The 141,959-nt window shown below is 44.5% G+C and overlaps 26 non-coding genes across 26 annotated transcripts; all 26 read right to left on the reverse strand.

Annotated features, from left to right (window-relative positions):
* Nucleotides 1–2,908: 2,908 nt before the first annotated feature.
* Nucleotides 2,909–3,015, reverse strand: LOC138568047 (U6 spliceosomal RNA). The gene has a single exon (XR_011302420.1). It is a non-coding gene; the product is annotated as a U6 spliceosomal RNA (small nuclear RNA).
* Nucleotides 3,016–8,374: 5,359 nt separating this feature from the next.
* LOC138568048 (U6 spliceosomal RNA) lies at nt 8,375–8,481 on the reverse strand. Its single transcript, XR_011302421.1, has one exon. It is a non-coding gene; the product is annotated as a U6 spliceosomal RNA (small nuclear RNA).
* A 5,344-nt stretch (nt 8,482–13,825) lies between these two features.
* LOC138568049 (U6 spliceosomal RNA) lies at nt 13,826–13,932 on the reverse strand. The gene has a single exon (XR_011302422.1). It is a non-coding gene; the product is annotated as a U6 spliceosomal RNA (small nuclear RNA).
* Nucleotides 13,933–19,290: 5,358 nt separating this feature from the next.
* On the reverse strand, nt 19,291–19,397 carry LOC138568050 (U6 spliceosomal RNA). Its single transcript, XR_011302423.1, has one exon. It is a non-coding gene; the product is annotated as a U6 spliceosomal RNA (small nuclear RNA).
* A 5,357-nt stretch (nt 19,398–24,754) lies between these two features.
* On the reverse strand, nt 24,755–24,861 carry LOC138568051 (U6 spliceosomal RNA). The gene has a single exon (XR_011302424.1). It is a non-coding gene; the product is annotated as a U6 spliceosomal RNA (small nuclear RNA).
* A 5,354-nt stretch (nt 24,862–30,215) lies between these two features.
* Nucleotides 30,216–30,322, reverse strand: LOC138568052 (U6 spliceosomal RNA). Its single transcript, XR_011302425.1, has one exon. It is a non-coding gene; the product is annotated as a U6 spliceosomal RNA (small nuclear RNA).
* A 5,357-nt stretch (nt 30,323–35,679) lies between these two features.
* LOC138568053 (U6 spliceosomal RNA) lies at nt 35,680–35,786 on the reverse strand. Its single transcript, XR_011302426.1, has one exon. It is a non-coding gene; the product is annotated as a U6 spliceosomal RNA (small nuclear RNA).
* Nucleotides 35,787–41,140: 5,354 nt separating this feature from the next.
* Nucleotides 41,141–41,247, reverse strand: LOC138568054 (U6 spliceosomal RNA). Its single transcript, XR_011302427.1, has one exon. It is a non-coding gene; the product is annotated as a U6 spliceosomal RNA (small nuclear RNA).
* A 5,348-nt stretch (nt 41,248–46,595) lies between these two features.
* Nucleotides 46,596–46,702, reverse strand: LOC138568055 (U6 spliceosomal RNA). Its single transcript, XR_011302428.1, has one exon. It is a non-coding gene; the product is annotated as a U6 spliceosomal RNA (small nuclear RNA).
* Nucleotides 46,703–52,054: 5,352 nt separating this feature from the next.
* LOC138568056 (U6 spliceosomal RNA) lies at nt 52,055–52,161 on the reverse strand. The gene has a single exon (XR_011302429.1). It is a non-coding gene; the product is annotated as a U6 spliceosomal RNA (small nuclear RNA).
* A 5,356-nt stretch (nt 52,162–57,517) lies between these two features.
* On the reverse strand, nt 57,518–57,624 carry LOC138568057 (U6 spliceosomal RNA). The gene has a single exon (XR_011302430.1). It is a non-coding gene; the product is annotated as a U6 spliceosomal RNA (small nuclear RNA).
* Nucleotides 57,625–62,976: 5,352 nt separating this feature from the next.
* On the reverse strand, nt 62,977–63,083 carry LOC138568058 (U6 spliceosomal RNA). Its single transcript, XR_011302431.1, has one exon. It is a non-coding gene; the product is annotated as a U6 spliceosomal RNA (small nuclear RNA).
* A 5,352-nt stretch (nt 63,084–68,435) lies between these two features.
* Nucleotides 68,436–68,542, reverse strand: LOC138568059 (U6 spliceosomal RNA). The gene has a single exon (XR_011302432.1). It is a non-coding gene; the product is annotated as a U6 spliceosomal RNA (small nuclear RNA).
* Nucleotides 68,543–73,898: 5,356 nt separating this feature from the next.
* Nucleotides 73,899–74,005, reverse strand: LOC138568060 (U6 spliceosomal RNA). Its single transcript, XR_011302433.1, has one exon. It is a non-coding gene; the product is annotated as a U6 spliceosomal RNA (small nuclear RNA).
* Nucleotides 74,006–79,361: 5,356 nt separating this feature from the next.
* Nucleotides 79,362–79,468, reverse strand: LOC138568061 (U6 spliceosomal RNA). Its single transcript, XR_011302435.1, has one exon. It is a non-coding gene; the product is annotated as a U6 spliceosomal RNA (small nuclear RNA).
* A 5,357-nt stretch (nt 79,469–84,825) lies between these two features.
* Nucleotides 84,826–84,932, reverse strand: LOC138568062 (U6 spliceosomal RNA). The gene has a single exon (XR_011302436.1). It is a non-coding gene; the product is annotated as a U6 spliceosomal RNA (small nuclear RNA).
* Nucleotides 84,933–90,283: 5,351 nt separating this feature from the next.
* On the reverse strand, nt 90,284–90,390 carry LOC138568063 (U6 spliceosomal RNA). The gene has a single exon (XR_011302437.1). It is a non-coding gene; the product is annotated as a U6 spliceosomal RNA (small nuclear RNA).
* Nucleotides 90,391–95,748: 5,358 nt separating this feature from the next.
* LOC138568064 (U6 spliceosomal RNA) lies at nt 95,749–95,855 on the reverse strand. The gene has a single exon (XR_011302438.1). It is a non-coding gene; the product is annotated as a U6 spliceosomal RNA (small nuclear RNA).
* A 5,341-nt stretch (nt 95,856–101,196) lies between these two features.
* LOC138568092 (U6 spliceosomal RNA) lies at nt 101,197–101,303 on the reverse strand. The gene has a single exon (XR_011302465.1). It is a non-coding gene; the product is annotated as a U6 spliceosomal RNA (small nuclear RNA).
* Nucleotides 101,304–106,652: 5,349 nt separating this feature from the next.
* On the reverse strand, nt 106,653–106,759 carry LOC138568065 (U6 spliceosomal RNA). The gene has a single exon (XR_011302439.1). It is a non-coding gene; the product is annotated as a U6 spliceosomal RNA (small nuclear RNA).
* A 5,358-nt stretch (nt 106,760–112,117) lies between these two features.
* LOC138568066 (U6 spliceosomal RNA) lies at nt 112,118–112,224 on the reverse strand. The gene has a single exon (XR_011302440.1). It is a non-coding gene; the product is annotated as a U6 spliceosomal RNA (small nuclear RNA).
* A 5,340-nt stretch (nt 112,225–117,564) lies between these two features.
* LOC138568067 (U6 spliceosomal RNA) lies at nt 117,565–117,671 on the reverse strand. Its single transcript, XR_011302441.1, has one exon. It is a non-coding gene; the product is annotated as a U6 spliceosomal RNA (small nuclear RNA).
* Nucleotides 117,672–123,026: 5,355 nt separating this feature from the next.
* On the reverse strand, nt 123,027–123,133 carry LOC138568068 (U6 spliceosomal RNA). Its single transcript, XR_011302442.1, has one exon. It is a non-coding gene; the product is annotated as a U6 spliceosomal RNA (small nuclear RNA).
* Nucleotides 123,134–128,484: 5,351 nt separating this feature from the next.
* On the reverse strand, nt 128,485–128,591 carry LOC138568069 (U6 spliceosomal RNA). The gene has a single exon (XR_011302443.1). It is a non-coding gene; the product is annotated as a U6 spliceosomal RNA (small nuclear RNA).
* Nucleotides 128,592–133,943: 5,352 nt separating this feature from the next.
* Nucleotides 133,944–134,050, reverse strand: LOC138568070 (U6 spliceosomal RNA). Its single transcript, XR_011302444.1, has one exon. It is a non-coding gene; the product is annotated as a U6 spliceosomal RNA (small nuclear RNA).
* Nucleotides 134,051–139,408: 5,358 nt separating this feature from the next.
* On the reverse strand, nt 139,409–139,515 carry LOC138568071 (U6 spliceosomal RNA). Its single transcript, XR_011302445.1, has one exon. It is a non-coding gene; the product is annotated as a U6 spliceosomal RNA (small nuclear RNA).
* Between the last annotated feature and the right edge of the window lie 2,444 nt (nt 139,516–141,959).

Here is a 141,959-nt window from a genome sequence, read left to right on the forward strand (position 1 = left end):
ATTCCAATATTAGTACATGGGTTGCTGAGGCACATAGGAATGGATCTGTTAAGAAATGAAACAAAAAGCCTGGAAAAATGTTGAAACAAGTAGGATTTGGACTTACAATAAACTGACTCACAGTCAGATGTGCTATCCCTTGACCCACTGACCCCCTTGCCTTTTGTGTAATCCTTTTCCTCTCAGCAGTGTTGTCCAAAGTTCCCTACTTAAAGAGACTTTCTTATACAAAAGATCCTAGACCTGTTTTTTATGGCCCACATGCCTCATATCCCGTTGCTCTTGATAAACCCACGTCATCTCCCACCAATACAATCTGTAAAATATTTCAAGGGCATAGCCAAGGAAATTAGACGTGGGCCGAAGGTTGAGCAATCCTTAAACCAGCAGCAAAATTAACATTGAAATCAGCCTCAGAATCTCTTAAAGGATGGGCCAACATTGGTTGCTTGCAGGGCGCAATCGGACAGCCTCTGGTGCTGACGCCTTAAGGCAAGCGCAAAGGGAGAGCCAACCAAACCATTGATTAGGACCTCTGGACTTTCTGCTCTTTGACATAAGGACATTTGATATGGCAAACGTTTGACCAAACACCATTTAGATGTCGGATGGTATGGAATTAAGCGGCAAACAGCAATACATCAGCATTCTTTGCTGCTTTATTGATCTGGTCCTAAAGGGTTTGGTTTAATGCCAATTATATTTAAAGATTCATGCTCAAGGGTGCTTGCAAATCGACACCCCCTCCCCATCACGATGGCTGGGTGATGCAAGCGTGAGAGCATCACAGCAGACCCATAGACATGAGAAACACTCTGTACCTCTGAGTGTATGTGGGCCCATGGCTGGATCAAGGACAAGGCAAGAACAGGAGATGGCTTAAGGTGTCAGCACCCAGGCTGCCCCTTTGCACGCTGCCAGCAACAGATGTTGGCCCATCCTTTAAGAGATTCTGAGGCTGATTTCAATGTTAACTTTGCTGCTGATTAAAGGATTGCTCAACCTTCGACCTGCGTCTAGTTTGCTTGGCTAAGCCCTGAAAATCTTTTACAGCTTGTATTGGTGGGAGATGATGTGAGTTTATCAAGAGCAACGGGATATGAGGCATGTGTGCCACAAAATGCAGGTCTAGGATCTTTTATTTGAAAGCCACTTTGGAAAACCCTACTGAGAACAAAAGGATTACACAAAAGGAAAGGGGATCAGTGGGTCAGGGGATAGCACATCTGACTGTGAGTCAGTTAATTGTAAGCCCAAATCCTACCCGTTTCGACATTTTTCCAGACTTTTTGTTTCATTTCTTAACAGATCCATTCCTATGTACCTCTGTGCTTTCAACAGAGTTTTCATTGTAATGGAGGGACATACAGTATGCCTTAAACATGCCTGGGCAGGGAAGACTATGTAAAAGCAAGAGTAGCAGACAGCTTAATAAATCATCAGCAGGACCCTCTAGACCTTCCCCAAAAAACATAACATGATTTCTATGCATGTATGTGCGTTGAACAGCGCAAGTAATTTGGTTAATGTCAGTGGATAAATGTGACTTTCGCACAGCGCAGAACAAAATCACTTGTACAGGCCCCTTCTGCAAAAGCATTACCGCTACAGAAAGCAGTGAAAAGGTGAGGCAGTGTGCAGTCCCCCCTGACCCTTCACAGCCCTGATCGGCCACGATCGGCCAAGGACCTCTCTATGAGAGCTGAGGGTGGAATTTTTCTGGACCTCAGTAACTTAGGGAGACATGGCTAAAGGGATCCTCAATCAACGGCCCAGCCTTTGCTCTGTGGCCTGTCCGGATATGTCTGTTCTCCAAATTACCTGCCGCTGCCCAGGTGTCAGCTGGTGAGATGGAATGACCTCCCAGGAAGCACACTGGCAGATAATTTGCATAGGCACACCCCCTCTCCCTCTCCTTAGCCCTGCTTGCTCCACAGTAGCAAGTATCTGGGGAAAATATAGTGGTCGAGGTGGGGTAGCAGTAACTAGCAACTCTGAGAAAGTAAATCTGGGACACTTGGCGACCTGTGGGCAACAACTGCAGAGCGCAGTGCCCAGGACTTTGTGGCACAGGGAGGAGGTCTGTGGGATTTCAGTAACTTGGAGACATGCAACCTGGTCGGGAGTGCTTCAGGTCTCCTTCCTTGCATGTTCCAAGCAACTCAACAAAGCATCAACAGGCTGAGATACCAACCACAGAGCCCCTTCCCACTTGATTAAAAGGCCAAAATCTTTTCCATGCAAATACATAGCCCCCAAATACCATATTTTCTTTGTTTTCTCTCTCTCTGTCTCTCTCTCCTCCCTCTCTCCCTCCCTCACTCACTCCTTCCCACCCTCCCGCCCTCTCTCTTCCCCCCTACCCCTCCTCCCTCTCCCTACCATTAATTTTAGGTTTTCATGCACTGCAGCACATTGTCACAATGGTATTTCACAATGGGACTTTTTGAAAGTTACAGAAATCAAAAAAGAAATCAACCAACTAAAAGCAGCCAAATCCGGAGTACACTGCTCAGCCCCAATTAAAGATTAAGGCCCTGAAGCAAGTAAAGCTGTGGTTCAGAGCGATGTTTGCAAACAGCACCTTAAAGCAGTTTACGCTGGAGTGCACAACAAGGAGGAAAGTGATAATACTGAGTTTGGTAGAATGGGATTAAAAAAAAAAAAAAAAAAGAAGTGTGCCACTTCTAAAAGTACAAGTCAAGAAATTGAAGGGGACAGGGCTGTTCATTCAGTCAAGAGGACTCACAAGTAAAAGGCTCCTGAGGCATTAGTGTTGAATTTGGCGCAAAATGTATTGTGTTGTCGTGTAATATGAATGAACATAAAATGTCAATCTTCAATAAAAAAAGATATATTAAAAAATAAAGACTTGCAAATTAAGAAAGTTTCTGTCCAGACATGTGCCTAAAATAGTGAATGCTTTACGAATGTGCGTGTCATCCTTTAGAGCAGGGGCCAATTTAATTTTCCCATTATCATTCCAATATTAGTACATGTGTTGCAGAAGCAAGCGCAAAGGGAGAGTCAATCAAACCATTGATTAGGACCTCTGTCAAAGGTTTGCCATACCAAATGTCCTTATGTCAGAGGGCAGAAAGTCCAAACACCATTTAGATATCGGGTGATATGAAATGAAGAGGCAAACAACAATGAATAAGCATTCTTTGCTGCTGTATTGATCTGGTCCTAAAGGGTTTTAGTTTAATGCCAATTATATTTAAAGATATAAAGATTAATGCTCCAGGGTGCTTGCAAAATGACACCCTCTCCCCATCACAATGGCTGGCTGATGCAAGCCTGAGAGCATCACAACAGACCCATAGACATGAGAAAAACTCTGTACCTCTGAGTGTATGTGGGCCCATGGCTGTAACAAGGACAAGGCAAGAACAGGAGGTGGCTTAAAGCGTCAGCACCAGAGGCTGTCCGATTGAGCCCTGTAAGCAACAGATGTTGGACCATCCTTTAAAGGATTCTCAGGCTGATTTCAATTTTAACTTTGCAGCTGATTTAAGGATTGCTCAACCTTCGACCCACGTCTAGATTGCAAGGATAAGCCCTGGAAATCTTGTACAGCTTGTACTGGTGGGAGATGATGTGACTTTATCAACTGCAACGGGATATGAGGCATGTGTGCCACAAAAAGCAGGTCTAGGATTTTTTAAAAGAAAGCCGCTTTAAGAAGGGAACTTTGGGCAACCCCACTGAGAGCAAAAGTATGACACAAAAGGTAAGGGGTTCAGTGGGTCAAATGATAGCACATTTGACTGTGAGTCAGTTTATTGTAAGTCCAAATGCTACCTGCTTTGAAATTTTCCAGGCTTTTTGTCTCATTTCTTAACAGATCCATTCCTATGTACCTCTGTGCTTTGAACAGAGTTTTCATTGTAAGGGCGGGACATACAGTATACCTTCCTGGGCAGGGAAGACTCTATGTAAAAGCAAGAGTAGCAGACAGCTTAAAAGAATCACCAGCAGGACCCTCTAGACCTTCCCCAAAAAACATAAAATGATTTCTCTGCATACATGTGCATTGAACAGCGCAAGTAGTTTGGTTAATGTCAGTGGATAAATGTCACTTTCCCACAGTGCAGAACAAAATCTCTTGTACAGGCCCCTTCTGCAAAAGCATTACCACTGTAGAAAGCAGGGCAGGTGAGGCAGTGTACAGTCACCTCCGACACTTCACTCCTCTGATCGGCTACGATCGGCCAAGGACCTCTCTATGAGAGCTGAGGGTGGAATTTTCTGGTCCTCGGTAACTTAGGGAGACATGGCAAAAGGGATCCTCAATCAACGGCTCAGCCTTTGCTTTGTGGCCTGTCCATATATGTCAGTTCTCCAAATTACCTGCCGCTGCCCAGGTGTCAGCTGGTGAGATGGAATGACCTCGCAGGAAGCAAACTGGCAGATGATTTGCATAGGCAAACCCCCTCTCCCTCTTTCTTAGCCCTGCTTACTCCACAGTAGCAAGTATCTGGGGAAAATATAGTGGTCGAGGTGGGGTAGTAGTAACTAGTAAATCTGGGGTGCTTGGCAACTTGTGGGGAACAACTGCAGAGCTCAGCGCCCAGAACTGTGTGGCACAGGGAGGAGGTCTGTGGGATTTCAGTAACTTGGAGGCATGCAACCTGGTCGGGAGTGCTTCAGGTCTCCTTCCATGCACGTTCCAAGCAACTCAACAAAGCATCAACAGGCTGCCATACCAGCCACAGAGCCCCTTTCCACATAAAGAAAATATGGTATTCGGGGGCTATGTGTTTGCATGGCAAAGATTTTAGGCTTTTAATTGTTTTCTCTCTCTCTGTCTCTCTCTCCTCCCTCCCTCCCTCCTTCCCATCCCCCACAACCCCCGCTCCCTCTCCCTCTCCCTACCATTAATTTTAAGTTTTCCTGCACTGCATCACATTGTGACAATGGTATTTCACAATGGGACTGTTTGAAAGTTACAGAAATCAAAAAAGAAATCAACCAACTAAAAGCAGCCAAATCCGGAGTACACTGCTCAGCCCCAATTAAAGATTAAGGCCTAGAAGCAAGTAAAGCTGTAGTTCAGAGCGATGTTTGCAAATAGCACCTTAAAGCAGTTTACGCTGGAGTGCACAACAAGGGGGAAAGTGTTAATACTGAGTTTGGTAGAATGGGATAAAAAAACAAAAGCAGCGTGCCACTTCTAAAAGTACAAGTCAAGAAATTGAAGGGGATGGGGCTGTTCATTCAGTCAATAGGACTCACAAGTAAAAGGCTCCAGAGTCATTAGTGTTGAATTTGGAGCAAAATGTATTGTGTTGTCGTGTAAAATGAATGAACATACAATTTCAATCTTCATTAAAAAAGATGTATTCAAAAATAAAGACTTGCAGATTAAGAAAGTTTCTGTCCTGTCGTGTGCCAAAAATAGTGAATGCTTTACGAATGTGCGTGTCATCCTTTGAAGCAGGGTCAAATTCAATTTTCCCATTTTCATTCCAATATTAGTACATGGGTTGCTGAGGCACATAGGAATGGATCTGTTAAGAAATGAAACAAAAAGCCTGGAAAAATGTTGAAACAAGTAGGATTTGGACTTACAATAAACTGACTCACAGTCAGATGTGCTATCCCTTGACCCACTGACCCCCTTGCCTTTTGTGTAATCCTTTTCCTCTCAGCAGTGTTGTCCAAAGTTCCCTACTTAAAGAGACTTTCTTATACAAAAGATCCTAGACCTGTTTTTTATGGCCCACATGCCTCATATCCCGTTGCTCTTGATAAACCCACGTCATCTCCCACCAATACAATCTGTAAAATATTTCAAGGGCATAGCCAAGGAAATTAGACGTGGGCCGAAGGTTGAGCAATCCTTAAACCAGCAGCAAAATTAACATTGAAATCAGCCTCAGAATCTCTTAAAGGATGGGCCAACATTGGTTGCTTGCAGGGCGCAATCGGACAGCCTCTGGTGCTGACGCCTTAAGGCAAGCGCAAAGGGAGAGCCAACCAAACCATTGATTAGGACCTCTGGACTTTCTGCTCTTTGACATAAGGACATTTGATATGGCAAACGTTTGACCAAACACCATTTAGATGTCGGATGGTATGGAATTAAGCGGCAAACAGCAATACATCAGCATTCTTTGCTGCTTTATTGATCTGGTCCTAAAGGGTTTGGTTTAATGCCAATTATATTTAAAGATTCATGCTCAAGGGTGCTTGCAAATCGACACCCCCTCCCCATCACGATGGCTGGGTGATGCAAGCGTGAGAGCATCACAGCAGACCCATAGACATGAGAAACACTCTGTACCTCTGAGTGTATGTGGGCCCATGGCTGGATCAAGGACAAGGCAAGAACAGGAGATGGCTTAAGGTGTCAGCACCCAGGCTGCCCCTTTGCACGCTGCCAGCAACAGATGTTGGCCCATCCTTTAAGAGATTCTGAGGCTGATTTCAATGTTAACTTTGCTGCTGATTAAAGGATTGCTCAACCTTCGACCTGCGTCTAGTTTGCTTGGCTAAGCCCTGAAAATCTTTTACAGCTTGTATTGGTGGGAGATGATGTGAGTTTATCAAGAGCAACGGGATATGAGGCATGTGTGCCACAAAATGCAGGTCTAGGATCTTTTATTTGAAAGCCACTTTGGAAAACCCTACTGAGAACAAAAGGATTACACAAAAGGAAAGGGGATCAGTGGGTCAGGGGATAGCACATCTGACTGTGAGTCAGTTAATTGTAAGCCCAAATCCTACCCGTTTCGACATTTTTCCAGACTTTTTGTTTCATTTCTTAACAGATCCATTCCTATGTACCTCTGTGCTTTCAACAGAGTTTTCATTGTAATGGAGGGACATACAGTATGCCTTAAACATGCCTGGGCAGGGAAGACTATGTAAAAGCAAGAGTAGCAGACAGCTTAATAAATCATCAGCAGGACCCTCTAGACCTTCCCCAAAAAACATAACATGATTTCTATGCATGTATGTGCGTTGAACAGCGCAAGTAATTTGGTTAATGTCAGTGGATAAATGTGACTTTCGCACAGCGCAGAACAAAATCACTTGTACAGGCCCCTTCTGCAAAAGCATTACCGCTACAGAAAGCAGTGAAAAGGTGAGGCAGTGTGCAGTCCCCCCTGACCCTTCACAGCCCTGATCGGCCACGATCGGCCAAGGACCTCTCTATGAGAGCTGAGGGTGGAATTTTTCTGGACCTCAGTAACTTAGGGAGACATGGCTAAAGGGATCCTCAATCAACGGCCCAGCCTTTGCTCTGTGGCCTGTCCGGATATGTCTGTTCTCCAAATTACCTGCCGCTGCCCAGGTGTCAGCTGGTGAGATGGAATGACCTCCCAGGAAGCACACTGGCAGATAATTTGCATAGGCACACCCCCTCTCCCTCTCCTTAGCCCTGCTTGCTCCACAGTAGCAAGTATCTGGGGAAAATATAGTGGTCGAGGTGGGGTAGCAGTAACTAGCAACTCTGAGAAAGTAAATCTGGGACACTTGGCGACCTGTGGGCAACAACTGCAGAGCTCAGTGCCCAGGACTTTGTGGCACAGGGAGGAGGTCTGTGGGATTTCAGTAACTTGGAGACATGCAACCTGGTCGGGAGTGCTTCAGGTCTCCTTCCTTGCATGTTCCAAGCAACTCAACAAAGCATCAACAGGCTGAGATACCAACCACAGAGCCCCTTCCCACTTGATTAAAAGGCCAAAATCTTTTCCATGCAAATACATAGCCCCCAAATACCATATTTTCTTTGTTTTCTCTCTCTCTGTCTCTCTCTCCTCCCTATCTCCCTCCCTCACTCACTCCTTCCCACCCTCCCGCCCTCTCTCTTCCCCCCTACCCCCCCCTCCCTCTCCCTACCATTAATTTTAGGTTTTCATGCACTGCAGCACATTGTCACAATGGTATTTCACAATGGGACTTTTTGAAAGTTACAGAAATCAAAAAAGAAATCAACCAACTAAAAGCAGCCAAATCCGGAGTACACTGCTCAGCCCCAATTAAAGATTAAGGCCCTGAAGCAAGTAAAGCTGTGGTTCAGAGCGATGTTTGCAAACAGCACCTTAAAGCAGTTTACGCTGGAGTGCACAACAAGGAGGAAAGTGATAATACTGAGTTTGGTAGAATGGGATAAAAAAAAAAAAAAAAGAAGCGTGCCACTTCTAAAAGTACAAGTCAAGAAACTGAAGGGGACAGGGCTGTTCATTCAGTCAAGAGGACTCACAAGTAAAAGGCTCCTGAGGCATTAGTGTTGAATTTGGCGCAAAATGTATTGTGTTGTCGTGTAATATGAATGAACATAAAATGTCAATCTTCAATAAAAAAAGATATATTAAAAAATAAAGACTTGCAAATTAAGAAAGTTTCTGTCCAGACATGTGCCTAAAATAGTGAATGCTTTACGAATGTGCGTGTCATCCTTTAGAGCAGGGGCCAATTTAATTTTCCCATTATCATTCCAATATTAGTACATGTGTTGCAGAAGCAAGCGCAAAGGGAGAGTCAATCAAACCATTGATTAGGACCTCTGGTCAAAGGTTTGCCATACCAAATGTCCTTATGTCAGAGGGCAGAAAGTCCAAACACCATTTAGATATCGGGTGATATGAAATGAAGAGGCAAACAACAATGAATAAGCATTCTTTGCTGCTGTATTGATCTGGTCCTAAAGGGTTTTAGTTTAATGCCAATTATATTTAAAGATATAAAGATTAATGCTCCAGGGTGCTTGCAAAATGACACCCCCTCCCCATCACAATGGCTGGCTGATGCAAGCCTGAGAGCATCACAACAGACCCATAGACATGAGAAAAACTCTGTACCTCTGAGTGTATGTGGGCCCATGGCTGTAACAAGGACAAGGCAAGAACAGGAGGTGGCTTAAAGCGTCAGCACCAGAGGCTGTCCGATTGAGCCCTGTAAGCAACAGATGTTGGACCATCCTTTAAAGGATTCTCAGGCTGATTTCAATTTTAACTTTGCAGCTGATTTAAGGATTGCTCAACCTTCGACCCACGTCTAGATTGCAAGGATAAGCCCTGGAAATCTTGTACAGCTTGTACTGGTGGGAGATGATGTGACTTTATCAACTGCAACGGGATATGAGGCATGTGTGCCACAAAAAGCAGGTCTAGGATTTTTTAAAAGAAAGCCGCTTTAAGAAGGGAACTTTGGGCAACCCCACTGAGAGCAAAAGTATGACACAAAAGGTAAGGGGTTCAGTGGGTCAAATGATAGCACATTTGACTGTGAGTCAGTTTATTGTAAGTCCAAATGCTACCTGCTTTGAAATTTTCCAGGCTTTTTGTCTCACTTCTTAACAGATCCATTCCTATGTACCTCTGTGCTTTGAACAGAGTTTTCATTGTAAGGGAGGGACATACAGTATACCTTCCTGGGCAGGGAAGACTCTATGTAAAAGCAAGAGTAGCAGACAGCTTAAAAGAATCACCAGCAGGACCCTCTAGACCTTCCCCAAAAAACATAAAATGATTTCTCTGCATACATGTGCATTGAACAGCGCAAGTAGTTTGGTTAATGTCAGTGGATAAATGTCACTTTCCCACAGTGCAGAACAAAATCTCTTGTACAGGCCCCTTCTGCAAAAGCATTACCACTGTAGAAAGCAGGGCAGGTGAGGCAGTGTACAGTCACCTCCGACACTTCACTCCTCTGATCGGCTACGATCGGCCAAGGACCTCTCTATGAGAGCTGAGGGTGGAATTTTCTGGTCCTCGGTAACTTAGGGAGACATGGCAAAAGGGATCCTCAATCAACGGCTCAGCCTTTGCTTTGTGGCCTGTCCATATATGTCTGTTCTCCAAATTACCTGCCGCTGCCCAGGTGTCAGCTGGTGAGATGGAATGACCTCGCAGGAAGCAAACTGGCAGATGATTTGCATAGGCAAACCCCCTCTCCCTCTTTCTTAGCCCTGCTTACTCCACAGTAGCAAGTATCTGGGGAAAATATAGTGGTCGAGGTGGGGTAGTAGTAACTAGTAAATCTGGGGTGCTTGGCAACTTGTGGGGAACAACTGCAGAGCTCAGCGCCCAGAACTTTGTGGCACAGGGAGGAGGTCTGTGGGATTTCAGTAACTTGGAGGCATGCAACCTGGTCGGGAGTGCTTCAGGTCTCCTTCCATGCACGTTCCAAGCAACTCAACAAAGCATCAACAGGCTGCCATACCAGCCACAGAGCCCCTTTCCACATAAAGAAAATATGGTATTCGGGGGCTATGTGTTTGCATGGCAAAGATTTTAGGCTTTTAATTGTTTTCTCTCTCTCTCTGTCTCTCTCTCTCCTCCCTCCCTCCCTCCTTCCCATCCCCCACAACCCCCGCTCCCTCTCCCTACCATTAATTTTAAGTGTTCCTGCACTGCATCACATTGTGACAATGGTATTTCACAATGGGACTGTTTGAAAGTTACAGAAATCAAAAAAGAAATCAACCAACTAAAAGCAGCCAAATCCGGAGTACACTGCTCAGCCCCAATTAAAGATTAAGGCCTAGAAGCAAGTAAAGCTGTAGTTCAGAGCGATGTTTGCAAATAGCACCTTAAAGCAGTTTACGCTGGAGTGCACAACAAGGGGGAAAGTGTTAATACTGAGTTTGGTAGAATGGGATAAAAAAACAAAAGCAGCGTGCCACTTCTAAAAGTACAAGTCAAGAAATTGAAGGGGATGGGGCTGTTCATTCAGTCAATAGGACTCACAAGTAAAAGGCTCCAGAGTCATTAGTGTTGAATTTGGCGCAAAATGTATTGTGTTGTCGTGTAAAATGAATGAACATACAATTTCAATCTTCATTAAAAAAGATGTATTCAAAAATAAAGACTTGCAGATTAAGAAAGTTTTTGTCCTGTCGTGTGCCAAAAATAGTGAATGCTTTACGAATGTGCGTGTCATCCTTTGAAGCAGGGTCAAATTCAATTTTCCCATTTTCATTCCAATATTAGTACATGGGTTGCTGAGGCACATAGGAATGGATCTGTTAAGAAATGAAACAAAAAGCCTGGAAAAATGTTGAAACAGGTAGGATTTGGACTTACAATAAACTGACTCACAGTCAGATGTGCTATCCCTTGACCCACTGACCCCCTTGCCTTTTGTGTAATCCTTTTCCTCTCAGCAGTGTTGTCCAAAGTTCCCTACTTAAAGAGACTTTCTTATACAAAAGATCCTAGACCTGTTTTTTATGGCCCACATGCCTCATATCCCGTTGCTCTTGATAAACCCACGTCATCTCCCACCAATACAATCTGTAAAATATTTCAAGGGCATAGCCAAGGAAATTAGACGTGGGCCGAAGGTTGAGCAATCCTTAAACCAGCAGCAAAATTAACATTGAAATCAGCCTCAGAATCTCTTAAAGGATGGGCCAACATTGGTTGCTTGCAGGGCGCAATCGGACAGCCTCTGGTGCTGACGCCTTAAGGCAAGCGCAAAGGGAGAGCCAACCAAACCATTGATTAGGACCTCTGGACTTTCTGCTCTTTGACATAAGGACATTTGATATGGCAAACGTTTGACCAAACACCATTTAGATGTCGGATGGTATGGAATTAAGCGGCAAACAGCAATACATCAGCATTCTTTGCTGCTTTATTGATCTGGTCCTAAAGGGTTTGGTTTAATGCCAATTATATTTAAAGATTCATGCTCAAGGGTGCTTGCAAATCGACACCCCCTCCCCATCACGATGGCTGGGTGATGCAAGCGTGAGAGCATCACAGCAGACCCATAGACATGAGAAACACTCTGTACCTCTGAGTGTATGTGGGCCCATGGCTGGATCAAGGACAAGGCAAGAACAGGAGATGGCTTAAGGTGTCAGCACCCAGGCTGCCCCTTTGCACGCTGCCAGCAACAGATGTTGGCCCATCCTTTAAGAGATTCTGAGGCTGATTTCAATGTTAACTTTGCTGCTGATTAAAGGATTGCTCAACCTTCGACCTGCGTCTAGTTTGCTTGGCTAAGCCCTGAAAATCTTTTACAGCTTGTATTGGTGGGAGATGATGTGAGTTTATCAAGAGCAACGGGATATGAGGCATGTGTGCCACAAAATGCAGGTCTAGGATCTTTTATTTGAAAGCCACTTTGGAAAACCCTACTGAGAACAAAAGGATTACACAAAAGGAAAGGGGATCAGTGGGTCAGGGGATAGCACATCTGACTGTGAGTCAGTTAATTGTAAGCCCAAATCCTACCCGTTTCGACATTTTTCCAGACTTTTTGTTTCATTTCTTAACAGATCCATTCCTATGTACCTCTGTGCTTTCAACAGAGTTTTCATTGTAATGGAGGGACATACAGTATGCCTTAAACATGCCTGGGCAGGGAAGACTATGTAAAAGCAAGAGTAGCAGACAGCTTAATAAATCATCAGCAGGACCCTCTAGACCTTCCCCAAAAAACATAACATGATTTCTATGCATGTATGTGCGTTGAACAGCGCAAGTAATTTGGTTAATGTCAGTGGATAAATGTGACTTTCGCACAGCGCAGAACAAAATCACTTGTACAGGCCCCTTCTGCAAAAGCATTACCGCTACAGAAAGCAGTGAAAAGGTGAGGCAGTGTGCAGTCCCCCCTGACCCTTCACAGCCCTGATCGGCCACGATCGGCCAAGGACCTCTCTATGAGAGCTGAGGGTGGAATTTTTCTGGACCTCAGTAACTTAGGGAGACATGGCTAAAGGGATCCTCAATCAACGGCCCAGCCTTTGCTCTGTGGCCTGTCCGGATATGTCTGTTCTCCAAATTACCTGCCGCTGCCCAGGTGTCAGCTGGTGAGATGGAATGACCTCCCAGGAAGCACACTGGCAGATAATTTGCATAGGCACACCCCCTCTCCCTCTCCTTAGCCCTGCTTGCTCCACAGTAGCAAGTATCTGGGGAAAATATAGTGGTCGAGGTGGGGTAGCAGTAACTAGCAACTCTGAGAAAGTAAATCTGGGACACTTGGCGACCTGTGGGCAACAACTGCAGAGCTCAGTGCCCAGGACTTTGTGGCACAGGGAGGAGGTCTGTGGGATTTCAGTAACTTGGAGACATGCAACCTGGTCGGGAGTGCTTCAGGTCTCCTTCCTTGCATGTTCCAAGCAACTCAACAAAGCATCAACAGGCTGAGATACCAACCACAGAGCCCCTTCCCACTTGATTAAAAGGCCAAAATCTTTTCCATGCAAATACATAGCCCCCAAATACCATATTTTCTTTGTTTTCTCTCTCTCTGTCTCTCTCTCCTCCCTCTCTCCCTCCCTCACTCACTCCTTCCCACCCTCTCTCTTCCCCCCTACCCCCCTCCCTCTCCCTACCATTAATTTTAGGTTTTCATGCACTGCAGCACATTGTCACAATGGTATTTCACAATGGGACTTTTTGAAAGTTACAGAAATCAAAAAAGAAATCAACCAACTAAACGCAGCCAAATCCGGAGTACACTGCTCAGCCCCAATTAAAGATTAAGGCCCTGAAGCAAGTAAAGCTGTGGTTCAGAGCGATGTTTGCAAACAGCACCTTAAAGCAGTTTACGCTGGAGTGCACAACAAGGAGGAAAGTGTTAATACTGAGTTTGGTAGAATGGGATAAAAAAACAAAAGCAGCGTGCCACTTCTAAAAGTACAAGTCAAGAAATTGAAGGGGACAGGGCTGTTCATTCAGTCAAGAGGACTCACAAGTAAAAGGCTCCTGAGGCATTAGTGTTGAATTTGGCGCAAAATGTATTGTGTTGTCGTGTAATATGAATGAACATAAAATGTCAATCTTCAATAAAAAAAGATATATTAAAAAATAAAGACTTGCAAATTAAGAAAGTTTCTGTCCAGACATGTGCCTAAAATAGTGAATGCTTTACGAATGTGCGTGTCATCCTTTAGAGCAGGGGCCAATTTAATTTTCCCATTATCATTCCAATATTAGTACATGTGTTGCAGAAGCAAGCGCAAAGGGAGAGTCAATCAAACCATTGATTAGGACCTCTGTCAAAGGTTTGCCATACCAAATGTCCTTATGTCAGAGGGCAGAAAGTCCAAACACCATTTAGATATCGGGTGATATGAAATGAAGAGGCAAACAACAATGAATAAGCATTCTTTGCTGCTGTATTGATCTGGTCCTAAAGGGTTTTAGTTTAATGCCAATTATATTTAAAGATATAAAGATTAATGCTCCAGGGTGCTTGCAAAATGACACCCTCTCCCCATCACAATGGCTGGCTGATGCAAGCCTGAGAGCATCACAACAGACCCATAGACATGAGAAAAACTCTGTACCTCTGAGTGTATGTGGGCCCATGGCTGTAACAAGGACAAGGCAAGAACAGGAGGTGGCTTAAAGCGTCAGCACCAGAGGCTGTCCGATTGAGCCCTGTAAGCAACAGATGTTGGACCATCCTTTAAAGGATTCTCAGGCTGATTTCAATTTTAACTTTGCAGCTGATTTAAGGATTGCTCAACCTTCGACCCACGTCTAGATTGCAAGGATAAGCCCTGGAAATCTTGTACAGCTTGTACTGGTGGGAGATGATGTGACTTTATCAACTGCAACGGGATATGAGGCATGTGTGCCACAAAAAGCAGGTCTAGGATTTTTTAAAAGAAAGCCGCTTTAAGAAGGGAACTTTGGGCAACCCCACTGAGAGCAAAAGTATGACACAAAAGGTAAGGGGTTCAGTGGGTCAAATGATAGCACATTTGACTGTGAGTCAGTTTATTGTAAGTCCAAATGCTACCTGCTTTGAAATTTTACAGGCTTTTTGTCTCATTTCTTAACAGATCCATTCCTATGTACCTCTGTGCTTTGAACAGAGTTTTCATTGTAAGGGAGGGACATACAGTATACCTTCCTGGGCAGGGAAGACTCTATGTAAAAGCAAGAGTAGCAGACAGCTTAAAAGAATCACCAGCAGGACCCTCTAGACCTTCCCCAAAAAACATAAAATGATTTCTCTGCATACATGTGCATTGAACAGCGCAAGTAGTTTGGTTAATGTCAGTGGATAAATGTCACTTTCCCACAGTGCAGAACAAAATCTCTTGTACAGGCCCCTTCTGCAAAAGCATTACCACTGTAGAAAGCAGGGCAGGTGAGGCAGTGTACAGTCACCTCCGACACTTCACTCCTCTGATCGGCTACGATCGGCCAAGGACCTCTCTATGAGAGCTGAGGGTGGAATTTTCTGGTCCTCGGTAACTTAGGGAGACATGGCAAAAGGGATCCTCAATCAACGGCTCAGCCTTTGCTTTGTGGCCTGTCCATATATGTCAGTTCTCCAAATTACCTGCCGCTGCCCAGGTGTCAGCTGGTGAGATGGAATGACCTCGCAGGAAGCAAACTGGCAGATGATTTGCATAGGCAAACCCCCTCTCCCTCTTTCTTAGCCCTGCTTACTCCACAGTAGCAAGTATCTGGGGAAAATATAGTGGTCGAGGTGGGGTAGTAGTAACTAGTAAATCTGGGGTGCTTGGCAACTTGTGGGGAACAACTGCAGAGCTCAGCGCCCAGAACTTTGTGGCACAGGGAGGAGGTCTGTGGGATTTCAGTAACCTGGAGGCATGCAACCTGGTCGGGAGTGCTTCAGGTCTCCTTCCATGCACGTTCCAAGCAACTCAACAAAGCATCAACAGGCTGCCATACCAGCCACAGAGCCCCTTTCCACATAAAGAAAATATGGTATTCGGGGGCTATGTGTTTGCATGGCAAAGATTTTAGGCTTTTAATTGTTTTCTCTCTCTCTGTCTCTCTCTCCTCCCTCCCTCCCTCCTTCCCATCCCCCACAACCCCCGCTCCCTCTCCCTCTCCCTACCATTAATTTTAAGTTTTCCTGCACTGCATCACATTGTGACAATGGTATTTCACAATGGGACTGTTTGAAAGTTACAGAAATCAAAAAAGAAATCAACCAACTAAAAGCAGCCAAATCCGGAGTACACTGCTCAGCCCCAATTAAAGATTAAGGCCTAGAAGCAAGTAAAGCTGTAGTTCAGAGCGATGTTTGCAAATAGCACCTTAAAGCAGTTTACGCTGGAGTGCACAACAAGGGGGAAAGTGTTAATACTGAGTTTGGTAGAATGGGATAAAAAAACAAAAGCAGCGTGCCACTTCTAAAAGTACAAGTCAAGAAATTGAAGGGGATGGGGCTGTTCATTCAGTCAATAGGACTCACAAGTAAAAGGCTCCAGAGTCATTAGTGTTGAATTTGGAGCAAAATGTATTGTGTTGTCGTGTAAAATGAATGAACATACAATTTCAATCTTCATTAAAAAAGATGTATTCAAAAATAAAGACTTGCAGATTAAGAAAGTTTCTGTCCTGTCGTGTGCCAAAAATAGTGAATGCTTTACGAATGTGCGTGTCATCCTTTGAAGCAGGGTCAAATTCAATTTTCCCATTTTCATTCCAATATTAGTACATGGGTTGCTGAGGCACATAGGAATGGATCTGTTAAGAAATGAAACAAAAAGCCTGGAAAAATGTTGAAACAAGTAGGATTTGGACTTACAATAAACTGACTCACAGTCAGATGTGCTATCCCTTGACCCACTGACCCCCTTGCCTTTTGTGTAATCCTTTTCCTCTCAGCAGTGTTGTCCAAAGTTCCCTACTTAAAGAGACTTTCTTATACAAAAGATCCTAGACCTGTTTTTTATGGCCCACATGCCTCATATCCCGTTGCTCTTGATAAACCCACGTCATCTCCCACCAATACAATCTGTAAAATATTTCAAGGGCATAGCCAAGGAAATTAGACGTGGGCCGAAGGTTGAGCAATCCTTAAACCAGCAGCAAAATTAACATTGAAATCAGCCTCAGAATCTCTTAAAGGATGGGCCAACATTGGTTGCTTGCAGGGCGCAATCGGACAGCCTCTGGTGCTGACGCCTTAAGGCAAGCGCAAAGGGAGAGCCAACCAAACCATTGATTAGGACCTCTGGACTTTCTGCTCTTTGACATAAGGACATTTGATATGGCAAACGTTTGACCAAACACCATTTAGATGTCGGATGGTATGGAATTAAGCGGCAAACAGCAATACATCAGCATTCTTTGCTGCTTTATTGATCTGGTCCTAAAGGGTTTGGTTTAATGCCAATTATATTTAAAGATTCATGCTCAAGGGTGCTTGCAAATCGACACCCCCTCCCCATCACGATGGCTGGGTGATGCAAGCGTGAGAGCATCACAGCAGACCCATAGACATGAGAAACACTCTGTACCTCTGAGTGTATGTGGGCCCATGGCTGGATCAAGGACAAGGCAAGAACAGGAGATGGCTTAAGGTGTCAGCACCCAGGCTGCCCCTTTGCACGCTGCCAGCAACAGATGTTGGCCCATCCTTTAAGAGATTCTGAGGCTGATTTCAATGTTAACTTTGCTGCTGATTAAAGGATTGCTCAACCTTCGACCTGCGTCTAGTTTGCTTGGCTAAGCCCTGAAAATCTTTTACAGCTTGTATTGGTGGGAGATGATGTGAGTTTATCAAGAGCAACGGGATATGAGGCATGTGTGCCACAAAATGCAGGTCTAGGATCTTTTATTTGAAAGCCACTTTGGAAAACCCTACTGAGAACAAAAGGATTACACAAAAGGAAAGGGGATCAGTGGGTCAGGGGATAGCACATCTGACTGTGAGTCAGTTAATTGTAAGCCCAAATCCTACCCGTTTCGACATTTTTCCAGACTTTTTGTTTCATTTCTTAACAGATCCATTCCTATGTACCTCTGTGCTTTCAACAGAGTTTTCATTGTAATGGAGGGACATACAGTATGCCTTAAACATGCCTGGGCAGGGAAGACTATGTAAAAGCAAGAGTAGCAGACAGCTTAATAAATCATCAGCAGGACCCTCTAGACCTTCCCCAAAAAACATAACATGATTTCTATGCATGTATGTGCGTTGAACAGCGCAAGTAATTTGGTTAATGTCAGTGGATAAATGTGACTTTCGCACAGCGCAGAACAAAATCACTTGTACAGGCCCCTTCTGCAAAAGCATTACCGCTACAGAAAGCAGTGAAAAGGTGAGGCAGTGTGCAGTCCCCCCTGACCCTTCACAGCCCTGATCGGCCACGATCGGCCAAGGACCTCTCTATGAGAGCTGAGGGTGGAATTTTTCTGGACCTCAGTAACTTAGGGAGACATGGCTAAAGGGATCCTCAATCAACGGCCCAGCCTTTGCTCTGTGGCCTGTCCGGATATGTCTGTTCTCCAAATTACCTGCCGCTGCCCAGGTGTCAGCTGGTGAGATGGAATGACCTCCCAGGAAGCACACTGGCAGATAATTTGCATAGGCACACCCCCTCTCCCTCTCCTTAGCCCTGCTTGCTCCACAGTAGCAAGTATCTGGGGAAAATATAGTGGTCGAGGTGGGGTAGCAGTAACTAGCAACTCTGAGAAAGTAAATCTGGGACACTTGGCGACCTGTGGGCAACAACTGCAGAGCTCAGTGCCCAGGACTTTGTGGCACAGGGAGGAGGTCTGTGGGATTTCAGTAACTTGGAGACATGCAACCTGGTCGGGAGTGCTTCAGGTCTCCTTCCTTGCATGTTCCAAGCAACTCAACAAAGCATCAACAGGCTGAGATACCAACCACAGAGCCCCTTCCCACTTGATTAAAAGGCCAAAATCTTTTCCATGCAAATACATAGCCCCCAAATACCATATTTTCTTTGTTTTCTCTCTCTCTGTCTCTCTCTCCTCCCTCTCTCCCTCCCTCACTCACTCCTTCCCACCCTCCCGCCCTCTCTCTTCCCCCCTACCCCCCCTCCCTCTCCCTACCATTAATTTTAGGTTTTCATGCACTGCAGCACATTGTCACAATGGTATTTCACAATGGGACTTTTTGAAAGTTACAGAAATCAAAAAAGAAATCAACCAACTAAAAGCAGCCAAATCCGGAGTACACTGCTCAGCCCCAATTAAAGATTAAGGCCCTGAAGCAAGTAAAGCTGTGGTTCAGAGCGATGTTTGCAAACAGCACCTTAAAGCAGTTTACGCTGGAGTGCACAACAAGGAGGAAAGTGATAATACTGAGTTTGGTAGAATGGGATAAAAAAAAAAAAAAAAGAAGCGTGCCACTTCTAAAAGTACAAGTCAAGAAACTGAAGGGGACAGGGCTGTTCATTCAGTCAAGAGGACTCACAAGTAAAAGGCTCCTGAGGCATTAGTGTTGAATTTGGCGCAAAATGTATTGTGTTGTCGTGTAATATGAATGAACATAAAATGTCAATCTTCAATAAAAAAAGATATATTAAAAAATAAAGACTTGCAAATTAAGAAAGTTTCTGTCCAGACATGTGCCTAAAATAGTGAATGCTTTACGAATGTGCGTGTCATCCTTTAGAGCAGGGGCCAATTTAATTTTCCCATTATCATTCCAATATTAGTACATGTGTTGCAGAAGCAAGCGCAAAGGGAGAGTCAATCAAACCATTGATTAGGACCTCTGGTCAAAGGTTTGCCATACCAAATGTCCTTATGTCAGAGGGCAGAAAGTCCAAACACCATTTAGATATCGGGTGATATGAAATGAAGAGGCAAACAACAATGAATAAGCATTCTTTGCTGCTGTATTGATCTGGTCCTAAAGGGTTTTAGTTTAATGCCAATTATATTTAAAGATATAAAGATTAATGCTCCAGGGTGCTTGCAAAATGACACCCCCTCCCCATCACAATGGCTGGCTGATGCAAGCCTGAGAGCATCACAACAGACCCATAGACATGAGAAAAACTCTGTACCTCTGAGTGTATGTGGGCCCATGGCTGTAACAAGGACAAGGCAAGAACAGGAGGTGGCTTAAAGCGTCAGCACCAGAGGCTGTCCGATTGAGCCCTGTAAGCAACAGATGTTGGACCATCCTTTAAAGGATTCTCAGGCTGATTTCAATTTTAACTTTGCAGCTGATTTAAGGATTGCTCAACCTTCGACCCACGTCTAGATTGCAAGGATAAGCCCTGGAAATCTTGTACAGCTTGTACTGGTGGGAGATGATGTGACTTTATCAACTGCAACGGGATATGAGGCATGTGTGCCACAAAAAGCAGGTCTAGGATTTTTTAAAAGAAAGCCGCTTTAAGAAGGGAACTTTGGGCAACCCCACTGAGAGCAAAAGTATGACACAAAAGGTAAGGGGTTCAGTGGGTCAAATGATAGCACATTTGACTGTGAGTCAGTTTATTGTAAGTCCAAATGCTACCTGCTTTGAAATTTTCCAGGCTTTTTGTCTCACTTCTTAACAGATCCATTCCTATGTACCTCTGTGCTTTGAACAGAGTTTTCATTGTAAGGGAGGGACATACAGTATACCTTCCTGGGCAGGGAAGACTCTATGTAAAAGCAAGAGTAGCAGACAGCTTAAAAGAATCACCAGCAGGACCCTCTAGACCTTCCCCAAAAAACATAAAATGATTTCTCTGCATACATGTGCATTGAACAGCGCAAGTAGTTTGGTTAATGTCAGTGGATAAATGTCACTTTCCCACAGTGCAGAACAAAATCTCTTGTACAGGCCCCTTCTGCAAAAGCATTACCACTGTAGAAAGCAGGGCAGGTGAGGCAGTGTACAGTCACCTCCGACACTTCACTCCTCTGATCGGCTACGATCGGCCAAGGACCTCTCTATGAGAGCTGAGGGTGGAATTTTCTGGTCCTCGGTAACTTAGGGAGACATGGCAAAAGGGATCCTCAATCAACGGCTCAGCCTTTGCTTTGTGGCCTGTCCATATATGTCTGTTCTCCAAATTACCTGCCGCTGCCCAGGTGTCAGCTGGTGAGATGGAATGACCTCGCAGGAAGCAAACTGGCAGATGATTTGCATAGGCAAACCCCCTCTCCCTCTTTCTTAGCCCTGCTTACTCCACAGTAGCAAGTATCTGGGGAAAATATAGTGGTCGAGGTGGGGTAGTAGTAACTAGTAAATCTGGGGTGCTTGGCAACTTGTGGGGAACAACTGCAGAGCTCAGCGCCCAGAACTTTGTGGCACAGGGAGGAGGTCTGTGGGATTTCAGTAACTTGGAGGCATGCAACCTGGTCGGGAGTGCTTCAGGTCTCCTTCCATGCACGTTCCAAGCAACTCAACAAAGCATCAACAGGCTGCCATACCAGCCACAGAGCCCCTTTCCACATAAAGAAAATATGGTATTCGGGGGCTATGTGTTTGCATGGCAAAGATTTTAGGCTTTTAATTGTTTTCTCTCTCTCTCTGTCTCTCTCTCTCCTCCCTCCCTCCCTCCTTCCCATCCCCCACAACCCCCGCTCCCTCTCCCTACCATTAATTTTAAGTGTTCCTGCACTGCATCACATTGTGACAATGGTATTTCACAATGGGACTGTTTGAAAGTTACAGAAATCAAAAAAGAAATCAACCAACTAAAAGCAGCCAAATCCGGAGTACACTGCTCAGCCCCAATTAAAGATTAAGGCCTAGAAGCAAGTAAAGCTGTAGTTCAGAGCGATGTTTGCAAATAGCACCTTAAAGCAGTTTACGCTGGAGTGCACAACAAGGGGGAAAGTGTTAATACTGAGTTTGGTAGAATGGGATAAAAAAACAAAAGCAGCGTGCCACTTCTAAAAGTACAAGTCAAGAAATTGAAGGGGATGGGGCTGTTCATTCAGTCAATAGGACTCACAAGTAAAAGGCTCCAGAGTCATTAGTGTTGAATTTGGCGCAAAATGTATTGTGTTGTCGTGTAAAATGAATGAACATACAATTTCAATCTTCATTAAAAAAGATGTATTCAAAAATAAAGACTTGCAGATTAAGAAAGTTTTTGTCCTGTCGTGTGCCAAAAATAGTGAATGCTTTACGAATGTGCGTGTCATCCTTTGAAGCAGGGTCAAATTCAATTTTCCCATTTTCATTCCAATATTAGTACATGGGTTGCTGAGGCACATAGGAATGGATCTGTTAAGAAATGAAACAAAAAGCCTGGAAAAATGTTGAAACAGGTAGGATTTGGACTTACAATAAACTGACTCACAGTCAGATGTGCTATCCCTTGACCCACTGACCCCCTTGCCTTTTGTGTAATCCTTTTCCTCTCAGCAGTGTTGTCCAAAGTTCCCTACTTAAAGAGACTTTCTTATACAAAAGATCCTAGACCTGTTTTTTATGGCCCACATGCCTCATATCCCGTTGCTCTTGATAAACCCACGTCATCTCCCACCAATACAATCTGTAAAATATTTCAAGGGCATAGCCAAGGAAATTAGACGTGGGCCGAAGGTTGAGCAATCCTTAAACCAGCAGCAAAATTAACATTGAAATCAGCCTCAGAATCTCTTAAAGGATGGGCCAACATTGGTTGCTTGCAGGGCGCAATCGGACAGCCTCTGGTGCTGACGCCTTAAGGCAAGCGCAAAGGGAGAGCCAACCAAACCATTGATTAGGACCTCTGGACTTTCTGCTCTTTGACATAAGGACATTTGATATGGCAAACGTTTGACCAAACACCATTTAGATGTCGGATGGTATGGAATTAAGCGGCAAACAGCAATACATCAGCATTCTTTGCTGCTTTATTGATCTGGTCCTAAAGGGTTTGGTTTAATGCCAATTATATTTAAAGATTCATGCTCAAGGGTGCTTGCAAATCGACACCCCCTCCCCATCACGATGGCTGGGTGATGCAAGCGTGAGAGCATCACAGCAGACCCATAGACATGAGAAACACTCTGTACCTCTGAGTGTATGTGGGCCCATGGCTGGATCAAGGACAAGGCAAGAACAGGAGATGGCTTAAGGTGTCAGCACCCAGGCTGCCCCTTTGCACGCTGCCAGCAACAGATGTTGGCCCATCCTTTAAGAGATTCTGAGGCTGATTTCAATGTTAACTTTGCTGCTGATTAAAGGATTGCTCAACCTTCGACCTGCGTCTAGTTTGCTTGGCTAAGCCCTGAAAATCTTTTACAGCTTGTATTGGTGGGAGATGATGTGAGTTTATCAAGAGCAACGGGATATGAGGCATGTGTGCCACAAAATGCAGGTCTAGGATCTTTTATTTGAAAGCCACTTTGGAAAACCCTACTGAGAACAAAAGGATTACACAAAAGGAAAGGGGATCAGTGGGTCAGGGGATAGCACATCTGACTGTGAGTCAGTTAATTGTAAGCCCAAATCCTACCCGTTTCGACATTTTTCCAGACTTTTTGTTTCATTTCTTAACAGATCCATTCCTATGTACCTCTGTGCTTTCAACAGAGTTTTCATTGTAATGGAGGGACATACAGTATGCCTTAAACATGCCTGGGCAGGGAAGACTATGTAAAAGCAAGAGTAGCAGACAGCTTAATAAATCATCAGCAGGACCCTCTAGACCTTCCCCAAAAAACATAACATGATTTCTATGCATGTATGTGCGTTGAACAGCGCAAGTAATTTGGTTAATGTCAGTGGATAAATGTGACTTTCGCACAGCGCAGAACAAAATCACTTGTACAGGCCCCTTCTGCAAAAGCATTACCGCTACAGAAAGCAGTGAAAAGGTGAGGCAGTGTGCAGTCCCCCCTGACCCTTCACAGCCCTGATCGGCCACGATCGGCCAAGGACCTCTCTATGAGAGCTGAGGGTGGAATTTTTCTGGACCTCAGTAGCTTAGGGAGACATGGCTAAAGGGATCCTCAATCAACGGCCCAGCCTTTGCTCTGTGGCCTGTCCGGATATGTCTGTTCTCCAAATTACCTGCCGCTGCCCAGGTGTCAGCTGGTGAGATGGAATGACCTCCCAGGAAGCACACTGGCAGATAATTTGCATAGGCACACCCCCTCTCCCTCTCCTTAGCCCTGCTTGCTCCACAGTAGCAAGTATCTGGGGAAAATATAGTGGTCGAGGTGGGGTAGCAGTAACTAGCAACTCTGAGAAAGTAAATCTGGGACACTTGGCGACCTGTGGGCAACAACTGCAGAGCTCAGTGCCCAGGACTTTGTGGCACAGGGAGGAGGTCTGTGGGATTTCAGTAACTTGGAGACATGCAACCTGGTCGGGAGTGCTTCAGGTCTCCTTCCTTGCATGTTCCAAGCAACTCAACAAAGCATCAACAGGCTGAGATACCAACCACAGAGCCCCTTCCCACTTGATTAAAAGGCCAAAATCTTTTCCATGCAAATACATAGCCCCCAAATACCATATTTTCTTTGTTTTCTCTCTCTCTGTCTCTCTCTCCTCCCTCTCTCCCTCCCTCACTCACTCCTTCCCACCCTCCCGCCCTCTCTCTTCCCCCCTACCCCCCCTCCCTCTCCCTACCATTAATTTTAGGTTTTCATGCACTGCAGCACATTGTCACAATGGTATTTCACAATGGGACTTTTTGAAAGTTACAGAAATCAAAAAAGAAATCAACCAACTAAAAGCAGCCAAATCCGGAGTACACTGCTCAGCCCCAATTAAAGATTAAGGCCCTGAAGCAAGTAAAGCTGTGGTTCAGAGCGATGTTTGCAAACAGCACCTTAAAGCAGTTTACGCTGGAGTGCACAACAAGGAGGAAAGTGATAATACTGAGTTTGGTAGAATGGGATAAAAAAAAAAAAAAAAGAAGCGTGCCACTTCTAAAAGTACAAGTCAAGAAACTGAAGGGGACAGGGCTGTTCATTCAGTCAAGAGGACTCACAAGTAAAAGGCTCCTGAGGCATTAGTGTTGAATTTGGCGCAAAATGTATTGTGTTGTCGTGTAATATGAATGAACATAAAATGTCAATCTTCAATAAAAAAAGATATATTAAAAAATAAAGACTTGCAAATTAAGAAAGTTTCTGTCCAGACATGTGCCTAAAATAGTGAATGCTTTACGAATGTGCGTGTCATCCTTTAGAGCAGGGGCCAATTTAATTTTCCCATTATCATTCCAATATTAGTACATGTGTTGCAGAAGCAAGCGCAAAGGGAGAGTCAATCAAACCATTGATTAGGACCTCTGGTCAAAGGTTTGCCATACCAAATGTCCTTATGTCAGAGGGCAGAAAGTCCAAACACCATTTAGATATCGGGTGATATGAAATGAAGAGGCAAACAACAATGAATAAGCATTCTTTGCTGCTGTATTGATCTGGTCCTAAAGGGTTTTAGTTTAATGCCAATTATATTTAAAGATATAAAGATTAATGCTCCAGGGTGCTTGCAAAATGACACCCCCTCCCCATCACAATGGCTGGCTGATGCAAGCCTGAGAGCATCACAACAGACCCATAGACATGAGAAAAACTCTGTACCTCTGAGTGTATGTGGGCCCATGGCTGTAACAAGGACAAGGCAAGAACAGGAGGTGGCTTAAAGCGTCAGCACCAGAGGCTGTCCGATTGAGCCCTGTAAGCAACAGATGTTGGACCATCCTTTAAAGGATTCTCAGGCTGATTTCAATTTTAACTTTGCAGCTGATTTAAGGATTGCTCAACCTTCGACCCACGTCTAGATTGCAAGGATAAGCCCTGGAAATCTTGTACAGCTTGTACTGGTGGGAGATGATGTGACTTTATCAACTGCAACGGGATATGAGGCATGTGTGCCACAAAAAGCAGGTCTAGGATTTTTTAAAAGAAAGCCGCTTTAAGAAGGGAACTTTGGGCAACCCCACTGAGAGCAAAAGTATGACACAAAAGGTAAGGGGTTCAGTGGGTCAAATGATAGCACATTTGACTGTGAGTCAGTTTATTGTAAGTCCAAATGCTACCTGCTTTGAAATTTTCCAGGCTTTTTGTCTCACTTCTTAACAGATCCATTCCTATGTACCTCTGTGCTTTGAACAGAGTTTTCATTGTAAGGGAGGGACATACAGTATACCTTCCTGGGCAGGGAAGACTCTATGTAAAAGCAAGAGTAGCAGACAGCTTAAAAGAATCACCAGCAGGACCCTCTAGACCTTCCCCAAAAAACATAAAATGATTTCTCTGCATACATGTGCATTGAACAGCGCAAGTAGTTTGGTTAATGTCAGTGGATAAATGTCACTTTCCCACAGTGCAGAACAAAATCTCTTGTACAGGCCCCTTCTGCAAAAGCATTACCACTGTAGAAAGCAGGGCAGGTGAGGCAGTGTACAGTCACCTCCGACACTTCACTCCTCTGATCGGCTACGATCGGCCAAGGACCTCTCTATGAGAGCTGAGGGTGGAATTTTCTGGTCCTCGGTAACTTAGGGAGACATGGCAAAAGGGATCCTCAATCAACGGCTCAGCCTTTGCTTTGTGGCCTGTCCATATATGTCTGTTCTCCAAATTACCTGCCGCTGCCCAGGTGTCAGCTGGTGAGATGGAATGACCTCGCAGGAAGCAAACTGGCAGATGATTTGCATAGGCAAACCCCCTCTCCCTCTTTCTTAGCCCTGCTTACTCCACAGTAGCAAGTATCTGGGGAAAATATAGTGGTCGAGGTGGGGTAGTAGTAACTAGTAAATCTGGGGTGCTTGGCAACTTGTGGGGAACAACTGCAGAGCTCAGCGCCCAGAACTTTGTGGCACAGGGAGGAGGTCTGTGGGATTTCAGTAACTTGGAGGCATGCAACCTGGTCGGGAGTGCTTCAGGTCTCCTTCCATGCACGTTCCAAGCAACTCAACAAAGCATCAACAGGCTGCCATACCAGCCACAGAGCCCCTTTCCACATAAAGAAAATATGGTATTCGGGGGCTATGTGTTTGCATGGCAAAGATTTTAGGCTTTTAATTGTTTTCTCTCTCTCTCTGTCTCTCTCTCTCCTCCCTCCCTCCCTCCTTCCCATCCCCCACAACCCCCGCTCCCTCTCCCTACCATTAATTTTAAGTGTTCCTGCACTGCATCACATTGTGACAATGGTATTTCACAATGGGACTGTTTGAAAGTTACAGAAATCAAAAAAGAAATCAACCAACTAAAAGCAGCCAAATCCGGAGTACACTGCTCAGCCCCAATTAAAGATTAAGGCCTAGAAGCAAGTAAAGCTGTAGTTCAGAGCGATGTTTGCAAATAGCACCTTAAAGCAGTTTACGCTGGAGTGCACAACAAGGGGGAAAGTGTTAATACTGAGTTTGGTAGAATGGGATAAAAAAACAAAAGCAGCGTGCCACTTCTAAAAGTACAAGTCAAGAAATTGAAGGGGATGGGGCTGTTCATTCAGTCAATAGGACTCACAAGTAAAAGGCTCCAGAGTCATTAGTGTTGAATTTGGCGCAAAATGTATTGTGTTGTCGTGTAAAATGAATGAACATACAATTTCAATCTTCATTAAAAAAGATGTATTCAAAAATAAAGACTTGCAGATTAAGAAAGTTTTTGTCCTGTCGTGTGCCAAAAATAGTGAATGCTTTACGAATGTGCGTGTCATCCTTTGAAGCAGGGTCAAATTCAATTTTCCCATTTTCATTCCAATATTAGTACATGGGTTGCTGAGGCACATAGGAATGGATCTGTTAAGAAATGAAACAAAAAGCCTGGAAAAATGTTGAAACAGGTAGGATTTGGACTTACAATAAACTGACTCACAGTCAGATGTGCTATCCCTTGGCCCACTGACCCCCTTGCCTTTTGTGTAATCCTTTTCCTCTCAGCAGTGTTGTCCAAAGTTCCCTACTTAAAGAGACTTTCTTATACAAAAGATCCTAGACCTGTTTTTTATGGCCCACATGCCTCATATCCCGTTGCTCTTGATAAACCCACGTCATCTCCCACCAATACAATCTGTAAAATATTTCAAGGGCATAGCCAAGGAAATTAGACGTGGGCCGAAGGTTGAGCAATCCTTAAACCAGCAGCAAAATTAACATTGAAATCAGCCTCAGAATCTCTTAAAGGATGGGCCAACATTGGTTGCTTGCAGGGCGCAATCGGACAGCCTCTGGTGCTGACGCCTTAAGGCAAGCGCAAAGGGAGAGCCAACCAAACCATTGATTAGGACCTCTGGACTTTCTGCTCTTTGACATAAGGACATTTGATATGGCAAACGTTTGACCAAACACCATTTAGATGTCGGATGGTATGGAATTAAGCGGCAAACAGCAATACATCAGCATTCTTTGCTGCTTTATTGATCTGGTCCTAAAGGGTTTGGTTTAATGCCAATTATATTTAAAGATTCATGCTCAAGGGTGCTTGCAAATCGACACCCCCTCCCCATCACGATGGCTGGGTGATGCAAGCGTGAGAGCATCACAGCAGACCCATAGACATGAGAAACACTCTGTACCTCTGAGTGTATGTGGGCCCATGGCTGGATCAAGGACAAGGCAAGAACAGGAGATGGCTTAAGGTGTCAGCACCCAGGCTGCCCCTTTGCACGCTGCCAGCAACAGATGTTGGCCCATCCTTTAAGAGATTCTGAGGCTGATTTCAATGTTAACTTTGCTGCTGATTAAAGGATTGCTCAACCTTCGACCTGCGTCTAGTTTGCTTGGCTAAGCCCTGAAAATCTTTTACAGCTTGTATTGGTGGGAGATGTGAGTTTATCAAGAGCAACGGGATATGAGGCATGTGTGCCACAAAATGCAGGTCTAGGATCTTTTATTTGAAAGCCACTTTGGAAAACCCTACTGAGAACAAAAGGATTACACAAAAGGAAAGGGGATCAGTGGGTCAGGGGATAGCACATCTGACTGTGAGTCAGTTAATTGTAAGCCCAAATCCTACCCGTTTCGACATTTTTCCAGACTTTTTGTTTCATTTCTTAACAGATCCATTCCTATGTACCTCTGTGCTTTCAACAGAGTTTTCATTGTAATGGAGGGACATACAGTATGCCTTAAACATGCCTGGGCAGGGAAGACTATGTAAAAGCAAGAGTAGCAGACAGCTTAATAAATCATCAGCAGGACCCTCTAGACCTTCCCCAAAAAACATAACATGATTTCTATGCATGTATGTGCGTTGAACAGCGCAAGTAATTTGGTTAATGTCAGTGGATAAATGTGACTTTCGCACAGCGCAGAACAAAATCACTTGTACAGGCCCCTTCTGCAAAAGCATTACCGCTACAGAAAGCAGTGAAAAGGTGAGGCAGTGTGCAGTCCCCCCTGACCCTTCACAGCCCTGATCGGCCACGATCGGCCAAGGACCTCTCTATGAGAGCTGAGGGTGGAATTTTTCTGGACCTCAGTAACTTAGGGAGACATGGCTAAAGGGATCCTCAATCAACGGCCCAGCCTTTGCTCTGTGGCCTGTCCGGATATGTCTGTTCTCCAAATTACCTGCCGCTGCCCAGGTGTCAGCTGGTGAGATGGAATGACCTCCCAGGAAGCACACTGGCAGATAATTTGCATAGGCACACCCCCTCTCCCTCTCCTTAGCCCTGCTTGCTCCACAGTAGCAAGTATCTGGGGAAAATATAGTGGTCGAGGTGGGGTAGCAGTAACTAGCAACTCTGAGAAAGTAAATCTGGGACACTTGGCGACCTGTGGGCAACAACTGCAGAGCTCAGTGCCCAGGACTTTGTGGCACAGGGAGGAGGTCTGTGGGATTTCAGTAACTTGGAGACATGCAACCTGGTCGGGAGTGCTTCAGGTCTCCTTCCTTGCATGTTCCAAGCAACTCAACAAAGCATCAACAGGCTGAGATACCAACCACAGAGCCCCTTCCCACTTGATTAAAAGGCCAAAATCTTTTCCATGCAAATACATAGCCCCCAAATACCATATTTTCTTTGTTTTCTCTCTCTCTGTCTCTCTCTCCTCCCTCTCTCCCTCCCTCACTCACTCCTTCCCACCCTCCCGCCCTCTCTCTTCCCCCCTACCCCCCCTCCCTCTCCCTACCATTAATTTTAGGTTTTCATGCACTGCAGCACATTGTCACAATGGTATTTCACAATGGGACTTTTTGAAAGTTACAGAAATCAAAAAAGAAATCAACCAACTAAAAGCAGCCAAATCCGGAGTACACTGCTCAGCCCCAATTAAAGATTAAGGCCCTGAAGCAAGTAAAGCTGTGGTTCAGAGCGATGTTTGCAAACAGCACCTTAAAGCAGTTTACGCTGGAGTGCACAACAAGGAGGAAAGTGATAATACTGAGTTTGGTAGAATGGGATAAAAAATAAAAAAAAAGAAGCGTGCCACTTCTAAAAGTACAAGTCAAGAAACTGAAGGGGACAGGGCTGTTCATTCAGTCAAGAGGACTCACAAGTAAAAGGCTCCTGAGGCATTAGTGTTGAATTTGGCGCAAAATGTATTGTGTTGTCGTGTAATATGAATGAACATAAAATGTCAATCTTCAATAAAAAAAGATATATTAAAAAATAAAGACTTGCAAATTAAGAAAGTTTCTGTCCAGACATGTGCCTAAAATAGTGAATGCTTTACGAATGTGCGTGTCATCCTTTAGAGCAGGGGCCAATTTAATTTTCCCATTATCATTCCAATATTAGTACATGTGTTGCAGAAGCAAGCGCAAAGGGAGAGTCAATCAAACCATTGATTAGGACCTCTGGTCAAAGGTTTGCCATACCAAATGTCCTTATGTCAGAGGGCAGAAAGTCCAAACACCATTTAGATATCGGGTGATATGAAATGAAGAGGCAAACAACAATGAATAAGCATTCTTTGCTGCTGTATTGATCTGGTCCTAAAGGGTTTTAGTTTAATGCCAATTATATTTAAAGATATAAAGATTAATGCTCCAGGGTGCTTGCAAAATGACACCCCCTCCCCATCACAATGGCTGGCTGATGCAAGCCTGAGAGCATCACAACAGACCCATAGACATGAGAAAAACTCTGTACCTCTGAGTGTATGTGGGCCCATGGCTGTAACAAGGACAAGGCAAGAACAGGAGGTGGCTTAAAGCGTCAGCACCAGAGGCTGTCCGATTGAGCCCTGTAAGCAACAGATGTTGGACCATCCTTTAAAGGATTCTCAGGCTGATTTCAATTTTAACTTTGCAGCTGATTTAAGGATTGCTCAACCTTCGACCCACGTCTAGATTGCAAGGATAAGCCCTGGAAATCTTGTACAGCTTGTACTGGTGGGAGATGATGTGACTTTATCAACTGCAACGGGATATGAGGCATGTGTGCCACAAAAAGCAGGTCTAGGATTTTTTAAAAGAAAGCCGCTTTAAGAAGGGAACTTTGGGCAACCCCACTGAGAGCAAAAGTATGACACAAAAGGTAAGGGGTTCAGTGGGTCAAATGATAGCACATTTGACTGTGAGTCAGTTTATTGTAAGTCCAAATGCTACCTGCTTTGAAATTTTCCAGGCTTTTTGTCTCACTTCTTAACAGATCCATTCCTATGTACCTCTGTGCTTTGAACAGAGTTTTCATTGTAAGGGAGGGACATACAGTATACCTTCCTGGGCAGGGAAGACTCTATGTAAAAGCAAGAGTAGCAGACAGCTTAAAAGAATCACCAGCAGGACCCTCTAGACCTTCCCCAAAAAACATAAAATGATTTCTCTGCATACATGTGCATTGAACAGCGCAAGTAGTTTGGTTAATGTCAGTGGATAAATGTCACTTTCCCACAGTGCAGAACAAAATCTCTTGTACAGGCCCCTTCTGCAAAAGCATTACCACTGTAGAAAGCAGGGCAGGTGAGGCAGTGTACAGTCACCTCCGACACTTCACTCCTCTGATCGGCTACGATCGGCCAAGGACCTCTCTATGAGAGCTGAGGGTGGAATTTTCTGGTCCTCGGTAACTTAGGGAGACATGGCAAAAGGGATCCTCAATCAACGGCTCAGCCTTTGCTTTGTGGCCTGTCCATATATGTCTGTTCTCCAAATTACCTGCCGCTGCCCAGGTGTCAGCTGGTGAGATGGAATGACCTCGCAGGAAGCAAACTGGCAGATGATTTGCATAGGCAAACCCCCTCTCCCTCTTTCTTAGCCCTGCTTACTCCACAGTAGCAAGTATCTGGGGAAAATATAGTGGTCGAGGTGGGGTAGTAGTAACTAGTAAATCTGGGGTGCTTGGCAACTTGTGGGGAACAACTGCAGAGCTCAGCGCCCAGAACTTTGTGGCACAGGGAGGAGATCTGTGGGATTTCAGTAACTTGGAGGCATGCAACCTGGTCGGGAGTGCTTCAGGTCTCCTTCCATGCACGTTCCAAGCAACTCAACAAAGCATCAACAGGCTGCCATACCAGCCACAGAGCCCCTTTCCACATAAAGAAAATATGGTATTCGGGGGCTATGTGTTTGCATGGCAAAGATTTTAGGCTTTTAATTGTTTTCTCTCTCTCTCTGTCTCTCTCTCTCCTCCCTCCCTCCCTCCTTCCCATCCCCCACAACCCCCGCTCCCTCTCCCTACCATTAATTTTAAGTGTTCCTGCACTGCATCACATTGTGACAATGGTATTTCACAATGGGACTGTTTGAAAGTTACAGAAATCAAAAAAGAAATCAACCAACTAAAAGCAGCCAAATCCGGAGTACACTGCTCAGCCCCAATTAAAGATTAAGGCCTAGAAGCAAGTAAAGCTGTAGTTCAGAGCGATGTTTGCAAATAGCACCTTAAAGCAGTTTACGCTGGAGTGCACAACAAGGGGGAAAGTGTTAATACTGAGTTTGGTAGAATGGGATAAAAAAACAAAAGCAGCGTGCCACTTCTAAAAGTACAAGTCAAGAAATTGAAGGGGATGGGGCTGTTCATTCAGTCAATAGGACTCACAAGTAAAAGGCTCCAGAGTCATTAGTGTTGAATTTGGCGCAAAATGTATTGTGTTGTCGTGTAAAATGAATGAACATACAATTTCAATCTTCATTAAAAAAGATGTATTCAAAAATAAAGACTTGCAGATTAAGAAAGTTTTTGTCCTGTCGTGTGCCAAAAATAGTGAATGCTTTACGAATGTGCGTGTCATCCTTTGAAGCAGGGTCAAATTCAATTTTCCCATTTTCATTCCAATATTAGTACATGGGTTGCTGAGGCACATAGGAATGGATCTGTTAAGAAATGAAACAAAAAGCCTGGAAAAATGTTGAAACAGGTAGGATTTGGACTTACAATAAACTGACTCACAGTCAGATGTGCTATCCCTTGACCCACTGACCCCCTTGCCTTTTGTGTAATCCTTTTCCTCTCAGCAGTGTTGTCCAAAGTTCCCTACTTAAAGAGACTTTCTTATACAAAAGATCCTAGACCTGTTTTTTATGGCCCACATGCCTCATATCCCGTTGCTCTTGATAAACCCACGTCATCTCCCACCAATACAATCTGTAAAATATTTCAAGGGCATAGCCAAGGAAATTAGACGTGGGCCGAAGGTTGAGCAATCCTTAAACCAGCAGCAAAATGAACATTGAAATCAGCCTCAGAATCTCTTAAAGGATGGGCCAACATTGGTTGCTTGCAGGGCGCAATCGGACAGCCTCTGGTGCTGACGCCTTAAGGCAAGCGCAAAGGGAGAGCCAACCAAACCATTGATTAGGACCTCTGGACTTTCTGCTCTTTGACATAAGGACATTTGATATGGCAAACGTTTGACCAAACACCATTTAGATGTCGGATGGTATGGAATTAAGCGGCAAACAGCAATACATCAGCATTCTTTGCTGCTTTATTGATCTGGTCCTAAAGGGTTTGGTTTAATGCCAATTATATTTAAAGATTCATGCTCAAGGGTGCTTGCAAATCGACACCCCCTCCCCATCACGATGGCTGGGTGATGCAAGCGTGAGAGCATCACAGCAGACCCATAGACATGAGAAACACTCTGTACCTCTGAGTGTATGTGGGCCCATGGCTGGATCAAGGACAAGGCAAGAACAGGAGATGGCTTAAGGTGTCAGCACCCAGGCTGCCCCTTTGCACGCTGCCAGCAACAGATGTTGGCCCATCCTTTAAGAGATTCTGAGGCTGATTTCAATGTTAACTTTGCTGCTGATTAAAGGATTGCTCAACCTTCGACCTGCGTCTAGTTTGCTTGGCTAAGCCCTGAAAATCTTTTACAGCTTGTATTGGTGGGAGATGATGTGAGTTTATCAAGAGCAACGGGATATGAGGCATGTGTGCCACAAAATGCAGGTCTAGGATCTTTTATTTGAAAGCCACTTTGGAAAACCCTACTGAGAACAAAAGGATTACACAAAAGGAAAGGGGATCAGTGGGTCAGGGGATAGCACATCTGACTGTGAGTCAGTTAATTGTAAGCCCAAATCCTACCCGTTTCGACATTTTTCCAGACTTTTTGTTTCATTTCTTAACAGATCCATTCCTATGTACCTCTGTGCTTTCAACAGAGTTTTCATTGTAATGGAGGGACATACAGTATGCCTTAAACATGCCTGGGCAGGGAAGACTATGTAAAAGCAAGAGTAGCAGACAGCTTAATAAATCATCAGCAGGACCCTCTAGACCTTCCCCAAAAAACATAACATGATTTCTATGCATGTATGTGCGTTGAACAGCGCAAGTAATTTGGTTAATGTCAGTGGATAAATGTGACTTTCGCACAGCGCAGAACAAAATCACTTGTACAGGCCCCTTCTGCAAAAGCATTACCGCTACAGAAAGCAGTGAAAAGGTGAGGCAGTGTGCAGTCCCCCCTGACCCTTCACAGCCCTGATCGGCCACGATCGGCCAAGGACCTCTCTATGAGAGCTGAGGGTGGAATTTTTCTGGACCTCAGTAGCTTAGGGAGACATGGCTAAAGGGATCCTCAATCAACGGCCCAGCCTTTGCTCTGTGGCCTGTCCGGATATGTCTGTTCTCCAAATTACCTGCCGCTGCCCAGGTGTCAGCTGGTGAGATGGAATGACCTCCCAGGAAGCACACTGGCAGATAATTTGCATAGGCACACCCCCTCTCCCTCTCCTTAGCCCTGCTTGCTCCACAGTAGCAAGTATCTGGGGAAAATATAGTGGTCGAGGTGGGGTAGCAGTAACTAGCAACTCTGAGAAAGTAAATCTGGGACACTTGGCGACCTGTGGGCAACAACTGCAGAGCTCAGTGCCCAGGACTTTGTGGCACAGGGAGGAGGTCTGTGGGATTTCAGTAACTTGGAGACATGCAACCTGGTCGGGAGTGCTTCAGGTCTCCTTCCTTGCATGTTCCAAGCAACTCAACAAAGCATCAACAGGCTGAGATACCAACCACAGAGCCCCTTCCCACTTGATTAAAAGGCCAAAATCTTTTCCATGCAAATACATAGCCCCCAAATACCATATTTTCTTTGTTTTCTCTCTCTCTGTCTCTCTCTCCTCCCTCTCTCCCTCCCTCACTCACTCCTTCCCACCCTCCCGCCCTCTCTCTTCCCCCCTACCCCCCCTCCCTCTCCCTACCATTAATTTTAGGTTTTCATGCACTGCAGCACATTGTCACAATGGTATTTCACAATGGGACTTTTTGAAAGTTACAGAAATCAAAAAAGAAATCAACCAACTAAAAGCAGCCAAATCCGGAGTACACTGCTCAGCCCCAATTAAAGATTAAGGCCCTGAAGCAAGTAAAGCTGTGGTTCAGAGCGATGTTTGCAAACAGCACCTTAAAGCAGTTTACGCTGGAGTGCACAACAAGGAGGAAAGTGATAATACTGAGTTTGGTAGAATGGGATAAAAAAAAAAAAAAAAGAAGCGTGCCACTTCTAAAAGTACAAGTCAAGAAACTGAAGGGGACAGGGCTGTTCATTCAGTCAAGAGGACTCACAAGTAAAAGGCTCCTGAGGCATTAGTGTTGAATTTGGCGCAAAATGTATTGTGTTGTCGTGTAATATGAATGAACATAAAATGTCAATCTTCAATAAAAAAAGATATATTAAAAAATAAAGACTTGCAAATTAAGAAAGTTTCTGTCCAGACATGTGCCTAAAATAGTGAATGCTTTACGAATGTGCGTGTCATCCTTTAGAGCAGGGGCCAATTTAATTTTCCCATTATCATTCCAATATTAGTACATGTGTTGCAGAAGCAAGCGCAAAGGGAGAGTCAATCAAACCATTGATTAGGACCTCTGGTCAAAGGTTTGCCATACCAAATGTCCTTATGTCAGAGGGCAGAAAGTCCAAACACCATTTAGATATCGGGTGATATGAAATGAAGAGGCAAACAACAATGAATAAGCATTCTTTGCTGCTGTATTGATCTGGTCCTAAAGGGTTTTAGTTTAATGCCAATTATATTTAAAGATATAAAGATTAATGCTCCAGGGTGCTTGCAAAATGACACCCCCTCCCCATCACAATGGCTGGCTGATGCAAGCCTGAGAGCATCACAACAGACCCATAGACATGAGAAAAACTCTGTACCTCTGAGTGTATGTGGGCCCATGGCTGTAACAAGGACAAGGCAAGAACAGGAGGTGGCTTAAAGCGTCAGCACCAGAGGCTGTCCGATTGAGCCCTGTAAGCAACAGATGTTGGACCATCCTTTAAAGGATTCTCAGGCTGATTTCAATTTTAACTTTGCAGCTGATTTAAGGATTGCTCAACCTTCGACCCACGTCTAGATTGCAAGGATAAGCCCTGGAAATCTTGTACAGCTTGTACTGGTGGGAGATGATGTGACTTTATCAACTGCAACGGGATATGAGGCATGTGTGCCACAAAAAGCAGGTCTAGGATTTTTTAAAAGAAAGCCGCTTTAAGAAGGGAACTTTGGGCAACCCCACTGAGAGCAAAAGTATGACACAAAAGGTAAGGGGTTCAGTGGGTCAAATGATAGCACATTTGACTGTGAGTCAGTTTATTGTAAGTCCAAATGCTACCTGCTTTGAAATTTTCCAGGCTTTTTGTCTCACTTCTTAACAGATCCATTCCTATGTACCTCTGTGCTTTGAACAGAGTTTTCATTGTAAGGGAGGGACATACAGTATACCTTCCTGGGCAGGGAAGACTCTATGTAAAAGCAAGAGTAGCAGACAGCTTAAAAGAATCACCAGCAGGACCCTCTAGACCTTCCCCAAAAAACATAAAATGATTTCTCTGCATACATGTGCATTGAACAGCGCAAGTAGTTTGGTTAATGTCAGTGGATAAATGTCACTTTCCCACAGTGCAGAACAAAATCTCTTGTACAGGCCCCTTCTGCAAAAGCATTACCACTGTAGAAAGCAGGGCAGGTGAGGCAGTGTACAGTCACCTCCGACACTTCACTCCTCTGATCGGCTACGATCGGCCAAGGACCTCTCTATGAGAGCTGAGGGTGGAATTTTCTGGTCCTCGGTAACTTAGGGAGACATGGCAAAAGGGATCCTCAATCAACGGCTCAGCCTTTGCTTTGTGGCCTGTCCATATATGTCTGTTCTCCAAATTACCTGCCGCTGCCCAGGTGTCAGCTGGTGAGATGGAATGACCTCGCAGGAAGCAAACTGGCAGATGATTTGCATAGGCAAACCCCCTCTCCCTCTTTCTTAGCCCTGCTTACTCCACAGTAGCAAGTATCTGGGGAAAATATAGTGGTCGAGGTGGGGTAGTAGTAACTAGTAAATCTGGGGTGCTTGGCAACTTGTGGGGAACAACTGCAGAGCTCAGCGCCCAGAACTTTGTGGCACAGGGAGGAGGTCTGTGGGATTTCAGTAACTTGGAGGCATGCAACCTGGTCGGGAGTGCTTCAGGTCTCCTTCCATGCACGTTCCAAGCAACTCAACAAAGCATCAACAGGCTGCCATACCAGCCACAGAGCCCCTTTCCACATAAAGAAAATATGGTATTCGGGGGCTATGTGTTTGCATGGCAAAGATTTTAGGCTTTTAATTGTTTTCTCTCTCTCTCTGTCTCTCTCTCTCCTCCCTCCCTCCCTCCTTCCCATCCCCCACAACCCCCGCTCCCTCTCCCTACCATTAATTTTAAGTGTTCCTGCACTGCATCACATTGTGACAATGGTATTTCACAATGGGACTGTTTGAAAGTTACAGAAATCAAAAAAGAAATCAACCAACTAAAAGCAGCCAAATCCGGAGTACACTGCTCAGCCCCAATTAAAGATTAAGGCCTAGAAGCAAGTAAAGCTGTAGTTCAGAGCGATGTTTGCAAATAGCACCTTAAAGCAGTTTACGCTGGAGTGCACAACAAGGGGGAAAGTGTTAATACTGAGTTTGGTAGAATGGGATAAAAAAACAAAAGCAGCGTGCCACTTCTAAAAGTACAAGTCAAGAAATTGAAGGGGATGGGGCTGTTCATTCAGTCAATAGGACTCACAAGTAAAAGGCTCCAGAGTCATTAGTGTTGAATTTGGCGCAAAATGTATTGTGTTGTCGTGTAAAATGAATGAACATACAATTTCAATCTTCATTAAAAAAGATGTATTCAAAAATAAAGACTTGCAGATTAAGAAAGTTTTTGTCCTGTCGTGTGCCAAAAATAGTGAATGCTTTACGAATGTGCGTGTCATCCTTTGAAGCAGGGTCAAATTCAATTTTCCCATTTTCATTCCAATATTAGTACATGGGTTGCTGAGGCACATAGGAATGGATCTGTTAAGAAATGAAACAAAAAGCCTGGAAAAATGTTGAAACAGGTAGGATTTGGACTTACAATAAACTGACTCACAGTCAGATGTGCTATCCCTTGGCCCACTGACCCCCTTGCCTTTTGTGTAATCCTTTTCCTCTCAGCAGTGTTGTCCAAAGTTCCCTACTTAAAGAGACTTTCTTATACAAAAGATCCTAGACCTGTTTTTTATGGCCCACATGCCTCATATCCCGTTGCTCTTGATAAACCCACGTCATCTCCCACCAATACAATCTGTAAAATATTTCAAGGGCATAGCCAAGGAAATTAGACGTGGGCCGAAGGTTGAGCAATCCTTAAACCAGCAGCAAAATTAACATTGAAATCAGCCTCAGAATCTCTTAAAGGATGGGCCAACATTGGTTGCTTGCAGGGCGCAATCGGACAGCCTCTGGTGCTGACGCCTTAAGGCAAGCGCAAAGGGAGAGCCAACCAAACCATTGATTAGGACCTCTGGACTTTCTGCTCTTTGACATAAGGACATTTGATATGGCAAACGTTTGACCAAACACCATTTAGATGTCGGATGGTATGGAATTAAGCGGCAAACAGCAATACATCAGCATTCTTTGCTGCTTTATTGATCTGGTCCTAAAGGGTTTGGTTTAATGCCAATTATATTTAAAGATTCATGCTCAAGGGTGCTTGCAAATCGACACCCCCTCCCCATCACGATGGCTGGGTGATGCAAGCGTGAGAGCATCACAGCAGACCCATAGACATGAGAAACACTCTGTACCTCTGAGTGTATGTGGGCCCATGGCTGGATCAAGGACAAGGCAAGAACAGGAGATGGCTTAAGGTGTCAGCACCCAGGCTGCCCCTTTGCACGCTGCCAGCAACAGATGTTGGCCCATCCTTTAAGAGATTCTGAGGCTGATTTCAATGTTAACTTTGCTGCTGATTAAAGGATTGCTCAACCTTCGACCTGCGTCTAGTTTGCTTGGCTAAGCCCTGAAAATCTTTTACAGCTTGTATTGGTGGGAGATGTGAGTTTATCAAGAGCAACGGGATATGAGGCATGTGTGCCACAAAATGCAGGTCTAGGATCTTTTATTTGAAAGCCACTTTGGAAAACCCTACTGAGAACAAAAGGATTACACAAAAGGAAAGGGGATCAGTGGGTCAGGGGATAGCACATCTGACTGTGAGTCAGTTAATTGTAAGCCCAAATCCTACCCGTTTCGACATTTTTCCAGACTTTTTGTTTCATTTCTTAACAGATCCATTCCTATGTACCTCTGTGCTTTCAACAGAGTTTTCATTGTAATGGAGGGACATACAGTATGCCTTAAACATGCCTGGGCAGGGAAGACTATGTAAAAGCAAGAGTAGCAGACAGCTTAATAAATCATCAGCAGGACCCTCTAGACCTTCCCCAAAAAACATAACATGATTTCTATGCATGTATGTGCGTTGAACAGCGCAAGTAATTTGGTTAATGTCAGTGGATAAATGTGACTTTCGCACAGCGCAGAACAAAATCACTTGTACAGGCCCCTTCTGCAAAAGCATTACCGCTACAGAAAGCAGTGAAAAGGTGAGGCAGTGTGCAGTCCCCCCTGACCCTTCACAGCCCTGATCGGCCACGATCGGCCAAGGACCTCTCTATGAGAGCTGAGGGTGGAATTTTTCTGGACCTCAGTAACTTAGGGAGACATGGCTAAAGGGATCCTCAATCAACGGCCCAGCCTTTGCTCTGTGGCCTGTCCGGATATGTCTGTTCTCCAAATTACCTGCCGCTGCCCAGGTGTCAGCTGGTGAGATGGAATGACCTCCCAGGAAGCACACTGGCAGATAATTTGCATAGGCACACCCCCTCTCCCTCTCCTTAGCCCTGCTTGCTCCACAGTAGCAAGTATCTGGGGAAAATATAGTGGTCGAGGTGGGGTAGCAGTAACTAGCAACTCTGAGAAAGTAAATCTGGGACACTTGGCGACCTGTGGGCAACAACTGCAGAGCTCAGTGCCCAGGACTTTGTGGCACAGGGAGGAGGTCTGTGGGATTTCAGTAACTTGGAGACATGCAACCTGGTCGGGAGTGCTTCAGGTCTCCTTCCTTGCATGTTCCAAGCAACTCAACAAAGCATCAACAGGCTGAGATACCAACCACAGAGCCCCTTCCCACTTGATTAAAAGGCCAAAATCTTTTCCATGCAAATACATAGCCCCCAAATACCATATTTTCTTTGTTTTCTCTCTCTCTGTCTCTCTCTCCTCCCTCTCTCCCTCCCTCACTCACTCCTTCCCACCCTCCCGCCCTCTCTCTTCCCCCCTACCCCCCCTCCCTCTCCCTACCATTAATTTTAGGTTTTCATGCACTGCAGCACATTGTCACAATGGTATTTCACAATGGGACTTTTTGAAAGTTACAGAAATCAAAAAAGAAATCAACCAACTAAAAGCAGCCAAATCCGGAGTACACTGCTCAGCCCCAATTAAAGATTAAGGCCCTGAAGCAAGTAAAGCTGTGGTTCAGAGCGATGTTTGCAAACAGCACCTTAAAGCAGTTTACGCTGGAGTGCACAACAAGGAGGAAAGTGATAATACTGAGTTTGGTAGAATGGGATAAAAAATAAAAAAAAAGAAGCGTGCCACTTCTAAAAGTACAAGTCAAGAAACTGAAGGGGACAGGGCTGTTCATTCAGTCAAGAGGACTCACAAGTAAAAGGCTCCTGAGGCATTAGTGTTGAATTTGGCGCAAAATGTATTGTGTTGTCGTGTAATATGAATGAACATAAAATGTCAATCTTCAATAAAAAAAGATATATTAAAAAATAAAGACTTGCAAATTAAGAAAGTTTCTGTCCAGACATGTGCCTAAAATAGTGAATGCTTTACGAATGTGCGTGTCATCCTTTAGAGCAGGGGCCAATTTAATTTTCCCATTATCATTCCAATATTAGTACATGTGTTGCAGAAGCAAGCGCAAAGGGAGAGTCAATCAAACCATTGATTAGGACCTCTGGTCAAAGGTTTGCCATACCAAATGTCCTTATGTCAGAGGGCAGAAAGTCCAAACACCATTTAGATATCGGGTGATATGAAATGAAGAGGCAAACAACAATGAATAAGCATTCTTTGCTGCTGTATTGATCTGGTCCTAAAGGGTTTTAGTTTAATGCCAATTATATTTAAAGATATAAAGATTAATGCTCCAGGGTGCTTGCAAAATGACACCCCCTCCCCATCACAATGGCTGGCTGATGCAAGCCTGAGAGCATCACAACAGACCCATAGACATGAGAAAAACTCTGTACCTCTGAGTGTATGTGGGCCCATGGCTGTAACAAGGACAAGGCAAGAACAGGAGGTGGCTTAAAGCGTCAGCACCAGAGGCTGTCCGATTGAGCCCTGTAAGCAACAGATGTTGGACCATCCTTTAAAGGATTCTCAGGCTGATTTCAATTTTAACTTTGCAGCTGATTTAAGGATTGCTCAACCTTCGACCCACGTCTAGATTGCAAGGATAAGCCCTGGAAATCTTGTACAGCTTGTACTGGTGGGAGATGATGTGACTTTATCAACTGCAACGGGATATGAGGCATGTGTGCCACAAAAAGCAGGTCTAGGATTTTTTAAAAGAAAGCCGCTTTAAGAAGGGAACTTTGGGCAACCCCACTGAGAGCAAAAGTATGACACAAAAGGTAAGGGGTTCAGTGGGTCAAATGATAGCACATTTGACTGTGAGTCAGTTTATTGTAAGTCCAAATGCTACCTGCTTTGAAATTTTCCAGGCTTTTTGTCTCACTTCTTAACAGATCCATTCCTATGTACCTCTGTGCTTTGAACAGAGTTTTCATTGTAAGGGAGGGACATACAGTATACCTTCCTGGGCAGGGAAGACTCTATGTAAAAGCAAGAGTAGCAGACAGCTTAAAAGAATCACCAGCAGGACCCTCTAGACCTTCCCCAAAAAACATAAAATGATTTCTCTGCATACATGTGCATTGAACAGCGCAAGTAGTTTGGTTAATGTCAGTGGATAAATGTCACTTTCCCACAGTGCAGAACAAAATCTCTTGTACAGGCCCCTTCTGCAAAAGCATTACCACTGTAGAAAGCAGGGCAGGTGAGGCAGTGTACAGTCACCTCCGACACTTCACTCCTCTGATCGGCTACGATCGGCCAAGGACCTCTCTATGAGAGCTGAGGGTGGAATTTTCTGGTCCTCGGTAACTTAGGGAGACATGGCAAAAGGGATCCTCAATCAACGGCTCAGCCTTTGCTTTGTGGCCTGTCCATATATGTCTGTTCTCCAAATTACCTGCCGCTGCCCAGGTGTCAGCTGGTGAGATGGAATGACCTCGCAGGAAGCAAACTGGCAGATGATTTGCATAGGCAAACCCCCTCTCCCTCTTTCTTAGCCCTGCTTACTCCACAGTAGCAAGTATCTGGGGAAAATATAGTGGTCGAGGTGGGGTAGTAGTAACTAGTAAATCTGGGGTGCTTGGCAACTTGTGGGGAACAACTGCAGAGCTCAGCGCCCAGAACTTTGTGGCACAGGGAGGAGGTCTGTGGGATTTCAGTAACTTGGAGGCATGCAACCTGGTCGGGAGTGCTTCAGGTCTCCTTCCATGCACGTTCCAAGCAACTCAACAAAGCATCAACAGGCTGCCATACCAGCCACAGAGCCCCTTTCCACATAAAGAAAATATGGTATTCGGGGGCTATGTGTTTGCATGGCAAAGATTTTAGGCTTTTAATTGTTTTCTCTCTCTCTCTGTCTCTCTCTCTCCTCCCTCCCTCCCTCCTTCCCATCCCCCACAACCCCCGCTCCCTCTCCCTACCATTAATTTTAAGTGTTCCTGCACTGCATCACATTGTGACAATGGTATTTCACAATGGGACTGTTTGAAAGTTACAGAAATCAAAAAAGAAATCAACCAACTAAAAGCAGCCAAATCCGGAGTACACTGCTCAGCCCCAATTAAAGATTAAGGCCTAGAAGCAAGTAAAGCTGTAGTTCAGAGCGATGTTTGCAAATAGCACCTTAAAGCAGTTTACGCTGGAGTGCACAACAAGGGGGAAAGTGTTAATACTGAGTTTGGTAGAATGGGATAAAAAAACAAAAGCAGCGTGCCACTTCTAAAAGTACAAGTCAAGAAATTGAAGGGGATGGGGCTGTTCATTCAGTCAATAGGACTCACAAGTAAAAGGCTCCAGAGTCATTAGTGTTGAATTTGGCGCAAAATGTATTGTGTTGTCGTGTAAAATGAATGAACATACAATTTCAATCTTCATTAAAAAAGATGTATTCAAAAATAAAGACTTGCAGATTAAGAAAGTTTTTGTCCTGTCGTGTGCCAAAAATAGTGAATGCTTTACGAATGTGCGTGTCATCCTTTGAAGCAGGGTCAAATTCAATTTTCCCATTTTCATTCCAATATTAGTACATGGGTTGCTGAGGCACATAGGAATGGATCTGTTAAGAAATGAAACAAAAAGCCTGGAAAAATGTTGAAACAGGTAGGATTTGGACTTACAATAAACTGACTCACAGTCAGATGTGCTATCCCTTGACCCACTGACCCCCTTGCCTTTTGTGTAATCCTTTTCCTCTCAGCAGTGTTGTCCAAAGTTCCCTACTTAAAGAGACTTTCTTATACAAAAGATCCTAGACCTGTTTTTTATGGCCCACATGCCTCATATCCCGTTGCTCTTGATAAACCCACGTCATCTCCCACCAATACAATCTGTAAAATATTTCAAGGGCATAGCCAAGGAAATTAGACGTGGGCCGAAGGTTGAGCAATCCTTAAACCAGCAGCAAAATTAACATTGAAATCAGCCTCAGAATCTCTTAAAGGATGGGCCAACATTGGTTGCTTGCAGGGCGCAATCGGACAGCCTCTGGTGCTGACGCCTTAAGGCAAGCGCAAAGGGAGAGCCAACCAAACCATTGATTAGGACCTCTGGACTTTCTGCTCTTTGACATAAGGACATTTGATATGGCAAACGTTTGACCAAACACCATTTAGATGTCGGATGGTATGGAATTAAGCGGCAAACAGCAATACATCAGCATTCTTTGCTGCTTTATTGATCTGGTCCTAAAGGGTTTGGTTTAATGCCAATTATATTTAAAGATTCATGCTCAAGGGTGCTTGCAAATCGACACCCCCTCCCCATCACGATGGCTGGGTGATGCAAGCGTGAGAGCATCACAGCAGACCCATAGACATGAGAAACACTCTGTACCTCTGAGTGTATGTGGGCCCATGGCTGGATCAAGGACAAGGCAAGAACAGGAGATGGCTTAAGGTGTCAGCACCCAGGCTGCCCCTTTGCACGCTGCCAGCAACAGATGTTGGCCCATCCTTTAAGAGATTCTGAGGCTGATTTCAATGTTAACTTTGCTGCTGATTAAAGGATTGCTCAACCTTCGACCTGCGTCTAGTTTGCTTGGCTAAGCCCTGAAAATCTTTTACAGCTTGTATTGGTGGGAGATGTGAGTTTATCAAGAGCAACGGGATATGAGGCATGTGTGCCACAAAATGCAGGTCTAGGATCTTTTATTTGAAAGCCACTTTGGAAAACCCTACTGAGAACAAAAGGATTACACAAAAGGAAAGGGGATCAGTGGGTCAGGGGATAGCACATCTGACTGTGAGTCAGTTAATTGTAAGCCCAAATCCTACCCGTTTCGACATTTTTCCAGACTTTTTGTTTCATTTCTTAACAGATCCATTCCTATGTACCTCTGTGCTTTCAACAGAGTTTTCATTGTAATGGAGGGACATACAGTATGCCTTAAACATGCCTGGGCAGGGAAGACTATGTAAAAGCAAGAGTAGCAGACAGCTTAATAAATCATCAGCAGGACCCTCTAGACCTTCCCCAAAAAACATAACATGATTTCTATGCATGTATGTGCGTTGAACAGCGCAAGTAATTTGGTTAATGTCAGTGGATAAATGTGACTTTCGCACAGCGCAGAACAAAATCACTTGTACAGGCCCCTTCTGCAAAAGCATTACCGCTACAGAAAGCAGTGAAAAGGTGAGGCAGTGTGCAGTCCCCCCTGACCCTTCACAGCCCTGATCGGCCACGATCGGCCAAGGACCTCTCTATGAGAGCTGAGGGTGGAATTTTTCTGGACCTCAGTAACTTAGGGAGACATGGCTAAAGGGATCCTCAATCAACGGCCCAGCCTTTGCTCTGTGGCCTGTCCGGATATGTCTGTTCTCCAAATTACCTGCCGCTGCCCAGGTGTCAGCTGGTGAGATGGAATGACCTCCCAGGAAGCACACTGGCAGATAATTTGCATAGGCACACCCCCTCTCCCTCTCCTTAGCCCTGCTTGCTCCACAGTAGCAAGTATCTGGGGAAAATATAGTGGTCGAGGTGGGGTAGCAGTAACTAGCAACTCTGAGAAAGTAAATCTGGGACACTTGGCGACCTGTGGGCAACAACTGCAGAGCTCAGTGCCCAGGACTTTGTGGCACAGGGAGGAGGTCTGTGGGATTTCAGTAACTTGGAGACATGCAACCTGGTCGGGAGTGCTTCAGGTCTCCTTCCTTGCATGTTCCAAGCAACTCAACAAAGCATCAACAGGCTGAGATACCAACCACAGAGCCCCTTCCCACTTGATTAAAAGGCCAAAATCTTTTCCATGCAAATACATAGCCCCCAAATACCATATTTTCTTTGTTTTCTCTCTCTCTGTCTCTCTCTCCTCCCTCTCTCCCTCCCTCACTCACTCCTTCCCACCCTCTCTCTTCCCCCCTACCCCCCTCCCTCTCCCTACCATTAATTTTAGGTTTTCATGCACTGCAGCACATTGTCACAATGGTATTTCACAATGGGACTTTTTGAAAGTTACAGAAATCAAAAAAGAAATCAACCAACTAAACGCAGCCAAATCCGGAGTACACTGCTCAGCCCCAATTAAAGATTAAGGCCCTGAAGCAAGTAAAGCTGTGGTTCAGAGCGATGTTTGCAAACAGCACCTTAAAGCAGTTTACGCTGGAGTGCACAACAAGGAGGAAAGTGATAATACTGAGTTTGGTAGAATGGGATTAAAAAAAAAAAAAAAAAAGAAGTGTGCCACTTCTAAAAGTACAAGTCAAGAAATTGAAGGGGACAGGGCTGTTCATTCAGTCAAGAGGACTCACAAGTAAAAGGCTCCTGAGGCATTAGTGTTGAATTTGGCGCAAAATGTATTGTGTTGTCGTGTAATATGAATGAACATAAAATGTCAATCTTCAATAAAAAAAGATATATTAAAAAATAAAGACTTGCAAATTAAGAAAGTTTCTGTCCAGACATGTGCCTAAAATAGTGAATGCTTTACGAATGTGCGTGTCATCCTTTAGAGCAGGGGCCAATTTAATTTTCCCATTATCATTCCAATATTAGTACATGTGTTGCAGAAGCAAGCGCAAAGGGAGAGTCAATCAAACCATTGATTAGGACCTCTGTCAAAGGTTTGCCATACCAAATGTCCTTATGTCAGAGGGCAGAAAGTCCAAACACCATTTAGATATCGGGTGATATGAAATGAAGAGGCAAACAACAATGAATAAGCATTCTTTGCTGCTGTATTGATCTGGTCCTAAAGGGTTTTAGTTTAATGCCAATTATATTTAAAGATATAAAGATTAATGCTCCAGGGTGCTTGCAAAATGACACCCTCTCCCCATCACAATGGCTGGCTGATGCAAGCCTGAGAGCATCACAACAGACCCATAGACATGAGAAAAACTCTGTACCTCTGAGTGTATGTGGGCCCATGGCTGTAACAAGGACAAGGCAAGAACAGGAGGTGGCTTAAAGCGTCAGCACCAGAGGCTGTCCGATTGAGCCCTGTAAGCAACAGATGTTGGACCATCCTTTAAAGGATTCTCAGGCTGATTTCAATTTTAACTTTGCAGCTGATTTAAGGATTGCTCAACCTTCGACCCACGTCTAGATTGCAAGGATAAGCCCTGGAAATCTTGTACAGCTTGTACTGGTGGGAGATGATGTGACTTTATCAACTGCAACGGGATATGAGGCATGTGTGCCACAAAAAGCAGGTCTAGGATTTTTTAAAAGAAAGCCGCTTTAAGAAGGGAACTTTGGGCAACCCCACTGAGAGCAAAAGTATGACACAAAAGGTAAGGGGTTCAGTGGGTCAAATGATAGCACATTTGACTGTGAGTCAGTTTATTGTAAGTCCAAATGCTACCTGCTTTGAAATTTTACAGGCTTTTTGTCTCATTTCTTAACAGATCCATTCCTATGTACCTCTGTGCTTTGAACAGAGTTTTCATTGTAAGGGAGGGACATACAGTATACCTTCCTGGGCAGGGAAGACTCTATGTAAAAGCAAGAGTAGCAGACAGCTTAAAAGAATCACCAGCAGGACCCTCTAGACCTTCCCCAAAAAACATAAAATGATTTCTCTGCATACATGTGCATTGAACAGCGCAAGTAGTTTGGTTAATGTCAGTGGATAAATGTCACTTTCCCACAGTGCAGAACAAAATCTCTTGTACAGGCCCCTTCTGCAAAAGCATTACCACTGTAGAAAGCAGGGCAGGTGAGGCAGTGTACAGTCACCTCCGACACTTCACTCCTCTGATCGGCTACGATCGGCCAAGGACCTCTCTATGAGAGCTGAGGGTGGAATTTTCTGGTCCTCGGTAACTTAGGGAGACATGGCAAAAGGGATCCTCAATCAACGGCTCAGCCTTTGCTTTGTGGCCTGTCCATATATGTCAGTTCTCCAAATTACCTGCCGCTGCCCAGGTGTCAGCTGGTGAGATGGAATGACCTCGCAGGAAGCAAACTGGCAGATGATTTGCATAGGCAAACCCCCTCTCCCTCTTTCTTAGCCCTGCTTACTCCACAGTAGCAAGTATCTGGGGAAAATATAGTGGTCGAGGTGGGGTAGTAGTAACTAGTAAATCTGGGGTGCTTGGCAACTTGTGGGGAACAACTGCAGAGCTCAGCGCCCAGAACTTTGTGGCACAGGGAGGAGGTCTGTGGGATTTCAGTAACCTGGAGGCATGCAACCTGGTCGGGAGTGCTTCAGGTCTCCTTCCATGCACGTTCCAAGCAACTCAACAAAGCATCAACAGGCTGCCATACCAGCCACAGAGCCCCTTTCCACATAAAGAAAATATGGTATTCGGGGGCTATGTGTTTGCATGGCAAAGATTTTAGGCTTTTAATTGTTTTCTCTCTCTCTGTCTCTCTCTCCTCCCTCCCTCCCTCCTTCCCATCCCCCACAACCCCCGCTCCCTCTCCCTCTCCCTACCATTAATTTTAAGTTTTCCTGCACTGCATCACATTGTGACAATGGTATTTCACAATGGGACTGTTTGAAAGTTACAGAAATCAAAAAAGAAATCAACCAACTAAAAGCAGCCAAATCCGGAGTACACTGCTCAGCCCCAATTAAAGATTAAGGCCTAGAAGCAAGTAAAGCTGTAGTTCAGAGCGATGTTTGCAAATAGCACCTTAAAGCAGTTTACGCTGGAGTGCACAACAAGGGGGAAAGTGTTAATACTGAGTTTGGTAGAATGGGATAAAAAAACAAAAGCAGCGTGCCACTTCTAAAAGTACAAGTCAAGAAATTGAAGGGGATGGGGCTGTTCATTCAGTCAATAGGACTCACAAGTAAAAGGCTCCAGAGTCATTAGTGTTGAATTTGGAGCAAAATGTATTGTGTTGTCGTGTAAAATGAATGAACATACAATTTCAATCTTCATTAAAAAAGATGTATTCAAAAATAAAGACTTGCAGATTAAGAAAGTTTCTGTCCTGTCGTGTGCCAAAAATAGTGAATGCTTTACGAATGTGCGTGTCATCCTTTGAAGCAGGGTCAAATTCAATTTTCCCATTTTCATTCCAATATTAGTACATGGGTTGCTGAGGCACATAGGAATGGATCTGTTAAGAAATGAAACAAAAAGCCTGGAAAAATGTTGAAACAAGTAGGATTTGGACTTACAATAAACTGACTCACAGTCAGATGTGCTATCCCTTGACCCACTGACCCCCTTGCCTTTTGTGTAATCCTTTTCCTCTCAGCAGTGTTGTCCAAAGTTCCCTACTTAAAGAGACTTTCTTATACAAAAGATCCTAGACCTGTTTTTTATGGCCCACATGCCTCATATCCCGTTGCTCTTGATAAACCCACGTCATCTCCCACCAATACAATCTGTAAAATATTTCAAGGGCATAGCCAAGGAAATTAGACGTGGGCCGAAGGTTGAGCAATCCTTAAACCAGCAGCAAAATTAACATTGAAATCAGCCTCAGAATCTCTTAAAGGATGGGCCAACATTGGTTGCTTGCAGGGCGCAATCGGACAGCCTCTGGTGCTGACGCCTTAAGGCAAGCGCAAAGGGAGAGCCAACCAAACCATTGATTAGGACCTCTGGACTTTCTGCTCTTTGACATAAGGACATTTGATATGGCAAACGTTTGACCAAACACCATTTAGATGTCGGATGGTATGGAATTAAGCGGCAAACAGCAATACATCAGCATTCTTTGCTGCTTTATTGATCTGGTCCTAAAGGGTTTGGTTTAATGCCAATTATATTTAAAGATTCATGCTCAAGGGTGCTTGCAAATCGACACCCCCTCCCCATCACGATGGCTGGGTGATGCAAGCGTGAGAGCATCACAGCAGACCCATAGACATGAGAAACACTCTGTACCTCTGAGTGTATGTGGGCCCATGGCTGGATCAAGGACAAGGCAAGAACAGGAGATGGCTTAAGGTGTCAGCACCCAGGCTGCCCCTTTGCACGCTGCCAGCAACAGATGTTGGCCCATCCTTTAAGAGATTCTGAGGCTGATTTCAATGTTAACTTTGCTGCTGATTAAAGGATTGCTCAACCTTCGACCTGCGTCTAGTTTGCTTGGCTAAGCCCTGAAAATCTTTTACAGCTTGTATTGGTGGGAGATGATGTGAGTTTATCAAGAGCAACGGGATATGAGGCATGTGTGCCACAAAATGCAGGTCTAGGATCTTTTATTTGAAAGCCACTTTGGAAAACCCTACTGAGAACAAAAGGATTACACAAAAGGAAAGGGGATCAGTGGGTCAGGGGATAGCACATCTGACTGTGAGTCAGTTAATTGTAAGCCCAAATCCTACCCGTTTCGACATTTTTCCAGACTTTTTGTTTCATTTCTTAACAGATCCATTCCTATGTACCTCTGTGCTTTCAACAGAGTTTTCATTGTAATGGAGGGACATACAGTATGCCTTAAACATGCCTGGGCAGGGAAGACTATGTAAAAGCAAGAGTAGCAGACAGCTTAATAAATCATCAGCAGGACCCTCTAGACCTTCCCCAAAAAACATAACATGATTTCTATGCATGTATGTGCGTTGAACAGCGCAAGTAATTTGGTTAATGTCAGTGGATAAATGTGACTTTCGCACAGCGCAGAACAAAATCACTTGTACAGGCCCCTTCTGCAAAAGCATTACCGCTACAGAAAGCAGTGAAAAGGTGAGGCAGTGTGCAGTCCCCCCTGACCCTTCACAGCCCTGATCGGCCACGATCGGCCAAGGACCTCTCTATGAGAGCTGAGGGTGGAATTTTTCTGGACCTCAGTAACTTAGGGAGACATGGCTAAAGGGATCCTCAATCAACGGCCCAGCCTTTGCTCTGTGGCCTGTCCGGATATGTCTGTTCTCCAAATTACCTGCCGCTGCCCAGGTGTCAGCTGGTGAGATGGAATGACCTCCCAGGAAGCACACTGGCAGATAATTTGCATAGGCACACCCCCTCTCCCTCTCCTTAGCCCTGCTTGCTCCACAGTAGCAAGTATCTGGGGAAAATATAGTGGTCGAGGTGGGGTAGCAGTAACTAGCAACTCTGAGAAAGTAAATCTGGGACACTTGGCGACCTGTGGGCAACAACTGCAGAGCTCAGTGCCCAGGACTTTGTGGCACAGGGAGGAGGTCTGTGGGATTTCAGTAACTTGGAGACATGCAACCTGGTCGGGAGTGCTTCAGGTCTCCTTCCTTGCATGTTCCAAGCAACTCAACAAAGCATCAACAGGCTGAGATACCAACCACAGAGCCCCTTCCCACTTGATTAAAAGGCCAAAATCTTTTCCATGCAAATACATAGCCCCCAAATACCATATTTTCTTTGTTTTCTCTCTCTCTGTCTCTCTCTCCTCCCTCTCTCCCTCCCTCACTCACTCCTTCCCACCCTCTCTCTTCCCCCCTACCCCCCTCCCTCTCCCTACCATTAATTTTAGGTTTTCATGCACTGCAGCACATTGTCACAATGGTATTTCACAATGGGACTTTTTGAAAGTTACAGAAATCAAAAAAGAAATCAACCAACTAAACGCAGCCAAATCCGGAGTACACTGCTCAGCCCCAATTAAAGATTAAGGCCCTGAAGCAAGTAAAGCTGTGGTTCAGAGCGATGTTTGCAAACAGCACCTTAAAGCAGTTTACGCTGGAGTGCACAACAAGGAGGAAAGTGATAATACTGAGTTTGGTAGAATGGGATTAAAAAAAAAAAAAAAAAAGAAGTGTGCCACTTCTAAAAGTACAAGTCAAGAAATTGAAGGGGACAGGGCTGTTCATTCAGTCAAGAGGACTCACAAGTAAAAGGCTCCTGAGGCATTAGTGTTGAATTTGGCGCAAAATGTATTGTGTTGTCGTGTAATATGAATGAACATAAAATGTCAATCTTCAATAAAAAAAGATATATTAAAAAATAAAGACTTGCAAATTAAGAAAGTTTCTGTCCAGACATGTGCCTAAAATAGTGAATGCTTTACGAATGTGCGTGTCATCCTTTAGAGCAGGGGCCAATTTAATTTTCCCATTATCATTCCAATATTAGTACATGTGTTGCAGAAGCAAGCGCAAAGGGAGAGTCAATCAAACCATTGATTAGGACCTCTGTCAAAGGTTTGCCATACCAAATGTCCTTATGTCAGAAGGCAGAAAGTCCAAACACCATTTAGATATCGGGTGATATGAAATGAAGAGGCAAACAACAATGAATAAGCATTCTTTGCTGCTGTATTGATCTGGTCCTAAAGGGTTTTAGTTTAATGCCAATTATATTTAAAGATATAAAGATTAATGCTCCAGGGTGCTTGCAAAATGACACCCTCTCCCCATCACAATGGCTGGCTGATGCAAGCCTGAGAGCATCACAACAGACCCATAGACATGAGAAAAACTCTGTACCTCTGAGTGTATGTGGGCCCATGGCTGTAACAAGGACAAGGCAAGAACAGGAGGTGGCTTAAAGCGTCAGCACCAGAGGCTGTCCGATTGAGCCCTGTAAGCAACAGATGTTGGACCATCCTTTAAAGGATTCTCAGGCTGATTTCAATTTTAACTTTGCAGCTGATTTAAGGATTGCTCAACCTTCGACCCACGTCTAGATTGCAAGGATAAGCCCTGGAAATCTTGTACAGCTTGTACTGGTGGGAGATGATGTGACTTTATCAACTGCAACGGGATATGAGGCATGTGTGCCACAAAAAGCAGGTCTAGGATTTTTTAAAAGAAAGCCGCTTTAAGAAGGGAACTTTGGGCAACCCCACTGAGAGCAAAAGTATGACACAAAAGGTAAGGGGTTCAGTGGGTCAAATGATAGCACATTTGACTGTGAGTCAGTTTATTGTAAGTCCAAATGCTACCTGCTTTGAAATTTTACAGGCTTTTTGTCTCATTTCTTAACAGATCCATTCCTATGTACCTCTGTGCTTTGAACAGAGTTTTCATTGTAAGGGAGGGACATACAGTATACCTTCCTGGGCAGGGAAGACTCTATGTAAAAGCAAGAGTAGCAGACAGCTTAAAAGAATCACCAGCAGGACCCTCTAGACCTTCCCCAAAAAACATAAAATGATTTCTCTGCATACATGTGCATTGAACAGCGCAAGTAGTTTGGTTAATGTCAGTGGATAAATGTCACTTTCCCACAGTGCAGAACAAAATCTCTTGTACAGGCCCCTTCTGCAAAAGCATTACCACTGTAGAAAGCAGGGCAGGTGAGGCAGTGTACAGTCACCTCCGACACTTCACTCCTCTGATCGGCTACGATCGGCCAAGGACCTCTCTATGAGAGCTGAGGGTGGAATTTTCTGGTCCTCGGTAACTTAGGGAGACATGGCAAAAGGGATCCTCAATCAACGGCTCAGCCTTTGCTTTGTGGCCTGTCCATATATGTCAGTTCTCCAAATTACCTGCCGCTGCCCAGGTGTCAGCTGGTGAGATGGAATGACCTCGCAGGAAGCAAACTGGCAGATGATTTGCATAGGCAAACCCCCTCTCCCTCTTTCTTAGCCCTGCTTACTCCACAGTAGCAAGTATCTGGGGAAAATATAGTGGTCGAGGTGGGGTAGTAGTAACTAGTAAATCTGGGGTGCTTGGCAACTTGTGGGGAACAACTGCAGAGCTCAGCGCCCAGAACTTTGTGGCACAGGGAGGAGGTCTGTGGGATTTCAGTAACCTGGAGGCATGCAACCTGGTCGGGAGTGCTTCAGGTCTCCTTCCATGCACGTTCCAAGCAACTCAACAAAGCATCAACAGGCTGCCATACCAGCCACAGAGCCCCTTTCCACATAAAGAAAATATGGTATTCGGGGGCTATGTGTTTGCATGGCAAAGATTTTAGGCTTTTAATTGTTTTCTCTCTCTCTCTGTCTCTCTCTCTCCTCCCTCCCTCCCTCCTTCCCATCCCCCACAACCCCCGCTCCCTCTCCCTCTCCCTACCATTAATTTTAAGTGTTCCTGCACTGCATCACATTGTGACAATGGTATTTCACAATGGGACTGTTTGAAAGTTACAGAAATCAAAAAAGAAATCAACCAACTAAAAGCAGCCAAATCCGGAGTACACTGCTCAGCCCCAATTAAAGATTAAGGCCTAGAAGCAAGTAAAGCTGTAGTTCAGAGCGATGTTTGCAAATAGCACCTTAAAGCAGTTTACGCTGGAGTGCACAACAAGGGGGAAAGTGTTAATACTGAGTTTGGTAGAATGGGATAAAAAAACAAAAGCAGCGTGCCACTTCTAAAAGTACAAGTCAAGAAATTGAAGGGGATGGGGCTGTTCATTCAGTCAATAGGACTCACAAGTAAAAGGCTCCAGAGTCATTAGTGTTGAATTTGGCGCAAAATGTATTGTGTTGTCGTGTAAAATGAATGAACATACAATTTCAATCTTCATTAAAAAAGATGTATTCAAAAATAAAGACTTGCAGATTAAGAAAGTTTTTGTCCTGTCGTGTGCCAAAAATAGTGAATGCTTTACGAATGTGCGTGTCATCCTTTGAAGCAGGGTCAAATTCAATTTTCCCATTTTCATTCCAATATTAGTACATGGGTTGCTGAGGCACATAGGAATGGATCTGTTAAGAAATGAAACAAAAAGCCTGGAAAAATGTTGAAACAGGTAGGATTTGGACTTACAATAAACTGACTCACAGTCAGATGTGCTATCCCTTGACCCACTGACCCCCTTGCCTTTTGTGTAATCCTTTTCCTCTCAGCAGTGTTGTCCAAAGTTCCCTACTTAAAGAGACTTTCTTATACAAAAGATCCTAGACCTGTTTTTTATGGCCCACATGCCTCATATCCCGTTGCTCTTGATAAACCCACGTCATCTCCCACCAATACAATCTGTAAAATATTTCAAGGGCATAGCCAAGGAAATTAGACGTGGGCCGAAGGTTGAGCAATCCTTAAACCAGCAGCAAAATTAACATTGAAATCAGCCTCAGAATCTCTTAAAGGATGGGCCAACATTGGTTGCTTGCAGGGCGCAATCGGACAGCCTCTGGTGCTGACGCCTTAAGGCAAGCGCAAAGGGAGAGCCAACCAAACCATTGATTAGGACCTCTGGACTTTCTGCTCTTTGACATAAGGACATTTGATATGGCAAACGTTTGACCAAACACCATTTAGATGTCGGATGGTATGGAATTAAGCGGCAAACAGCAATACATCAGCATTCTTTGCTGCTTTATTGATCTGGTCCTAAAGGGTTTGGTTTAATGCCAATTATATTTAAAGATTCATGCTCAAGGGTGCTTGCAAATCGACACCCCCTCCCCATCACGATGGCTGGGTGATGCAAGCGTGAGAGCATCACAGCAGACCCATAGACATGAGAAACACTCTGTACCTCTGAGTGTATGTGGGCCCATGGCTGGATCAAGGACAAGGCAAGAACAGGAGATGGCTTAAGGTGTCAGCACCCAGGCTGCCCCTTTGCACGCTGCCAGCAACAGATGTTGGCCCATCCTTTAAGAGATTCTGAGGCTGATTTCAATGTTAACTTTGCTGCTGATTAAAGGATTGCTCAACCTTCGACCTGCGTCTAGTTTGCTTGGCTAAGCCCTGAAAATCTTTTACAGCTTGTATTGGTGGGAGATGATGTGAGTTTATCAAGAGCAACGGGATATGAGGCATGTGTGCCACAAAATGCAGGTCTAGGATCTTTTATTTGAAAGCCACTTTGGAAAACCCTACTGAGAACAAAAGGATTACACAAAAGGAAAGGGGATCAGTGGGTCAGGGGATAGCACATCTGACTGTGAGTCAGTTAATTGTAAGCCCAAATCCTACCCGTTTCGACATTTTTCCAGACTTTTTGTTTCATTTCTTAACAGATCCATTCCTATGTACCTCTGTGCTTTCAACAGAGTTTTCATTGTAATGGAGGGACATACAGTATGCCTTAAACATGCCTGGGCAGGGAAGACTATGTAAAAGCAAGAGTAGCAGACAGCTTAATAAATCATCAGCAGGACCCTCTAGACCTTCCCCAAAAAACATAACATGATTTCTATGCATGTATGTGCGTTGAACAGCGCACGTAATTTGGTTAATGTCAGTGGATAAATGTGACTTTCGCACAGCGCAGAACAAAATCACTTGTACAGGCCCCTTCTGCAAAAGCATTACCGCTACAGAAAGCAGTGAAAAGGTGAGGCAGTGTGCAGTCCCCCCTGACCCTTCACAGCCCTGATCGGCCACGATCGGCCAAGGACCTCTCTATGAGAGCTGAGGGTGGAATTTTTCTGGACCTCAGTAACTTAGGGAGACATGGCTAAAGGGATCCTCAATCAACGGCCCAGCCTTTGCTCTGTGGCCTGTCCGGATATGTCTGTTCTCCAAATTACCTGCCGCTGCCCAGGTGTCAGCTGGTGAGATGGAATGACCTCCCAGGAAGCACACTGGCAGATAATTTGCATAGGCACACCCCCTCTCCCTCTCCTTAGCCCTGCTTGCTCCACAGTAGCAAGTATCTGGGGAAAATATAGTGGTCGAGGTGGGGTAGCAGTAACTAGCAACTCTGAGAAAGTAAATCTGGGACACTTGGCGACCTGTGGGCAACAACTGCAGAGCTCAGTGCCCAGGACTTTGTGGCACAGGGAGGAGGTCTGTGGGATTTCAGTAACTTGGAGACATGCAACCTGGTCGGGAGTGCTTCAGGTCTCCTTCCTTGCATGTTCCAAGCAACTCAACAAAGCATCAACAGGCTGAGATACCAACCACAGAGCCCCTTCCCACTTGATTAAAAGGCCAAAATCTTTTCCATGCAAATACATAGCCCCCAAATACCATATTTTCTTTGTTTTCTCTCTCTCTGTCTCTCTCTCCTCCCTCTCTCCCTCCCTCACTCACTCCTTCCCACCCTCTCTCTTCCCCCCTACCCCCCTCCCTCTCCCTACCATTAATTTTAGGTTTTCATGCACTGCAGCACATTGTCACAATGGTATTTCACAATGGGACTTTTTGAAAGTTACAGAAATCAAAAAAGAAATCAACCAACTAAACGCAGCCAAATCCGGAGTACACTGCTCAGCCCCAATTAAAGATTAAGGCCCTGAAGCAAGTAAAGCTGTGGTTCAGAGCGATGTTTGCAAACAGCACCTTAAAGCAGTTTACGCTGGAGTGCACAACAAGGAGGAAAGTGATAATACTGAGTTTGGTAGAATGGGATTAAAAAAAAAAAAAAAAAAGAAGTGTGCCACTTCTAAAAGTACAAGTCAAGAAATTGAAGGGGACAGGGCTGTTCATTCAGTCAAGAGGACTCACAAGTAAAAGGCTCCTGAGGCATTAGTGTTGAATTTGGCGCAAAATGTATTGTGTTGTCGTGTAATATGAATGAACATAAAATGTCAATCTTCAATAAAAAAAGATATATTAAAAAATAAAGACTTGCAAATTAAGAAAGTTTCTGTCCAGACATGTGCCTAAAATAGTGAATGCTTTACGAATGTGCGTGTCATCCTTTAGAGCAGGGGCCAATTTAATTTTCCCATTATCATTCCAATATTAGTACATGTGTTGCAGAAGCAAGCGCAAAGGGAGAGTCAATCAAACCATTGATTAGGACCTCTGTCAAAGGTTTGCCATACCAAATGTCCTTATGTCAGAAGGCAGAAAGTCCAAACACCATTTAGATATCGGGTGATATGAAATGAAGAGGCAAACAACAATGAATAAGCATTCTTTGCTGCTGTATTGATCTGGTCCTAAAGGGTTTTAGTTTAATGCCAATTATATTTAAAGATATAAAGATTAATGCTCCAGGGTGCTTGCAAAATGACACCCTCTCCCCATCACAATGGCTGGCTGATGCAAGCCTGAGAGCATCACAACAGACCCATAGACATGAGAAAAACTCTGTACCTCTGAGTGTATGTGGGCCCATGGCTGTAACAAGGACAAGGCAAGAACAGGAGGTGGCTTAAAGCGTCAGCACCAGAGGCTGTCCGATTGAGCCCTGTAAGCAACAGATGTTGGACCATCCTTTAAAGGATTCTCAGGCTGATTTCAATTTTAACTTTGCAGCTGATTTAAGGATTGCTCAACCTTCGACCCACGTCTAGATTGCAAGGATAAGCCCTGGAAATCTTGTACAGCTTGTACTGGTGGGAGATGATGTGACTTTATCAACTGCAACGGGATATGAGGCATGTGTGCCACAAAAAGCAGGTCTAGGATTTTTTAAAAGAAAGCCGCTTTAAGAAGGGAACTTTGGGCAACCCCACTGAGAGCAAAAGTATGACACAAAAGGTAAGGGGTTCAGTGGGTCAAATGATAGCACATTTGACTGTGAGTCAGTTTATTGTAAGTCCAAATGCTACCTGCTTTGAAATTTTACAGGCTTTTTGTCTCATTTCTTAACAGATCCATTCCTATGTACCTCTGTGCTTTGAACAGAGTTTTCATTGTAAGGGAGGGACATACAGTATACCTTCCTGGGCAGGGAAGACTCTATGTAAAAGCAAGAGTAGCAGACAGCTTAAAAGAATCACCAGCAGGACCCTCTAGACCTTCCCCAAAAAACATAAAATGATTTCTCTGCATACATGTGCATTGAACAGCGCAAGTAGTTTGGTTAATGTCAGTGGATAAATGTCACTTTCCCACAGTGCAGAACAAAATCTCTTGTACAGGCCCCTTCTGCAAAAGCATTACCACTGTAGAAAGCAGGGCAGGTGAGGCAGTGTACAGTCACCTCCGACACTTCACTCCTCTGATCGGCTACGATCGGCCAAGGACCTCTCTATGAGAGCTGAGGGTGGAATTTTCTGGTCCTCGGTAACTTAGGGAGACATGGCAAAAGGGATCCTCAATCAACGGCTCAGCCTTTGCTTTGTGGCCTGTCCATATATGTCAGTTCTCCAAATTACCTGCCGCTGCCCAGGTGTCAGCTGGTGAGATGGAATGACCTCGCAGGAAGCAAACTGGCAGATGATTTGCATAGGCAAACCCCCTCTCCCTCTTTCTTAGCCCTGCTTACTCCACAGTAGCAAGTATCTGGGGAAAATATAGTGGTCGAGGTGGGGTAGTAGTAACTAGTAAATCTGGGGTGCTTGGCAACTTGTGGGGAACAACTGCAGAGCTCAGCGCCCAGAACTTTGTGGCACAGGGAGGAGGTCTGTGGGATTTCAGTAACCTGGAGGCATGCAACCTGGTCGGGAGTGCTTCAGGTCTCCTTCCATGCACGTTCCAAGCAACTCAACAAAGCATCAACAGGCTGCCATACCAGCCACAGAGCCCCTTTCCACATAAAGAAAATATGGTATTCGGGGGCTATGTGTTTGCATGGCAAAGATTTTAGGCTTTTAATTGTTTTCTCTCTCTCTGTCTCTCTCTCCTCCCTCCCTCCCTCCTTCCCATCCCCCACAACCCCCGCTCCCTCTCCCTCTCCCTACCATTAATTTTAAGTTTTCCTGCACTGCATCACATTGTGACAATGGTATTTCACAATGGGACTGTTTGAAAGTTACAGAAATCAAAAAAGAAATCAACCAACTAAAAGCAGCCAAATCCGGAGTACACTGCTCAGCCCCAATTAAAGATTAAGGCCTAGAAGCAAGTAAAGCTGTAGTTCAGAGCGATGTTTGCAAATAGCACCTTAAAGCAGTTTACGCTGGAGTGCACAACAAGGGGGAAAGTGTTAATACTGAGTTTGGTAGAATGGGATAAAAAAACAAAAGCAGCGTGCCACTTCTAAAAGTACAAGTCAAGAAATTGAAGGGGATGGGGCTGTTCATTCAGTCAATAGGACTCACAAGTAAAAGGCTCCAGAGTCATTAGTGTTGAATTTGGAGCAAAATGTATTGTGTTGTCGTGTAAAATGAATGAACATACAATTTCAATCTTCATTAAAAAAGATGTATTCAAAAATAAAGACTTGCAGATTAAGAAAGTTTCTGTCCTGTCGTGTGCCAAAAATAGTGAATGCTTTACGAATGTGCGTGTCATCCTTTGAAGCAGGGTCAAATTCAATTTTCCCATTTTCATTCCAATATTAGTACATGGGTTGCTGAGGCACATAGGAATGGATCTGTTAAGAAATGAAACAAAAAGCCTGGAAAAATGTTGAAACAAGTAGGATTTGGACTTACAATAAACTGACTCACAGTCAGATGTGCTATCCCTTGACCCACTGACCCCCTTGCCTTTTGTGTAATCCTTTTCCTCTCAGCAGTGTTGTCCAAAGTTCCCTACTTAAAGAGACTTTCTTATACAAAAGATCCTAGACCTGTTTTTTATGGCCCACATGCCTCATATCCCGTTGCTCTTGATAAACCCACGTCATCTCCCACCAATACAATCTGTAAAATATTTCAAGGGCATAGCCAAGGAAATTAGACGTGGGCCGAAGGTTGAGCAATCCTTAAACCAGCAGCAAAATTAACATTGAAATCAGCCTCAGAATCTCTTAAAGGATGGGCCAACATTGGTTGCTTGCAGGGCGCAATCGGACAGCCTCTGGTGCTGACGCCTTAAGGCAAGCGCAAAGGGAGAGCCAACCAAACCATTGATTAGGACCTCTGGACTTTCTGCTCTTTGACATAAGGACATTTGATATGGCAAACGTTTGACCAAACACCATTTAGATGTCGGATGGTATGGAATTAAGCGGCAAACAGCAATACATCAGCATTCTTTGCTGCTTTATTGATCTGGTCCTAAAGGGTTTGGTTTAATGCCAATTATATTTAAAGATTCATGCTCAAGGGTGCTTGCAAATCGACACCCCCTCCCCATCACGATGGCTGGGTGATGCAAGCGTGAGAGCATCACAGCAGACCCATAGACATGAGAAACACTCTGTACCTCTGAGTGTATGTGGGCCCATGGCTGGATCAAGGACAAGGCAAGAACAGGAGATGGCTTAAGGTGTCAGCACCCAGGCTGCCCCTTTGCACGCTGCCAGCAACAGATGTTGGCCCATCCTTTAAGAGATTCTGAGGCTGATTTCAATGTTAACTTTGCTGCTGATTAAAGGATTGCTCAACCTTCGACCTGCGTCTAGTTTGCTTGGCTAAGCCCTGAAAATCTTTTACAGCTTGTATTGGTGGGAGATGATGTGAGTTTATCAAGAGCAACGGGATATGAGGCATGTGTGCCACAAAATGCAGGTCTAGGATCTTTTATTTGAAAGCCACTTTGGAAAACCCTACTGAGAACAAAAGGATTACACAAAAGGAAAGGGGATCAGTGGGTCAGGGGATAGCACATCTGACTGTGAGTCAGTTAATTGTAAGCCCAAATCCTACCCGTTTCGACATTTTTCCAGACTTTTTGTTTCATTTCTTAACAGATCCATTCCTATGTACCTCTGTGCTTTCAACAGAGTTTTCATTGTAATGGAGGGACATACAGTATGCCTTAAACATGCCTGGGCAGGGAAGACTATGTAAAAGCAAGAGTAGCAGACAGCTTAATAAATCATCAGCAGGACCCTCTAGACCTTCCCCAAAAAACATAACATGATTTCTATGCATGTATGTGCGTTGAACAGCGCAAGTAATTTGGTTAATGTCAGTGGATAAATGTGACTTTCGCACAGCGCAGAACAAAATCACTTGTACAGGCCCCTTCTGCAAAAGCATTACCGCTACAGAAAGCAGTGAAAAGGTGAGGCAGTGTGCAGTCCCCCCTGACCCTTCACAGCCCTGATCGGCCACGATCGGCCAAGGACCTCTCTATGAGAGCTGAGGGTGGAATTTTTCTGGACCTCAGTAACTTAGGGAGACATGGCTAAAGGGATCCTCAATCAACGGCCCAGCCTTTGCTCTGTGGCCTGTCCGGATATGTCTGTTCTCCAAATTACCTGCCGCTGCCCAGGTGTCAGCTGGTGAGATGGAATGACCTCCCAGGAAGCACACTGGCAGATAATTTGCATAGGCACACCCCCTCTCCCTCTCCTTAGCCCTGCTTGCTCCACAGTAGCAAGTATCTGGGGAAAATATAGTGGTCGAGGTGGGGTAGCAGTAACTAGCAACTCTGAGAAAGTAAATCTGGGACACTTGGCGACCTGTGGGCAACAACTGCAGAGCTCAGTGCCCAGGACTTTGTGGCACAGGGAGGAGGTCTGTGGGATTTCAGTAACTTGGAGACATGCAACCTGGTCGGGAGTGCTTCAGGTCTCCTTCCTTGCATGTTCCAAGCAACTCAACAAAGCATCAACAGGCTGAGATACCAACCACAGAGCCCCTTCCCACTTGATTAAAAGGCCAAAATCTTTTCCATGCAAATACATAGCCCCCAAATACCATATTTTCTTTGTTTTCTCTCTCTCTGTCTCTCTCTCCTCCCTCTCTCCCTCCCTCACTCACTCCTTCCCACCCTCTCTCTTCCCCCCTACCCCCCTCCCTCTCCCTACCATTAATTTTAGGTTTTCATGCACTGCAGCACATTGTCACAATGGTATTTCACAATGGGACTTTTTGAAAGTTACAGAAATCAAAAAAGAAATCAACCAACTAAACGCAGCCAAATCCGGAGTACACTGCTCAGCCCCAATTAAAGATTAAGGCCCTGAAGCAAGTAAAGCTGTGGTTCAGAGCGATGTTTGCAAACAGCACCTTAAAGCAGTTTACGCTGGAGTGCACAACAAGGAGGAAAGTGATAATACTGAGTTTGGTAGAATGGGATTAAAAATAAAAAAAAAAAAGAAGTGTGCCACTTCTAAAAGTACAAGTCAAGAAATTGAAGGGGACAGGGCTGTTCATTCAGTCAAGAGGACTCACAAGTAAAAGGCTCCTGAGGCATTAGTGTTGAATTTGGCGCAAAATGTATTGTGTTGTCGTGTAATATGAATGAACATAAAATGTCAATCTTCAATAAAAAAAGATATATTAAAAAATAAAGACTTGCAAATTAAGAAAGTTTCTGTCCAGACATGTGCCTAAAATAGTGAATGCTTTACGAATGTGCGTGTCATCCTTTAGAGCAGGGGCCAATTTAATTTTCCCATTATCATTCCAATATTAGTACATGTGTTGCAGAAGCAAGCGCAAAGGGAGAGTCAATCAAACCATTGATTAGGACCTCTGTCAAAGGTTTGCCATACCAAATGTCCTTATGTCAGAAGGCAGAAAGTCCAAACACCATTTAGATATCGGGTGATATGAAATGAAGAGGCAAACAACAATGAATAAGCATTCTTTGCTGCTGTATTGATCTGGTCCTAAAGGGTTTTAGTTTAATGCCAATTATATTTAAAGATATAAAGATTAATGCTCCAGGGTGCTTGCAAAATGACACCCTCTCCCCATCACAATGGCTGGCTGATGCAAGCCTGAGAGCATCACAACAGACCCATAGACATGAGAAAAACTCTGTACCTCTGAGTGTATGTGGGCCCATGGCTGTAACAAGGACAAGGCAAGAACAGGAGGTGGCTTAAAGCGTCAGCACCAGAGGCTGTCCGATTGAGCCCTGTAAGCAACAGATGTTGGACCATCCTTTAAAGGATTCTCAGGCTGATTTCAATTTTAACTTTGCAGCTGATTTAAGGATTGCTCAACCTTCGACCCACGTCTAGATTGCAAGGATAAGCCCTGGAAATCTTGTACAGCTTGTACTGGTGGGAGATGATGTGACTTTATCAACTGCAACGGGATATGAGGCATGTGTGCCACAAAAAGCAGGTCTAGGATTTTTTAAAAGAAAGCCGCTTTAAGAAGGGAACTTTGGGCAACCCCACTGAGAGCAAAAGTATGACACAAAAGGTAAGGGGTTCAGTGGGTCAAATGATAGCACATTTGACTGTGAGTCAGTTTATTGTAAGTCCAAATGCTACCTGCTTTGAAATTTTACAGGCTTTTTGTCTCATTTCTTAACAGATCCATTCCTATGTACCTCTGTGCTTTGAACAGAGTTTTCATTGTAAGGGAGGGACATACAGTATACCTTCCTGGGCAGGGAAGACTCTATGTAAAAGCAAGAGTAGCAGACAGCTTAAAAGAATCACCAGCAGGACCCTCTAGACCTTCCCCAAAAAACATAAAATGATTTCTCTGCATACATGTGCATTGAACAGCGCAAGTAGTTTGGTTAATGTCAGTGGATAAATGTCACTTTCCCACAGTGCAGAACAAAATCTCTTGTACAGGCCCCTTCTGCAAAAGCATTACCACTGTAGAAAGCAGGGCAGGTGAGGCAGTGTACAGTCACCTCCGACACTTCACTCCTCTGATCGGCTACGATCGGCCAAGGACCTCTCTATGAGAGCTGAGGGTGGAATTTTCTGGTCCTCGGTAACTTAGGGAGACATGGCAAAAGGGATCCTCAATCAACGGCTCAGCCTTTGCTTTGTGGCCTGTCCATATATGTCAGTTCTCCAAATTACCTGCCGCTGCCCAGGTGTCAGCTGGTGAGATGGAATGACCTCGCAGGAAGCAAACTGGCAGATGATTTGCATAGGCAAACCCCCTCTCCCTCTTTCTTAGCCCTGCTTACTCCACAGTAGCAAGTATCTGGGGAAAATATAGTGGTCGAGGTGGGGTAGTAGTAACTAGTAAATCTGGGGTGCTTGGCAACTTGTGGGGAACAACTGCAGAGCTCAGCGCCCAGAACTTTGTGGCACAGGGAGGAGGTCTGTGGGATTTCAGTAACCTGGAGGCATGCAACCTGGTCGGGAGTGCTTCAGGTCTCCTTCCATGCACGTTCCAAGCAACTCAACAAAGCATCAACAGGCTGCCATACCAGCCACAGAGCCCCTTTCCACATAAAGAAAATATGGTATTCGGGGGCTATGTGTTTGCATGGCAAAGATTTTAGGCTTTTAATTGTTTTCTCTCTCTCTGTCTCTCTCTCCTCCCTCCCTCCCTCCTTCCCATCCCCCACAACCCCCGCTCCCTCTCCCTCTCCCTACCATTAATTTTAAGTTTTCCTGCACTGCATCACATTGTGACAATGGTATTTCACAATGGGACTGTTTGAAAGTTACAGAAATCAAAAAAGAAATCAACCAACTAAAAGCAGCCAAATCCGGAGTACACTGCTCAGCCCCAATTAAAGATTAAGGCCTAGAAGCAAGTAAAGCTGTAGTTCAGAGCGATGTTTGCAAATAGCACCTTAAAGCAGTTTACGCTGGAGTGCACAACAAGGGGGAAAGTGTTAATACTGAGTTTGGTAGAATGGGATAAAAAAACAAAAGCAGCGTGCCACTTCTAAAAGTACAAGTCAAGAAATTGAAGGGGATGGGGCTGTTCATTCAGTCAATAGGACTCACAAGTAAAAGGCTCCAGAGTCATTAGTGTTGAATTTGGAGCAAAATGTATTGTGTTGTCGTGTAAAATGAATGAACATACATTTTCAATCTTCATTAAAAAAGATGTATTCAAAAATAAAGACTTGCAGATTAAGAAAGTTTCTGTCCTGTCGTGTGCCAAAAATAGTGAATGCTTTACGAATGTGCGTGTCATCCTTTGAAGCAGGGTCAAATTCAATTTTCCCATTTTCATTCCAATATTAGTACATGGGTTGCTGAGGCACATAGGAATGGATCTGTTAAGAAATGAAACAAAAAGCCTGGAAAAATGTTGAAACAAGTAGGATTTGGACTTACAATAAACTGACTCACAGTCAGATGTGCTATCCCTTGACCCACTGACCCCCTTGCCTTTTGTGTAATCCTTTTCCTCTCAGCAGTGTTGTCCAAAGTTCCCTACTTAAAGAGACTTTCTTATACAAAAGATCCTAGACCTGTTTTTTATGGCCCACATGCCTCATATCCCGTTGCTCTTGATAAACCCACGTCATCTCCCACCAATACAATCTGTAAAATATTTCAAGGGCATAGCCAAGGAAATTAGACGTGGGCCGAAGGTTGAGCAATCCTTAAACCAGCAGCAAAATTAACATTGAAATCAGCCTCAGAATCTCTTAAAGGATGGGCCAACATTGGTTGCTTGCAGGGCGCAATCGGACAGCCTCTGGTGCTGACGCCTTAAGGCAAGCGCAAAGGGAGAGCCAACCAAACCATTGATTAGGACCTCTGGACTTTCTGCTCTTTGACATAAGGACATTTGATATGGCAAACGTTTGACCAAACACCATTTAGATGTCGGATGGTATGGAATTAAGCGGCAAACAGCAATACATCAGCATTCTTTGCTGCTTTATTGATCTGGTCCTAAAGGGTTTGGTTTAATGCCAATTATATTTAAAGATTCATGCTCAAGGGTGCTTGCAAATCGACACCCCCTCCCCATCACGATGGCTGGGTGATGCAAGCGTGAGAGCATCACAGCAGACCCATAGACATGAGAAACACTCTGTACCTCTGAGTGTATGTGGGCCCATGGCTGGATCAAGGACAAGGCAAGAACAGGAGATGGCTTAAGGTGTCAGCACCCAGGCTGCCCCTTTGCACGCTGCCAGCAACAGATGTTGGCCCATCCTTTAAGAGATTCTGAGGCTGATTTCAATGTTAACTTTGCTGCTGATTAAAGGATTGCTCAACCTTCGACCTGCGTCTAGTTTGCTTGGCTAAGCCCTGAAAATCTTTTACAGCTTGTATTGGTGGGAGATGATGTGAGTTTATCAAGAGCAACGGGATATGAGGCATGTGTGCCACAAAATGCAGGTCTAGGATCTTTTATTTGAAAGCCACTTTGGAAAACCCTACTGAGAACAAAAGGATTACACAAAAGGAAAGGGGATCAGTGGGTCAGGGGATAGCACATCTGACTGTGAGTCAGTTAATTGTAAGCCCAAATCCTACCCGTTTCGACATTTTTCCAGACTTTTTGTTTCATTTCTTAACAGATCCATTCCTATGTTCCTCTGTGCTTTCAACAGAGTTTTCATTGTAATGGAGGGACATACAGTATGCCTTAAACATGCCTGGGCAGGGAAGACTATGTAAAAGCAAGAGTAGCAGACAGCTTAATAAATCATCAGCAGGACCCTCTAGACCTTCCCCAAAAAACATAACATGATTTCTATGCATGTATGTGCGTTGAACAGCGCAAGTAATTTGGTTAATGTCAGTGGATAAATGTGACTTTCGCACAGCGCAGAACAAAATCACTTGTACAGGCCCCTTCTGCAAAAGCATTACCGCTACAGAAAGCAGTGAAAAGGTGAGGCAGTGTGCAGTCCCCCCTGACCCTTCACAGCCCTGATCGGCCACGATCGGCCAAGGACCTCTCTATGAGAGCTGAGGGTGGAATTTTTCTGGACCTCAGTAACTTAGGGAGACATGGCTAAAGGGATCCTCAATCAACGGCCCAGCCTTTGCTCTGTGGCCTGTCCGGATATGTCTGTTCTCCAAATTACCTGCCGCTGCCCAGGTGTCAGCTGGTGAGATGGAATGACCTCCCAGGAAGCACACTGGCAGATAATTTGCATAGGCACACCCCCTCTCCCTCTCCTTAGCCCTGCTTGCTCCACAGTAGCAAGTATCTGGGGAAAATATAGTGGTCGAGGTGGGGTAGCAGTAACTAGCAACTCTGAGAAAGTAAATCTGGGACACTTGGCGACCTGTGGGCAACAACTGCAGAGCTCAGTGCCCAGGACTTTGTGGCACAGGGAGGAGGTCTGTGGGATTTCAGTAACTTGGAGACATGCAACCTGGTCGGGAGTGCTTCAGGTCTCCTTCCTTGCATGTTCCAAGCAACTCAACAAAGCATCAACAGGCTGAGATACCAACCACAGAGCCCCTTCCCACTTGATTAAAAGGCCAAAATCTTTTCCATGCAAATACATAGCCCCCAAATACCATATTTTCTTTGTTTTCTCTCTCTCTGTCTCTCTCTCCTCCCTCTCTCCCTCCCTCACTCACTCCTTCCCACCCTCTCTCTTCCCCCCTACCCCCCTCCCTCTCCCTACCATTAATTTTAGGTTTTCATGCACTGCAGCACATTGTCACAATGGTATTTCACAATGGGACTTTTTGAAAGTTACAGAAATCAAAAAAGAAATCAACCAACTAAACGCAGCCAAATCCGGAGTACACTGCTCAGCCCCAATTAAAGATTAAGGCCCTGAAGCAAGTAAAGCTGTGGTTCAGAGCGATGTTTGCAAACAGCACCTTAAAGCAGTTTACGCTGGAGTGCACAACAAGGAGGAAAGTGATAATACTGAGTTTGGTAGAATGGGATTAAAAAAAAAAAAAAAAAAGAAGTGTGCCACTTCTAAAAGTACAAGTCAAGAAATTGAAGGGGACAGGGCTGTTCATTCAGTCAAGAGGACTCACAAGTAAAAGGCTCCTGAGGCATTAGTGTTGAATTTGGCGCAAAATGTATTGTGTTGTCGTGTAATATGAATGAACATAAAATGTCAATCTTCAATAAAAAAAGATATATTAAAAAATAAAGACTTGCAAATTAAGAAAGTTTCTGTCCAGACATGTGCCTAAAATAGTGAATGCTTTACGAATGTGCGTGTCATCCTTTAGAGCAGGGGCCAATTTAATTTTCCCATTATCATTCCAATATTAGTACATGTGTTGCAGAAGCAAGCGCAAAGGGAGAGTCAATCAAACCATTGATTAGGACCTCTGTCAAAGGTTTGCCATACCAAATGTCCTTATGTCAGAAGGCAGAAAGTCCAAACACCATTTAGATATCGGGTGATATGAAATGAAGAGGCAAACAACAATGAATAAGCATTCTTTGCTGCTGTATTGATCTGGTCCTAAAGGGTTTTAGTTTAATGCCAATTATATTTAAAGATATAAAGATTAATGCTCCAGGGTGCTTGCAAAATGACACCCTCTCCCCATCACAATGGCTGGCTGATGCAAGCCTGAGAGCATCACAACAGACCCATAGACATGAGAAAAACTCTGTACCTCTGAGTGTATGTGGGCCCATGGCTGTAACAAGGACAAGGCAAGAACAGGAGGTGGCTTAAAGCGTCAGCACCAGAGGCTGTCCGATTGAGCCCTGTAAGCAACAGATGTTGGACCATCCTTTAAAGGATTCTCAGGCTGATTTCAATTTTAACTTTGCAGCTGATTTAAGGATTGCTCAACCTTCGACCCACGTCTAGATTGCAAGGATAAGCCCTGGAAATCTTGTACAGCTTGTACTGGTGGGAGATGATGTGACTTTATCAACTGCAACGGGATATGAGGCATGTGTGCCACAAAAAGCAGGTCTAGGATTTTTTAAAAGAAAGCCGCTTTAAGAAGGGAACTTTGGGCAACCCCACTGAGAGCAAAAGTATGACACAAAAGGTAAGGGGTTCAGTGGGTCAAATGATAGCACATTTGACTGTGAGTCAGTTTATTGTAAGTCCAAATGCTACCTGCTTTGAAATTTTACAGGCTTTTTGTCTCATTTCTTAACAGATCCATTCCTATGTACCTCTGTGCTTTGAACAGAGTTTTCATTGTAAGGGAGGGACATACAGTATACCTTCCTGGGCAGGGAAGACTCTATGTAAAAGCAAGAGTAGCAGACAGCTTAAAAGAATCACCAGCAGGACCCTCTAGACCTTCCCCAAAAAACATAAAATGATTTCTCTGCATACATGTGCATTGAACAGCGCAAGTAGTTTGGTTAATGTCAGTGGATAAATGTCACTTTCCCACAGTGCAGAACAAAATCTCTTGTACAGGCCCCTTCTGCAAAAGCATTACCACTGTAGAAAGCAGGGCAGGTGAGGCAGTGTACAGTCACCTCCGACACTTCACTCCTCTGATCGGCTACGATCGGCCAAGGACCTCTCTATGAGAGCTGAGGGTGGAATTTTCTGGTCCTCGGTAACTTAGGGAGACATGGCAAAAGGGATCCTCAATCAACGGCTCAGCCTTTGCTTTGTGGCCTGTCCATATATGTCAGTTCTCCAAATTACCTGCCGCTGCCCAGGTGTCAGCTGGTGAGATGGAATGACCTCGCAGGAAGCAAACTGGCAGATGATTTGCATAGGCAAACCCCCTCTCCCTCTTTCTTAGCCCTGCTTACTCCACAGTAGCAAGTATCTGGGGAAAATATAGTGGTCGAGGTGGGGTAGTAGTAACTAGTAAATCTGGGGTGCTTGGCAACTTGTGGGGAACAACTGCAGAGCTCAGCGCCCAGAACTTTGTGGCACAGGGAGGAGGTCTGTGGGATTTCAGTAACCTGGAGGCATGCAACCTGGTCGGGAGTGCTTCAGGTCTCCTTCCATGCACGTTCCAAGCAACTCAACAAAGCATCAACAGGCTGCCATACCAGCCACAGAGCCCCTTTCCACATAAAGAAAATATGGTATTCGGGGGCTATGTGTTTGCATGGCAAAGATTTTAGGCTTTTAATTGTTTTCTCTCTCTCTCTGTCTCTCTCTCTCCTCCCTCCCTCCCTCCTTCCCATCCCCCACAACCCCCGCTCCCTCTCCCTCTCCCTACCATTAATTTTAAGTGTTCCTGCACTGCATCACATTGTGACAATGGTATTTCACAATGGGACTGTTTGAAAGTTACAGAAATCAAAAAAGAAATCAACCAACTAAAAGCAGCCAAATCCGGAGTACACTGCTCAGCCCCAATTAAAGATTAAGGCCTAGAAGCAAGTAAAGCTGTAGTTCAGAGCGATGTTTGCAAATAGCACCTTAAAGCAGTTTACGCTGGAGTGCACAACAAGGGGGAAAGTGTTAATACTGAGTTTGGTAGAATGGGATAAAAAAACAAAAGCAGCGTGCCACTTCTAAAAGTACAAGTCAAGAAATTGAAGGGGATGGGGCTGTTCATTCAGTCAATAGGACTCACAAGTAAAAGGCTCCAGAGTCATTAGTGTTGAATTTGGCGCAAAATGTATTGTGTTGTCGTGTAAAATGAATGAACATACAATTTCAATCTTCATTAAAAAAGATGTATTCAAAAATAAAGACTTGCAGATTAAGAAAGTTTTTGTCCTGTCGTGTGCCAAAAATAGTGAATGCTTTACGAATGTGCGTGTCATCCTTTGAAGCAGGGTCAAATTCAATTTTCCCATTTTCATTCCAATATTAGTACATGGGTTGCTGAGGCACATAGGAATGGATCTGTTAAGAAATGAAACAAAAAGCCTGGAAAAATGTTGAAACAGGTAGGATTTGGACTTACAATAAACTGACTCACAGTCAGATGTGCTATCCCTTGACCCACTGACCCCCTTGCCTTTTGTGTAATCCTTTTCCTCTCAGCAGTGTTGTCCAAAGTTCCCTACTTAAAGAGACTTTCTTATACAAAAGATCCTAGACCTGTTTTTTATGGCCCACATGCCTCATATCCCGTTGCTCTTGATAAACCCACGTCATCTCCCACCAATACAATCTGTAAAATATTTCAAGGGCATAGCCAAGGAAATTAGACGTGGGCCGAAGGTTGAGCAATCCTTAAACCAGCAGCAAAATTAACATTGAAATCAGCCTCAGAATCTCTTAAAGGATGGGCCAACATTGGTTGCTTGCAGGGCGCAATCGGACAGCCTCTGGTGCTGACGCCTTAAGGCAAGCGCAAAGGGAGAGCCAACCAAACCATTGATTAGGACCTCTGGACTTTCTGCTCTTTGACATAAGGACATTTGATATGGCAAACGTTTGACCAAACACCATTTAGATGTCGGATGGTATGGAATTAAGCGGCAAACAGCAATACATCAGCATTCTTTGCTGCTTTATTGATCTGGTCCTAAAGGGTTTGGTTTAATGCCAATTATATTTAAAGATTCATGCTCAAGGGTGCTTGCAAATCGACACCCCCTCCCCATCACGATGGCTGGGTGATGCAAGCGTGAGAGCATCACAGCAGACCCATAGACATGAGAAACACTCTGTACCTCTGAGTGTATGTGGGCCCATGGCTGGATCAAGGACAAGGCAAGAACAGGAGATGGCTTAAGGTGTCAGCACCCAGGCTGCCCCTTTGCACGCTGCCAGCAACAGATGTTGGCCCATCCTTTAAGAGATTCTGAGGCTGATTTCAATGTTAACTTTGCTGCTGATTAAAGGATTGCTCAACCTTCGACCTGCGTCTAGTTTGCTTGGCTAAGCCCTGAAAATCTTTTACAGCTTGTATTGGTGGGAGATGATGTGAGTTTATCAAGAGCAACGGGATATGAGGCATGTGTGCCACAAAATGCAGGTCTAGGATCTTTTATTTGAAAGCCACTTTGGAAAACCCTACTGAGAACAAAAGGATTACACAAAAGGAAAGGGGATCAGTGGGTCAGGGGATAGCACATCTGACTGTGAGTCAGTTAATTGTAAGCCCAAATCCTACCCGTTTCGACATTTTTCCAGACTTTTTGTTTCATTTCTTAACAGATCCATTCCTATGTACCTCTGTGCTTTCAACAGAGTTTTCATTGTAATGGAGGGACATACAGTATGCCTTAAACATGCCTGGGCAGGGAAGACTATGTAAAAGCAAGAGTAGCAGACAGCTTAATAAATCATCAGCAGGACCCTCTAGACCTTCCCCAAAAAACATAACATGATTTCTATGCATGTATGTGCGTTGAACAGCGCAAGTAATTTGGTTAATGTCAGTGGATAAATGTGACTTTCGCACAGCGCAGAACAAAATCACTTGTACAGGCCCCTTCTGCAAAAGCATTACCGCTACAGAAAGCAGTGAAAAGGTGAGGCAGTGTGCAGTCCCCCCTGACCCTTCACAGCCCTGATCGGCCACGATCGGCCAAGGACCTCTCTATGAGAGCTGAGGGTGGAATTTTTCTGGACCTCAGTAACTTAGGGAGACATGGCTAAAGGGATCCTCAATCAACGGCCCAGCCTTTGCTCTGTGGCCTGTCCGGATATGTCTGTTCTCCAAATTACCTGCCGCTGCCCAGGTGTCAGCTGGTGAGATGGAATGACCTCCCAGGAAGCACACTGGCAGATAATTTGCATAGGCACACCCCCTCTCCCTCTCCTTAGCCCTGCTTGCTCCACAGTAGCAAGTATCTGGGGAAAATATAGTGGTCGAGGTGGGGTAGCAGTAACTAGCAACTCTGAGAAAGTAAATCTGGGACACTTGGCGACCTGTGGGCAACAACTGCAGAGCTCAGTGCCCAGGACTTTGTGGCACAGGGAGGAGGTCTGTGGGATTTCAGTAACTTGGAGACATGCAACCTGGTCGGGAGTGCTTCAGGTCTCCTTCCTTGCATGTTCCAAGCAACTCAACAAAGCATCAACAGGCTGAGATACCAACCACAGAGCCCCTTCCCACTTGATTAAAAGGCCAAAATCTTTTCCATGCAAATACATAGCCCCCAAATACCATATTTTCTTTGTTTTCTCTCTCTCTGTCTCTCTCTCCTCCCTCTCTCCCTCCCTCACTCACTCCTTCCCACCCTCTCTCTTCCCCCCTACCCCCCTCCCTCTCCCTACCATTAATTTTAGGTTTTCATGCACTGCAGCACATTGTCACAATGGTATTTCACAATGGGACTTTTTGAAAGTTACAGAAATCAAAAAAGAAATCAACCAACTAAACGCAGCCAAATCCGGAGTACACTGCTCAGCCCCAATTAAAGATTAAGGCCCTGAAGCAAGTAAAGCTGTGGTTCAGAGCGATGTTTGCAAACAGCACCTTAAAGCAGTTTACGCTGGAGTGCACAACAAGGAGGAAAGTGATAATACTGAGTTTGGTAGAATGGGATTAAAAAAAAAAAAAAAAAAGAAGTGTGCCACTTCTAAAAGTACAAGTCAAGAAATTGAAGGGGACAGGGCTGTTCATTCAGTCAAGAGGACTCACAAGTAAAAGGCTCCTGAGGCATTAGTGTTGAATTTGGCGCAAAATGTATTGTGTTGTCGTGTAATATGAATGAACATAAAATGTCAATCTTCAATAAAAAAAGATATATTAAAAAATAAAGACTTGCAAATTAAGAAAGTTTCTGTCCAGACATGTGCCTAAAATAGTGAATGCTTTACGAATGTGCGTGTCATCCTTTAGAGCAGGGGCCAATTTAATTTTCCCATTATCATTCCAATATTAGTACATGTGTTGCAGAAGCAAGCGCAAAGGGAGAGTCAATCAAACCATTGATTAGGACCTCTGTCAAAGGTTTGCCATACCAAATGTCCTTATGTCAGAAGGCAGAAAGTCCAAACACCATTTAGATATCGGGTGATATGAAATGAAGAGGCAAACAACAATGAATAAGCATTCTTTGCTGCTGTATTGATCTGGTCCTAAAGGGTTTTAGTTTAATGCCAATTATATTTAAAGATATAAAGATTAATGCTCCAGGGTGCTTGCAAAATGACACCCTCTCCCCATCACAATGGCTGGCTGATGCAAGCCTGAGAGCATCACAACAGACCCATAGACATGAGAAAAACTCTGTACCTCTGAGTGTATGTGGGCCCATGGCTGTAACAAGGACAAGGCAAGAACAGGAGGTGGCTTAAAGCGTCAGCACCAGAGGCTGTCCGATTGAGCCCTGTAAGCAACAGATGTTGGACCATCCTTTAAAGGATTCTCAGGCTGATTTCAATTTTAACTTTGCAGCTGATTTAAGGATTGCTCAACCTTCGACCCACGTCTAGATTGCAAGGATAAGCCCTGGAAATCTTGTACAGCTTGTACTGGTGGGAGATGATGTGACTTTATCAACTGCAACGGGATATGAGGCATGTGTGCCACAAAAAGCAGGTCTAGGATTTTTTAAAAGAAAGCCGCTTTAAGAAGGGAACTTTGGGCAACCCCACTGAGAGCAAAAGTATGACACAAAAGGTAAGGGGTTCAGTGGGTCAAATGATAGCACATTTGACTGTGAGTCAGTTTATTGTAAGTCCAAATGCTACCTGCTTTGAAATTTTACAGGCTTTTTGTCTCATTTCTTAACAGATCCATTCCTATGTACCTCTGTGCTTTGAACAGAGTTTTCATTGTAAGGGAGGGACATACAGTATACCTTCCTGGGCAGGGAAGACTCTATGTAAAAGCAAGAGTAGCAGACAGCTTAAAAGAATCACCAGCAGGACCCTCTAGACCTTCCCCAAAAAACATAAAATGATTTCTCTGCATACATGTGCATTGAACAGCGCAAGTAGTTTGGTTAATGTCAGTGGATAAATGTCACTTTCCCACAGTGCAGAACAAAATCTCTTGTACAGGCCCCTTCTGCAAAAGCATTACCACTGTAGAAAGCAGGGCAGGTGAGGCAGTGTACAGTCACCTCCGACACTTCACTCCTCTGATCGGCTACGATCGGCCAAGGACCTCTCTATGAGAGCTGAGGGTGGAATTTTCTGGTCCTCGGTAACTTAGGGAGACATGGCAAAAGGGATCCTCAATCAACGGCTCAGCCTTTGCTTTGTGGCCTGTCCATATATGTCAGTTCTCCAAATTACCTGCCGCTGCCCAGGTGTCAGCTGGTGAGATGGAATGACCTCGCAGGAAGCAAACTGGCAGATGATTTGCATAGGCAAACCCCCTCTCCCTCTTTCTTAGCCCTGCTTACTCCACAGTAGCAAGTATCTGGGGAAAATATAGTGGTCGAGGTGGGGTAGTAGTAACTAGTAAATCTGGGGTGCTTGGCAACTTGTGGGGAACAACTGCAGAGCTCAGCGCCCAGAACTTTGTGGCACAGGGAGGAGGTCTGTGGGATTTCAGTAACCTGGAGGCATGCAACCTGGTCGGGAGTGCTTCAGGTCTCCTTCCATGCACGTTCCAAGCAACTCAACAAAGCATCAACAGGCTGCCATACCAGCCACAGAGCCCCTTTCCACATAAAGAAAATATGGTATTCGGGGGCTATGTGTTTGCATGGCAAAGATTTTAGGCTTTTAATTGTTTTCTCTCTCTCTCTGTCTCTCTCTCTCCTCCCTCCCTCCCTCCTTCCCATCCCCCACAACCCCCGCTCCCTCTCCCTCTCCCTACCATTAATTTTAAGTGTTCCTGCACTGCATCACATTGTGACAATGGTATTTCACAATGGGACTGTTTGAAAGTTACAGAAATCAAAAAAGAAATCAACCAACTAAAAGCAGCCAAATCCGGAGTACACTGCTCAGCCCCAATTAAAGATTAAGGCCTAGAAGCAAGTAAAGCTGTAGTTCAGAGCGATGTTTGCAAATAGCACCTTAAAGCAGTTTACGCTGGAGTGCACAACAAGGGGGAAAGTGTTAATACTGAGTTTGGTAGAATGGGATAAAAAAACAAAAGCAGCGTGCCACTTCTAAAAGTACAAGTCAAGAAATTGAAGGGGATGGGGCTGTTCATTCAGTCAATAGGACTCACAAGTAAAAGGCTCCAGAGTCATTAGTGTTGAATTTGGCGCAAAATGTATTGTGTTGTCGTGTAAAATGAATGAACATACAATTTCAATCTTCATTAAAAAAGATGTATTCAAAAATAAAGACTTGCAGATTAAGAAAGTTTTTGTCCTGTCGTGTGCCAAAAATAGTGAATGCTTTACGAATGTGCGTGTCATCCTTTGAAGCAGGGTCAAATTCAATTTTCCCATTTTCATTCCAATATTAGTACATGGGTTGCTGAGGCACATAGGAATGGATCTGTTAAGAAATGAAACAAAAAGCCTGGAAAAATGTTGAAACAGGTAGGATTTGGACTTACAATAAACTGACTCACAGTCAGATGTGCTATCCCTTGACCCACTGACCCCCTTGCCTTTTGTGTAATCCTTTTCCTCTCAGCAGTGTTGTCCAAAGTTCCCTACTTAAAGAGACTTTCTTATACAAAAGATCCTAGACCTGTTTTTTATGGCCCACATGCCTCATATCCCGTTGCTCTTGATAAACCCACGTCATCTCCCACCAATACAATCTGTAAAATATTTCAAGGGCATAGCCAAGGAAATTAGACGTGGGCCGAAGGTTGAGCAATCCTTAAACCAGCAGCAAAATTAACATTGAAATCAGCCTCAGAATCTCTTAAAGGATGGGCCAACATTGGTTGCTTGCAGGGCGCAATCGGACAGCCTCTGGTGCTGACGCCTTAAGGCAAGCGCAAAGGGAGAGCCAACCAAACCATTGATTAGGACCTCTGGACTTTCTGCTCTTTGACATAAGGACATTTGATATGGCAAACGTTTGACCAAACACCATTTAGATGTCGGATGGTATGGAATTAAGCGGCAAACAGCAATACATCAGCATTCTTTGCTGCTTTATTGATCTGGTCCTAAAGGGTTTGGTTTAATGCCAATTATATTTAAAGATTCATGCTCAAGGGTGCTTGCAAATCGACACCCCCTCCCCATCACGATGGCTGGGTGATGCAAGCGTGAGAGCATCACAGCAGACCCATAGACATGAGAAACACTCTGTACCTCTGAGTGTATGTGGGCCCATGGCTGGATCAAGGACAAGGCAAGAACAGGAGATGGCTTAAGGTGTCAGCACCCAGGCTGCCCCTTTGCACGCTGCCAGCAACAGATGTTGGCCCATCCTTTAAGAGATTCTGAGGCTGATTTCAATGTTAACTTTGCTGCTGATTAAAGGATTGCTCAACCTTCGACCTGCGTCTAGTTTGCTTGGCTAAGCCCTGAAAATCTTTTACAGCTTGTATTGGTGGGAGATGATGTGAGTTTATCAAGAGCAACGGGATATGAGGCATGTGTGCCACAAAATGCAGGTCTAGGATCTTTTATTTGAAAGCCACTTTGGAAAACCCTACTGAGAACAAAAGGATTACACAAAAGGAAAGGGGATCAGTGGGTCAGGGGATAGCACATCTGACTGTGAGTCAGTTAATTGTAAGCCCAAATCCTACCCGTTTCGACATTTTTCCAGACTTTTTGTTTCATTTCTTAACAGATCCATTCCTATGTACCTCTGTGCTTTCAACAGAGTTTTCATTGTAATGGAGGGACATACAGTATGCCTTAAACATGCCTGGGCAGGGAAGACTATGTAAAAGCAAGAGTAGCAGACAGCTTAATAAATCATCAGCAGGACCCTCTAGACCTTCCCCAAAAAACATAACATGATTTCTATGCATGTATGTGCGTTGAACAGCGCAAGTAATTTGGTTAATGTCAGTGGATAAATGTGACTTTCGCACAGCGCAGAACAAAATCACTTGTACAGGCCCCTTCTGCAAAAGCATTACCGCTACAGAAAGCAGTGAAAAGGTGAGGCAGTGTGCAGTCCCCCCTGACCCTTCACAGCCCTGATCGGCCACGATCGGCCAAGGACCTCTCTATGAGAGCTGAGGGTGGAATTTTTCTGGACCTCAGTAACTTAGGGAGACATGGCTAAAGGGATCCTCAATCAACGGCCCAGCCTTTGCTCTGTGGCCTGTCCGGATATGTCTGTTCTCCAAATTACCTGCCGCTGCCCAGGTGTCAGCTGGTGAGATGGAATGACCTCCCAGGAAGCACACTGGCAGATAATTTGCATAGGCACACCCCCTCTCCCTCTCCTTAGCCCTGCTTGCTCCACAGTAGCAAGTATCTGGGGAAAATATAGTGGTCGAGGTGGGGTAGCAGTAACTAGCAACTCTGAGAAAGTAAATCTGGGACACTTGGCGACCTGTGGGCAACAACTGCAGAGCTCAGTGCCCAGGACTTTGTGGCACAGGGAGGAGGTCTGTGGGATTTCAGTAACTTGGAGACATGCAACCTGGTCGGGAGTGCTTCAGGTCTCCTTCCTTGCATGTTCCAAGCAACTCAACAAAGCATCAACAGGCTGAGATACCAACCACAGAGCCCCTTCCCACTTGATTAAAAGGCCAAAATCTTTTCCATGCAAATACATAGCCCCCAAATACCATATTTTCTTTGTTTTCTCTCTCTCTGTCTCTCTCTCCTCCCTCTCTCCCTCCCTCACTCACTCCTTCCCACCCTCTCTCTTCCCCCCTACCCCCCTCCCTCTCCCTACCATTAATTTTAGGTTTTCATGCACTGCAGCACATTGTCACAATGGTATTTCACAATGGGACTTTTTGAAAGTTACAGAAATCAAAAAAGAAATCAACCAACTAAACGCAGCCAAATCCGGAGTACACTGCTCAGCCCCAATTAAAGATTAAGGCCCTGAAGCAAGTAAAGCTGTGGTTCAGAGCGATGTTTGCAAACAGCACCTTAAAGCAGTTTACGCTGGAGTGCACAACAAGGAGGAAAGTGATAATACTGAGTTTGGTAGAATGGGATTAAAAAAAAAAAAAAAAAAGAAGTGTGCCACTTCTAAAAGTACAAGTCAAGAAATTGAAGGGGACAGGGCTGTTCATTCAGTCAAGAGGACTCACAAGTAAAAGGCTCCTGAGGCATTAGTGTTGAATTTGGCGCAAAATGTATTGTGTTGTCGTGTAATATGAATGAACATAAAATGTCAATCTTCAATAAAAAAAGATATATTAAAAAATAAAGACTTGCAAATTAAGAAAGTTTCTGTCCAGACATGTGCCTAAAATAGTGAATGCTTTACGAATGTGCGTGTCATCCTTTAGAGCAGGGGCCAATTTAATTTTCCCATTATCATTCCAATATTAGTACATGTGTTGCAGAAGCAAGCGCAAAGGGAGAGTCAATCAAACCATTGATTAGGACCTCTGTCAAAGGTTTGCCATACCAAATGTCCTTATGTCAGAAGGCAGAAAGTCCAAACACCATTTAGATATCGGGTGATATGAAATGAAGAGGCAAACAACAATGAATAAGCATTCTTTGCTGCTGTATTGATCTGGTCCTAAAGGGTTTTAGTTTAATGCCAATTATATTTAAAGATATAAAGATTAATGCTCCAGGGTGCTTGCAAAATGACACCCTCTCCCCATCACAATGGCTGGCTGATGCAAGCCTGAGAGCATCACAACAGACCCATAGACATGAGAAAAACTCTGTACCTCTGAGTGTATGTGGGCCCATGGCTGTAACAAGGACAAGGCAAGAACAGGAGGTGGCTTAAAGCGTCAGCACCAGAGGCTGTCCGATTGAGCCCTGTAAGCAACAGATGTTGGACCATCCTTTAAAGGATTCTCAGGCTGATTTCAATTTTAACTTTGCAGCTGATTTAAGGATTGCTCAACCTTCGACCCACGTCTAGATTGCAAGGATAAGCCCTGGAAATCTTGTACAGCTTGTACTGGTGGGAGATGATGTGACTTTATCAACTGCAACGGGATATGAGGCATGTGTGCCACAAAAAGCAGGTCTAGGATTTTTTAAAAGAAAGCCGCTTTAAGAAGGGAACTTTGGGCAACCCCACTGAGAGCAAAAGTATGACACAAAAGGTAAGGGGTTCAGTGGGTCAAATGATAGCACATTTGACTGTGAGTCAGTTTATTGTAAGTCCAAATGCTACCTGCTTTGAAATTTTACAGGCTTTTTGTCTCATTTCTTAACAGATCCATTCCTATGTACCTCTGTGCTTTGAACAGAGTTTTCATTGTAAGGGAGGGACATACAGTATACCTTCCTGGGCAGGGAAGACTCTATGTAAAAGCAAGAGTAGCAGACAGCTTAAAAGAATCACCAGCAGGACCCTCTAGACCTTCCCCAAAAAACATAAAATGATTTCTCTGCATACATGTGCATTGAACAGCGCAAGTAGTTTGGTTAATGTCAGTGGATAAATGTCACTTTCCCACAGTGCAGAACAAAATCTCTTGTACAGGCCCCTTCTGCAAAAGCATTACCACTGTAGAAAGCAGGGCAGGTGAGGCAGTGTACAGTCACCTCCGACACTTCACTCCTCTGATCGGCTACGATCGGCCAAGGACCTCTCTATGAGAGCTGAGGGTGGAATTTTCTGGTCCTCGGTAACTTAGGGAGACATGGCAAAAGGGATCCTCAATCAACGGCTCAGCCTTTGCTTTGTGGCCTGTCCATATATGTCAGTTCTCCAAATTACCTGCCGCTGCCCAGGTGTCAGCTGGTGAGATGGAATGACCTCGCAGGAAGCAAACTGGCAGATGATTTGCATAGGCAAACCCCCTCTCCCTCTTTCTTAGCCCTGCTTACTCCACAGTAGCAAGTATCTGGGGAAAATATAGTGGTCGAGGTGGGGTAGTAGTAACTAGTAAATCTGGGGTGCTTGGCAACTTGTGGGGAACAACTGCAGAGCTCAGCGCCCAGAACTTTGTGGCACAGGGAGGAGGTCTGTGGGATTTCAGTAACCTGGAGGCATGCAACCTGGTCGGAGTGCTTCAGGTCTCCTTCCATGCACGTTCCAAGCAACTCAACAAAGCATCAACAGGCTGCCATACCAGCCACAGAGCCCCTTTCCACATAAAGAAAATATGGTATTCGGGGGCTATGTGTTTGCATGGCAAAGATTTTAGGCTTTTAATTGTTTTCTCTCTCTCTGTCTCTCTCTCCTCCCTCCCTCCCTCCTTCCCATCCCCCACAACCCCCGCTCCCTCTCCCTCTCCCTACCATTAATTTTAAGTTTTCCTGCACTGCATCACATTGTGACAATGGTATTTCACAATGGGACTGTTTGAAAGTTACAGAAATCAAAAAAGAAATCAACCAACTAAAAGCAGCCAAATCCGGAGTACACTGCTCAGCCCCAATTAAAGATTAAGGCCTAGAAGCAAGTAAAGCTGTAGTTCAGAGCGATGTTTGCAAATAGCACCTTAAAGCAGTTTACGCTGGAGTGCACAACAAGGGGGAAAGTGTTAATACTGAGTTTGGTAGAATGGGATAAAAAAACAAAAGCAGCGTGCCACTTCTAAAAGTACAAGTCAAGAAATTGAAGGGGATGGGGCTGTTCATTCAGTCAATAGGACTCACAAGTAAAAGGCTCCAGAGTCATTAGTGTTGAATTTGGAGCAAAATGTATTGTGTTGTCGTGTAAAATGAATGAACATACAATTTCAATCTTCATTAAAAAAGATGTATTCAAAAATAAAGACTTGCAGATTAAGAAAGTTTCTGTCCTGTCGTGTGCCAAAAATAGTGAATGCTTTACGAATGTGCGTGTCATCCTTTGAAGCAGGGTCAAATTCAATTTTCCCATTTTCATTCCAATATTAGTACATGGGTTGCTGAGGCACATAGGAATGGATCTGTTAAGAAATGAAACAAAAAGCCTGGAAAAATGTTGAAACAAGTAGGATTTGGACTTACAATAAACTGACTCACAGTCAGATGTGCTATCCCTTGACCCACTGACCCCCTTGCCTTTTGTGTAATCCTTTTCCTCTCAGCAGTGTTGTCCAAAGTTCCCTACTTAAAGAGACTTTCTTATACAAAAGATCCTAGACCTGTTTTTTATGGCCCACATGCCTCATATCCCGTTGCTCTTGATAAACCCACGTCATCTCCCACCAATACAATCTGTAAAATATTTCAAGGGCATAGCCAAGGAAATTAGACGTGGGCCGAAGGTTGAGCAATCCTTAAACCAGCAGCAAAATTAACATTGAAATCAGCCTCAGAATCTCTTAAAGGATGGGCCAACATTGGTTGCTTGCAGGGCGCAATCGGACAGCCTCTGGTGCTGACGCCTTAAGGCAAGCGCAAAGGGAGAGCCAACCAAACCATTGATTAGGACCTCTGGACTTTCTGCTCTTTGACATAAGGACATTTGATATGGCAAACGTTTGACCAAACACCATTTAGATGTCGGATGGTATGGAATTAAGCGGCAAACAGCAATACATCAGCATTCTTTGCTGCTTTATTGATCTGGTCCTAAAGGGTTTGGTTTAATGCCAATTATATTTAAAGATTCATGCTCAAGGGTGCTTGCAAATCGACACCCCCTCCCCATCACGATGGCTGGGTGATGCAAGCGTGAGAGCATCACAGCAGACCCATAGACATGAGAAACACTCTGTACCTCTGAGTGTATGTGGGCCCATGGCTGGATCAAGGACAAGGCAAGAACAGGAGATGGCTTAAGGTGTCAGCACCCAGGCTGCCCCTTTGCACGCTGCCAGCAACAGATGTTGGCCCATCCTTTAAGAGATTCTGAGGCTGATTTCAATGTTAACTTTGCTGCTGATTAAAGGATTGCTCAACCTTCGACCTGCGTCTAGTTTGCTTGGCTAAGCCCTGAAAATCTTTTACAGCTTGTATTGGTGGGAGATGATGTGAGTTTATCAAGAGCAACGGGATATGAGGCATGTGTGCCACAAAATGCAGGTCTAGGATCTTTTATTTGAAAGCCACTTTGGAAAACCCTACTGAGAACAAAAGGATTACACAAAAGGAAAGGGGATCAGTGGGTCAGGGGATAGCACATCTGACTGTGAGTCAGTTAATTGTAAGCCCAAATCCTACCCGTTTCGACATTTTTCCAGACTTTTTGTTTCATTTCTTAACAGATCCATTCCTATGTACCTCTGTGCTTTCAACAGAGTTTTCATTGTAATGGAGGGACATACAGTATGCCTTAAACATGCCTGGGCAGGGAAGACTATGTAAAAGCAAGAGTAGCAGACAGCTTAATAAATCATCAGCAGGACCCTCTAGACCTTCCCCAAAAAACATAACATGATTTCTATGCATGTATGTGCGTTGAACAGCGCAAGTAATTTGGTTAATGTCAGTGGATAAATGTGACTTTCGCACAGCGCAGAACAAAATCACTTGTACAGGCCCCTTCTGCAAAAGCATTACCGCTACAGAAAGCAGTGAAAAGGTGAGGCAGTGTGCAGTCCCCCCTGACCCTTCACAGCCCTGATCGGCCACGATCGGCCAAGGACCTCTCTATGAGAGCTGAGGGTGGAATTTTTCTGGACCTCAGTAACTTAGGGAGACATGGCTAAAGGGATCCTCAATCAACGGCCCAGCCTTTGCTCTGTGGCCTGTCCGGATATGTCTGTTCTCCAAATTACCTGCCGCTGCCCAGGTGTCAGCTGGTGAGATGGAATGACCTCCCAGGAAGCACACTGGCAGATAATTTGCATAGGCACACCCCCTCTCCCTCTCCTTAGCCCTGCTTGCTCCAGAGTAGCAAGTATCTGGGGAAAATATAGTGGTCGAGGTGGGGTAGCAGTAACTAGCAACTCTGAGAAAGTAAATCTGGGACACTTGGCGACCTGTGGGCAACAACTGCAGAGCTCAGTGCCCAGGACTTTGTGGCACAGGGAGGAGGTCTGTGGGATTTCAGTAACTTGGAGACATGCAACCTGGTCGGGAGTGCTTCAGGTCTCCTTCCTTGCATGTTCCAAGCAACTCAACAAAGCATCAACAGGCTGAGATACCAACCACAGAGCCCCTTCCCACTTGATTAAAAGGCCAAAATCTTTTCCATGCAAATACATAGCCCCCAAATACCATATTTTCTTTGTTTTCTCTCTCTCTGTCTCTCTCTCCTCCCTCTCTCCCTCCCTCACTCACTCCTTCCCACCCTCCCGCCCTCTCTCTTCCCCCCTACCCCCCCTCCCTCTCCCTACCATTAATTTTAGGTTTTCATGCACTGCAGCACATTGTCACAATGGTATTTCACAATGGGACTTTTTGAAAGTTACAGAAATCAAAAAAGAAATCAACCAACTAAAAGCAGCCAAATCCGGAGTACACTGCTCAGCCCCAATTAAAGATTAAGGCCCTGAAGCAAGTAAAGCTGTGGTTCAGAGCGATGTTTGCAAACAGCACCTTAAAGCAGTTTACGCTGGAGTGCACAACAAGGAGGAAAGTGATAATACTGAGTTTGGTAGAATGGGATAAAAAAAAAAAAAAAAGAAGCGTGCCACTTCTAAAAGTACAAGTCAAGAAACTGAAGGGGACAGGGCTGTTCATTCAGTCAAGAGGACTCACAAGTAAAAGGCTCCTGAGGCATTAGTGTTGAATTTGGCGCAAAATGTATTGTGTTGTCGTGTAATATGAATGAACATAAAATGTCAATCTTCAATAAAAAAAGATATATTAAAAAATAAAGACTTGCAAATTAAGAAAGTTTCTGTCCAGACATGTCCCTAAAATAGTGAATGCTTTACGAATGTGCGTGTCATCCTTTAGAGCAGGGGCCAATTTAATTTTCCCATTATCATTCCAATATTAGTACATGTGTTGCAGAAGCAAGCGCAAAGGGAGAGTCAATCAAACCATTGATTAGGACCTCTGGTCAAAGGTTTGCCATACCAAATGTCCTTATGTCAGAGGGCAGAAAGTCCAAACACCATTTAGATATCGGGTGATATGAAATGAAGAGGCAAACAACAATGAATAAGCATTCTTTGCTGCTGTATTGATCTGGTCCTAAAGGGTTTTAGTTTAATGCCAATTATATTTAAAGATATAAAGATTAATGCTCCAGGGTGCTTGCAAAATGACACCCCCTCCCCATCACAATGGCTGGCTGATGCAAGCCTGAGAGCATCACAACAGACCCATAGACATGAGAAAAACTCTGTACCTCTGAGTGTATGTGGGCCCATGGCTGTAACAAGGACAAGGCAAGAACAGGAGGTGGCTTAAAGCGTCAGCACCAGAGGCTGTCCGATTGAGCCCTGTAAGCAACAGATGTTGGACCATCCTTTAAAGGATTCTCAGGCTGATTTCAATTTTAACTTTGCAGCTGATTTAAGGATTGCTCAACCTTCGACCCACGTCTAGATTGCAAGGATAAGCCCTGGAAATCTTGTACAGCTTGTACTGGTGGGAGATGATGTGACTTTATCAACTGCAACGGGATATGAGGCATGTGTGCCACAAAAAGCAGGTCTAGGATTTTTTAAAAGAAAGCCGCTTTAAGAAGGGAACTTTGGGCAACCCCACTGAGAGCAAAAGTATGACACAAAAGGTAAGGGGTTCAGTGGGTCAAATGATAGCACATTTGACTGTGAGTCAGTTTATTGTAAGTCCAAATGCTACCTGCTTTGAAATTTTCCAGGCTTTTTGTCTCATTTCTTAACAGATCCATTCCTATGTACCTCTGTGCTTTGAACAGAGTTTTCATTGTAAGGGAGGGACATACAGTATACCTTCCTGGGCAGGGAAGACTCTATGTAAAAGCAAGAGTAGCAGACAGCTTAAAAGAATCACCAGCAGGACCCTCTAGACCTTCCCCAAAAAACATAAAATGATTTCTCTGCATACATGTGCATTGAACAGCGCAAGTAGTTTGGTTAATGTCAGTGGATAAATGTCACTTTCCCACAGTGCAGAACAAAATCTCTTGTACAGGCCCCTTCTGCAAAAGCATTACCACTGTAGAAAGCAGGGCAGGTGAGGCAGTGTACAGTCACCTCCGACACTTCACTCCTCTGATCGGCTACGATCGGCCAAGGACCTCTCTATGAGAGCTGAGGGTGGAATTTTCTGGTCCTCGGTAACTTAGGGAGACATGGCAAAAGGGATCCTCAATCAACGGCTCAGCCTTTGCTTTGTGGCCTGTCCATATATGTCTGTTCTCCAAATTACCTGCCGCTGCCCAGGTGTCAGCTGGTGAGATGGAATGACCTCGCAGGAAGCAAACTGGCAGATGATTTGCATAGGCAAACCCCCTCTCCCTCTTTCTTAGCCCTGCTTACTCCACAGTAGCAAGTATCTGGGGAAAATATAGTGGTCGAGGTGGGGTAGTAGTAACTAGTAAATCTGGGGTGCTTGGCAACTTGTGGGGAACAACTGCAGAGCTCAGCGCCCAGAACTTTGTGGCACAGGGAGGAGGTCTGTGGGATTTCAGTAACTTGGAGGCATGCAACCTGGTCGGGAGTGCTTCAGGTCTCCTTCCATGCACGTTCCAAGCAACTCAACAAAGCATCAACAGGCTGCCATACCAGCCACAGAGCCCCTTTCCACATAAAGAAAATATGGTATTCGGGGGCTATGTGTTTGCATGGCAAAGATTTTAGGCTTTTAATTGTTTTCTCTCTCTCTCTGTCTCTCTCTCTCCTCCCTCCCTCCCTCCTTCCCATCCCCCACAACCCCCGCTCCCTCTCCCTACCATTAATTTTAAGTGCTCCTGCACTGCATCACATTGTGACAATGGTATTTCACAATGGGACTGTTTGAAAGTTACAGAAATCAAAAAAGAAATCAACCAACTAAAAGCAGCCAAATCCGGAGTACACTGCTCAGCCCCAATTAAAGATTAAGGCCTAGAAGCAAGTAAAGCTGTAGTTCAGAGCGATGTTTGCAAATAGCACCTTAAAGCAGTTTACGCTGGAGTGCACAACAAGGGGGAAAGTGTTAATACTGAGTTTGGTAGAATGGGATAAAAAAACAAAAGCAGCGTGCCACTTCTAAAAGTACAAGTCAAGAAATTGAAGGGGATGGGGCTGTTCATTCAGTCAATAGGACTCACAAGTAAAAGGCTCCAGAGTCATTAGTGTTGAATTTGGCGCAAAATGTATTGTGTTGTCGTGTAAAATGAATGAACATACAATTTCAATCTTCATTAAAAAAGATGTATTCAAAAATAAAGACTTGCAGATTAAGAAAGTTTTTGTCCTGTCGTGTGCCAAAAATAGTGAATGCTTTACGAATGTGCGTGTCATCCTTTGAAGCAGGGTCAAATTCAATTTTCCCATTTTCATTCCAATATTAGTACATGGGTTGCTGAGGCACATAGGAATGGATCTGTTAAGAAATGAAACAAAAAGCCTGGAAAAATGTTGAAACAGGTAGGATTTGGACTTACAATAAACTGACTCACAGTCAGATGTGCTATCCCTTGACCCACTGACCCCCTTGCCTTTTGTGTAATCCTTTTCCTCTCAGCAGTGTTGTCCAAAGTTCCCTACTTAAAGAGACTTTCTTATACAAAAGATCCTAGACCTGTTTTTTATGGCCCACATGCCTCATATCCCGTTGCTCTTGATAAACCCACGTCATCTCCCACCAATACAATCTGTAAAATATTTCAAGGGCATAGCCAAGGAAATTAGACGTGGGCCGAAGGTTGAGCAATCCTTAAACCAGCAGCAAAATTAACATTGAAATCAGCCTCAGAATCTCTTAAAGGATGGGCCAACATTGGTTGCTTGCAGGGCGCAATCGGACAGCCTCTGGTGCTGACGCCTTAAGGCAAGCGCAAAGGGAGAGCCAACCAAACCATTGATTAGGACCTCTGGACTTTCTGCTCTTTGACATAAGGACATTTGATATGGCAAACATTTGACCAAACACCATTTAGATGTCGGATGGTATGGAATTAAGCGGCAAACAGCAATACATCAGCATTCATTGCTGCTTTATTGATCTGGTCCTAAAGGGTTTGGTTTAATGCCAATTATATTTAAAGATTCATGCTCAAGGGTGCTTGCAAATCGACACCCCCTCCCCATCACGATGGCTGGGTGATGCAAGCGTGAGAGCATCACAGCAGACCCATAGACATGAGAAACACTCTGTACCTCTGAGTGTATGTGGGCCCATGGCTGGATCAAGGACAAGGCAAGAACAGGAGATGGCTTAAGGTGTCAGCACCCAGGCTGCCCCTTTGCACGCTGCCAGCAACAGATGTTGGCCCATCCTTTAAGAGATTCTGAGGCTGATTTCAATGTTAACTTTGCTGCTGATTAAAGGATTGCTCAACCTTCGACCTGCGTCTAGTTTGCTTGGCTAAGCCCTGAAAATCTTTTACAGCTTGTATTGGTGGGAGATGATGTGAGTTTATCAAGAGCAACGGGATATGAGGCATGTGTGCCACAAAATGCAGGTCTAGGATCTTTTATTTGAAAGCCACTTTGGAAAACCCTACTGAGAACAAAAGGATTACACAAAAGGAAAGGGGATCAGTGGGTCAGGGGATAGCACATCTGACTGTGAGTCAGTTAATTGTAAGCCCAAATCCTACCCGTTTCGACATTTTTCCAGACTTTTTGTTTCATTTCTTAACAGATCCATTCCTATGTACCTCTGTGCTTTCAACAGAGTTTTCATTGTAATGGAGGGACATACAGTATGCCTTAAACATGCCTGGGCAGGGAAGACTATGTAAAAGCAAGAGTAGCAGACAGCTTAATAAATCATCAGCAGGACCCTCTAGACCATCCCCAAAAAACATAACATGATTTCTATGCATGTATGTGCGTTGAACAGCGCAAGTAATTTGGTTAATGTCAGTGGATAAATGTGACTTTCGCACAGCGCAGAACAAAATCACTTGTACAGGCCCCTTCTGCAAAAGCATTACCGCTACAGAAAGCAGTGAAAAGGTGAGGCAGTGTGCAGTCCCCCCTGACCCTTCACAGCCCTGATCGGCCACGATCGGCCAAGGACCTCTCTATGAGAGCTGAGGGTGGAATTTTTCTGGACCTCAGTAACTTAGGGAGACATGGCTAAAGGGATCCTCAATCAACGGCCCAGCCTTTGCTCTGTGGCCTGTCCGGATATGTCTGTTCTCCAAATTACCTGCCGCTGCCCAGGTGTCAGCTGGTGAGATGGAATGACCTCCCAGGAAGCACACTGGCAGATAATTTGCATAGGCACACCCCCTCTCCCTCTCCTTAGCCCTGCTTGCTCCACAGTAGCAAGTATCTGGGGAAAATATAGTGGTCGAGGTGGGGTAGCAGTAACTAGCAACTCTGAGAAAGTAAATCTGGGACACTTGGCGACCTGTGGGCAACAACTGCAGAGCTCAGTGCCCAGGACTTTGTGGCACAGGGAGGAGGTCTGTGGGATTTCAGTAACTTGGAGACATGCAACCTGGTCGGGAGTGCTTCAGGTCTCCTTCCTTGCATGTTCCAAGCAACTCAACAAAGCATCAACAGGCTGAGATACCAACCACAGAGCCCCTTCCCACTTGATTAAAAGGCCAAAATCTTTTCCATGCAAATACATAGCCCCCAAATACCATATTTTCTTTGTTTTCTCTCTCTCTGTCTCTCTCTCCTCCCTCTCTCCCTCCCTCACTCACTCCTTCCCACCCTCTCTCTTCCCCCCTACCCCCCTCCCTCTCCCTACCATTAATTTTAGGTTTTCATGCACTGCAGCACATTGTCACAATGGTATTTCACAATGGGACTTTTTGAAAGTTACAGAAATCAAAAAAGAAATCAACCAACTAAACGCAGCCAAATCCGGAGTACACTGCTCAGCCCCAATTAAAGATTAAGGCCCTGAAGCAAGTAAAGCTGTGGTTCAGAGCGATGTTTGCAAACAGCACCTTAAAGCAGTTTACGCTGGAGTGCACAACAAGGAGGAAAGTGATAATACTGAGTTTGGTAGAATGGGATTAAAAAAAAAAAAAAAAAAGAAGTGTGCCACTTCTAAAAGTACAAGTCAAGAAATTGAAGGGGACAGGGCTGTTCATTCAGTCAAGAGGACTCACAAGTAAAAGGCTCCTGAGGCATTAGTGTTGAATTTGGCGCAAAATGTATTGTGTTGTCGTGTAATATGAATGAACATAAAATGTCAATCTTCAATAAAAAAAGATATATTAAAAAATAAAGACTTGCAAATTAAGAAAGTTTCTGTCCAGACATGTGCCTAAAATAGTGAATGCTTTACGAATGTGCGTGTCATCCTTTAGAGCAGGGGCCAATTTAATTTTCCCATTATCATTCCAATATTAGTACATGTGTTGCAGAAGCAAGCGCAAAGGGAGAGTCAATCAAACCATTGATTAGGACCTCTGTCAAAGGTTTGCCATACCAAATGTCCTTATGTCAGAAGGCAGAAAGTCCAAACACCATTTAGATATCGGGTGATATGAAATGAAGAGGCAAACAACAATGAATAAGCATTCTTTGCTGCTGTATTGATCTGGTCCTAAAGGGTTTTAGTTTAATGCCAATTATATTTAAAGATATAAAGATTAATGCTCCAGGGTGCTTGCAAAATGACACCCTCTCCCCATCACAATGGCTGGCTGATGCAAGCCTGAGAGCATCACAACAGACCCATAGACATGAGAAAAACTCTGTACCTCTGAGTGTATGTGGGCCCATGGCTGTAACAAGGACAAGGCAAGAACAGGAGGTGGCTTAAAGCGTCAGCACCAGAGGCTGTCCGATTGAGCCCTGTAAGCAACAGATGTTGGACCATCCTTTAAAGGATTCTCAGGCTGATTTCAATTTTAACTTTGCAGCTGATTTAAGGATTGCTCAACCTTCGACCCACGTCTAGATTGCAAGGATAAGCCCTGGAAATCTTGTACAGCTTGTACTGGTGGGAGATGATGTGACTTTATCAACTGCAACGGGATATGAGGCATGTGTGCCACAAAAAGCAGGTCTAGGATTTTTTAAAAGAAAGCCGCTTTAAGAAGGGAACTTTGGGCAACCCCACTGAGAGCAAAAGTATGACACAAAAGGTAAGGGGTTCAGTGGGTCAAATGATAGCACATTTGACTGTGAGTCAGTTTATTGTAAGTCCAAATGCTACCTGCTTTGAAATTTTACAGGCTTTTTGTCTCATTTCTTAACAGATCCATTCCTATGTACCTCTGTGCTTTGAACAGAGTTTTCATTGTAAGGGAGGGACATACAGTATACCTTCCTGGGCAGGGAAGACTCTATGTAAAAGCAAGAGTAGCAGACAGCTTAAAAGAATCACCAGCAGGACCCTCTAGACCTTCCCCAAAAAACATAAAATGATTTCTCTGCATACATGTGCATTGAACAGCGCAAGTAGTTTGGTTAATGTCAGTGGATAAATGTCACTTTCCCACAGTGCAGAACAAAATCTCTTGTACAGGCCCCTTCTGCAAAAGCATTACCACTGTAGAAAGCAGGGCAGGTGAGGCAGTGTACAGTCACCTCCGACACTTCACTCCTCTGATCGGCTACGATCGGCCAAGGACCTCTCTATGAGAGCTGAGGGTGGAATTTTCTGGTCCTCGGTAACTTAGGGAGACATGGCAAAAGGGATCCTCAATCAACGGCTCAGCCTTTGCTTTGTGGCCTGTCCATATATGTCAGTTCTCCAAATTACCTGCCGCTGCCCAGGTGTCAGCTGGTGAGATGGAATGACCTCGCAGGAAGCAAACTGGCAGATGATTTGCATAGGCAAACCCCCTCTCCCTCTTTCTTAGCCCTGCTTACTCCACAGTAGCAAGTATCTGGGGAAAATATAGTGGTCGAGGTGGGGTAGTAGTAACTAGTAAATCTGGGGTGCTTGGCAACTTGTGGGGAACAACTGCAGAGCTCAGCGCCCAGAACTTTGTGGCACAGGGAGGAGGTCTGTGGGATTTCAGTAACCTGGAGGCATGCAACCTGGTCGGGAGTGCTTCAGGTCTCCTTCCATGCACGTTCCAAGCAACTCAACAAAGCATCAACAGGCTGCCATACCAGCCACAGAGCCCCTTTCCACATAAAGAAAATATGGTATTCGGGGGCTATGTGTTTGCATGGCAAAGATTTTAGGCTTTTAATTGTTTTCTCTCTCTCTGTCTCTCTCTCCTCCCTCCCTCCCTCCTTCCCATCCCCCACAACCCCCGCTCCCTCTCCCTCTCCCTACCATTAATTTTAAGTTTTCCTGCACTGCATCACATTGTGACAATGGTATTTCACAATGGGACTGTTTGAAAGTTACAGAAATCAAAAAAGAAATCAACCAACTAAAAGCAGCCAAATCCGGAGTACACTGCTCAGCCCCAATTAAAGATTAAGGCCTAGAAGCAAGTAAAGCTGTAGTTCAGAGCGATGTTTGCAAATAGCACCTTAAAGCAGTTTACGCTGGAGTGCACAACAAGGGGGAAAGTGTTAATACTGAGTTTGGTAGAATGGGATAAAAAAACAAAAGCAGCGTGCCACTTCTAAAAGTACAAGTCAAGAAATTGAAGGGGATGGGGCTGTTCATTCAGTCAATAGGACTCACAAGTAAAAGGCTCCAGAGTCATTAGTGTTGAATTTGGAGCAAAATGTATTGTGTTGTCGTGTAAAATGAATGAACATACAATTTCAATCTTCATTAAAAAAGATGTATTCAAAAATAAAGACTTGCAGATTAAGAAAGTTTCTGTCCTGTCGTGTGCCAAAAATAGTGAATGCTTTACGAATGTGCGTGTCATCCTTTGAAGCAGGGTCAAATTCAATTTTCCCATTTTCATTCCAATATTAGTACATGGGTTGCTGAGGCACATAGGAATGGATCTGTTAAGAAATGAAACAAAAAGCCTGGAAAAATGTTGAAACAAGTAGGATTTGGACTTACAATAAACTGACTCACAGTCAGATGTGCTATCCCTTGACCCACTGACCCCCTTGCCTTTTGTGTAATCCTTTTCCTCTCAGCAGTGTTGTCCAAAGTTCCCTACTTAAAGAGACTTTCTTATACAAAAGATCCTAGACCTGTTTTTTATGGCCCACATGCCTCATATCCCGTTGCTCTTGATAAACCCACGTCATCTCCCACCAATACAATCTGTAAAATATTTCAAGGGCATAGCCAAGGAAATTAGACGTGGGCCGAAGGTTGAGCAATCCTTAAACCAGCAGCAAAATTAACATTGAAATCAGCCTCAGAATCTCTTAAAGGATGGGCCAACATTGGTTGCTTGCAGGGCGCAATCGGACAGCCTCTGGTGCTGACGCCTTAAGGCAAGCGCAAAGGGAGAGCCAACCAAACCATTGATTAGGACCTCTGGACTTTCTGCTCTTTGACATAAGGACATTTGATATGGCAAACGTTTGACCAAACACCATTTAGATGTCGGATGGTATGGAATTAAGCGGCAAACAGCAATACATCAGCATTCTTTGCTGCTTTATTGATCTGGTCCTAAAGGGTTTGGTTTAATGCCAATTATATTTAAAGATTCATGCTCAAGGGTGCTTGCAAATCGACACCCCCTCCCCATCACGATGGCTGGGTGATGCAAGCGTGAGAGCATCACAGCAGACCCATAGACATGAGAAACACTCTGTACCTCTGAGTGTATGTGGGCCCATGGCTGGATCAAGGACAAGGCAAGAACAGGAGATGGCTTAAGGTGTCAGCACCCAGGCTGCCCCTTTGCACGCTGCCAGCAACAGATGTTGGCCCATCCTTTAAGAGATTCTGAGGCTGATTTCAATGTTAACTTTGCTGCTGATTAAAGGATTGCTCAACCTTCGACCTGCGTCTAGTTTGCTTGGCTAAGCCCTGAAAATCTTTTACAGCTTGTATTGGTGGGAGATGATGTGAGTTTATCAAGAGCAACGGGATATGAGGCATGTGTGCCACAAAATGCAGGTCTAGGATCTTTTATTTGAAAGCCACTTTGGAAAACCCTACTGAGAACAAAAGGATTACACAAAAGGAAAGGGGATCAGTGGGTCAGGGGATAGCACATCTGACTGTGAGTCAGTTAATTGTAAGCCCAAATCCTACCCGTTTCGACATTTTTCCAGACTTTTTGTTTCATTTCTTAACAGATCCATTCCTATGTACCTCTGTGCTTTCAACAGAGTTTTCATTGTAATGGAGGGACATACAGTATGCCTTAAACATGCCTGGGCAGGGAAGACTATGTAAAAGCAAGAGTAGCAGACAGCTTAATAAATCATCAGCAGGACCCTCTAGACCTTCCCCAAAAAACATAACATGATTTCTATGCATGTATGTGCGTTGAACAGCGCAAGTAATTTGGTTAATGTCAGTGGATAAATGTGACTTTCGCACAGCGCAGAACAAAATCACTTGTACAGGCCCCTTCTGCAAAAGCATTACCGCTACAGAAAGCAGTGAAAAGGTGAGGCAGTGTGCAGTCCCCCCTGACCCTTCACAGCCCTGATCGGCCACGATCGGCCAAGGACCTCTCTATGAGAGCTGAGGGTGGAATTTTTCTGGACCTCAGTAACTTAGGGAGACATGGCTAAAGGGATCCTCAATCAACGGCCCAGCCTTTGCTCTGTGGCCTGTCCGGATATGTCTGTTCTCCAAATTACCTGCCGCTGCCCAGGTGTCAGCTGGTGAGATGGAATGACCTCCCAGGAAGCACACTGGCAGATAATTTGCATAGGCACACCCCCTCTCCCTCTCCTTAGCCCTGCTTGCTCCAGAGTAGCAAGTATCTGGGGAAAATATAGTGGTCGAGGTGGGGTAGCAGTAACTAGCAACTCTGAGAAAGTAAATCTGGGACACTTGGCGACCTGTGGGCAACAACTGCAGAGCTCAGTGCCCAGGACTTTGTGGCACAGGGAGGAGGTCTGTGGGATTTCAGTAACTTGGAGACATGCAACCTGGTCGGGAGTGCTTCAGGTCTCCTTCCTTGCATGTTCCAAGCAACTCAACAAAGCATCAACAGGCTGAGATACCAACCACAGAGCCCCTTCCCACTTGATTAAAAGGCCAAAATCTTTTCCATGCAAATACATAGCCCCCAAATACCATATTTTCTTTGTTTTCTCTCTCTCTGTCTCTCTCTCCTCCCTCTCTCCCTCCCTCACTCACTCCTTCCCACCCTCCCGCCCTCTCTCTTCCCCCCTACCCCCCCTCCCTCTCCCTACCATTAATTTTAGGTTTTCATGCACTGCAGCACATTGTCACAATGGTATTTCACAATGGGACTTTTTGAAAGTTACAGAAATCAAAAAAGAAATCAACCAACTAAAAGCAGCCAAATCCGGAGTACACTGCTCAGCCCCAATTAAAGATTAAGGCCCTGAAGCAAGTAAAGCTGTGGTTCAGAGCGATGTTTGCAAACAGCACCTTAAAGCAGTTTACGCTGGAGTGCACAACAAGGAGGAAAGTGATAATACTGAGTTTGGTAGAATGGGATAAAAAAAAAAAAAAAAGAAGCGTGCCACTTCTAAAAGTACAAGTCAAGAAACTGAAGGGGACAGGGCTGTTCATTCAGTCAAGAGGACTCACAAGTAAAAGGCTCCTGAGGCATTAGTGTTGAATTTGGCGCAAAATGTATTGTGTTGTCGTGTAATATGAATGAACATAAAATGTCAATCTTCAATAAAAAAAGATATATTAAAAAATAAAGACTTGCAAATTAAGAAAGTTTCTGTCCAGACATGTCCCTAAAATAGTGAATGCTTTACGAATGTGCGTGTCATCCTTTAGAGCAGGGGCCAATTTAATTTTCCCATTATCATTCCAATATTAGTACATGTGTTGCAGAAGCAAGCGCAAAGGGAGAGTCAATCAAACCATTGATTAGGACCTCTGGTCAAAGGTTTGCCATACCAAATGTCCTTATGTCAGAGGGCAGAAAGTCCAAACACCATTTAGATATCGGGTGATATGAAATGAAGAGGCAAACAACAATGAATAAGCATTCTTTGCTGCTGTATTGATCTGGTCCTAAAGGGTTTTAGTTTAATGCCAATTATATTTAAAGATATAAAGATTAATGCTCCAGGGTGCTTGCAAAATGACACCCCCTCCCCATCACAATGGCTGGCTGATGCAAGCCTGAGAGCATCACAACAGACCCATAGACATGAGAAAAACTCTGTACCTCTGAGTGTATGTGGGCCCATGGCTGTAACAAGGACAAGGCAAGAACAGGAGGTGGCTTAAAGCGTCAGCACCAGAGGCTGTCCGATTGAGCCCTGTAAGCAACAGATGTTGGACCATCCTTTAAAGGATTCTCAGGCTGATTTCAATTTTAACTTTGCAGCTGATTTAAGGATTGCTCAACCTTCGACCCACGTCTAGATTGCAAGGATAAGCCCTGGAAATCTTGTACAGCTTGTACTGGTGGGAGATGATGTGACTTTATCAACTGCAACGGGATATGAGGCATGTGTGCCACAAAAAGCAGGTCTAGGATTTTTTAAAAGAAAGCCGCTTTAAGAAGGGAACTTTGGGCAACCCCACTGAGAGCAAAAGTATGACACAAAAGGTAAGGGGTTCAGTGGGTCAAATGATAGCACATTTGACTGTGAGTCAGTTTATTGTAAGTCCAAATGCTACCTGCTTTGAAATTTTCCAGGCTTTTTGTCTCATTTCTTAACAGATCCATTCCTATGTACCTCTGTGCTTTGAACAGAGTTTTCATTGTAAGGGAGGGACATACAGTATACCTTCCTGGGCAGGGAAGACTCTATGTAAAAGCAAGAGTAGCAGACAGCTTAAAAGAATCACCAGCAGGACCCTCTAGACCTTCCCCAAAAAACATAAAATGATTTCTCTGCATACATGTGCATTGAACAGCGCAAGTAGTTTGGTTAATGTCAGTGGATAAATGTCACTTTCCCACAGTGCAGAACAAAATCTCTTGTACAGGCCCCTTCTGCAAAAGCATTACCACTGTAGAAAGCAGGGCAGGTGAGGCAGTGTACAGTCACCTCCGACACTTCACTCCTCTGATCGGCTACGATCGGCCAAGGACCTCTCTATGAGAGCTGAGGGTGGAATTTTCTGGTCCTCGGTAACTTAGGGAGACATGGCAAAAGGGATCCTCAATCAACGGCTCAGCCTTTGCTTTGTGGCCTGTCCATATATGTCTGTTCTCCAAATTACCTGCCGCTGCCCAGGTGTCAGCTGGTGAGATGGAATGACCTCGCAGGAAGCAAACTGGCAGATGATTTGCATAGGCAAACCCCCTCTCCCTCTTTCTTAGCCCTGCTTACTCCACAGTAGCAAGTATCTGGGGAAAATATAGTGGTCGAGGTGGGGTAGTAGTAACTAGTAAATCTGGGGTGCTTGGCAACTTGTGGGGAACAACTGCAGAGCTCAGCGCCCAGAACTTTGTGGCACAGGGAGGAGGTCTGTGGGATTTCAGTAACTTGGAGGCATGCAACCTGGTCGGGAGTGCTTCAGGTCTCCTTCCATGCACGTTCCAAGCAACTCAACAAAGCATCAACAGGCTGCCATACCAGCCACAGAGCCCCTTTCCACATAAAGAAAATATGGTATTCGGGGGCTATGTGTTTGCATGGCAAAGATTTTAGGCTTTTAATTGTTTTCTCTCTCTCTCTGTCTCTCTCTCTCCTCCCTCCCTCCCTCCTTCCCATCCCCCACAACCCCCGCTCCCTCTCCCTACCATTAATTTTAAGTGCTCCTGCACTGCATCACATTGTGACAATGGTATTTCACAATGGGACTGTTTGAAAGTTACAGAAATCAAAAAAGAAATCAACCAACTAAAAGCAGCCAAATCCGGAGTACACTGCTCAGCCCCAATTAAAGATTAAGGCCTAGAAGCAAGTAAAGCTGTAGTTCAGAGCGATGTTTGCAAATAGCACCTTAAAGCAGTTTACGCTGGAGTGCACAACAAGGGGGAAAGTGTTAATACTGAGTTTGGTAGAATGGGATAAAAAAACAAAAGCAGCGTGCCACTTCTAAAAGTACAAGTCAAGAAATTGAAGGGGATGGGGCTGTTCATTCAGTCAATAGGACTCACAAGTAAAAGGCTCCAGAGTCATTAGTGTTGAATTTGGCGCAAAATGTATTGTGTTGTCGTGTAAAATGAATGAACATACAATTTCAATCTTCATTAAAAAAGATGTATTCAAAAATAAAGACTTGCAGATTAAGAAAGTTTTTGTCCTGTCGTGTGCCAAAAATAGTGAATGCTTTACGAATGTGCGTGTCATCCTTTGAAGCAGGGTCAAATTCAATTTTCCCATTTTCATTCCAATATTAGTACATGGGTTGCTGAGGCACATAGGAATGGATCTGTTAAGAAATGAAACAAAAAGCCTGGAAAAATGTTGAAACAGGTAGGATTTGGACTTACAATAAACTGACTCACAGTCAGATGTGCTATCCCTTGACCCACTGACCCCCTTGCCTTTTGTGTAATCCTTTTCCTCTCAGCAGTGTTGTCCAAAGTTCCCTACTTAAAGAGACTTTCTTATACAAAAGATCCTAGACCTGTTTTTTATGGCCCACATGCCTCATATCCCGTTGCTCTTGATAAACCCACGTCATCTCCCACCAATACAATCTGTAAAATATTTCAAGGGCATAGCCAAGGAAATTAGACGTGGGCCGAAGGTTGAGCAATCCTTAAACCAGCAGCAAAATTAACATTGAAATCAGCCTCAGAATCTCTTAAAGGATGGGCCAACATTGGTTGCTTGCAGGGCGCAATCGGACAGCCTCTGGTGCTGACGCCTTAAGGCAAGCGCAAAGGGAGAGCCAACCAAACCATTGATTAGGACCTCTGGACTTTCTGCTCTTTGACATAAGGACATTTGATATGGCAAACATTTGACCAAACACCATTTAGATGTCGGATGGTATGGAATTAAGCGGCAAACAGCAATACATCAGCATTCTTTGCTGCTTTATTGATCTGGTCCTAAAGGGTTTGGTTTAATGCCAATTATATTTAAAGATTCATGCTCAAGGGTGCTTGCAAATCGACACCCCCTCCCCATCACGATGGCTGGGTGATGCAAGCGTGAGAGCATCACAGCAGACCCATAGACATGAGAAACACTCTGTACCTCTGAGTGTATGTGGGCCCATGGCTGGATCAAGGACAAGGCAAGAACAGGAGATGGCTTAAGGTGTCAGCACCCAGGCTGCCCCTTTGCACGCTGCCAGCAACAGATGTTGGCCCATCCTTTAAGAGATTCTGAGGCTGATTTCAATGTTAACTTTGCTGCTGATTAAAGGATTGCTCAACCTTCGACCTGCGTCTAGTTTGCTTGGCTAAGCCCTGAAAATCTTTTACAGCTTGTATTGGTGGGAGATGATGTGAGTTTATCAAGAGCAACGGGATATGAGGCATGTGTGCCACAAAATGCAGGTCTAGGATCTTTTATTTGAAAGCCACTTTGGAAAACCCTACTGAGAACAAAAGGATTACACAAAAGGAAAGGGGATCAGTGGGTCAGGGGATAGCACATCTGACTGTGAGTCAGTTAATTGTAAGCCCAAATCCTACCCGTTTCGACATTTTTCCAGACTTTTTGTTTCATTTCTTAACAGATCCATTCCTATGTACCTCTGTGCTTTCAACAGAGTTTTCATTGTAATGGAGGGACATACAGTATGCCTTAAACATGCCTGGGCAGGGAAGACTATGTAAAAGCAAGAGTAGCAGACAGCTTAATAAATCATCAGCAGGACCCTCTAGACCATCCCCAAAAAACATAACATGATTTCTATGCATGTATGTGCGTTGAACAGCGCAAGTAATTTGGTTAATGTCAGTGGATAAATGTGACTTTCGCACAGCGCAGAACAAAATCACTTGTACAGGCCCCTTCTGCAAAAGCATTACCGCTACAGAAAGCAGTGAAAAGGTGAGGCAGTGTGCAGTCCCCCCTGACCCTTCACAGCCCTGATCGGCCAAGGACCTCTCTATGAGAGCTGAGGGTGGAATTTTTCTGGACCTCAGTAACTTAGGGAGACATGGCTAAAGGGATCCTCAATCAACGGCCCAGCCTTTGCTCTGTGGCCTGTCCGGATATGTCTGTTCTCCAAATTACCTGCCGCTGCCCAGGTGTCAGCTGGTGAGATGGAATGACCTCCCAGGAAGCACACTGGCAGATAATTTGCATAGGCACACCCCCTCTCCCTCTCCTTAGCCCTGCTTGCTCCACAGTAGCAAGTATCTGGGGAAAATATAGTGGTCGAGGTGGGGTAGCAGTAACTAGCAACTCTGAGAAAGTAAATCTGGGACACTTGGCGACCTGTGGGCAACAACTGCAGAGCTCAGTGCCCAGGACTTTGTGGCACAGGGAGGAGGTCTGTGGGATTTCAGTAACTTGGAGACATGCAACCTGGTCGGGAGTGCTTCAGGTCTCCTTCCTTGCATGTTCCAAGCAACTCAACAAAGCATCAACAGGCTGAGATACCAACCACAGAGCCCCTTCCCACTTGATTAAAAGGCCAAAATCTTTTCCATGCAAATACATAGCCCCCAAATACCATATTTTCTTTGTTTTCTCTCTCTCTGTCTCTCTCTCCTCCCTCTCTCCCTCCCTCACTCACTCCTTCCCACCCTCTCTCTTCCCCCCTACCCCCCTCCCTCTCCCTACCATTAATTTTAGGTTTTCATGCACTGCAGCACATTGTCACAATGGTATTTCACAATGGGACTTTTTGAAAGTTACAGAAATCAAAAAAGAAATCAACCAACTAAACGCAGCCAAATCCGGAGTACACTGCTCAGCCCCAATTAAAGATTAAGGCCCTGAAGCAAGTAAAGCTGTGGTTCAGAGCGATGTTTGCAAACAGCACCTTAAAGCAGTTTACGCTGGAGTGCACAACAAGGAGGAAAGTGATAATACTGAGTTTGGTAGAATGGGATTAAAAAAAAAAAAAAAAAAGAAGTGTGCCACTTCTAAAAGTACAAGTCAAGAAATTGAAGGGGACAGGGCTGTTCATTCAGTCAAGAGGACTCACAAGTAAAAGGCTCCTGAGGCATTAGTGTTGAATTTGGCGCAAAATGTATTGTGTTGTCGTGTAATATGAATGAACATAAAATGTCAATCTTCAATAAAAAAAGATATATTAAAAAATAAAGACTTGCAAATTAAGAAAGTTTCTGTCCAGACATGTGCCTAAAATAGTGAATGCTTTACGAATGTGCGTGTCATCCTTTAGAGCAGGGGCCAATTTTATTTTCCCATTATCATTCCAATATTAGTACATGTGTTGCAGAAGCAAGCGCAAAGGGAGAGTCAATCAAACCATTGATTAGGACCTCTGTCAAAGGTTTGCCATACCAAATGTCCTTATGTCAGAAGGCAGAAAGTCCAAACACCATTTAGATATCGGGTGATATGAAATGAAGAGGCAAACAACAATGAATAAGCATTCTTTGCTGCTGTATTGATCTGGTCCTAAAGGGTTTTAGTTTAATGCCAATTATATTTAAAGATATAAAGATTAATGCTCCAGGGTGCTTGCAAAATGACACCCTCTCCCCATCACAATGGCTGGCTGATGCAAGCCTGAGAGCATCACAACAGACCCATAGACATGAGAAAAACTCTGTACCTCTGAGTGTATGTGGGCCCATGGCTGTAACAAGGACAAGGCAAGAACAGGAGGTGGCTTAAAGCGTCAGCACCAGAGGCTGTCCGATTGAGCCCTGTAAGCAACAGATGTTGGACCATCCTTTAAAGGATTCTCAGGCTGATTTCAATTTTAACTTTGCAGCTGATTTAAGGATTGCTCAACCTTCGACCCACGTCTAGATTGCAAGGATAAGCCCTGGAAATCTTGTACAGCTTGTACTGGTGGGAGATGATGTGACTTTATCAACTGCAACGGGATATGAGGCATGTGTGCCACAAAAAGCAGGTCTAGGATTTTTTAAAAGAAAGCCGCTTTAAGAAGGGAACTTTGGGCAACCCCACTGAGAGCAAAAGTATGACACAAAAGGTAAGGGGTTCAGTGGGTCAAATGATAGCACATTTGACTGTGAGTCAGTTTATTGTAAGTCCAAATGCTACCTGCTTTGAAATTTTACAGGCTTTTTGTCTCATTTCTTAACAGATCCATTCCTATGTACCTCTGTGCTTTGAACAGAGTTTTCATTGTAAGGGAGGGACATACAGTATACCTTCCTGGGCAGGGAAGACTCTATGTAAAAGCAAGAGTAGCAGACAGCTTAAAAGAATCACCAGCAGGACCCTCTAGACCTTCCCCAAAAAACATAAAATGATTTCTCTGCATACATGTGCATTGAACAGCGCAAGTAGTTTGGTTAATGTCAGTGGATAAATGTCACTTTCCCACAGTGCAGAACAAAATCTCTTGTACAGGCCCCTTCTGCAAAAGCATTACCACTGTAGAAAGCAGGGCAGGTGAGGCAGTGTACAGTCACCTCCGACACTTCACTCCTCTGATCGGCTACGATCGGCCAAGGACCTCTCTATGAGAGCTGAGGGTGGAATTTTCTGGTCCTCGGTAACTTAGGGAGACATGGCAAAAGGGATCCTCAATCAACGGCTCAGCCTTTGCTTTGTGGCCTGTCCATATATGTCAGTTCTCCAAATTACCTGCCGCTGCCCAGGTGTCAGCTGGTGAGATGGAATGACCTCGCAGGAAGCAAACTGGCAGATGATTTGCATAGGCAAACCCCCTCTCCCTCTTTCTTAGCCCTGCTTACTCCACAGTAGCAAGTATCTGGGGAAAATATAGTGGTCGAGGTGGGGTAGTAGTAACTAGTAAATCTGGGGTGCTTGGCAACTTGTGGGGAACAACTGCAGAGCTCAGCGCCCAGAACTTTGTGGCACAGGGAGGAGGTCTGTGGGATTTCAGTAACCTGGAGGCATGCAACCTGGTCGGGAGTGCTTCAGGTCTCCTTCCATGCACGTTCCAAGCAACTCAACAAAGCATCAACAGGCTGCCATACCAGCCACAGAGCCCCTTTCCACATAAAGAAAATATGGTATTCGGGGGCTATGTGTTTGCATGGCAAAGATTTTAGGCTTTTAATTGTTTTCTCTCTCTCTCTGTCTCTCTCTCTCCTCCCTCCCTCCCTCCCTCCTTCCCATCCCCCACAACCCCCGCTCCCTCTCCCTCTCCCTACCATTAATTTTAAGTGTTCCTGCACTGCATCACATTGTGACAATGGTATTTCACAATGGGACTGTTTGAAAGTTACAGAAATCAAAAAAGAAATCAACCAACTAAAAGCAGCCAAATCCGGAGTACACTGCTCAGCCCCAATTAAAGATTAAGGCCTAGAAGCAAGTAAAGCTGTAGTTCAGAGCGATGTTTGCAAATAGCACCTTAAAGCAGTTTACGCTGGAGTGCACAACAAGGGGGAAAGTGTTAATACTGAGTTTGGTAGAATGGGATAAAAAAACAAAAGCAGCGTGCCACTTCTAAAAGTACAAGTCAAGAAATTGAAGGGGATGGGGCTGTTCATTCAGTCAATAGGACTCACAAGTAAAAGGCTCCAGAGTCATTAGTGTTGAATTTGGCGCAAAATGTATTGTGTTGTCGTGTAAAATGAATGAACATACAATTTCAATCTTCATTAAAAAAGATGTATTCAAAAATAAAGACTTGCAGATTAAGAAAGTTTCTGTCCTGTCGTGTGCCAAAAATAGTGAATGCTTTACGAATGTGCGTGTCATCCTTTGAAGCAGGGTCAAATTCAATTTTCCCATTTTCATTCCAATATTAGTACATGGGTTGCTGAGGCACATAGGAATGGATCTGTTAAGAAATGAAACAAAAAGCCTGGAAAAATGTTGAAACAAGTAGGATTTGGACTTACAATAAACTGACTCACAGTCAGATGTGCTATCCCTTGACCCACTGACCCCCTTGCCTTTTGTGTAATCCTTTTCCTCTCAGCAGTGTTGTCCAAAGTTCCCTACTTAAAGAGACTTTCTTATACAAAAGATCCTAGACCTGTTTTTTATGGCCCACATGCCTCATATCCCGTTGCTCTTGATAAACCCACGTCATCTCCCACCAATACAATCTGTAAAATATTTCAAGGGCATAGCCAAGGAAATTAGACGTGGGCCGAAGGTTGAGCAATCCTTAAACCAGCAGCAAAATTAACATTGAAATCAGCCTCAGAATCTCTTAAAGGATGGGCCAACATTGGTTGCTTGCAGGGCGCAATCGGACAGCCTCTGGTGCTGACGCCTTAAGGCAAGCGCAAAGGGAGAGCCAACCAAACCATTGATTAGGACCTCTGGACTTTCTGCTCTTTGACATAAGGACATTTGATATGGCAAACGTTTGACCAAACACCATTTAGATGTCGGATGGTATGGAATTAAGCGGCAAACAGCAATACATCAGCATTCTTTGCTGCTTTATTGATCTGGTCCTAAAGGGTTTGGTTTAATGCCAATTATATTTAAAGATTCATGCTCAAGGGTGCTTGCAAATCGACACCCCCTCCCCATCACGATGGCTGGGTGATGCAAGCGTGAGAGCATCACAGCAGACCCATAGACATGAGAAACACTCTGTACCTCTGAGTGTATGTGGGCCCATGGCTGGATCAAGGACAAGGCAAGAACAGGAGATGGCTTAAGGTGTCAGCACCCAGGCTGCCCCTTTGCACGCTGCCAGCAACAGATGTTGGCCCATCCTTTAAGAGATTCTGAGGCTGATTTCAATGTTAACTTTGCTGCTGATTAAAGGATTGCTCAACCTTCGACCTGCGTCTAGTTTGCTTGGCTAAGCCCTGAAAATCTTTTACAGCTTGTATTGGTGGGAGATGATGTGAGTTTATCAAGAGCAACGGGATATGAGGCATGTGTGCCACAAAATGCAGGTCTAGGATCTTTTATTTGAAAGCCACTTTGGAAAACCCTACTGAGAACAAAAGGATTACACAAAAGGAAAGGGGATCAGTGGGTCAGGGGATAGCACATCTGACTGTGAGTCAGTTAATTGTAAGCCCAAATCCTACCCGTTTCGACATTTTTCCAGACTTTTTGTTTCATTTCTTAACAGATCCATTCCTATGTACCTCTGTGCTTTCAACAGAGTTTTCATTGTAATGGAGGGACATACAGTATGCCTTAAACATGCCTGGGCAGGGAAGACTATGTAAAAGCAAGAGTAGCAGACAGCTTAATAAATCATCAGCAGGACCCTCTAGACCATCCCCAAAAAACATAACATGATTTCTATGCATGTATGTGCGTTGAACAGCGCAAGTAATTTGGTTAATGTCAGTGGATAAATGTGACTTTCGCACAGCGCAGAACAAAATCACTTGTACAGGCCCCTTCTGCAAAAGCATTACCGCTACAGAAAGCAGTGAAAAGGTGAGGCAGTGTGCAGTCCCCCCTGACCCTTCACAGCCCTGATCGGCCAAGGACCTCTCTATGAGAGCTGAGGGTGGAATTTTTCTGGACCTCAGTAACTTAGGGAGACATGGCTAAAGGGATCCTCAATCAACGGCCCAGCCTTTGCTCTGTGGCCTGTCCGGATATGTCTGTTCTCCAAATTACCTGCCGCTGCCCAGGTGTCAGCTGGTGAGATGGAATGACCTCCCAGGAAGCACACTGGCAGATAATTTGCATAGGCACACCCCCTCTCCCTCTCCTTAGCCCTGCTTGCTCCACAGTAGCAAGTATCTGGGGAAAATATAGTGGTCGAGGTGGGGTAGCAGTAACTAGCAACTCTGAGAAAGTAAATCTGGGACACTTGGCGACCTGTGGGCAACAACTGCAGAGCTCAGTGCCCAGGACTTTGTGGCACAGGGAGGAGGTCTGTGGGATTTCAGTAACTTGGAGACATGCAACCTGGTCGGGAGTGCTTCAGGTCTCCTTCCTTGCATGTTCCAAGCAACTCAACAAAGCATCAACAGGCTGAGATACCAACCACAGAGCCCCTTCCCACTTGATTAAAAGGCCAAAATCTTTTCCATGCAAATACATAGCCCCCAAATACCATATTTTCTTTGTTTTCTCTCTCTCTGTCTCTCTCTCCTCCCTCTCTCCCTCCCTCACTCACTCCTTCCCACCCTCTCTCTTCCCCCCTACCCCCCTCCCTCTCCCTACCATTAATTTTAGGTTTTCATGCACTGCAGCACATTGTCACAATGGTATTTCACAATGGGACTTTTTGAAAGTTACAGAAATCAAAAAAGAAATCAACCAACTAAACGCAGCCAAATCCGGAGTACACTGCTCAGCCCCAATTAAAGATTAAGGCCCTGAAGCAAGTAAAGCTGTGGTTCAGAGCGATGTTTGCAAACAGCACCTTAAAGCAGTTTACGCTGGAGTGCACAACAAGGAGGAAAGTGATAATACTGAGTTTGGTAGAATGGGATTAAAAAAAAAAAAAAAAAGAAGTGTGCCACTTCTAAAAGTACAAGTCAAGAAATTGAAGGGGACAGGGCTGTTCATTCAGTCAAGAGGACTCACAAGTAAAAGGCTCCTGAGGCATTAGTGTTGAATTTGGCGCAAAATGTATTGTGTTGTCGTGTAATATGAATGAACATAAAATGTCAATCTTCAATAAAAAAAGATATATTAAAAAATAAAGACTTGCAAATTAAGAAAGTTTCTGTCCAGACATGTGCCTAAAATAGTGAATGCTTTACGAATGTGCGTGTCATCCTTTAGAGCAGGGGCCAATTTAATTTTCCCATTATCATTCCAATATTAGTACATGTGTTGCAGAAGCAAGCGCAAAGGGAGAGTCAATCAAACCATTGATTAGGACCTCTGTCAAAGGTTTGCCATACCAAATGTCCTTATGTCAGAGGGCAGAAAGTCCAAACACCATTTAGATATCGGGTGATATGAAATGAAGAGGCAAACAACAATGAATAAGCATTCTTTGCTGCTGTATTGATCTGGTCCTAAAGGGTTTTAGTTTAATGCCAATTATATTTAAAGATATAAAGATTAATGCTCCAGGGTGCTTGCAAAATGACACCCTCTCCCCATCACAATGGCTGGCTGATGCAAGCCTGAGAGCATCACAACAGACCCATAGACATGAGAAAAACTCTGTACCTCTGAGTGTATGTGGGCCCATGGCTGTAACAAGGACAAGGCAAGAACAGGAGGTGGCTTAAAGCGTCAGCACCAGAGGCTGTCCGATTGAGCCCTGTAAGCAACAGATGTTGGACCATCCTTTAAAGGATTCTCAGGCTGATTTCAATTTTAACTTTGCAGCTGATTTAAGGATTGCTCAACCTTCGACCCACGTCTAGATTGCAAGGATAAGCCCTGGAAATCTTGTACAGCTTGTACTGGTGGGAGATGATGTGACTTTATCAACTGCAACGGGATATGAGGCATGTGTGCCACAAAAAGCAGGTCTAGGATTTTTTAAAAGAAAGCCGCTTTAAGAAGGGAACTTTGGGCAACCCCACTGAGAGCAAAAGTATGACACAAAAGGTAAGGGGTTCAGTGGGTCAAATGATAGCACATTTGACTGTGAGTCAGTTTATTGTAAGTCCAAATGCTACCTGCTTTGAAATTTTACAGGCTTTTTGTCTCATTTCTTAACAGATCCATTCCTATGTACCTCTGTGCTTTGAACAGAGTTTTCATTGTAAGGGAGGGACATACAGTATACCTTCCTGGGCAGGGAAGACTCTATGTAAAAGCAAGAGTAGCAGACAGCTTAAAAGAATCACCAGCAGGACCCTCTAGACCTTCCCCAAAAAACATAAAATGATTTCTCTGCATACATGTGCATTGAACAGCGCAAGTAGTTTGGTTAATGTCAGTGGATAAATGTCACTTTCCCACAGTGCAGAACAAAATCTCTTGTACAGGCCCCTTCTGCAAAAGCATTACCACTGTAGAAAGCAGGGCAGGTGAGGCAGTGTACAGTCACCTCCGACACTTCACTCCTCTGATCGGCTACGATCGGCCAAGGACCTCTCTATGAGAGCTGAGGGTGGAATTTTCTGGTCCTCGGTAACTTAGGGAGACATGGCAAAAGGGATCCTCAATCAACGGCTCAGCCTTTGCTTTGTGGCCTGTCCATATATGTCAGTTCTCCAAATTACCTGCCGCTGCCCAGGTGTCAGCTGGTGAGATGGGATGACCTCGCAGGAAGCAAACTGGCAGATGATTTGCATAGGCAAACCCCCTCTCCCTCTTTCTTAGCCCTGCTTACTCCACAGTAGCAAGTATCTGGGGAAAATATAGTGGTCGAGGTGGGGTAGTAGTAACTAGTAAATCTGGGGTGCTTGGCAACTTGTGGGGAACAACTGCAGAGCTCAGCGCCCAGAACTTTGTGGCACAGGGAGGAGGTCTGTGGGATTTCAGTAACCTGGAGGCATGCAACCTGGTCGGGAGTGCTTCAGGTCTCCTTCCATGCACGTTCCAAGCAACTCAACAAAGCATCAACAGGCTGCCATACCAGCCACAGAGCCCCTTTCCACATAAAGAAAATATGGTATTCGGGGGCTATGTGTTTGCATGGCAAAGATTTTAGGCTTTTAATTGTTTTCTCTCTCTCTGTCTCTCTCTCCTCCCTCCCTCCCTCCTTCCCATCCCCCACAACCCCCGCTCCCTCTCCCTCTCCCTACCATTAATTTTAAGTTTTCCTGCACTGCATCACATTGTGACAATGGTATTTCACAATGGGACTGTTTGAAAGTTACAGAAATCAAAAAAGAAATCAACCAACTAAAAGCAGCCAAATCCGGAGTACACTGCTCAGCCCCAATTAAAGATTAAGGCCTAGAAGCAAGTAAAGCTGTAGTTCAGAGCGATGTTTGCAAATAGCACCTTAAAGCAGTTTACGCTGGAGTGCACAACAAGGGGGAAAGTGTTAATACTGAGTTTGGTAGAATGGGATAAAAAAACAAAAGCAGCGTGCCACTTCTAAAAGTACAAGTCAAGAAATTGAAGGGGATGGGGCTGTTCATTCAGTCAATAGGACTCACAAGTAAAAGGCTCCAGAGTCATTAGTGTTGAATTTGGAGCAAAATGTATTGTGTTGTCGTGTAAAATGAATGAACATACAATTTCAATCTTCATTAAAAAAGATGTATTCAAAAATAAAGACTTGCAGATTAAGAAAGTTTCTGTCCTGTCGTGTGCCAAAAATAGTGAATGCTTTACGAATGTGCGTGTCATCCTTTGAAGCAGGGTCAAATTCAATTTTCCCATTTTCATTCCAATATTAGTACATGGGTTGCTGAGGCACATAGGAATGGATCTGTTAAGAAATGAAACAAAAAGCCTGGAAAAATGTTGAAACAAGTAGGATTTGGACTTACAATAAACTGACTCACAGTCAGATGTGCTATCCCTTGACCCACTGACCCCCTTGCCTTTTGTGTAATCCTTTTCCTCTCAGCAGTGTTGTCCAAAGTTCCCTACTTAAAGAGACTTTCTTATACAAAAGATCCTAGACCTGTTTTTTATGGCCCACATGCCTCATATCCCGTTGCTCTTGATAAACCCACGTCATCTCCCACCAATACAATCTGTAAAATATTTCAAGGGCATAGCCAAGGAAATTAGACGTGGGCCGAAGGTTGAGCAATCCTTAAACCAGCAGCAAAATTAACATTGAAATCAGCCTCAGAATCTCTTAAAGGATGGGCCAACATTGGTTGCTTGCAGGGCGCAATCGGACAGCCTCTGGTGCTGACGCCTTAAGGCAAGCGCAAAGGGAGAGCCAACCAAACCATTGATTAGGACCTCTGGACTTTCTGCTCTTTGACATAAGGACATTTGATATGGCAAACGTTTGACCAAACACCATTTAGATGTCGGATGGTATGGAATTAAGCGGCAAACAGCAATACATCAGCATTCTTTGCTGCTTTATTGATCTGGTCCTAAAGGGTTTGGTTTAATGCCAATTATATTTAAAGATTCATGCTCAAGGGTGCTTGCAAATCGACACCCCCTCCCCATCACGATGGCTGGGTGATGCAAGCGTGAGAGCATCACAGCAGACCCATAGACATGAGAAACACTCTGTACCTCTGAGTGTATGTGGGCCCATGGCTGGATCAAGGACAAGGCAAGAACAGGAGATGGCTTAAGGTGTCAGCACCCAGGCTGCCCCTTTGCACGCTGCCAGCAACAGATGTTGGCCCATCCTTTAAGAGATTCTGAGGCTGATTTCAATGTTAACTTTGCTGCTGATTAAAGGATTGCTCAACCTTCGACCTGCGTCTAGTTTGCTTGGCTAAGCCCTGAAAATCTTTTACAGCTTGTATTGGTGGGAGATGATGTGAGTTTATCAAGAGCAACGGGATATGAGGCATGTGTGCCACAAAATGCAGGTCTAGGATCTTTTATTTGAAAGCCACTTTGGAAAACCCTACTGAGAACAAAAGGATTACACAAAAGGAAAGGGGATCAGTGGGTCAGGGGATAGCACATCTGACTGTGAGTCAGTTAATTGTAAGCCCAAATCCTACCCGTTTCGACATTTTTCCAGACTTTTTGTTTCATTTCTTAACAGATCCATTCCTATGTACCTCTGTGCTTTCAACAGAGTTTTCATTGTAATGGAGGGACATACAGTATGCCTTAAACATGCCTGGGCAGGGAAGACTATGTAAAAGCAAGAGTAGCAGACAGCTTAATAAATCATCAGCAGGACCCTCTAGACCTTCCCCAAAAAACATAACATGATTTCTATGCATGTATGTGCGTTGAACAGCGCAAGTAATTTGGTTAATGTCAGTGGATAAATGTGACTTTCGCACAGCGCAGAACAAAATCACTTGTACAGGCCCCTTCTGCAAAAGCATTACCGCTACAGAAAGCAGTGAAAAGGTGAGGCAGTGTGCAGTCCCCCCTGACCCTTCACAGCCCTGATCGGCCACGATCGGCCAAGGACCTCTCTATGAGAGCTGAGGGTGGAATTTTTCTGGACCTCAGTAACTTAGGGAGACATGGCTAAAGGGATCCTCAATCAACGGCCCAGCCTTTGCTCTGTGGCCTGTCCGGATATGTCTGTTCTCCAAATTACCTGCCGCTGCCCAGGTGTCAGCTGGTGAGATGGAATGACCTCCCAGGAAGCACACTGGCAGATAATTTGCATAGGCACACCCCCTCTCCCTCTCCTTAGCCCTGCTTGCTCCAGAGTAGCAAGTATCTGGGGAAAATATAGTGGTCGAGGTGGGGTAGCAGTAACTAGCAACTCTGAGAAAGTAAATCTGGGACACTTGGCGACCTGTGGGCAACAACTGCAGAGCTCAGTGCCCAGGACTTTGTGGCACAGGGAGGAGGTCTGTGGGATTTCAGTAACTTGGAGACATGCAACCTGGTCGGGAGTGCTTCAGGTCTCCTTCCTTGCATGTTCCAAGCAACTCAACAAAGCATCAACAGGCTGAGATACCAACCACAGAGCCCCTTCCCACTTGATTAAAAGGCCAAAATCTTTTCCATGCAAATACATAGCCCCCAAATACCATATTTTCTTTGTTTTCTCTCTCTCTGTCTCTCTCTCCTCCCTCTCTCCCTCCCTCACTCACTCCTTCCCACCCTCCCGCCCTCTCTCTTCCCCCCTACCCCCCCTCCCTCTCCCTACCATTAATTTTAGGTTTTCATGCACTGCAGCACATTGTCACAATGGTATTTCACAATGGGACTTTTTGAAAGTTACAGAAATCAAAAAAGAAATCAACCAACTAAAAGCAGCCAAATCCGGAGTACACTGCTCAGCCCCAATTAAAGATTAAGGCCCTGAAGCAAGTAAAGCTGTGGTTCAGAGCGATGTTTGCAAACAGCACCTTAAAGCAGTTTACGCTGGAGTGCACAACAAGGAGGAAAGTGATAATACTGAGTTTGGTAGAATGGGATAAAAAAAAAAAAAAAAGAAGCGTGCCACTTCTAAAAGTACAAGTCAAGAAACTGAAGGGGACAGGGCTGTTCATTCAGTCAAGAGGACTCACAAGTAAAAGGCTCCTGAGGCATTAGTGTTGAATTTGGCGCAAAATGTATTGTGTTGTCGTGTAATATGAATGAACATAAAATGTCAATCTTCAATAAAAAAAGATATATTAAAAAATAAAGACTTGCAAATTAAGAAAGTTTCTGTCCAGACATGTCCCTAAAATAGTGAATGCTTTACGAATGTGCGTGTCATCCTTTAGAGCAGGGGCCAATTTAATTTTCCCATTATCATTCCAATATTAGTACATGTGTTGCAGAAGCAAGCGCAAAGGGAGAGTCAATCAAACCATTGATTAGGACCTCTGGTCAAAGGTTTGCCATACCAAATGTCCTTATGTCAGAGGGCAGAAAGTCCAAACACCATTTAGATATCGGGTGATATGAAATGAAGAGGCAAACAACAATGAATAAGCATTCTTTGCTGCTGTATTGATCTGGTCCTAAAGGGTTTTAGTTTAATGCCAATTATATTTAAAGATATAAAGATTAATGCTCCAGGGTGCTTGCAAAATGACACCCCCTCCCCATCACAATGGCTGGCTGATGCAAGCCTGAGAGCATCACAACAGACCCATAGACATGAGAAAAACTCTGTACCTCTGAGTGTATGTGGGCCCATGGCTGTAACAAGGACAAGGCAAGAACAGGAGGTGGCTTAAAGCGTCAGCACCAGAGGCTGTCCGATTGAGCCCTGTAAGCAACAGATGTTGGACCATCCTTTAAAGGATTCTCAGGCTGATTTCAATTTTAACTTTGCAGCTGATTTAAGGATTGCTCAACCTTCGACCCACGTCTAGATTGCAAGGATAAGCCCTGGAAATCTTGTACAGCTTGTACTGGTGGGAGATGATGTGACTTTATCAACTGCAACGGGATATGAGGCATGTGTGCCACAAAAAGCAGGTCTAGGATTTTTTAAAAGAAAGCCGCTTTAAGAAGGGAACTTTGGGCAACCCCACTGAGAGCAAAAGTATGACACAAAAGGTAAGGGGTTCAGTGGGTCAAATGATAGCACATTTGACTGTGAGTCAGTTTATTGTAAGTCCAAATGCTACCTGCTTTGAAATTTTCCAGGCTTTTTGTCTCATTTCTTAACAGATCCATTCCTATGTACCTCTGTGCTTTGAACAGAGTTTTCATTGTAAGGGAGGGACATACAGTATACCTTCCTGGGCAGGGAAGACTCTATGTAAAAGCAAGAGTAGCAGACAGCTTAAAAGAATCACCAGCAGGACCCTCTAGACCTTCCCCAAAAAACATAAAATGATTTCTCTGCATACATGTGCATTGAACAGCGCAAGTAGTTTGGTTAATGTCAGTGGATAAATGTCACTTTCCCACAGTGCAGAACAAAATCTCTTGTACAGGCCCCTTCTGCAAAAGCATTACCACTGTAGAAAGCAGGGCAGGTGAGGCAGTGTACAGTCACCTCCGACACTTCACTCCTCTGATCGGCTACGATCGGCCAAGGACCTCTCTATGAGAGCTGAGGGTGGAATTTTCTGGTCCTCGGTAACTTAGGGAGACATGGCAAAAGGGATCCTCAATCAACGGCTCAGCCTTTGCTTTGTGGCCTGTCCATATATGTCTGTTCTCCAAATTACCTGCCGCTGCCCAGGTGTCAGCTGGTGAGATGGAATGACCTCGCAGGAAGCAAACTGGCAGATGATTTGCATAGGCAAACCCCCTCTCCCTCTTTCTTAGCCCTGCTTACTCCACAGTAGCAAGTATCTGGGGAAAATATAGTGGTCGAGGTGGGGTAGTAGTAACTAGTAAATCTGGGGTGCTTGGCAACTTGTGGGGAACAACTGCAGAGCTCAGCGCCCAGAACTTTGTGGCACAGGGAGGAGGTCTGTGGGATTTCAGTAACTTGGAGGCATGCAACCTGGTCGGGAGTGCTTCAGGTCTCCTTCCATGCACGTTCCAAGCAACTCAACAAAGCATCAACAGGCTGCCATACCAGCCACAGAGCCCCTTTCCACATAAAGAAAATATGGTATTCGGGGGCTATGTGTTTGCATGGCAAAGATTTTAGGCTTTTAATTGTTTTCTCTCTCTCTCTGTCTCTCTCTCTCCTCCCTCCCTCCCTCCTTCCCATCCCCCACAACCCCCGCTCCCTCTCCCTACCATTAATTTTAAGTGCTCCTGCACTGCATCACATTGTGACAATGGTATTTCACAATGGGACTGTTTGAAAGTTACAGAAATCAAAAAAGAAATCAACCAACTAAAAGCAGCCAAATCCGGAGTACACTGCTCAGCCCCAATTAAAGATTAAGGCCTAGAAGCAAGTAAAGCTGTAGTTCAGAGCGATGTTTGCAAATAGCACCTTAAAGCAGTTTACGCTGGAGTGCACAACAAGGGGGAAAGTGTTAATACTGAGTTTGGTAGAATGGGATAAAAAAACAAAAGCAGCGTGCCACTTCTAAAAGTACAAGTCAAGAAATTGAAGGGGATGGGGCTGTTCATTCAGTCAATAGGACTCACAAGTAAAAGGCTCCAGAGTCATTAGTGTTGAATTTGGCGCAAAATGTATTGTGTTGTCGTGTAAAATGAATGAACATACAATTTCAATCTTCATTAAAAAAGATGTATTCAAAAATAAAGACTTGCAGATTAAGAAAGTTTTTGTCCTGTCGTGTGCCAAAAATAGTGAATGCTTTACGAATGTGCGTGTCATCCTTTGAAGCAGGGTCAAATTCAATTTTCCCATTTTCATTCCAATATTAGTACATGGGTTGCTGAGGCACATAGGAATGGATCTGTTAAGAAATGAAACAAAAAGCCTGGAAAAATGTTGAAACAGGTAGGATTTGGACTTACAATAAACTGACTCACAGTCAGATGTGCTATCCCTTGACCCACTGACCCCCTTGCCTTTTGTGTAATCCTTTTCCTCTCAGCAGTGTTGTCCAAAGTTCCCTACTTAAAGAGACTTTCTTATACAAAAGATCCTAGACCTGTTTTTTATGGCCCACATGCCTCATATCCCGTTGCTCTTGATAAACCCACGTCATCTCCCACCAATACAATCTGTAAAATATTTCAAGGGCATAGCCAAGGAAATTAGACGTGGGCCGAAGGTTGAGCAATCCTTAAACCAGCAGCAAAATTAACATTGAAATCAGCCTCAGAATCTCTTAAAGGATGGGCCAACATTGGTTGCTTGCAGGGCGCAATCGGACAGCCTCTGGTGCTGACGCCTTAAGGCAAGCGCAAAGGGAGAGCCAACCAAACCATTGATTAGGACCTCTGGACTTTCTGCTCTTTGACATAAGGACATTTGATATGGCAAACATTTGACCAAACACCATTTAGATGTCGGATGGTATGGAATTAAGCGGCAAACAGCAATACATCAGCATTCTTTGCTGCTTTATTGATCTGGTCCTAAAGGGTTTGGTTTAATGCCAATTATATTTAAAGATTCATGCTCAAGGGTGCTTGCAAATCGACACCCCCTCCCCATCACGATGGCTGGGTGATGCAAGCGTGAGAGCATCACAGCAGACCCATAGACATGAGAAACACTCTGTACCTCTGAGTGTATGTGGGCCCATGGCTGGATCAAGGACAAGGCAAGAACAGGAGATGGCTTAAGGTGTCAGCACCCAGGCTGCCCCTTTGCACGCTGCCAGCAACAGATGTTGGCCCATCCTTTAAGAGATTCTGAGGCTGATTTCAATGTTAACTTTGCTGCTGATTAAAGGATTGCTCAACCTTCGACCTGCGTCTAGTTTGCTTGGCTAAGCCCTGAAAATCTTTTACAGCTTGTATTGGTGGGAGATGATGTGAGTTTATCAAGAGCAACGGGATATGAGGCATGTGTGCCACAAAATGCAGGTCTAGGATCTTTTATTTGAAAGCCACTTTGGAAAACCCTACTGAGAACAAAAGGATTACACAAAAGGAAAGGGGATCAGTGGGTCAGGGGATAGCACATCTGACTGTGAGTCAGTTAATTGTAAGCCCAAATCCTACCCGTTTCGACATTTTTCCAGACTTTTTGTTTCATTTCTTAACAGATCCATTCCTATGTACCTCTGTGCTTTCAACAGAGTTTTCATTGTAATGGAGGGACATACAGTATGCCTTAAACATGCCTGGGCAGGGAAGACTATGTAAAAGCAAGAGTAGCAGACAGCTTAATAAATCATCAGCAGGACCCTCTAGACCATCCCCAAAAAACATAACATGATTTCTATGCATGTATGTGCGTTGAACAGCGCAAGTAATTTGGTTAATGTCAGTGGATAAATGTGACTTTCGCACAGCGCAGAACAAAATCACTTGTACAGGCCCCTTCTGCAAAAGCATTACCGCTACAGAAAGCAGTGAAAAGGTGAGGCAGTGTGCAGTCCCCCCTGACCCTTCACAGCCCTGATCGGCCAAGGACCTCTCTATGAGAGCTGAGGGTGGAATTTTTCTGGACCTCAGTAACTTAGGGAGACATGGCTAAAGGGATCCTCAATCAACGGCCCAGCCTTTGCTCTGTGGCCTGTCCGGATATGTCTGTTCTCCAAATTACCTGCCGCTGCCCAGGTGTCAGCTGGTGAGATGGAATGACCTCCCAGGAAGCACACTGGCAGATAATTTGCATAGGCACACCCCCTCTCCCTCTCCTTAGCCCTGCTTGCTCCACAGTAGCAAGTATCTGGGGAAAATATAGTGGTCGAGGTGGGGTAGCAGTAACTAGCAACTCTGAGAAAGTAAATCTGGGACACTTGGCGACCTGTGGGCAACAACTGCAGAGCTCAGTGCCCAGGACTTTGTGGCACAGGGAGGAGGTCTGTGGGATTTCAGTAACTTGGAGACATGCAACCTGGTCGGGAGTGCTTCAGGTCTCCTTCCTTGCATGTTCCAAGCAACTCAACAAAGCATCAACAGGCTGAGATACCAACCACAGAGCCCCTTCCCACTTGATTAAAAGGCCAAAATCTTTTCCATGCAAATACATAGCCCCCAAATACCATATTTTCTTTGTTTTCTCTCTCTCTGTCTCTCTCTCCTCCCTCTCTCCCTCCCTCACTCACTCCTTCCCACCCTCTCTCTTCCCCCCTACCCCCCTCCCTCTCCCTACCATTAATTTTAGGTTTTCATGCACTGCAGCACATTGTCACAATGGTATTTCACAATGGGACTTTTTGAAAGTTACAGAAATCAAAAAAGAAATCAACCAACTAAACGCAGCCAAATCCGGAGTACACTGCTCAGCCCCAATTAAAGATTAAGGCCCTGAAGCAAGTAAAGCTGTGGTTCAGAGCGATGTTTGCAAACAGCACCTTAAAGCAGTTTACGCTGGAGTGCACAACAAGGAGGAAAGTGATAATACTGAGTTTGGTAGAATGGGATTAAAAAAAAAAAAAAAAAGAAGTGTGCCACTTCTAAAAGTACAAGTCAAGAAATTGAAGGGGACAGGGCTGTTCATTCAGTCAAGAGGACTCACAAGTAAAAGGCTCCTGAGGCATTAGTGTTGAATTTGGCGCAAAATGTATTGTGTTGTCGTGTAATATGAATGAACATAAAATGTCAATCTTCAATAAAAAAAGATATATTAAAAAATAAAGACTTGCAAATTAAGAAAGTTTCTGTCCAGACATGTGCCTAAAATAGTGAATGCTTTACGAATGTGCGTGTCATCCTTTAGAGCAGGGGCCAATTTAATTTTCCCATTATCATTCCAATATTAGTACATGTGTTGCAGAAGCAAGCGCAAAGGGAGAGTCAATCAAACCATTGATTAGGACCTCTGTCAAAGGTTTGCCATACCAAATGTCCTTATGTCAGAGGGCAGAAAGTCCAAACACCATTTAGATATCGGGTGATATGAAATGAAGAGGCAAACAACAATGAATAAGCATTCTTTGCTGCTGTATTGATCTGGTCCTAAAGGGTTTTAGTTTAATGCCAATTATATTTAAAGATATAAAGATTAATGCTCCAGGGTGCTTGCAAAATGACACCCTCTCCCCATCACAATGGCTGGCTGATGCAAGCCTGAGAGCATCACAACAGACCCATAGACATGAGAAAAACTCTGTACCTCTGAGTGTATGTGGGCCCATGGCTGTAACAAGGACAAGGCAAGAACAGGAGGTGGCTTAAAGCGTCAGCACCAGAGGCTGTCCGATTGAGCCCTGTAAGCAACAGATGTTGGACCATCCTTTAAAGGATTCTCAGGCTGATTTCAATTTTAACTTTGCAGCTGATTTAAGGATTGCTCAACCTTCGACCCACGTCTAGATTGCAAGGATAAGCCCTGGAAATCTTGTACAGCTTGTACTGGTGGGAGATGATGTGACTTTATCAACTGCAACGGGATATGAGGCATGTGTGCCACAAAAAGCAGGTCTAGGATTTTTTAAAAGAAAGCCGCTTTAAGAAGGGAACTTTGGGCAACCCCACTGAGAGCAAAAGTATGACACAAAAGGTAAGGGGTTCAGTGGGTCAAATGATAGCACATTTGACTGTGAGTCAGTTTATTGTAAGTCCAAATGCTACCTGCTTTGAAATTTTACAGGCTTTTTGTCTCATTTCTTAACAGATCCATTCCTATGTACCTCTGTGCTTTGAACAGAGTTTTCATTGTAAGGGAGGGACATACAGTATACCTTCCTGGGCAGGGAAGACTCTATGTAAAAGCAAGAGTAGCAGACAGCTTAAAAGAATCACCAGCAGGACCCTCTAGACCTTCCCCAAAAAACATAAAATGATTTCTCTGCATACATGTGCATTGAACAGCGCAAGTAGTTTGGTTAATGTCAGTGGATAAATGTCACTTTCCCACAGTGCAGAACAAAATCTCTTGTACAGGCCCCTTCTGCAAAAGCATTACCACTGTAGAAAGCAGGGCAGGTGAGGCAGTGTACAGTCACCTCCGACACTTCACTCCTCTGATCGGCTACGATCGGCCAAGGACCTCTCTATGAGAGCTGAGGGTGGAATTTTCTGGTCCTCGGTAACTTAGGGAGACATGGCAAAAGGGATCCTCAATCAACGGCTCAGCCTTTGCTTTGTGGCCTGTCCATATATGTCTGTTCTCCAAATTACCTGCCGCTGCCCAGGTGTCAGCTGGTGAGATGGAATGACCTCGCAGGAAGCAAACTGGCAGATGATTTGCATAGGCAAACCCCCTTCCCTCTTTCTTAGCCCTGCTTACTCCACAGTAGCAAGTATCTGGGGAAAATATAGTGGTCGAGGTGGGGTAGTAGTAACTAGTAAATCTGGGGTGCTTGGCAACTTGTGGGGAACAACTGCAGAGCTCAGCGCCCAGAACTTTGTGGCACATGGAGGAGGTCTGTGGGATTTCAGTAACTTGGAGGCATGCAACCTGGTCGGGAGTGCTTCAGGTCTCCTTCCATGCACGTTCCAAGCAACTCAACAAAGCATCAACAGGCTGCCATACCAGCCACAGAGCCCCTTTCCACATAAAGAAAATATGGTATTCGGGGGCTATGTGTTTGCATGGCAAAGATTTTAGGCTTTTAATTGTTTTCTCTCTCTCTGTCTCTCTCTCCTCCCTCCCTCCCTCCTTCCCATCCCCCACAACCCCCGCTCCCTCTCCCTCTCCCTACCATTAATTTTAAGTTTTCCTGCACTGCATCACATTGTGACAATGGTATTTCACAATGGGACTGTTTGAAAGTTACAGAAATCAAAAAAGAAATCAACCAACTAAAAGCAGCCAAATCCGGAGTACACTGCTCAGCCCCAATTAAAGATTAAGGCCTAGAAGCAAGTAAAGCTGTAGTTCAGAGCGATGTTTGCAAATAGCACCTTAAAGCAGTTTACGCTGGAGTGCACAACAAGGGGGAAAGTGTTAATACTGAGTTTGGTAGAATGGGATAAAAAAACAAAAGCAGCGTGCCACTTCTAAAAGTACAAGTCAAGAAATTGAAGGGGATGGGGCTGTTCATTCAGTCAATAGGACTCACAAGTAAAAGGCTCCAGAGTCATTAGTGTTGAATTTGGAGCAAAATGTATTGTGTTGTCGTGTAAAATGAATGAACATACAATTTCAATCTTCATTAAAAAAGATGTATTCAAAAATAAAGACTTGCAGATTAAGAAAGTTTCTGTCCTGTCGTGTGCCAAAAATAGTGAATGCTTTACGAATGTGCGTGTCATCCTTTGAAGCAGGGTCAAATTCAATTTTCCCATTTTCATTCCAATATTAGTACATGGGTTGCTGAGGCACATAGGAATGGATCTGTTAAGAAATGAAACAAAAAGCCTGGAAAAATGTTGAAACAAGTAGGATTTGGACTTACAATAAACTGACTCACAGTCAGATGTGCTATCCCTTGACCCACTGACCCCCTTGCCTTTTGTGTAATCCTTTTCCTCTCAGCAGTGTTGTCCAAAGTTCCCTACTTAAAGAGACTTTCTTATACAAAAGATCCTAGACCTGTTTTTTATGGCCCACATGCCTCATATCCCGTTGCTCTTGATAAACCCACGTCATCTCCCACCAATACAATCTGTAAAATATTTCAAGGGCATAGCCAAGGAAATTAGACGTGGGCCGAAGGTTGAGCAATCCTTAAACCAGCAGCAAAATTAACATTGAAATCAGCCTCAGAATCTCTTAAAGGATGGGCCAACATTGGTTGCTTGCAGGGCGCAATCGGACAGCCTCTGGTGCTGACGCCTTAAGGCAAGCGCAAAGGGAGAGCCAACCAAACCATTGATTAGGACCTCTGGACTTTCTGCTCTTTGACATAAGGACATTTGATATGGCAAACGTTTGACCAAACACCATTTAGATGTCGGATGGTATGGAATTAAGCGGCAAACAGCAATACATCAGCATTCTTTGCTGCTTTATTGATCTGGTCCTAAAGGGTTTGGTTTAATGCCAATTATATTTAAAGATTCATGCTCAAGGGTGCTTGCAAATCGACACCCCCTCCCCATCACGATGGCTGGGTGATGCAAGCGTGAGAGCATCACAGCAGACCCATAGACATGAGAAACACTCTGTACCTCTGAGTGTATGTGGGCCCATGGCTGGATCAAGGACAAGGCAAGAACAGGAGATGGCTTAAGGTGTCAGCACCCAGGCTGCCCCTTTGCACGCTGCCAGCAACAGATGTTGGCCCATCCTTTAAGAGATTCTGAGGCTGATTTCAATGTTAACTTTGCTGCTGATTAAAGGATTGCTCAACCTTCGACCTGCGTCTAGTTTGCTTGGCTAAGCCCTGAAAATCTTTTACAGCTTGTATTGGTGGGAGATGATGTGAGTTTATCAAGAGCAACGGGATATGAGGCATGTGTGCCACAAAATGCAGGTCTAGGATCTTTTATTTGAAAGCCACTTTGGAAAACCCTACTGAGAACAAAAGGATTACACAAAAGGAAAGGGGATCAGTGGGTCAGGGGATAGCACATCTGACTGTGAGTCAGTTAATTGTAAGCCCAAATCCTACCCGTTTCGACATTTTTCCAGACTTTTTGTTTCATTTCTTAACAGATCCATTCCTATGTACCTCTGTGCTTTCAACAGAGTTTTCATTGTAATGGAGGGACATACAGTATGCCTTAAACATGCCTGGGCAGGGAAGACTATGTAAAAGCAAGAGTAGCAGACATCTTAATAAATCATCAGCAGGACCCTCTAGACCTTCCCCAAAAAACATAACATGATTTCTATGCATGTATGTGCGTTGAACAGCGCAAGTAATTTGGTTAATGTCAGTGGATAAATGTGACTTTCGCACAGCGCAGAACAAAATCACTTGTACAGGCCCCTTCTGCAAAAGCATTACCGCTACAGAAAGCAGTGAAAAGGTGAGGCAGTGTGCAGTCCCCCCTGACCCTTCACAGCCCTGATCGGCCACGATCGGCCAAGGACCTCTCTATGAGAGCTGAGGGTGGAATTTTTCTGGACCTCAGTAACTTAGGGAGACATGGCTAAAGGGATCCTCAATCAACGGCCCAGCCTTTGCTCTGTGGCCTGTCCGGATATGTCTGTTCTCCAAATTACCTGCCGCTGCCCAGGTGTCAGCTGGTGAGATGGAATGACCTCCCAGGAAGCACACTGGCAGATAATTTGCATAGGCACACCCCCTCTCCCTCTCCTTAGCCCTGCTTGCTCCACAGTAGCAAGTATCTGGGGAAAATATAGTGGTCGAGGTGGGGTAGCAGTAACTAGCAACTCTGAGAAAGTAAATCTGGGACACTTGGCGACCTGTGGGCAACAACTGCAGAGCTCAGTGCCCAGGACTTTGTGGCACAGGGAGGAGGTCTGTGGGATTTCAGTAACTTGGAGACATGCAACCTGGTCGGGAGTGCTTCAGGTCTCCTTCCTTGCATGTTCCAAGCAACTCAACAAAGCATCAACAGGCTGAGATACCAACCACAGAGCCCCTTCCCACTTGATTAAAAGGCCAAAATCTTTTCCATGCAAATACATAGCCCCCAAATACCATATTTTCTTTGTTTTCTCTCTCTCTGTCTCTCTCTCCTCCCTCTCTCCCTCCCTCACTCACTCCTTCCCACCCTCCCGCCCTCTCTCTTCCCCCCTACCCCCCTCCCTCTCCCTACCATTAATTTTAGGTTTTCATGCACTGCAGCACATTGTCACAATGGTATTTCACAATGGGACTTTTTGAAAGTTACAGAAATCAAAAAAGAAATCAACCAACTAAAAGCAGCCAAATCCGGAGTACACTGCTCAGCCCCAATTAAAGATTAAGGCCCTGAAGCAAGTAAAGCTGTGGTTCAGAGCGATGTTTGCAAACAGCACCTTAAAGCAGTTTACGCTGGAGTGCACAACAAGGAGGAAAGTGATAATACTGAGTTTGGTAGAATGGGATAAAAAAAAAAAAAAAGAAGCGTGCCACTTCTAAAAGTACAAGTCAAGAAACTGAAGGGGACAGGGCTGTTCATTCAGTCAAGAGGACTCACAAGTAAAAGGCTCCTGAGGCATTAGTGTTGAATTTGGCGCAAAATGTATTGTGTTGTCGTGTAATATGAATGAACATAAAATGTCAATCTTCAATAAAAAAAGATATATTAAAAAATAAAGACTTGCAAATTAAGAAAGTTTCTGTCCAGACATGTGCCTAAAATAGTGAATGCTTTACGAATGTGCGTGTCATCCTTTAGAGCAGGGGCCAATTTAATTTTCCCATTATCATTCCAATATTAGTACATGTGTTGCAGAAGCAAGCGCAAAGGGAGAGTCAATCAAACCATTGATTAGGACCTCTGGTCAAAGGTTTGCCATACCAAATGTCCTTATGTCAGAGGGCAGAAAGTCCAAACACCATTTAGATATCGGGTGATATGAAATGAAGAGGCAAACAACAATGAATAAGCATTCTTTGCTGCTGTATTGATCTGGTCCTAAAGGGTTTTAGTTTAATGCCAATTATATTTAAAGATATAAAGATTAATGCTCCAGGGTGCTTGCAAAATGACACCCCCTCCCCATCACAATGGCTGGCTGATGCAAGCCTGAGAGCATCACAACAGACCCATAGACATGAGAAAAACTCTGTACCTCTGAGTGTATGTGGGCCCATGGCTGTAACAAGGACAAGGCAAGAACAGGAGGTGGCTTAAAGCGTCAGCACCAGAGGCTGTCCGATTGAGCCCTGTAAGCAACAGATGTTGGACCATCCTTTAAAGGATTCTCAGGCTGATTTCAATTTTAACTTTGCAGCTGATTTAAGGATTGCTCAACCTTCGACCCACGTCTAGATTGCAAGGATAAGCCCTGGAAATCTTGTACAGCTTGTACTGGTGGGAGATGATGTGACTTTATCAACTGCAACGGGATATGAGGCATGTGTGCCACAAAAAGCAGGTCTAGGATTTTTTAAAAGAAAGCCGCTTTAAGAAGGGAACTTTGGGCAACCCCACTGAGAGCAAAAGTATGACACAAAAGGTAAGGGGTTCAGTGGGTCAAATGATAGCACATTTGACTGTGAGTCAGTTTATTGTAAGTCCAAATGCTACCTGCTTTGAAATTTTCCAGGCTTTTTGTCTCACTTCTTAACAGATCCATTCCTATGTACCTCTGTGCTTTGAACAGAGTTTTCATTGTAAGGGAGGGACATACAGTATACCTTCCTGGGCAGGGAAGACTCTATGTAAAAGCAAGAGTAGCAGACAGCTTAAAAGAATCACCAGCAGGACCCTCTAGACCTTCCCCAAAAAACATAAAATGATTTCTCTGCATACATGTGCATTGAACAGCGCAAGTAGTTTGGTTAATGTCAGTGGATAAATGTCACTTTCCCACAGTGCAGAACAAAATCTCTTGTACAGGCCCCTTCTGCAAAAGCATTACCACTGTAGAAAGCAGGGCAGGTGAGGCAGTGTACAGTCACCTCCGACACTTCACTCCTCTGATCGGCTACGATCGGCCAAGGACCTCTCTATGAGAGCTGAGGGTGGAATTTTCTGGTCCTCGGTAACTTAGGGAGACATGGCAAAAGGGATCCTCAATCAACGGCTCAGCCTTTGCTTTGTGGCCTGTCCATATATGTCTGTTCTCCAAATTACCTGCCGCTGCCCAGGTGTCAGCTGGTGAGATGGAATGACCTCGCAGGAAGCAAACTGGCAGATGATTTGCATAGGCAAACCCCCTCTCCCTCTTTCTTAGCCCTGCTTACTCCACAGTAGCAAGTATCTGGGGAAAATATAGTGGTCGAGGTGGGGTAGTAGTAACTAGTAAATCTGGGGTGCTTGGCAACTTGTGGGGAACAACTGCAGAGCTCAGCGCCCAGAACTTTGTGGCACAGGGAGGAGGTCTGTGGGATTTCAGTAACTTGGAGGCATGCAACCTGGTCGGGAGTGCTTCAGGTCTCCTTCCATGCACGTTCCAAGCAACTCAACAAAGCATCAACAGGCTGCCATACCAGCCACAGAGCCCCTTTCCACATAAAGAAAATATGGTATTCGGGGGCTATGTGTTTGCATGGCAAAGATTTTAGGCTTTTAATTGTTTTCTCTCTCTCTCTGTCTCTCTCTCTCCTCCCTCCCTCCCTCCTTCCCATCCCCCACAACCCCCGCTCCCTCTCCCTACCATTAATTTTAAGTGTTCCTGCACTGCATCACATTGTGACAATGGTATTTCACAATGGGACTGTTTGAAAGTTACAGAAATCAAAAAAGAAATCAACCAACTAAAAGCAGCCAAATCCGGAGTACACTGCTCAGCCCCAATTAAAGATTAAGGCCTAGAAGCAAGTAAAGCTGTAGTTCAGAGCGATGTTTGCAAATAGCACCTTAAAGCAGTTTACGCTGGAGTGCACAACAAGGGGGAAAGTGTTAATACTGAGTTTGGTAGAATGGGATAAAAAAACAAAAGCAGCGTGCCACTTCTAAAAGTACAAGTCAAGAAATTGAAGGGGATGGGGCTGTTCATTCAGTCAATAGGACTCACAAGTAAAAGGCTCCAGAGTCATTAGTGTTGAATTTGGCGCAAAATGTATTGTGTTGTCGTGTAAAATGAATGAACATACAATTTCAATCTTCATTAAAAAAGATGTATTCAAAAATAAAGACTTGCAGATTAAGAAAGTTTTTGTCCTGTCGTGTGCCAAAAATAGTGAATGCTTTACGAATGTGCGTGTCATCCTTTGAAGCAGGGTCAAATTCAATTTTCCCATTTTCATTCCAATATTAGTACATGGGTTGCTGAGGCACATAGGAATGGATCTGTTAAGAAATGAAACAAAAAGCCTGGAAAAATGTTGAAACAGGTAGGATTTGGACTTACAATAAACTGACTCACAGTCAGATGTGCTATCCCTTGACCCACTGACCCCCTTGCCTTTTGTGTAATCCTTTTCCTCTCAGCAGTGTTGTCCAAAGTTCCCTACTTAAAGAGACTTTCTTATACAAAAGATCCTAGACCTGTTTTTTATGGCCCACATGCCTCATATCCCGTTGCTCTTGATAAACCCACGTCATCTCCCACCAATACAATCTGTAAAATATTTCAAGGGCATAGCCAAGGAAATTAGACGTGGGCCGAAGGTTGAGCAATCCTTAAACCAGCAGCAAAATTAACATTGAAATCAGCCTCAGAATCTCTTAAAGGATGGGCCAACATTGGTTGCTTGCAGGGCGCAATCGGACAGCCTCTGGTGCTGACGCCTTAAGGCAAGCGCAAAGGGAGAGCCAACCAAACCATTGATTAGGACCTCTGGACTTTCTGCTCTTTGACATAAGGACATTTGATATGGCAAACGTTTGACCAAACACCATTTAGATGTCGGATGGTATGGAATTAAGCGGCAAACAGCAATACATCAGCATTCTTTGCTGCTTTATTGATCTGGTCCTAAAGGGTTTGGTTTAATGCCAATTATATTTAAAGATTCATGCTCAAGGGTGCTTGCAAATCGACACCCCCTCCCCATCACGATGGCTGGGTGATGCAAGCGTGAGAGCATCACAGCAGACCCATAGACATGAGAAACACTCTGTACCTCTGAGTGTATGTGGGCCCATGGCTGGATCAAGGACAAGGCAAGAACAGGAGATGGCTTAAGGTGTCAGCACCCAGGCTGCCCCTTTGCACGCTGCCAGCAACAGATGTTGGCCCATCCTTTAAGAGATTCTGAGGCTGATTTCAATGTTAACTTTGCTGCTGATTAAAGGATTGCTCAACCTTCGACCTGCGTCTAGTTTGCTTGGCTAAGCCCTGAAAATCTTTTACAGCTTGTATTGGTGGGAGATGATGTGAGTTTATCAAGAGCAACGGGATATGAGGCATGTGTGCCACAAAATGCAGGTCTAGGATCTTTTATTTGAAAGCCACTTTGGAAAACCCTACTGAGAACAAAAGGATTACACAAAAGGAAAGGGGATCAGTGGGTCAGGGGATAGCACATCTGACTGTGAGTCAGTTAATTGTAAGCCCAAATCCTACCCGTTTCGACATTTTTCCAGACTTTTTGTTTCATTTCTTAACAGATCCATTCCTATGTACCTCTGTGCTTTCAACAGAGTTTTCATTGTAATGGAGGGACATACAGTATGCCTTAAACATGCCTGGGCAGGGAAGACTATGTAAAAGCAAGAGTAGCAGACAGCTTAATAAATCATCAGCAGGACCCTCTAGACCTTCCCCAAAAAACATAACATGATTTCTATGCATGTATGTGCGTTGAACAGCGCAAGTAATTTGGTTAATGTCAGTGGATAAATGTGACTTTCGCACAGCGCAGAACAAAATCACTTGTACAGGCCCCTTCTGCAAAAGCATTACCGCTACAGAAAGCAGTGAAAAGGTGAGGCAGTGTGCAGTCCCCCCTGACCCTTCACAGCCCTGATCGGCCACGATCGGCCAAGGACCTCTCTATGAGAGCTGAGGGTGGAATTTTTCTGGACCTCAGTAACTTAGGGAGACATGGCTAAAGGGATCCTCAATCAACGGCCCAGCCTTTGCTCTGTGGCCTGTCCGGATATGTCTGTTCTCCAAATTACCTGCCGCTGCCCAGGTGTCAGCTGGTGAGATGGAATGACCTCCCAGGAAGCACACTGGCAGATAATTTGCATAGGCACACCCCCTCTCCCTCTCCTTAGCCCTGCTTGCTCCACAGTAGCAAGTATCTGGGGAAAATATAGTGGTCGAGGTGGGGTAGCAGTAACTAGCAACTCTGAGAAAGTAAATCTGGGACACTTGGCGACCTGTGGGCAACAACTGCAGAGCTCAGTGCCCAGGACTTTGTGGCACAGGGAGGAGGTCTGTGGGATTTCAGTAACTTGGAGACATGCAACCTGGTCGGGAGTGCTTCAGGTCTCCTTCCTTGCATGTTCCAAGCAACTCAACAAAGCATCAACAGGCTGAGATACCAACCACAGAGCCCCTTCCCACTTGATTAAAAGGCCAAAATCTTTTCCATGCAAATACATAGCCCCCAAATACCATATTTTCTTTGTTTTCTCTCTCTCTGTCTCTCTCTCCTCCCTCTCTCCCTCCCTCACTCACTCCTTCCCACCCTCTCTCTTCCCCCCTACCCCCCTCCCTCTCCCTACCATTAATTTTAGGTTTTCATGCACTGCAGCACATTGTCACAATGGTATTTCACAATGGGACTTTTTGAAAGTTACAGAAATCAAAAAAGAAATCAACCAACTAAACGCAGCCAAATCCGGAGTACACTGCTCAGCCCCAATTAAAGATTAAGGCCCTGAAGCAAGTAAAGCTGTGGTTCAGAGCGATGTTTGCAAACAGCACCTTAAAGCAGTTTACGCTGGAGTGCACAACAAGGAGGAAAGTGATAATACTGAGTTTGGTAGAATGGGATTAAAAAAAAAAAAAAAAAAGAAGTGTGCCACTTCTAAAAGTACAAGTCAAGAAATTGAAGGGGACAGGGCTGTTCATTCAGTCAAGAGGACTCACAAGTAAAAGGCTCCTGAGGCATTAGTGTTGAATTTGGCGCAAAATGTATTGTGTTGTCGTGTAATATGAATGAACATAAAATGTCAATCTTCAATAAAAAAAGATATATTAAAAAATAAAGACTTGCAAATTAAGAAAGTTTCTGTCCAGACATGTGCCTAAAATAGTGAATGCTTTACGAATGTGCGTGTCATCCTTTAGAGCAGGGGCCAATTTAATTTTCCCATTATCATTCCAATATTAGTACATGTGTTGCAGAAGCAAGCGCAAAGGGAGAGTCAATCAAACCATTGATTAGGACCTCTGTCAAAGGTTTGCCATACCAAATGTCCTTATGTCAGAGGGCAGAAAGTCCAAACACCATTTAGATATCGGGTGATATGAAATGAAGAGGCAAACAACAATGAATAAGCATTCTTTGCTGCTGTATTGATCTGGTCCTAAAGGGTTTTAGTTTAATGCCAATTATATTTAAAGATATAAAGATTAATGCTCCAGGGTGCTTGCAAAATGACACCCTCTCCCCATCACAATGGCTGGCTGATGCAAGCCTGAGAGCATCACAACAGACCCATAGACATGAGAAAAACTCTGTACCTCTGAGTGTATGTGGGCCCATGGCTGTAACAAGGACAAGGCAAGAACAGGAGGTGGCTTAAAGCGTCAGCACCAGAGGCTGTCCGATTGAGCCCTGTAAGCAACAGATGTTGGACCATCCTTTAAAGGATTCTCAGGCTGATTTCAATTTTAACTTTGCAGCTGATTTAAGGATTGCTCAACCTTCGACCCACGTCTAGATTGCAAGGATAAGCCCTGGAAATCTTGTACAGCTTGTACTGGTGGGAGATGATGTGACTTTATCAACTGCAACGGGATATGAGGCATGTGTGCCACAAAAAGCAGGTCTAGGATTTTTTAAAAGAAAGCCGCTTTAAGAAGGGAACTTTGGGCAACCCCACTGAGAGCAAAAGTATGACACAAAAGGTAAGGGGTTCAGTGGGTCAAATGATAGCACATTTGACTGTGAGTCAGTTTATTGTAAGTCCAAATGCTACCTGCTTTGAAATTTTACAGGCTTTTTGTCTCATTTCTTAACAGATCCATTCCTATGTACCTCTGTGCTTTGAACAGAGTTTTCATTGTAAGGGAGGGACATACAGTATACCTTCCTGGGCAGGGAAGACTCTATGTAAAAGCAAGAGTAGCAGACAGCTTAAAAGAATCACCAGCAGGACCCTCTAGACCTTCCCCAAAAAACATAAAATGATTTCTCTGCATACATGTGCATTGAACAGCGCAAGTAGTTTGGTTAATGTCAGTGGATAAATGTCACTTTCCCACAGTGCAGAACAAAATCTCTTGTACAGGCCCCTTCTGCAAAAGCATTACCACTGTAGAAAGCAGGGCAGGTGAGGCAGTGTACAGTCACCTCCGACACTTCACTCCTCTGATCGGCTACGATCGGCCAAGGACCTCTCTATGAGAGCTGAGGGTGGAATTTTCTGGTCCTCGGTAACTTAGGGAGACATGGCAAAAGGGATCCTCAATCAACGGCTCAGCCTTTGCTTTGTGGCCTGTCCATATATGTCAGTTCTCCAAATTACCTGCCGCTGCCCAGGTGTCAGCTGGTGAGATGGAATGACCTCGCAGGAAGCAAACTGGCAGATGATTTGCATAGGCAAACCCCCTCTCCCTCTTTCTTAGCCCTGCTTACTCCACAGTAGCAAGTATCTGGGGAAAATATAGTGGTCGAGGTGGGGTAGTAGTAACTAGTAAATCTGGGGTGCTTGGCAACTTGTGGGGAACAACTGCAGAGCTCAGCGCCCAGAACTTTGTGGCACAGGGAGGAGGTCTGTGGGATTTCAGTAACCTGGAGGCATGCAACCTGGTCGGGAGTGCTTCAGGTCTCCTTCCATGCACGTTCCAAGCAACTCAACAAAGCATCAACAGGCTGCCATACCAGCCACAGAGCCCCTTTCCACATAAAGAAAATATGGTATTCGGGGGCTATGTGTTTGCATGGCAAAGATTTTAGGCTTTTAATTGTTTTCTCTCTCTCTGTCTCTCTCTCCTCCCTCCCTCCCTCCTTCCCATCCCCCACAACCCCCGCTCCCTCTCCCTCTCCCTACCATTAATTTTAAGTTTTCCTGCACTGCATCACATTGTGACAATGGTATTTCACAATGGGACTGTTTGAAAGTTACAGAAATCAAAAAAGAAATCAACCAACTAAAAGCAGCCAAATCCGGAGTACACTGCTCAGCCCCAATTAAAGATTAAGGCCTAGAAGCAAGTAAAGCTGTAGTTCAGAGCGATGTTTGCAAATAGCACCTTAAAGCAGTTTACGCTGGAGTGCACAACAAGGGGGAAAGTGTTAATACTGAGTTTGGTAGAATGGGATAAAAAAACAAAAGCAGCGTGCCACTTCTAAAAGTACAAGTCAAGAAATTGAAGGGGATGGGGCTGTTCATTCAGTCAATAGGACTCACAAGTAAAAGGCTCCAGAGTCATTAGTGTTGAATTTGGAGCAAAATGTATTGTGTTGTCGTGTAAAATGAATGAACATACAATTTCAATCTTCATTAAAAAAGATGTATTCAAAAATAAAGACTTGCAGATTAAGAAAGTTTTTGTCCTGTCGTGTGCCAAAAATAGTGAATGCTTTACGAATGTGCGTGTCATCCTTTGAAGCAGGGTCAAATTCAATTTTCCCATTTTCATTCCAATATTAGTACATGGGTTGCTGAGGCACATAGGAATGGATCTGTTAAGAAATGAAACAAAAAGCCTGGAAAAATGTTGAAACAAGTAGGATTTGGACTTACAATAAACTGACTCACAGTCAGATGTGCTATCCCTTGACCCACTGACCCCCTTGCCTTTTGTGTAATCCTTTTCCTCTCAGCAGTGTTGTCCAAAGTTCCCTACTTAAAGAGACTTTCTTATACAAAAGATCCTAGACCTGTTTTTTATGGCCCACATGCCTCATATCCCGTTGCTCTTGATAAACCCACGTCATCTCCCACCAATACAATCTGTAAAATATTTCAAGGGCATAGCCAAGGAAATTAGACGTGGGCCGAAGGTTGAGCAATCCTTAAACCAGCAGCAAAATTAACATTGAAATCAGCCTCAGAATCTCTTAAAGGATGGGCCAACATTGGTTGCTTGCAGGGCGCAATCGGACAGCCTCTGGTGCTGACGCCTTAAGGCAAGCGCAAAGGGAGAGCCAACCAAACCATTGATTAGGACCTCTGGACTTTCTGCTCTTTGACATAAGGACATTTGATATGGCAAACGTTTGACCAAACACCATTTAGATGTCGGATGGTATGGAATTAAGCGGCAAACAGCAATACATCAGCATTCTTTGCTGCTTTATTGATCTGGTCCTAAAGGGTTTGGTTTAATGCCAATTATATTTAAAGATTCATGCTCAAGGGTGCTTGCAAATCGACACCCCCTCCCCATCACGATGGCTGGGTGATGCAAGCGTGAGAGCATCACAGCAGACCCATAGACATGAGAAACACTCTGTACCTCTGAGTGTATGTGGGCCCATGGCTGGATCAAGGACAAGGCAAGAACAGGAGATGGCTTAAGGTGTCAGCACCCAGGCTGCCCCTTTGCACGCTGCCAGCAACAGATGTTGGCCCATCCTTTAAGAGATTCTGAGGCTGATTTCAATGTTAACTTTGCTGCTGATTAAAGGATTGCTCAACCTTCGACCTGCGTCTAGTTTGCTTGGCTAAGCCCTGAAAATCTTTTACAGCTTGTATTGGTGGGAGATGATGTGAGTTTATCAAGAGCAACGGGATATGAGGCATGTGTGCCACAAAATGCAGGTCTAGGATCTTTTATTTGAAAGCCACTTTGGAAAACCCTACTGAGAACAAAAGGATTACACAAAAGGAAAGGGGATCAGTGGGTCAGGGGATAGCACATCTGACTGTGAGTCAGTTAATTGTAAGCCCAAATCCTACCCGTTTCGACATTTTTCCAGACTTTTTGTTTCATTTCTTAACAGATCCATTCCTATGTACCTCTGTGCTTTCAACAGAGTTTTCATTGTAATGGAGGGACATACAGTATGCCTTAAACATGCCTGGGCAGGGAAGACTATGTAAAAGCAAGAGTAGCAGACAGCTTAATAAATCATCAGCAGGACCCTCTAGACCTTCCCCAAAAAACATAACATGATTTCTATGCATGTATGTGCGTTGAACAGCGCAAGTAATTTGGTTAATGTCAGTGGATAAATGTGACTTTCGCACAGCGCAGAACAAAATCACTTGTACAGGCCCCTTCTGCAAAAGCATTACCGCTACAGAAAGCAGTGAAAAGGTGAGGCAGTGTGCAGTCCCCCCTGACCCTTCACAGCCCTGATCGGCCACGATCGGCCAAGGACCTCTCTATGAGAGCTGAGGGTGGAATTTTTCTGGACCTCAGTAACTTAGGGAGACATGGCTAAAGGGATCCTCAATCAACGGCCCAGCCTTTGCTCTGTGGCCTGTCCGGATATGTCTGTTCTCCAAATTACCTGCCGCTGCCCAGGTGTCAGCTGGTGAGATGGAATGACCTCCCAGGAAGCACACTGGCAGATAATTTGCATAGGCACACCCCCTCTCCCTCTCCTTAGCCCTGCTTGCTCCACAGTAGCAAGTATCTGGGGAAAATATAGTGGTCGAGGTGGGGTAGCAGTAACTAGCAACTCTGAGAAAGTAAATCTGGGACACTTGGCGACCTGTGGGCAACAACTGCAGAGCTCAGTGCCCAGGACTTTGTGGCACAGGGAGGAGGTCTGTGGGATTTCAGTAACTTGGAGACATGCAACCTGGTCGGGAGTGCTTCAGGTCTCCTTCCTTGCATGTTCCAAGCAACTCAACAAAGCATCAACAGGCTGAGATACCAACCACAGAGCCCCTTCCCACTTGATTAAAAGGCCAAAATCTTTTCCATGCAAATACATAGCCCCCAAATACCATATTTTCTTTGTTTTCTCTCTCTCTGTCTCTCTCTCCTCCCTCTCTCCCTCCCTCACTCACTCCTTCCCACCCTCTCTCTTCCCCCGTACCCCCCTCCCTCTCCCTACCATTAATTTTAGGTTTTCATGCACTGCAGCACATTGTCACAATGGTATTTCACAATGGGACTTTTTGAAAGTTACAGAAATCAAAAAAGAAATCAACCAACTAAACGCAGCCAAATCCGGAGTACACTGCTCAGCCCCAATTAAAGATTAAGGCCCTGAAGCAAGTAAAGCTGTGGTTCAGAGCGATGTTTGCAAACAGCACCTTAAAGCAGTTTACGCTGGAGTGCACAACAAGGAGGAAAGTGATAATACTGAGTTTGGTAGAATGGGATTAAAAAAAAAAAAAAAAAAGAAGTGTGCCACTTCTAAAAGTACAAGTCAAGAAATTGAAGGGGACAGGGCTGTTCATTCAGTCAAGAGGACTCACAAGTAAAAGGCTCCTGAGGCATTAGTGTTGAATTTGGCGCAAAATGTATTGTGTTGTCGTGTAATATGAATGAACATAAAATGTCAATCTTCAATAAAAAAAGATATATTAAAAAATAAAGACTTGCAAATTAAGAAAGTTTCTGTCCAGACATGTGCCTAAAATAGTGAATGCTTTACGAATGTGCGTGTCATCCTTTAGAGCAGGGGCCAATTTAATTTTCCCATTATCATTCCAATATTAGTACATGTGTTGCAGAAGCAAGCGCAAAGGGAGAGTCAATCAAACCATTGATTAGGACCTCTGTCAAAGGTTTGCCATACCAAATGTCCTTATGTCAGAGGGCAGAAAGTCCAAACACCATTTAGATATCGGGTGATATGAAATGAAGAGGCAAACAACAATGAATAAGCATTCTTTGCTGCTGTATTGATCTGGTCCTAAAGGGTTTTAGTTTAATGCCAATTATATTTAAAGATATAAAGATTAATGCTCCAGGGTGCTTGCAAAATGACACCCTCTCCCCATCACAATGGCTGGCTGATGCAAGCCTGAGAGCATCACAACAGACCCATAGACATGAGAAAAACTCTGTACCTCTGAGTGTATGTGGGCCCATGGCTGTAACAAGGACAAGGCAAGAACAGGAGGTGGCTTAAAGCGTCAGCACCAGAGGCTGTCCGATTGAGCCCTGTAAGCAACAGATGTTGGACCATCCTTTAAAGGATTCTCAGGCTGATTTCAATTTTAACTTTGCAGCTGATTTAAGGATTGCTCAACCTTCGACCCACGTCTAGATTGCAAGGATAAGCCCTGGAAATCTTGTACAGCTTGTACTGGTGGGAGATGATGTGACTTTATCAACTGCAACGGGATATGAGGCATGTGTGCCACAAAAAGCAGGTCTAGGATTTTTTAAAAGAAAGCCGCTTTAAGAAGGGAACTTTGGGCAACCCCACTGAGAGCAAAAGTATGACACAAAAGGTAAGGGGTTCAGTGGGTCAAATGATAGCACATTTGACTGTGAGTCAGTTTATTGTAAGTCCAAATGCTACCTGCTTTGAAATTTTACAGGCTTTTTGTCTCATTTCTTAACAGATCCATTCCTATGTACCTCTGTGCTTTGAACAGAGTTTTCATTGTAAGGGAGGGACATACAGTATACCTTCCTGGGCAGGGAAGACTCTATGTAAAAGCAAGAGTAGCAGACAGCTTAAAAGAATCACCAGCAGGACCCTCTAGACCTTCCCCAAAAAACATAAAATGATTTCTCTGCATACATGTGCATTGAACAGCGCAAGTAGTTTGGTTAATGTCAGTGGATAAATGTCACTTTCCCACAGTGCAGAACAAAATCTCTTGTACAGGCCCCTTCTGCAAAAGCATTACCACTGTAGAAAGCAGGGCAGGTGAGGCAGTGTACAGTCACCTCCGACACTTCACTCCTCTGATCGGCTACGATCGGCCAAGGACCTCTCTATGAGAGCTGAGGGTGGAATTTTCTGGTCCTCGGTAACTTAGGGAGACATGGCAAAAGGGATCCTCAATCAACGGCTCAGCCTTTGCTTTGTGGCCTGTCCATATATGTCAGTTCTCCAAATTACCTGCCGCTGCCCAGGTGTCAGCTGGTGAGATGGAATGACCTCGCAGGAAGCAAACTGGCAGATGATTTGCATAGGCAAACCCCCTCTCCCTCTTTCTTAGCCCTGCTTACTCCACAGTAGCAAGTATCTGGGGAAAATATAGTGGTCGAGGTGGGGTAGTAGTAACTAGTAAATCTGGGGTGCTTGGCAACTTGTGGGGAACAACTGCAGAGCTCAGCGCCCAGAACTTTGTGGCACAGGGAGGAGGTCTGTGGGATTTCAGTAACCTGGAGGCATGCAACCTGGTCGGGAGTGCTTCAGGTCTCCTTCCATGCACGTTCCAAGCAACTCAACAAAGCATCAACAGGCTGCCATACCAGCCACAGAGCCCCTTTCCACATAAAGAAAATATGGTATTCGGGGGCTATGTGTTTGCATGGCAAAGATTTTAGGCTTTTAATTGTTTTCTCTCTCTCTGTCTCTCTCTCCTCCCTCCCTCCCTCCTTCCCATCCCCCACAACCCCCGCTCCCTCTCCCTCTCCCTACCATTAATTTTAAGTTTTCCTGCACTGCATCACATTGTGACAATGGTATTTCACAATGGGACTGTTTGAAAGTTACAGAAATCAAAAAAGAAATCAACCAACTAAAAGCAGCCAAATCCGGAGTACACTGCTCAGCCCCAATTAAAGATTAAGGCCTAGAAGCAAGTAAAGCTGTAGTTCAGAGCGATGTTTGCAAATAGCACCTTAAAGCAGTTTACGCTGGAGTGCACAACAAGGGGGAAAGTGTTAATACTGAGTTTGGTAGAATGGGATAAAAAAACAAAAGCAGCGTGCCACTTCTAAAAGTACAAGTCAAGAAATTGAAGGGGATGGGGCTGTTCATTCAGTCAATAGGACTCACAAGTAAAAGGCTCCAGAGTCATTAGTGTTGAATTTGGAGCAAAATGTATTGTGTTGTCGTGTAAAATGAATGAACATACAATTTCAATCTTCATTAAAAAAGATGTATTCAAAAATAAAGACTTGCAGATTAAGAAAGTTTCTGTCCTGTCGTGTGCCAAAAATAGTGAATGCTTTACGAATGTGCGTGTCATCCTTTGAAGCAGGGTCAAATTCAATTTTCCCATTTTCATTCCAATATTAGTACATGGGTTGCTGAGGCACATAGGAATGGATCTGTTAAGAAATGAAACAAAAAGCCTGGAAAAATGTTGAAACAAGTAGGATTTGGACTTACAATAAACTGACTCACAGTCAGATGTGCTATCCCTTGACCCACTGACCCCCTTGCCTTTTGTGTAATCCTTTTCCTCTCAGCAGTGTTGTCCAAAGTTCCCTACTTAAAGAGACTTTCTTATACAAAAGATCCTAGACCTGTTTTTTATGGCCCACATGCCTCATATCCCGTTGCTCTTGATAAACCCACGTCATCTCCCACCAATACAATCTGTAAAATATTTCAAGGGCATAGCCAAGGAAATTAGACGTGGGCCGAAGGTTGAGCAATCCTTAAACCAGCAGCAAAATTAACATTGAAATCAGCCTCAGAATCTCTTAAAGGATGGGCCAACATTGGTTGCTTGCAGGGCGCAATCGGACAGCCTCTGGTGCTGACGCCTTAAGGCAAGCGCAAAGGGAGAGCCAACCAAACCATTGATTAGGACCTCTGGACTTTCTGCTCTTTGACATAAGGACATTTGATATGGCAAACGTTTGACCAAACACCATTTAGATGTCGGATGGTATGGAATTAAGCGGCAAACAGCAATACATCAGCATTCTTTGCTGCTTTATTGATCTGGTCCTAAAGGGTTTGGTTTAATGCCAATTATATTTAAAGATTCATGCTCAAGGGTGCTTGCAAATCGACACCCCCTCCCCATCACGATGGCTGGGTGATGCAAGCGTGAGAGCATCACAGCAGACCCATAGACATGAGAAACACTCTGTACCTCTGAGTGTATGTGGGCCCATGGCTGGATCAAGGACAAGGCAAGAACAGGAGATGGCTTAAGGTGTCAGCACCCAGGCTGCCCCTTTGCACGCTGCCAGCAACAGATGTTGGCCCATCCTTTAAGAGATTCTGAGGCTGATTTCAATGTTAACTTTGCTGCTGATTAAAGGATTGCTCAACCTTCGACCTGCGTCTAGTTTGCTTGGCTAAGCCCTGAAAATCTTTTACAGCTTGTATTGGTGGGAGATGATGTGAGTTTATCAAGAGCAACGGGATATGAGGCATGTGTGCCACAAAATGCAGGTCTAGGATCTTTTATTTGAAAGCCACTTTGGAAAACCCTACTGAGAACAAAAGGATTACACAAAAGGAAAGGGGATCAGTGGGTCAGGGGATAGCACATCTGACTGTGAGTCAGTTAATTGTAAGCCCAAATCCTACCCGTTTCGACATTTTTCCAGACTTTTTGTTTCATTTCTTAACAGATCCATTCCTATGTACCTCTGTGCTTTCAACAGAGTTTTCATTGTAATGGAGGGACATACAGTATGCCTTAAACATGCCTGGGCAGGGAAGACTATGTAAAAGCAAGAGTAGCAGACAGCTTAATAAATCATCAGCAGGACCCTCTAGACCTTCCCCAAAAAACATAACATGATTTCTATGCATGTATGTGCGTTGAACAGCGCAAGTAATTTGGTTAATGTCAGTGGATAAATGTGACTTTCGCACAGCGCAGAACAAAATCACTTGTACAGGCCCCTTCTGCAAAAGCATTACCGCTACAGAAAGCAGTGAAAAGGTGAGGCAGTGTGCAGTCCCCCCTGACCCTTCACAGCCCTGATCGGCCACGATCGGCCAAGGACCTCTCTATGAGAGCTGAGGGTGGAATTTTTCTGGACCTCAGTAACTTAGGGAGACATGGCTAAAGGGATCCTCAATCAACGGCCCAGCCTTTGCTCTGTGGCCTGTCCGGATATGTCTGTTCTCCAAATTACCTGCCGCTGCCCAGGTGTCAGCTGGTGAGATGGAATGACCTCCCAGGAAGCACACTGGCAGATAATTTGCATAGGCACACCCCCTCTCCCTCTCCTTAGCCCTGCTTGCTCCAGAGTAGCAAGTATCTGGGGAAAATATAGTGGTCGAGGTGGGGTAGCAGTAACTAGCAACTCTGAGAAAGTAAATCTGGGACACTTGGCGACCTGTGGGCAACAACTGCAGAGCTCAGTGCCCAGGACTTTGTGGCACAGGGAGGAGGTCTGTGGGATTTCAGTAACTTGGAGACATGCAACCTGGTCGGGAGTGCTTCAGGTCTCCTTCCTTGCATGTTCCAAGCAACTCAACAAAGCATCAACAGGCTGAGATACCAACCACAGAGCCCCTTCCCACTTGATTAAAAGGCCAAAATCTTTTCCATGCAAATACATAGCCCCCAAATACCATATTTTCTTTGTTTTCTCTCTCTCTGTCTCTCTCTCCTCCCTCTCTCCCTCCCTCACTCACTCCTTCCCACCCTCCCGCCCTCTCTCTTCCCCCCTACCCCCCCTCCCTCTCCCTACCATTAATTTTAGGTTTTCATGCACTGCAGCACATTGTCACAATGGTATTTCACAATGGGACTTTTTGAAAGTTACAGAAATCAAAAAAGAAATCAACCAACTAAAAGCAGCCAAATCCGGAGTACACTGCTCAGCCCCAATTAAAGATTAAGGCCCTGAAGCAAGTAAAGCTGTGGTTCAGAGCGATGTTTGCAAACAGCACCTTAAAGCAGTTTACGCTGGAGTGCACAACAAGGAGGAAAGTGATAATACTGAGTTTGGTAGAATGGGATAAAAAAAAAAAAAAAAGAAGCGTGCCACTTCTAAAAGTACAAGTCAAGAAACTGAAGGGGACAGGGCTGTTCATTCAGTCAAGAGGACTCACAAGTAAAAGGCTCCTGAGGCATTAGTGTTGAATTTGGCGCAAAATGTATTGTGTTGTCGTGTAATATGAATGAACATAAAATGTCAATCTTCAATAAAAAAAGATATATTAAAAAATAAAGACTTGCAAATTAAGAAAGTTTCTGTCCAGACATGTCCCTAAAATAGTGAATGCTTTACGAATGTGCGTGTCATCCTTTAGAGCAGGGGCCAATTTAATTTTCCCATTATCATTCCAATATTAGTACATGTGTTGCAGAAGCAAGCGCAAAGGGAGAGTCAATCAAACCATTGATTAGGACCTCTGGTCAAAGGTTTGCCATACCAAATGTCCTTATGTCAGAGGGCAGAAAGTCCAAACACCATTTAGATATCGGGTGATATGAAATGAAGAGGCAAACAACAATGAATAAGCATTCTTTGCTGCTGTATTGATCTGGTCCTAAAGGGTTTTAGTTTAATGCCAATTATATTTAAAGATATAAAGATTAATGCTCCAGGGTGCTTGCAAAATGACACCCCCTCCCCATCACAATGGCTGGCTGATGCAAGCCTGAGAGCATCACAACAGACCCATAGACATGAGAAAAACTCTGTACCTCTGAGTGTATGTGGGCCCATGGCTGTAACAAGGACAAGGCAAGAACAGGAGGTGGCTTAAAGCGTCAGCACCAGAGGCTGTCCGATTGAGCCCTGTAAGCAACAGATGTTGGACCATCCTTTAAAGGATTCTCAGGCTGATTTCAATTTTAACTTTGCAGCTGATTTAAGGATTGCTCAACCTTCGACCCACGTCTAGATTGCAAGGATAAGCCCTGGAAATCTTGTACAGCTTGTACTGGTGGGAGATGATGTGACTTTATCAACTGCAACGGGATATGAGGCATGTGTGCCACAAAAAGCAGGTCTAGGATTTTTTAAAAGAAAGCCGCTTTAAGAAGGGAACTTTGGGCAACCCCACTGAGAGCAAAAGTATGACACAAAAGGTAAGGGGTTCAGTGGGTCAAATGATAGCACATTTGACTGTGAGTCAGTTTATTGTAAGTCCAAATGCTACCTGCTTTGAAATTTTCCAGGCTTTTTGTCTCATTTCTTAACAGATCCATTCCTATGTACCTCTGTGCTTTGAACAGAGTTTTCATTGTAAGGGAGGGACATACAGTATACCTTCCTGGGCAGGGAAGACTCTATGTAAAAGCAAGAGTAGCAGACAGCTTAAAAGAATCACCAGCAGGACCCTCTAGACCTTCCCCAAAAAACATAAAATGATTTCTCTGCATACATGTGCATTGAACAGCGCAAGTAGTTTGGTTAATGTCAGTGGATAAATGTCACTTTCCCACAGTGCAGAACAAAATCTCTTGTACAGGCCCCTTCTGCAAAAGCATTACCACTGTAGAAAGCAGGGCAGGTGAGGCAGTGTACAGTCACCTCCGACACTTCACTCCTCTGATCGGCTACGATCGGCCAAGGACCTCTCTATGAGAGCTGAGGGTGGAATTTTCTGGTCCTCGGTAACTTAGGGAGACATGGCAAAAGGGATCCTCAATCAACGGCTCAGCCTTTGCTTTGTGGCCTGTCCATATATGTCTGTTCTCCAAATTACCTGCCGCTGCCCAGGTGTCAGCTGGTGAGATGGAATGACCTCGCAGGAAGCAAACTGGCAGATGATTTGCATAGGCAAACCCCCTCTCCCTCTTTCTTAGCCCTGCTTACTCCACAGTAGCAAGTATCTGGGGAAAATATAGTGGTCGAGGTGGGGTAGTAGTAACTAGTAAATCTGGGGTGCTTGGCAACTTGTGGGGAACAACTGCAGAGCTCAGCGCCCAGAACTTTGTGGCACAGGGAGGAGGTCTGTGGGATTTCAGTAACTTGGAGGCATGCAACCTGGTCGGGAGTGCTTCAGGTCTCCTTCCATGCACGTTCCAAGCAACTCAACAAAGCATCAACAGGCTGCCATACCAGCCACAGAGCCCCTTTCCACATAAAGAAAATATGGTATTCGGGGGCTATGTGTTTGCATGGCAAAGATTTTAGGCTTTTAATTGTTTTCTCTCTCTCTCTGTCTCTCTCTCTCCTCCCTCCCTCCCTCCTTCCCATCCCCCACAACCCCCGCTCCCTCTCCCTACCATTAATTTTAAGTGTTCCTGCACTGCATCACATTGTGACAATGGTATTTCACAATGGGACTGTTTGAAAGTTACAGAAATCAAAAAAGAAATCAACCAACTAAAAGCAGCCAAATCCGGAGTACACTGCTCAGCCCCAATTAAAGATTAAGGCCTAGAAGCAAGTAAAGCTGTAGTTCAGAGCGATGTTTGCAAATAGCACCTTAAAGCAGTTTACGCTGGAGTGCACAACAAGGGGGAAAGTGTTAATACTGAGTTTGGTAGAATGGGATAAAAAAACAAAAGCAGCGTGCCACTTCTAAAAGTACAAGTCAAGAAATTGAAGGGGATGGGGCTGTTCATTCAGTCAATAGGACTCACAAGTAAAAGGCTCCAGAGTCATTAGTGTTGAATTTGGCGCAAAATGTATTGTGTTGTCGTGTAAAATGAATGAACATACAATTTCAATCTTCATTAAAAAAGATGTATTCAAAAATAAAGACTTGCAGATTAAGAAAGTTTTTGTCCTGTCGTGTGCCAAAAATAGTGAATGCTTTACGAATGTGCGTGTCATCCTTTGAAGCAGGGTCAAATTCAATTTTC

The sequence above is a fragment of the Ambystoma mexicanum genome, chromosome 2p (genome assembly GCF_040938575.1).
Source record: "Ambystoma mexicanum isolate Mex_15411 chromosome 2p, UKY_AmexF1_1, whole genome shotgun sequence".
NCBI classification, from domain to species: domain Eukaryota; kingdom Metazoa; phylum Chordata; class Amphibia; order Caudata; family Ambystomatidae; genus Ambystoma; species Ambystoma mexicanum.